This window comes from Mirounga angustirostris, unplaced genomic scaffold (assembly GCF_029215605.1).
Source record: "Mirounga angustirostris isolate CCGP_5_RB_7025 unplaced genomic scaffold, mMirAng1.0.hap1 SCAF_1, whole genome shotgun sequence".
In the NCBI taxonomy this organism is placed as follows: Eukaryota; Metazoa; Chordata; class Mammalia; order Carnivora; family Phocidae; genus Mirounga; species Mirounga angustirostris.
The window spans coordinates 110873076-110988002 of NW_026991709.1; the positions used below are offsets into that span (position 1 = coordinate 110873076).

The 114927-nt window shown below is 38.2% G+C and overlaps 3 protein-coding genes and 1 pseudogene across 7 annotated transcripts; 2 read left to right on the forward strand and 2 right to left on the reverse strand.

The window, feature by feature from the left end:
- Positions 1-20102: 20102 nt before the first annotated feature.
- Positions 20103-44196, reverse strand: SELENOT (selenoprotein T). The gene is made up of 6 exons (XM_045903554.2): positions 43952-44196; positions 27104-27214; positions 26417-26543; positions 23818-23905; positions 21351-21504; positions 20103-20845 (listed from the first exon to the last, which is right to left on the reverse strand). Exons 1-5 carry the CDS (start codon positions 44086-44088, stop codon positions 21380-21382), a joined length of 588 nt encoding a protein of 195 aa, XP_045759510.1. The 5' UTR covers positions 44089-44196; the 3' UTR covers positions 20103-20845; positions 21351-21379.
- An 8657-nt stretch (positions 44197-52853) lies between these two features.
- On the reverse strand, positions 52854-101933 carry EIF2A (eukaryotic translation initiation factor 2A). Of its 5 annotated transcripts, XM_045903555.3 has the most exons (14): positions 101792-101837; positions 91013-91082; positions 87293-87367; positions 83668-83786; positions 82576-82675; positions 82149-82231; positions 80578-80651; positions 80296-80440; positions 79996-80112; positions 76592-77163; positions 72914-73027; positions 66383-66511; positions 65532-65597; positions 52854-64929 (listed from the first exon to the last, which is right to left on the reverse strand). In XM_045903555.3, exons 1-14 carry the CDS (start codon positions 101817-101819, stop codon positions 64864-64866), a joined length of 1758 nt encoding a protein of 585 aa, XP_045759511.3. In that variant the 5' UTR covers positions 101820-101837; the 3' UTR covers positions 52854-64863. The 5 variants fall into 5 exon arrangements, 4 of the variants coding, with proteins under 4 accessions (XP_045759511.3, XP_045759512.1, XP_064442393.1 ...); XM_045903556.3 differs by lacking the exon at positions 83668-83786 and having other exon boundaries at positions 101792-101933; XM_064586323.1 differs by lacking the exon at positions 87293-87367 and having other exon boundaries at positions 101792-101834.
- LOC123863720 (glycine cleavage system H protein, mitochondrial-like) lies at positions 66509-69006 on the forward strand (annotated as a pseudogene).
- A 128-nt stretch (positions 101934-102061) lies between the features above and the next one.
- Positions 102062-106185, forward strand: SERP1 (stress associated endoplasmic reticulum protein 1). The gene is made up of 3 exons (XM_045903557.3): positions 102062-102582; positions 102887-102962; positions 104181-106185. Exons 1-3 carry the CDS (start codon positions 102499-102501, stop codon positions 104219-104221), a joined length of 201 nt encoding a protein of 66 aa, XP_045759513.1. The 5' UTR covers positions 102062-102498; the 3' UTR covers positions 104222-106185.
- The last annotated feature ends 8742 nt before the right edge of the window (positions 106186-114927 follow it).

A 114927-nucleotide genomic window follows, 5' to 3' on the forward strand; every position in this document is an offset into this window, starting at 1 on the left:
CACTATTTGTTAGTAAAGAAACAAATACCTTCTGGAACTGTTAGTATTTTCATTTTCACAGGTAAATTCACTACCAGTTTATAAAAAATAAATGAATGAATAAATAAAGCAAAATCTTTTCAAGTTTAATGAAGGTACTAAATAAAATTGGTAACATTTGGGATGCCAATCACATATTCAGAAGCAAATGTTATACTTTAATAATAATTTTTTAAAACACAGAAATGAACTGTGCTTTTCTCCAACTGTGTTAGATAATACACAAAGGGTGATTTAAAAATGTATTTTACTTCAAACTCAGTAATTATGATCATTCTATTGTTTCATTTTCCTACAACAGATATTACGTATGTATATTTTGTGCTCTACCTTATTCCAGAAACAGTGTAAGGAATCTTTTAGGAATATATTCAATTTAGAAAAAGAAAATAATTTTAGGGCGCCTGGGTGGCTCAGTTGGTCAAGCAACTACCTTTGGCTCAGGTCGTGATCCTGGAGTCCCGGGATCGAGTCCCGCATCGGGGTCCCTGCTCGGCGGGGGGTCTGCTTCTCCCTCTGACCCTCCCCCCCTCATGTGCTCTCTCTCATTCTCTCTCTCTCAAATAAATAAATAAAATCTAAAAAAAAAAAAGAAAGAAAGAAAAAAAGAAAAGAATTTTAAAGCATGTAAATATAACTGAGGCACTATGAAATGGGTTAACTATTTCAAAAACACATCCCCTAGTCCTCTTGCTGAAGCCGGCACAAGACAACCTATAGTGAAAAGATAACTCTCCTCAAATTACACGCTTTCTTGGAGGGAGTGTCTTACCAGACACTACACTCGATCTTAGCTAAAAGGCTGAGAAGTGATGGGGAGCGATGGGGCGTGTCTTGTCATTTTTTCCCCTATGACACAGAGTGAAATGCAGGAACTAGGAATACCCTGGTTGGAGCCAAACTGGCAAATCAAAAGCAGGTGATAAAGACACTGTATGTGTGTCCACAGCCAGAAAGAGAACCGCTGGACTCTCTCTGTCACACCTCGTGGTGGCCCAGCAGTAGACGATGCACAGAACAGTCTAGGTGCAAACCAACACTGCTCTTCGCACCCACTTTTTACACACTGCTCTACAGGACTGGCACTGAGAAACGAAAACAACGGCGTAACGTCCACCCAGATTCTTCAGAGATGATGCTCAATTGAATCATTTTCCAAATACCCCGGGCGCTTCCTCTGTGTGAAACCATCAAGCAAAGTGACAACACAGTGGGAAAACAGTCCGCCTCTTGCTCGCCTGTTGATGGGAAAACCTACAAACACCTGACAAACGCTGAATGAATCAACAAAGGGAAATCTCTACCGGGGATATACGTGGCATGGGGCGGAATTTTGGGTGCCTCGTCGCTGCTCCAGCCTAAGGACAGACTAACAGTGCCCCCAATTCAAAGGCTAGTTCTTACCTCAACAGTGCGTGGAGAACCTGGTTTTCTCTGGAGCTGCGCTGTGCCTGCTTACAGATTTGTCAGACACACAGCTGGTACTCTCTCTGTGTAAACCAAATGTATTCATAAACCAGGTTTTCATTCCAGGTCTAGAATTCACCCCATTTATTTGTTCATCTGCTTAATAAACATTTATTAAATGACTCCTTTGTGCCAAGCACTGGTGATACAAAGTTTAAAACCATAGTTTCCTCTCTCCAGGGAAAAAGAGAGCATGACACAACAATGAGGTAAGTGCAGTGATTGGAAGTAGTACAGGGAGCACCCAAAAGAGACCACCTGTCCCAGCCCAGGATCTAGGTGTCATGAGGGGTGGAGGGCACAAAGGTGAGCGAATCAACTGTTCGATCTCAGAATAATCACAGTATTTTCTCCCAGAAGCAACAAGTAATCCCTTAGTAGGTCAACTGGATGCAGGAATCACCGGTGATTCAAATGATGCCCACAAAGTCACCACTGCCCAGACGATGAGTAAATGAATTATTCTCAGAGCCTTGAGGAGTCTTCCACACAATCAGTTAGCAAGAAAGGGCCAGAGGTGAGTCAGGCAAACCTCATCCTTTACTAAACACTTATGGAAGCAATAACGACCTCCAGAAAGATGGTGGGAGTCAGCAGTTCTGGGGATTGCAAGTAGAGGGGGCGGTGGCCTGACTTCAGTCCAAAGAAGAAGGTTCAACTGTGCACAGAGTCAATGCATGAGATCTTGGGACATCTCAGAAGGAAACAGATAGCACTAGACAGGGTGTCTGTATAGGATACCATCAGGGTCCTCCACATTCACCCTAATCTATACATACACCAGTGATCAGAAAAATGCTGGGACAGTGAATGTGGGAGAAGTGATAGGAAGGGGTAACAAGTCACCAAGTAGAGAAGGCATCAATGTGTACATTTTCACTCAATAAAAATTTGGCACATGTCAGGCATTGTATGTGGTCCTCATAGAGTTTATATTCCATTGAGAGAAACAAAGTAAATAATTTCAAATTCTGATAAATACAGTGAAAAAAAAAAAAAAAACCCCAGTAATGTGAATTATATTATGTGTTCAGAGAAGGCCTCTCCAAGGGGCTGATATACAAAGGTTGAGAAGAAGCCAGTCATGCTGGGCAACTCAGTTGGTTAAGCGACTGCCTTCGGCTCAGGTCATGATCCTGGAGTCCTGGGATCGAGTCCCGCATCGGGCTCCCTGCTCAGCAGGGGGTCTGCTTCTCCCTCTGACCCTCCCCCCTCTCATGCTCTCTCTCTCTCATTCTCTCTCTCAAATAAATAAATAAAATCTTAAAAAAAAAAAAAAAAAACTGGTCATGCAATGAGCTGGGAGGAGAATGTCAGGCAGAGAGAGCATCCGGCTCTGAGGTGGGAATGAGTTTGCCTGCATGTTCCCGTCACAGAAAGAAGGCCACCCAGAATGAGGTGAGGCTGGAGAGGTTGATCAGGCAAGGCAGGGCCGTGTGTGCCATGACAAGGAGTTTGGATTTTATTCCACAGACACTTGTCCTTTTCTTTAAGGGGCTCCAATTTCTAGTCTTTGGAGTTGACCCTGCACTTTTTCTCTGTCTTATCCAGTAATGACAGGGGGAGCAAGGATGAAAAGCCACGGGGACACCCAGGTACCTTTGGAGAAAATATAAACTGGCAGCATCACTTTGGCCCGCAATCTACACTAATAAAGCTGAGGATGTGTATACCCAACACAAGGAGACAAAAACAAGCTTGTGCACTGCAGCAGTTTATAATAGCAAAACAAATTGTCCATCGACAGAAGAACAGGTAAATTGTGGTGTGTTATGGACTGAATGTTTGTGTTCCTCCAAAACTCATATGTTAAAATCTAATCCCCAATGTGGTGGTCTTTGGAAGTGGGGGCCTTTGGGAGATTATTAGGTCATAAAGACCAGGCCCTTTAGAATGAGGATAGTGCCTTTATAAGAAGAACCCAGAGAGTTAGCTCATGCTCTTTCCTCCACGTAAGAATAAGAGGAGAAATCAGTTTGCAACCCAGAGGAGGACTTTCACCAGAACCCAACCATCCTGACACCCTGATCTCAGACTTCTGGCTTCCAGAACTGTGAGAAATAAATTCATGTTGTTTATAAGCTATCAAGTCCGTGGTGCTTTGTTACAGCAGCCCAAACTAAGACATGGTGTCTCCATACAGTGGAATTTCATACAACAGTGAAAATGAATAAACTAGAACTATCTGAGTCAAAATAAACAACCCTCAAAAACATTCTCATTTTGAAGGAAAATATCAAAAGGGAAGAGGAATACTTTCAGTATTATTCTATTTATATAAAGTCTTAAAACATGCAAAGCAATCCCACATACCACTTAGGTAGACACACCTATGTAGAAAAAGTATGAAGAAAGGCATGGGAGTGATAAACGTCAGGGTTTGGGCTAGTGCTTCCCGCTGGAGGCTTACACGATGGGGAGAGGGATGCAGGGCTTTGGCTATCTCTCAAGCAAGGTGGTAAGTTCGTGGGCCTTCATTAATTATTCTTTATATGTATTTTTAATATCCAAAATTGGTCTTTTTTTCTCTTTTAAAAGGCTAGCCAGAAGCAGGCGAGCAAACAATAGAAGGCACTTGAAGAATTTTTTAGGAGAAGCAACAATCTTTGACTCAGCAGAAGCTTTAACTGGATTCTTGAAATCAGAGTAGGGAATCAGACCATGTAAGCCAGAACTTAGAAATTTCTTCTCTCCTCAGCCAAAGAATAAGTGATGTTCCTTTAATACATGACAGTCTTGTTTTTTAACTCTACCCTTACATAATTCACCAGAGACAGAGACCAGATTCAGAGCTTAACATGAACCATTTAGACATTCTTTACTCAGGTTCACTCAATTCACGGATTATCTGGAATGCTCACAGGTGATATTTTTCTATCTAAAAAGATGTGCTACATTTTCCTGTGTCCACACTACCTGACCCCTTTCCCCAGTGCCAGAATTATGCTCTTGACAATCCATTCACTGCAGCATTCAACAGAGATGGGGAAAAAAAATCTCATTCCTAATTCCATAAAATCAAATGATGTTTTATGAACTCCTCTGTGGTCAAAAGGTAGATATGATGGTTTTTGACTAATTCTACAACAAAATAAGAGTGGGAGACAGGGTAAACTAATCCTCTGTCACACACCTCCATTGATTATAGTTTAAATCTCACATAATCCTGCAAATTTCCAACAACACCACAGACTGAAAGATGCTAAGTGACTTACTTAGGTCTCACAGCTGACCAGACAGTGCAACTAGAAAGTGAGCCCTGGTCTTCAGATCTGATCCAATGTTCTTCCTTCTGTTCCTCGCCTGGATGCTCTTTGCCCGGAGCCAGAGCCCCGAGAGCCATGGGCTGAAGTGGAAATCATCGGTTAGACCATCCAGGGGCGAGTCCCACTTCTCCACCAACTAGCTTTGTGCCCTTGGGCTGGTTACTTAACCTCTGTGAGCCTCAGTTCTCTCAGCTGTAAAACGAAAAAGATAAAATCAAAGTCCCACAGCTATAGTGACCATGAGAGAGAATAGAGGTAGGGTGCCCAGCCCGCGGCCAGCTGTGCTCAGCCATTAGGGCACTGTGATTGCTACGGAGACCCGGCAAAGCCGTGCCGGGATCTCAGCAGCCCATTCACACAGTCCTTCCCAAACCAGGAAAGGACCTCACCTCTCTTCTGAGGACCAACAGAATTAGAAATCGATCACAGAATAGCTTAAAAGTACTAATAGGAATGGAAAGCTGATTTCAGAAGAGAATGATTTCATTATTACTATTAAGTTATATTAATAAGTATTAAAAATAGTGGAAGTAACTTTGTATCATACAAACACATTGGCTTCTCTGTTACCCACAGATTAGATAGAAAGTACTAGATCAAACATACGCACACAATTCTGTAAGGGCACATTTAAGTTTCTGCCACGTTTATTGTTTATCAGTCCTAAAACAGATGAAATTTTAGGGTATGGATCCATTTCTGCTTCATTGAACTACAAAGACAAGGTTTAAAATAAATTATATCCTAGTGAATGGCCATAGGCCCTCCAGAAGGAAAAAAGCAATCCATCCAGACCAGTGATGTCAAACTTTTCCCTTCTCATGCCCTTAAAAAAATGTTTTTAATGCATGTTTTCCCTTGCATATCTTTCATTTGATGTCCATAAGGAAGGATTCATAATAAGTTTAAGAGGTTGTGAGGAACGTAATTTCTAATGTACTGTGCATCTTGACATTTTGAAATAAAACATTACTTTCTAAGATGAATTCAGTGGAATCTAAATGCCACCAACCTTAATGTAATATGGCACCCATGCTTATCCATTTAAAAAATATATGAACTAGCTCTTCTTCAACATACCACCAGTTTGAAGATCACTATTCTTTCCACTTTGGTATATATTTTAAAAGTTCCACATAATAAGTAAACAAATGAACAAACACCACACACAACATACAAATATATATACATACATTTTATATTATATATATGTATGTTTTTATACTTATACACACATACATATATATATGCACAAAATCAGATGGCCTGGATTCTAAATTTAAATTGGTCTGGTATATCATATGACCTCACTAATATGAAGAATTCTTAATCTCATTATTTTTTTTTAAAGCTTCCCAGCTGATTCTCCAGAGCAGCCAAGGTTGATAACGACTGGACTAGGGCTAACATCAGGGAGAAAATCCATTTCCCTAAAAGCATCCTAATCAGCACAGACTCCTGCCGACACTGGGACCAGCACAGTAGGTAGGGGCAGCAGGGCCTACTCCTTGTGTTCTTTCCCTTTGTGCTGGAAAGAAAAATCACCACCTCTACTCTGAAGAACTCTGGGACACAGTGGTTGTCCAGGAATTCAGGGACAGCGAAGGGTTCTGTCTCGTAAAGCATACGGCCTCATGCAGAGATCAAGCTGACAACCTCAGACTCAAAGGAAATGTGCTTTTTTTTGTTTAATCTGCTTCTCTGAAGAATCACTGCATCAGTTTCAAGTGTAGGGCTATTCCATCATCTGCTGTGTTGCAGGGCTTCGTCTACCTCTATAAGCAATGTGTCTGGTGTTCTACTGGCTACTTTAAAGATTTTTCTCTTTATTATTGGTTTCCAGAAGGTAGAAAAGCAATAGAAAAAAAAAATCAATGAAACCAAAATTTGGTTCTTTGAAAAGATCAACAGAATTGACAAACCTTTAGCTAGACCAGCCAAAGGAAGAGAGAAGACTCAAATTACTTCAAACAGGAATGAAAGAGGGGACATTTACCAAACTTACAGAAATAAAAAGGATTATAAGGGAAAACTAGGAGCAGCTGTATGCTAACACATCAGATAATTTAAATGAAATGGAAAAATTGCCAGGATACACAAAATACTGAAACTGACATAAAATGAAATGGAAAATGTGACTTGGTCTATAATAAGTAAAGAGATTAAATTAGTAATTTTTAAGTTTCTACAAAGAAAAGCTCAGGCCCAAAGAAAAGATAGTGTCACTGGTGAATTTCACCAAATAGTCAGAGAAGAATTAAGATGAGTTCTTCACAAGTTCCAGAAAACAGAAGAGGAATAGACACTTCCTAACCCATTCATTGTATGAGGGCAGTATTACCCTGATAGCAAATCAGACAAAAATTGCCCAAGAAAAGAAACTACAGATCTACATTGCTTGTGAAAAGAGATGTAAAAATTCTCAACAAACGCTAGTAAACCAAATCCAGCAACATATAAAAAAGATTATACACTGTGACCAAGTGAAATTTATCCCAGAAATATAAGGCTGGTTTAACACCTGAAAATTAATGAATGTAACAGACAATAATACAGCATAAAAGGGAAAAAATATGATCATTTCAATAAATGCAGAAAAAGCAGGGGACTTCCTCACCCTGACAGAGGACATCTCTGGAAACTTCACAGTTAGCATCAGGCTTAAAGGTGAAAGACTGGGTGCTTTCCACCAAGATCAGAAAAGGCAAGGATGTCTGCTCTAGTTACTTCTAATTATCATTGTACTGGAGGTTCTGGTCAGGGCAAGAAAAAGAAATAAAAAGCATCCAGATCAAAAAAGAAAAAAAGTAAAATTATCTCTATTTGCAGATGGAATCATCTTATATATAAAAAACCCTAAGTAATCCACACATACACACAAATATTAGAACAAATACACAACTTCAGCCAAGTGACAAAACACAGGATTACTATACAAAAATAAATTGTATTTCTACACACTAGCAATGAACATTCTGAAATGAAATTAAGAAAACAGTTCCATTTATGATACCATCAAAAAATAAAATACCTAATTATAATTTTAACAAAAGAAGCCAAGACTTATACACTGAAATTTACAAAATATTGTGTAAAGAAATTAAAACCTAAGTAAATGGAATAACGCCCATGGTCATGGATCAGAAGACTTAATATTGTTAGGATGGCAATACTCTCCGAACTGAACTACAAATTAACATAATTTCTATCCAAATCCTGGCTTTCGTGCAGAAATTGTCAAGCTAATCCTAAAATTCACGTGGAAATGCAAGGGACCCAGAATACCCCAAACAATTTTGAAAAGGCAGAAGAAAGTTGAAGGACTCATACACCCCTAATTTAAAACTCACTACAGGGGTGCTTGGGTAGCTCAGTTGGTTAAGCCTCCAATTCTTGATTTCAGCTCAGGTCATGATCTCAGTGTTGTGAGATCAAGCCCTGCACTGAGCCCTGCATTGGGCTCCATGCTCAGTGCGGAGTCTGCTAAGATTCTCTCTCTCTCTCTCTCTCCCTCTGCCCCTCCCCTTGCTCTTTCTCTCTCAAAATAAAAAAATAAATCTTAAAAAAAAACCTACTACAAAACTACAGTGATCAAGATAGTGTCATCCTGGCATAAGGCTAGACATACAGATCAATGGAACAGAATTGAGAATCCATATATAAATTCTCGCATTTATAATCAATTGGGGGATTTTTGACAAGGTGATGGCACAATTCAACAAGAAAACAATAGTCTTTTCAACAAATGGTCTGGGATAACTGGATATTCACATGCAAAAACCAAAATTGGGCCCCCTCTTCATACAATACACAAAAATTAATGCAAAATGGATCAGAGACCTGACTTTAAGAACTAAAACTATAAAACATTAAAAGAAAACATAAGCATAAATCTCAATGACCTTGAATTAGGCAATGGTTTTCAGACATGACACCAAAAGAAAATACATCAGTTCATCAATATTAAAATTTTTTGTGCTTCAAAAGACACAATTAAGAAAGCAAAAAGACAGGGCGCCTGGGTGGCTCAGTTGGTTAAGCAACTGCCTTCGGCTCAGGTCATGATCCTGGAGTCCCGGGATCGAGTTCCGCATCCGGCTCCCTGCTCGTCAGGGAGTCTGCTTCTCCCTCTGACCCTCCCCCCTCTCATGTGCTCTCTCTCTCTCTCTCAAATAAATAAATAAAATCTTTAAAAAAAGAAAAAAAGAAAGAAAAAAGACAACTGCAGAACGGGAGAAAATATTTGCAAATCATATATCTAATAAAAATCTAGTATGCAGAATATATAAAGAACTCTTACAACTCATAAATAAGACAAATAACCCAATTAAAAATGGGCAAAAGATCTGAATAGAGATTTCTCCAAGGAAGATATACAAATGGCCAATAACACATGAGAAGGTCAACATCATCTGCTATCAAGAAAAAAATGCAAATAAAACCTCAATGAAATACTACATCATAACCACAAGGATGGCTGTAATCAAATAGTGAGATAAGATTTCAAGTGTTGGCCAAGGATGTAGAGAAATTATAATACTCATACAATGCTGGTGGGAATGTAAAACAGTACAGTCACTTTGGAAAGACCTTCTGTTCATTCCTCAAAATACTAAACATAAAGTTACCAAATGACCTGGTAACTCCACTCCTAGGTATATACCCAAGAGAACTGAAAACATATTTCCATACAAAAACTTTCACACAAATGTTTATAGCAGCATTATTCTTACCAGGCAAAAGAAACAACCCGAATGTCCATCAACTGATGCAATAGAATATGGTATATCCATACAAGGGAATATTATTCAGCAATAAAAAATACTGACCACATGCCACAACATAGATGAAACTTGAAAATATTATGCTAGGGGGGCCTGGGTGGCTCAGTCGTTAGGCGTCTGCCTTCGGCTCAGGTCATGATCTCAGGGTTGTGGGATCGAGCCCCGCATCGGGCTCCCTGCTCCGCGGGAAGCCTGCTTCTCCCTCTCCCACTCCCCCTGCTTGTGTTCCCTCTCTAGCTGTCTCTCTCTCTCTGTCAAATAAATAAATAAAATCTTAAAAAAAAAATTTTTTTTTAAAGAAAATATTATGCTAAGTGAAAGAAACTAGTCATGCAAGACCACAAATTATATGATGACTTCATTCATATGGATTGTCCAGAATTAGCGTATCTGTAGAGACAGAACATAGATTAGGGTTGCCTAGGGGTGGAGGGTTCCAGAATAGGGGGAGGATGGCTAACGGGCATAGGCTTTCTCTTTGAGGTGATTAAAATACTCTAAAACTGACTGTGATTGCAGGGGTTTGTTTTAGGGAGGACAAAAATGATCTAAAATTAGGTTGTAGTGATAGTTGCACAAGCCTATAAATATCCTAAACCTCAAATTGTATAGTTTAAATGAGTGAATTGTATGGCATGTGAATCATATTTCAATAAAACTTTAAAAATTTTTGGAACATTTTTCACCATTATTTTTCAAATACTTTCCTCTCCCTGCCCCTTTGAGATTCTAATTACACAAAAACTATATCTCATCATATTGTCCCACAGGTCACTGATGCTCTGTTAATTTTTCCAGTCTTTGGTCTCTTCATTCAGTTTAGTTTCTTTTGCCATGTCTTCAAGTTCACCAATCTTTTCATCAGTGTTTAATCTTCTTTTAAGCTCCTCCAGTGAATTATTCATACAAGATATTGCATTGTTTCACTACTAGAAATTCCATTTGGTTTTTTTATACATCCAATTTCTCTCATCATTGTATTCATGTTTTTAAATACTTGAACATATGTATAAAAAATTATATTAAAATCTTTGTCTGCTAATTCCATCATTTTAGTCATTTCTGGGTGGTTTCTACTTATTGGTTTTTCAACTGGCTACGACTCACATTTTCCTGCTTCTTCCCATGTGCGGTAATTTCTTATTAAATCAACATTGCAAACTCTATACTGGGGAGTGTTAAATTTTGTTGTTTCTTTTATAGGGTGTAAGAATGTCCTGTGAGGCAGTTAGTTTAATTTTGAATCATGTTGAGCCTTTCAAGGCTTGTTATTAAGCTCAAGGCTTGTTATTAAGCTCAGAGGTGTGAGTTGAGGGCAGTCTTTACTCTGGGCTAGTTTAGCCCTATTGCCAAGGTGTGACCCTTCCAGAATCTCATTTGAATGCTCTATATGTATAACTCCATCCTGGCAGCTCAGAACATGAATGTTTCCCAGTGCTTTTGAGCTCTGGGAATTGTTCGGCCTACAACTCCCTGTTTTTTGCAGCCTCCTGGAGTTTCAGCAATACTAAGGAAACTCCTACAGAGACTTCTGGGGGTCTTTCTTCACATAGCTTCCACCTCTGTGGTTTCTGCCCTAAAATTCTAGCTACCACCTTGAACTCCAATCTGCATCCTTAGCTTGGTAAAATAACTGTGTTCTGCTTGGGATCTCTGTACCTTGGACTGGGAAGTGCCCCTGTTATGGACTGAATTGTGTTCCCTTCAATATGTTGAAGCCCTAACCCTCAATGTGACTGCATTCAGAGATAGGGCCTTTAGTAAGGTAATTAAAGTAAATAAGCTCATAAGAATGGGGCCCTAATCCTATAGGACTGGTGTCCTTATAAGAAGAGACACCAGGGTTCTCTTTCTCTCTCTCTCTCCATGTAGGCACAGAAGAATAGTGAGGACACAGTGAGAAGACAGTCATCCATAAGCTAGAAGGCAGGCCTTACCAGGAACCAACCCTGATCTCACCTTGACTTTGGCCTTCTAGTTTTCAGAACATAAATTTCTTTTGTTTAAGCCACCCACTCTATGATATTTTGTTACAGCACTCTGAGCCAATACAGCCTCCAAGAGAAAGCCTGGACTATATGTGGTTCCTTGCTATTTTCCTCTTACGGATCAAGGTCCTGCACTTCCTGCTGTCCAATTTCTGAAAATAGTCATTTTACATATTTCATCTACTTGAAGGCTAGTTTAGTCCCAGTTAATCCATCATGGCCAGAAGCATGAGTCTCTCTGCAACATGTTTTGTATCTTTTAACTAAATGATTTTCAGAAATTACTGAGAAGAGGAAAAGATGGAGAGTCACAACCCCACATTGAGGGACACTTGAGAAATCTTCAGTCACCACCCACTATTCGCCAGGAAAAAAACAAGTACGTTACGCCACCTTGATTGGGGTGGGAGTGAGGATCCTGTATATATATATCAGGCAGCCCAGCATAGTCCTAGCAAGATTTCAGATTTCAGCACGGTAACCCTTCCAGTCCTATTCATACTTGTACTGCCATGGAGTTCTCATTCAGTCCAAGAGGGTAATCAATTTACTTTCCATCATACAATTTTCCTTGGGATGAATAAGAAAAATTAATCCCTCAAGTGAATGTCTAGGCTCAGTGTCCTTCCTGAAATCAGTACTCACAGGACATGGATTGTCCCTAGAGATTAAAACCAAGATTATATCCTGTGCTGGGCCACAAAGGGCAAGAATGACTTCTCAGAAAAACATGAAAGAACAATCACACTAAACCACAGGCACTTTAATTACAGTGAATTTCATGCTCTCAGGGCAAGAAGGGAAGCTCCTTAGCCATGGAGCAGAAAATAGATACCAAGAGGAATGTAAATGATACCCAAGGGTTAAAAGCTAGATTGTAAACACGAAACTTTAGATTTAAGGAGGAGAATTCTGAGGGAGTCTAGTTTCAGCATGACACTGAACCCTAAAGTAAAAGAAAACTCTGGAATACAAAGGGACTGTGACCACAAGAGTTGACAGTGATTTTTTAATTGAATAAATTATTGTATATATTTCCAAGGTCAAAGATGTCTAAAGGGATACTAAGAGAATGCCAGAATAATGTTTTTGTTAGAGCCTCTGGTTACTTCTTTTCCCTCTGCTGCCTCCCCTCTATTCCCACCCCCATATAGGCAGAATCCCTTAAAACCCAGATATGATCGTAATGCTCATCTGCACAAAAACCTTCTGTGGCTATCATCCATAGAATGCAGCCCAGTTCCTCAGCTCTTAATGCCCTCAATCATCTTTCCCCAACCTCCCTTTCCAGCGTACTTCCCACCGTATCACCCATCCCTCCTCCCTTGCCCCTCCCCAATATGCTATGCTCCAGCCACCTTCCCCTACAGGAATTAACCACAAAGACCCTGTGCCTCTGTGCTTTCTTACCTCTAAAATGCTGTTCCTTCTGTGCCTTCCCCCCTCACACCCATTTATTGAAAATTCTATCTTCAAGGGTTTAAATCCAATGCCGCATCCCTCTCTGCTCTCGTAGCCCTCTTGTGAGGATTTAACATGTTTTGCTGTGTTTGGTATTTTTGTGTGGTTGGCTCTTCTGCTAGAAGCTCCTTGAATGCAGAAATTGTGTTACACATTTTCACAACTTTTGTCTTCCACGTTACCAAACACATAGGAACCCCTCCAAAAAAAGCTTTTAAGAAACCAAATGGAAATGTTATTCTGAAGGTGGAAAATTCTAAAAATAGGGTTCACTTACAAGTGTGGATTTGCTTGGCTCTCAGTGCAGATGCCAAAGCTAGTTTCCCCCCCTCAGTCAGCCTAAGGAAAGGTAGAAGCCCAGAGGATTAAAATACAGGTTATTTTATTTGTTGGAAAACATGTCTGGACTCCAGTGGTCCAGAATGTTATCACTTCTTATCATCCAACTCATTCATACAAAAGCTGAGGGGGTGGGGGAGTGGAGAAGGGCTCTACACCAAAGTCAGTCTTTTTTTTCCCCCTTAAGTTATAGATTTCAAAGCTGCTTCTGATCACAGGTTCACTTTCGCACACGTTCCAAGGAAAGAAGCACTTCCTTAGAAAGCACTGTGAACCCTCTTCTTTCTGTACCCCCTTCTGTCCTCTAGGTGGCCCACTACCACCTTTAAGGCCTCGAAGTTCTCTGGCATGTTCCCCCATTCAAAAAGAAAAAGGATTTAATCAGAGCCATTTCTCTTTGTTGGCTTGTTACACTTGACAGTCTTCCCCACGAACATGTTTGTCCCCTTCAATTTAGCCTTTATTTCATTATTGGAATGAAAGACGTCCTCTGTTAAAGTGATTTTAAACATGAACACAGAAAACCTTCTCCAAGAGGTGAAGGAGCAGCTTTGGAACCACACTAGGCCTCTCTGGTGGCAAATCCCTTTCGGGCTTGGCCGAAACAGAAGGGCTGCCCTCTCCTACCCCCCCGGGCAGATCCGGCTAAGGCGTCTCCCCGCCTAGGTTCCAACTGGAGGCTGTGGTTGTGAGGCTCCATTCCAGGACCCCAAGAGGCCACTCTGCACAAGCACGGCTCCGAGCATGTGTCCCCTGACCCATGTCTCTTTGTCTTCTCCTTTCCCAGCCCCTTCCTCCAACTCTCCTAACCTTAACCCAGAGTTCTCAACACCAGCCCTATTGACATTTTGGACCAGATTATTCGTTGTGGTGAGTTGTCTTGGGCATTGCAGGTTATTTTGCAGCATCTCTGGCTCTACTCACAGCTGCCAGGAACAACGCAGCCCTGCCTGCCAGCCATGACAGTCAGAAGTATCCCATCACCAATGTCCCCTAGAGAGTAAAACTCCCAGTTGAGAGCCAATGCCTTAACAAAACCCATTCCTTCATCTACCCTTTCACTCACAGGTGGCATTTATCGGACTACCATTTTTGCCCTCCTTAAGACTTTCAGAGGCTTATGTTCTCAGCATGTTTGTCACTACTTTACTCTGTACAGTATTTCATTAGCTTTTCGGTATTGTAACTCCCTTTATGTAACATTTTATAACTCACAGTTGTGCTTCTCATATGATCTTTCCACATGCATCTTCTGGAAACAAATTTCCTGGAACATCTTCCTTCAGCTACTATAGTAATTCTTAAGCATAGTCCTTTACTGCAGATTATACAGAAAGTTCATGTACGTTTAAAAGAAGTGAGTCTATAATGTAGATCACTTGGTTTCCTAGGATGATGTGTACACACAAGCACACTCCCCCAATACCCCAAGAGAAATAAGATGCAATGGAACAGAAGTTACACACAGCCTCAGGAGAAACACGATTTTTTAAGAGTATGAATTTTGCTTGAAGCTTTAGAAAGTTATTAAGAATAAAACAAAATTTTTATGTTAAAACCAGTATAAACAATCTGGAGTGAAATGAATTTTTTTTTTTTTTGGCATGGATTTTAAACTAAAGGAGGTCAACGAAGTTTTTTTGCAATGGGTCACATCGAGCCACAGTTTTAGGCAGACCTGTGCTTCAGGAGGAACATTGAGAAACCCTAGTTTGGTGGCATGAAGAATCTTCATTGCATTAAAAATCCAAGAACCTAAAGAGAACATATGATCCAAACTCCAGCTGAGAGGCAGGTGTGGTGTTTTTAAACTCATCTTATGGATGAGGTAACTTCCCTTCCTAGGACAAGAAAATGGAAATCTCTCCACAGGCTTTGCAATTGTCACACAAGCAGTGAAGAGGATAAGTGGTCAGGAAAACCGCAATTCGTAAATCCGATTTTAGGGCTTTCTAGGTGGGGAAACAGGCTGAGTCCATATGTAGCTTGCATTTGCTTGTGTTAGGATAAGAATTTGTCCTGTCAACTTGCCTTCTCTCCAGGTGTCTCCTGCACTCCCTCGCCTTTTTTAGTTTGGTTGATTTGGAAAATTCCAGTCCACCTTAGCTAAAGTAAAAGTAAAATAAACAGTTGTAAAGTGAAGCTGAGATTAAAATTTTACGTCTGCTTTGTTACTGTCTCTTCTCTTCCTACCGGGAGTAATTTCTAACAAAGCCCTCTTTACTGTTACTCCTTCTTCCCCAAGCCGCACCAAGGATGGAGTTGTTTTTCTTTTTGTTGTAGCACTGCACAAACTATAGAATCATGGCAAGATACTTAACCTCTCCTGCCCTTTCCTTCAAGTATTGAAGTAGATCTCAAAATCTTTTACAACACCAAATTTCTGTATATTATAGAATTTTACGGGGAGAATCACATTTATAGGTAACCTATTGTTTAAACATGTATTTTAATGCTTTAAAAAAAGGTGTCTCATCTCTAGATTCCATCTCTAGAAAATGTCATCAGCACACTTACCTGCAAACATATGTGCTCCTAGCAACTCAACAGGAACAATAAACAAAGGAGCAGTAATTGTTTTTTTCTTTAGTAAGAGTTGCTAGTACACAAAGTAAAGGAGCATAGCCAGTGGCCCGAGGGAACCTGAGAACCCGCTGCCCAGATTCTAATGCCTGTATTAACCAGGCCAAGTGACCCAATGCTGGCTCTATCCATTCCAGATTAATTCCCAAATAGCTAAGCACTTAATCTGAGCAGCTTATAACCACAAAGCCATAAACTTGTCTTAAAGAATTATAATCCTCAATAGGAAGGAGGTTGGGTGAGGGAGTGAAGTCACTAATTAGAGGAAAGGAAGGGTTAACAGAGCACAGTATTTGCAGAGTGGCTATCAAGTGAAAAATAGGACTCAAAGATAGGAACGTGACCCAAGTTGCACCAGAATAGTTTTCTGAGACTTTATCCATGCTCCTTCCTCCCCCATCCTCCCCAGCCCCATGCAGTCTTCTCCCACTTTGGTGAAGGCTCATGGAGAAGTGAGACCAACTTAAATGGAGAGTTCGGACGATCACATTTGAATCCCTGAGGACAACTCTACAATAGATTTTTCAGTTACACGAACTAGTAAGTCCTTTGCTTTGGTGGGGCGACTGAATTAAGTTCAGAATTAGTTTCCCTACTAATTTTATGGGTTCTTTTATGGTTACTACAATGAAAGTAAAAGTATGCATTTTCCCGACTCAGAATTATAAGCACTTAAAAAGATTTGTTTTGGGGTGCCTGGGTGGCTCAGTCAGTTAAGCGTCTGCCTTTGGCTCAGGTCATGATCCCAGGGCCCAGAGATCGAGCCCCACGAGCCCCACAACAGGCTCTCTGCTCAGCAGACAGCCTACTTCTCCCTTTCCCTCTGCCTGTCGCTGCCCCTGCTTGTGCTCTTTCTCTGTCAAATAAACAAAATCTTAAAAAAAAAATAAAAATAGATTTGTTTTACGTAAAAATCAACATTGGTTGTGACTATTAAATATAAGCATAATGTAGCCTCTGGAAAAATCTACAATTAAAATCAATTTGATATCCAAAGATTTAACATTTCCTTTTAAAACATCCATCTAAAAAGTTTCAAAATATAAACTCAACAAAGTTTAATAGGCCATACTGATAAAACAGATTACTTGGGACAAGTCCTCAATGTTTTCTAGAAACACAATCTCCCTCTCATTGTTTCTCTCGAGTTCCCACTTTACTGAATTCTTACTAAGTCATTTTTCTTTTTAAAGATTTTATTTGAGAGAGAGAGCACACGCACAAGCAGGGGGAGAGGCAGAGGGAGAGGGAGAGGGAGAAGCAGGCTCCCCACTGCGCAGGGAGCCCGATGCGGGGCTTGATCCCAGGACGCTAGGATCATGACTTGAGCCGGAGGCAGATGCTTAACCGACTGAGCCACCCAGGCGCCTCTCTTATTAAGTCATTCTATAAATGTGAAGCAAATAGACAAAATTTTCTTCTGTTCCATTAATTACATTTTCTTCCAGGATGAGTCGTTGAGTCTTTTGCATTGTGCTGTAGGTACGGGGCTCCTCAGAACCACAGACTGACAGCGTCAGCGTTGCCTGGAAGCTTGTTTGAAATGCAAATTATTTGGTCCCATCTCAGACCAACTGAATCAGAATCTCTACGGAGGGAATCCTGGATTTTGTCCCAATGATTCTTAGGCACATGGAAGTTTTAAAACTAATGCTGCTGTATGTTTACATAGTTACGTTTCTTTTTATTTTGCTCGAGCTTAACATAGGCAACAGAAGACATTCCATAAGCTCTGATAGTGTAGGTGACTTAACACTTCCCACTCTGAGACCAGTTTATTTTCTTCTTCAAGATACAGTTCGGAGCTGAGTCTGTATCTATTTGCTTTTCTGAAGCCTAGTGAAAAAGAGCCAAGGACTGTGAAGGGAAAGGCTCACCTGGATTATCAAAAGATATTTGAACTTTGTTTTCTCTTCTGAGATTAAGTTGTCCCTATTAGTCAAGAGGGAAGGTCCTCATACTATTTTATTTGGGAGTGTCAGTATTACTTCCTCAGGAATTCTGGAGGTTGGGGGTAATGATGGACAATGACGTAAACTGCTGCTTTCTGCTCCAACCCAGCACAGAGTTACACCACAGAGCTGTTGTTAGCTCGGCAACACTGAAACACAAGTGGACCGTAAGGCTTGAGAGGTGGGTTGAAGGTCCAAGAGCAGTAGGACTTCAGGGCCGGGCTGAGAGGGAGGCGTGCAGTGTTAGCACTGGTTGGGTTAAGAAGTCATTAGAAAGTGAACATACTTTTTGATGCCGACAGTTTTTACAAAACAAAATTTCCTAAATACAGTTACCATGTGAAATGTTCTAGCACAGATTTAATTCCACAAAAGAGGGGTTCCTTTTACATCAGCTTAATAGAAGTTTATTTTCACACTGCTATGGTAGTAAGCCCCTAAACTTTACAAACCCTCATGTTTCTCTCAAGAGATATTTTTTAAAGCCTTAGTGTTGAATATCATCAAATCATGCTTAAAAATTCTGCAGGCTGGTTTTAAAATCTGAATTAACTAAAATGATGACAATGATAAAATGCCAACCAATCAAGGTCCCAAACTAACAATATTCAAAATAAGAAAGAATTATTATTGGAATCCTGTTGTATTTTGACAATGGTAAAGGCTGACCAACTGCTGTCATTAATGTTAATGCCATTAAAAAATGTATTTATATTCTGAAAGCGTATCTGTCTTGCACATCTTGACACTGAGGTATAAAGCCATGTTTTGTCAACATTTTTTATTAATCTAACAAGTATTTTCTTCCATAACAGCAACTGTGGTAAAAACCCCAATAACATTAGCCAACCTGCCATAATGTTCTATGGTCTTCTACTTAATATAGTACATAAACATTTATAAACTACACAGCCACACCAATTTGTAAGCAATAAATTCTGAAATGTTAGAAATATAATAAAACTAATTCTAAATAGTTTCTAACTTTCCCCTTTTCCTTGTTTATATTCATGCTTCCCACTAATTTTTTCACTAGACTCTATTAAATCCTAGATTTAAATAGGGTCAAAGGTAAAACAGTATTGAGATGCGTGTCAAAAGAACACACTGAGTTTTATCAGTGTCTAAGCCACTTAAAGCTATTCTCCAAAAGACAAGTTATTCACCCAAGACAAACATGAAAAAGGAATTTAATCTTAAGTTTTTCAGGGTTGACCTGTCACATACATGGGAACATCCAAAGGCTCGAGTTTGGAAGGTCTAAATGCCAAAAGGTTAATTTGTCACTAGTGGAATGGCCATCCACTGAAGAAGGGCCCTACACACACTGAGCACTGTGTTCAACGTGCAGAAGACAGACATTTGGGCTGCTACAAATGAAGGTAACGAGGCTTTAAGCCTTTATCATAAGTAAGATAAAACATTACACCTGAATAATAACCTCTAAGAAACTTCCAGCTTAATCTCTTTTGACTCTTGCCACTGTATCGACTTAGGTTAACAGTTCTGCAGTCTTAATTAAAAGGAGAAGTCATTAAATCAATTTTCTGCAGTGAATTATCAGACTACCTTCCTGTTAGCTAGAAATTACAGTATGTTCCAGCTTGAGGCTGTAAAATCATGATAATTACCAGACATTAATTCAACAAATATTCACTGATAAATGAAGTATATGGTTGTGCTAAGTGTTTGGTAGACCAAATGTTGAATTATCTCATAATTTTTCCTCAAATCCCTTTATTTCTAGCAACAAATCTAGACCTACCCCTTCTATTCCCATATGGAAGCTAAAATATGTTAAGACTGCTGATATATGACTATTTTTCTACATTATGATCCTATTTCTGCTAAATTACCTTTATAGTCCAGCAGTTTTAAGTTTTTTGCTTAAAAAAACTATCTTTTTAGAACTCTGAAAAGATATTAAATTCACTGAATAAAAAACTTTTTGATTTTGTTCCTTAAATATAATAAAATTCTGATATATGATGTTAAACAAGTTAAATTATTAGACAAGTAAGCTCTATTCACCTAAAATTAATGGTGTAAAGAGGTTTACCTGAACTTTCAAGGGAACTAAGTTTCAGTTACCCTAAAAATGGTAAATGACTTATTATTTGTGTGTGAAACTAAAGTATGTTCCTTATGAAATTACCTGTAAGTCAAAAACAAAAATTGAGGAAGACAACTTTTAAAGATAATGTTAATAGGTACGCTGGGCAATAAATTCAAACTTTTTATTTAACTTACATCTGCTTAGTTTTTTATTAAGTATAAAGGCCCAGTTAATCAACTCATTTAGATTGGTCAAGGCAAGACACTTGAACTACATAACAATATTTAAAAAGCAGTTGGTCTTTTAGTAATTCTCTGGTAATCACACACACACACACACGCACATACACACAAATTGGTAGAGTACTCTGGATATAGGATTTCCCCCCATAATCTCGTATAATGCACTGTTCACAATCTGCAGTATTTTGAAAACTATGTAAATTGGACATGACCAAATTAAAGATGCCTGATAACCTCTTATAAAGTATTGGGGAATTTCAGCTGTATTCCCAAAAGATCAATTTTAAACTATAAAAAAGGAAAATTCATATAAAATCACAACAGATTTAACAGACATCTTTGAAAAGAAAGTCAAATTGTAACTCAATTTTCTACTTTTCCAAATATGACTAAGGAAAAAAGGTACAAGTGGTAATGTCTACATTTTTTAAAAACTGTTAACTGAGTGGATTTGGGGAAGAAAAAAAAGCTATACAGTATTATTGCACTCCACGAATGTGCAGAATTCCAAAATGTGCCAGCACTGAAAAACTGTCTTGCATTGAGGTTTTTCAAGAGGTACAACGAGCCTGCCAAGAAAGCATCTGGTCTGTACTAACAGCTTGCTGTCTTCAGTACAGGCCTTCATAATGTCAGTCACGCTGCTCTTGCAAAAAATCCCTTAATGTCTGAAAGAGAAAAAAGAATATTTTATTTCAAAATTCACTCTTATAAAATCAACCCATTGATAAGAAAAGAACTGAGAACATCTCTGCTATGCAAAAGTTAACTAACATTCACCTCTCTGTGTTCACACACATTTGCTTACAAATTTTCTATCTCGAGCATGTTAAAAGAATCTGCATACTCTTAGGAACTAGTTATTTGCAGGTAGAGAGAAGATATGTATATAAATATTCTAGCATAATATACCAACTCTGACTATTAGGAGTTCCAGCCAAAAAAGTGATGTTATATAAAGGCCCAGTTATTAAGCCTTGAAGATAAAATTAGTAGCACAACCCTACCTTGTTTTGGCAGGTCCAAACGCTCTTGATCACTTACTAAATTTTAATAAAGAAAACACCCATCTATTAAATCTTAAACTGGGAACTCAAGTGGTATGGAATATCTAGTATCTTTTGTGATGAGAATGGTATCTGTAAATGGTTACTGTATTCTTAAACTACTTACAAAAGAGTTTTCAGTGCTGATAGGTGGGGCTATGATCGATGATGTGGGATTGAATCCATATGCACATTGAGCTTCATTTCATTGTCAAGAATTTGAACAAGCTGTTGCATGGATGGGAGGTGACCAGATTCCAGCTTAGACCACACAGGCACATCTATAATAAAAATAAACAGTACCACCCCTTAAAATTAAAGATGAGTCTATAATAAATGCTCGTTCCACAAATATTTATTGCCTATATATACAGCTGGGGATACAGGAGTGAACCAGAGAATGACCCTTCTTGCTGCTATGGAGTTTACATTCCAGTAGGGGAGATACTAAAAGCACTACACAAATAGCTACAAATCACAATTGTGTGCTAAGAATTAAAACTAGAAGATGCTGAGGGACGTAGGAGGCTAGAAAGGAGCCTTTGTACTTATTAAGTGAGAGGTATCACTAAAATGGAAAAATACTGTCATTAAAAGCGAGAGCTGAAATACAAGAGATGAGGGGCACAAGGGAAGCTGGAGAGGCAAGGAGGGACTAGATCAGGATCAGCAAACTATAAAGCGCCAGACAGTAAGCATTTTCAGCTTGGGAAGACATACAGTCCATCACAGCTGCTCAACTCTAATTGTAGTCTGAAAGAAACAAAAGGCAATACATAAATGAGTAGGCACGGTTGTGTTCCAATAAAATTTTATTTTAAAAAAAAGGCAGCTGGACATAGGGTCCACGTGGCCATGGTTTGCCAATTCTGAGGCTACATCAAGCAAGGCCTTTTGGGTGTTATTAAATGTTCTGGTCTTTATCTTGAAGACAAAATAAAGCCACTTAATGAACTTAAGGCAGTGAAGCAACGAGATGAAAATGATGTGCATTAAAAAAAAAGAAAAAGAAAAATCACTCTACTGTTTAGAGCTGGTATCAGCAGATTTTTCTGTAAGAAGCCAGGTAATAAATATTTTAGGCTTTATGGCTCAAGAGAAAATAAAAAATATCTCATAGGTACTTACATAACCAGAGAAATAAATTTCCACAAATTTTTCATTGACGAAACTCAAAACTTTAGGTATAAACACTAAAATTTGAATTTTATATAACTTCCATGTGCCATAAAATAGTCTTGATTTTTTTGTAACCACTAAAAAAATTTTAAAAATACTGTTAACTCATAGGCTATATCTGACAACCTCTAGTTTAGAGAATGTATTAGAGGGTAAGAAAATAATCGTGATAAAGATAATCAGAAGTAGGGCGCCTGGGTGGCTCAGTTGGTTAAGTGGCTGCCTTCGGCTCAGGTCATGATCCTGGAGTCCCAGGATCGAGTCCCACATTGGGCTCCCTGCTCGGCGGGGAGCCTGCTTCTCCCTCTGATTCTCCCCCCTCTCATGTGCTCTCTCTCTCTCATTCTCTCTGTCTCAAATAAATAAATAAAAATCTTAAAAAAAAAAAAAAAAAAGATAATCAGAAGTAGAACTCTGAGAAATGCAGAAGGTAGAATCAAGAATCAGACTTGGTAATCCATTAGATATGGAGACTAAGGGAGAAACTGAGGTTATCCTAGCTTTCTGACATGGGAAACTCTAGGTAGAATGATAACAGTGCCATTATAAATAAATGAGCAATGCCAGGGAAGGTGCAAACTGGAGTACCCAAGAATTGCAGGAAGCAGAGGTAATCAACAGTTTGGGAGGAGTTTAAGATTCCCGGGTATACCAATGTTTATAGCAGCCATGTCCACAATAGCCAAACTATGGACAGAGCCTAGAGGTCCATCAGCAGATGAATGGATAAAGAAGATGTGGTGTGTGTGTGTGTGTGTGTGTGTATATATATATATATATATATATACACATACACAATGGAATATTATGCAGTCATCAAAAAAATGAAATCTTGCCATTTGCAATGACATGGATGGAACTAGAGGGTATGATGCTAAGCAAAATAAGTCAATCAGAGAAACACAATTATCATATGATCTCACTGATATGAGGAATTTGAGAAACAAGACAGGGGACCATAGGGGAAGGGAGGGAAAAATGAAACAAGATGAAACCAGAGAGGGAGACAAACTATAAGAGACTCTTAATCTTAGGAAACAAACTGAGGGTTGCTGGAGGGGAGGCGGTGGGAGGGATGGGGTGGCTGGGTGATGGACATTGGGAAGGGTATGTCCTATGGTAAGCACTGTGAATTGTGTAAGACTGATGAATCACAGATCTGTACCCCTGAAACAAATAATACATTATGTGTTTAAAAAAAAAAAAAAGATTCCCGGGTATAGCATCTAGAAGAGAGATCTAGAGCTCTCTAGAGTTATACATTCAGGGGTCATCATATGGACATAATTCTCAAGCTAGGGGAGTTGAGGACCATATAAAATGATAGTTTTGCATATTATGAAAAACAGAAAAGCCCAATGGTCATTATAAATCATTTAAAATGTGTTACAGAATGCAAACTATTCAGAACCCACCATTCAAAGTTATCTCAAATGCACCTGTTGACATACACTGGTTCTCAATCATGTTGCTCAAGAAGAAAACCATCATACATGCATAGACCTAAAAGAAAATATAATTAAGTACAGCAGGCAAAGTTATTTTAAAGGCAAAACATTACAACTGAAGACAGTAATCTTTTAAATACAGAGTCTCATTTTTATTTGGTAACAGCTGTTCTTAAATCTACTTTAAAAGTTTCTATACAGGGGCAGGGAAGCCTGGGTGGCTCAGTCAGTCAACCGTCCGACTCTTGGTTTCGGCTCAGGTCATGATCTCAGGGTTCTGGGTTGTGGTATCAAGCGTCATATCGGGCTCTGCGCTCAGCACAGAACCTGTCTGAGATTCTTTCCCCTCCCTCTTCCTCCCGCTCTGCTCCTCCCCCTGCTCTTTCACTCTCTCTCTCTCTCTCTCTAAAATAAATAAATAAATAAATTCTTAAAAAAAGTTTCTATACAGACTATTATTGCTATTCTGTATATTCAGATAACATACATGGAATAAGGAAAATGAAACATTAATTCACAGCTTTACACACACTGAATATATATTCATAATGTAGAGACAGAAATTCTAGAGATTTCATAATAGCCTTAATAAGTTAAACAAAAGAATACCAGCATAAGAAGGGTTTATTTCACCATTTTTATAATATAAGGTATGAATTCACAAGAGACTAGTGATGCAATAATCAGCAACTCCATGTATTCAATACAACCTGTCCATGTTCCAAACAAATCATTTTAAGTCAAATAAGAAAAAAGTAGATTAGAAAGCACTAGCATATTAAATTATATTCACTTCCCTTTTGAAGGCAAATCTATACCCTTTCAAAAGAGGCTAGAAGTTCCTTGGCGGACAGAAAGGTTTTAATTTAACAAAATCACCTGACTAAAAACAGGATGTAATGAGGATGTCAATTCACAGCAAGTTATTTCAAAAAAGTAAATAAAAATGCCCATAGTGAGAAAAAGCTCTCCTCCCATCCCACTTGAACTAGGTGGGCTTTGATTTCATAGGGGTTACCCTCGCATTTGGAAACAGTATGTCTGTTTTCATGGGAACAATACACAAGGAAGTGTCAGGAAAGCTAGAGCTTTCAAGTACATTCCTCTTCCCCAGCAGATTAACAATGTTATATGTCTTCAGAAGTAAAATGCACTGAAGTTGGAATCAATAGAATTAATAAATATAACACAAAACATCATCAGTACTTAACTTTCAATTCTTAATCTTATGCATATCAATCTTACTAATAACAGGGAGAGACACAGTTCAATAAGAGGAAGCACCTAAGGATGTTTATAAGAAGCCTTGCCTGTTACTGGAAATCAATGGTTCCCTAAGAAAAAGAAGCATAGATATGTAGGAGTCCACTAAAGGTAGTTTCAGCCTAGAACTAAAGAACAAGACCAGAGAGAGGACTCCAAAACAGAATACTCCTTAGAAGGAAACCTAAGCAATCCCATCCAAGAGAGAAATATAATTAGTCCCATTCCTCAGAGCAAAAAGATAAACCCTCTAGAAAAGATGATTTTAAGTAAAACAAATGAAAGAAATCTAAAAAGAATATATGCCACAGCAAGACCCTACAAAGGAAAAAAGAAATAGCACCAAAGATTCATATAAATATATATATATATATATATATATATAAGGACAAATAAAAACAGACAAAATTTTAGTAAGAACAGGGCACCTGGGTGGCTCAGTTGGTTAAGCGACTGCCTTCGGCTCAGGTCATGATCCTGGAGTCCCGGGATCGAGTCCCGCATTGGGCTCCCTGCTCGGCGGGGAGTCTGCTTCTCCCTCTGACCCTCCTCCCTCTCATGCTCTCTCTCATTCTCTCTCTCTCAAATAAATAAATAAAATCTTAAAAAAAAAAAAATTTTTAGTAAGAACAAATCCATAATGGATTTATTCTTGGAAATGTCATTTTCAATGTAAATAAACCCATTAATACCTATAAAGTTAGTATAAAAGGCCTACATTATGTGTATATTATGTTTCGTTGGATATGATTTGACCTAATCTATATAATCAATATCAGGTATTAAATTATTTTGTGCCCAGTTTCTACTAAAGTCACACCTCCCTATCCTTCAAATAGTAAAAAGATAAAACCCACTCATTCTTTTTTTTTTAAATATTTTATTTATTTATTTAATTGACAGAGAGAGCGAGAGAGGGAACACAAGCAGGGGGAGGGGGAGAGGGAGAAGCAGGCTTCTCACCAAGCAGGGAGCCTGATGTGGGGGCTTGATCCCAGGACCCTGGAACCATGACCTGAGCCAAAGGCAGTCGCTTAACTAACTGAGCCACCCAGGTGCCCCAAAACCCAATCATTCTTAATACATAGTTAAGACTAAGGCCGAGAAAAAACAATCACAAACAAAAAACTAAGGCCATGAAAGGTTAAGTGCCATGCCCAAAGATTAAAAAGTGATCGAAGCTGAAATAATACAAGTGAACAGGTGAATCAGCAACAAGTACTTAAAAAAACAAACAATCCATTATAATATTTTCATTTACAACCTAAAAATCTACAACTATCAAAACTATTAGGTTACATACCTTATTTTCTTGGCCCCACTGCCAGATGCTAGGAGCTTGCATGCCAAAGAAAGCAAAAGGATCCTTGCCAACAATTATTAAGCCTATTAATACTAGTTTGAAGACTGACAGGAAAGATGCTATGTGTCTATCAAAAGAAAAAAAAAATTCATGAGAAGCCACAATTTCTCACCTAATTCAAAACTTCATAACTCAAGTATATGTGTATAGACAATTTCTAGACACCAAATCTAAAAGTTACTAATTACAAGTAGTGAAAACGATAGTAACTAAAGCTTACTGTGGAGTTTTAAAACAAAAATGTTTAATATCTTTTAAATCAATCAAAAATCAACTTGTAAAAATATATAGTATTAGCCTTTAAAAATATTATTTTAACAGTACAGACTTCATATAAAAATTTGGGAGTTCTTGATCTATTTCCACAGTAAAAATTATATAAGAAAACACATCCTTAGAAGGTTACCATCTCTGAAATAATCCTCTTTTCCTTCTTACAGAAAAATTCTTCCATATTTGGATCAAATAAACTTGCTATTTATAAAACAGTGTTCTCTGTTTATTGTAACCAATTAAAAAATTGTAATAACCAAGAAAAGTTAATTGAACTAGTTCACAAAAGTTTACTCACAAAAGTGAAAAAAATTCACTTTAAAAATTCCTTTTAAGTTACTGAAATTTACTTACCTATATATGGGTTGAGGGAGGTAATTTTCTCCTTCAATGCGGATGTCTGGGTACCGCTGGCTTATAACCCGCATGTACTCCTCAAACACCCGCCTATAACCTCAGGAAACACTGCAGAAAAATAAAAGTGCTTCTGTTAAGCGATTTGGAATATGCCTACACTTACTTTGCATTTAGACAAAGCCTAAAAATTGCCAAGATTAAAAAAGCATTTCTCACAAACAGTGACAAAGTAGTAACAACTGATGCTCTCCACCATGTATATCCGTTAGAACATTAAACTTTATAGATTTGGGTTATTGTTGGGCAGCAGCAAATACCTATTCATACATGTCGGCATATTTTGAGCTCTCAAATCAAGTTGCTTTTTGTGGGGGTATCAATGAGGATAAATACTGAAACGACAACAATTCTTATACATCTGAAATAGGGACTTTCAAAACTGGGGCACAGAAAGCTTAAAAAATACCAAGGCATGAGACATGAAAACTTTGGTTCTTATTCCACTCTGCCCCTAACTGGGCAAACATGCCTGCTCAATCACAATAAAAGGAACTTAAAGAACTCTTAAATCCCTTCTGACTCTAAAATTTGCTTCTACTTTGCAAAGGAAAACAAAGATTGGGAAGGTAATTTTCAGCAGTATGACAGCAATCCATAACATTACTCCAGAAATTAAGTCAACAGCATCAAATATCTCCATTAAAATTTCTGAACAACTATACTGTGGATATAATATTTCCCCAACAAGAAAAGGGGAAAAGGCCACCAGAGTGCATCTATAAGGGGAGGATACACTGAAAACTTTAAGACACTGATGAAAAAAATTGAAGACACAAATAAATGAAAAGATATCTTGTGCTCATGGATCAGAATTTATATTGTAAAAATGTCCACACTACCAAAAGCAATTTACAGATTCAATGCAATCCCTATCAAAATTCCAATGGCATTTTTCACAGAAATGGAACAAAGAATCCTACAATTTGTATGGAACCACAAAAAAACCAGAATAGCCAAAGCAATCTTGAGAAGGAAGAACAAAGCTGGAGGCACCATGCTTCCTTACGTCAAAGCTATATTACCAAGCTACAGCAATCAAAATTGTATAGTAGCAGCACAAAACAGACACATAGATCAATGGGACAGAATCAAGAGCCCAGTAATAAACCCACAGAAATATGGCCAATTAATTTACAACAAAGGAGCCAAGACTGCAGAAAGGATAGTCTCTTTAACAAATGGTGTTGGGAAACTGTCAGCAACGTGAAAAGAATGAAAATGGACCAACTATCTCCCATCACACACAAAAATCAACTCAAAATGGATTAAAGACTTAAACATAAGACCTGAAACCATAAGCATCCTAGAAGAAAACACAGTGGGTAAACACCTTGACATTAGTCTTGGCAACGATTTTGTGGATTTGACCATAAAAGCAAAGGTATCAAAAGCAAAATAAACAAGTGGGACTACATCAAACTAAAAAGCCTCTGCAGGGCAAAGGAAGCCATCAACAAAACGAAGAGGCAACCTACAGAACGGGAGAAAAGTATCTTCAAATCAGATATCTGACAAAGGGGGTTAATATCCAAAATGTATAAGGAACTCATACAACTCAATAGCCAAAAGTCAATAATCTAACTAAAAATGGGCAAAAGGACCTGAACACTTTTCCAAAGATGACATAAAGATGGCCAACAGATACATGAAAAGGTGCTCCATATCACTAATCAACAGGGAAATGCAAATCAAAATCACAGAGAGATATATCCCCATACCTGTTAGGATGCCTATCATCCAAAAGACAAGAGATAGTAAGTGTTGGCAGTGATGTAGACAAGAGAGAATACTTGTGCACTGTTGGTGGGAATGTAAATGGTACAGCCACTATGAAAACATTTTGGAAGTTCCACAAAAAATTAAACATAGAACTACCATATGATCTAGCAATCCCATTTCTAGATATACCCGAAGGAAATGAAATCACTCTAAGAGGTATCTGCACCCCCATGTTCATTTTAGCATTACTTAAAATAGTTAAGACATGGAAACAACTTAAATGTCCATCGATAGATGAATGGATAAAGAAAATGTGGTATAAATACACGCAGGAATATTATTCAGCAAAAAAAAATCCTACCATTTGCAACAATATGGATGAAACTGAAAGGCATTATGCTAAGTGAAATAAGTCAGACAGAGAAACACAAATTGTATAATATCATTTTACATGGAATCTAAGAAAGCCAAGCTCAGAGACATGGAGAGTAGACTGGTGGTTGCCAGGGGCTGTGGAATAGGCAAAATGGGGAGATGGTGGAAGGATACAAACCTCCAGATGCAAAACAAATTTTAGGGATCTAATTTACAGCAAGGTGACTGTAGCTAACTATACTGTATTACTTGAAAGTTGTCAAGAGAATAAACATTAAATGTTCTCACCCGATAAAAAAAGGTAATTATATGAGGTGATGGATGTGTTAACTAACCTTACTGTGGTAATCATTTCACAATATACATGTAAATGAAATCATCACCTTAACTATACATAATTTCTATTTGTCAATCATAATTCAATAATGTTGAGAGAAAAAAAGGAGGTGGTACCACCAAATCAACAAAAGAGCTTACAAATTCAGGTAAGATTGTTAAACACATAACCACATTAAGTTCTAAGTTAATGAATATAAAAAGCAAGGAAAGTACAGAGGAAGCAGAATCAATAACTAAGGTGCCAACTTCGTTGATCACACTGTCATCAAGGAAAAAGAAACCAACCACCAGCATCAGGTTTGTATCTGGCAGGGTATAACAGTCCAAATATTAGTAGATCTCAATTTAAGAAAACGCACTTGGGGGGGAGGGGGAAGTAAGAGAGAGAGAGAAAGAGAGAGTCACCAGTTTTCTTTACAATTAATACTTCCTCTACATTTAGAATAAAAATTTCACAAGAGACTAAGTCCCTAAAAAGTATGAAATTTTTGCAAAAGGAGACAAATTTCTACAGCTAAATACTTAACTTACGAATCTCCACATACTTTGTTTAGTAAACATTCACCTTAGCTAATGTTATTACTGTGTTAGAGTCACCAAATTGTAGTATTTTGTCAATTGCTTTCTCTATAAGAAAATTTTTAATGTTGCTTTTGTTTTGAGGATATTACAAAAAATAATACCTATATGCCTACCTACCTTGAAACCAAGAAATGGCAACTGATTTCAATGTCCTCAAGTTTGCATCAGTGTTTACAACGGAGTTAATTATCTAAAATGATATTCACTAACTTTTAATGAAACACTGTGAGAGCTAGAGACCAAGTTAATTGAGTTGAAACTTTTTTTTTTTTATAGATGGAGAAAATATGAAGCCCAAAGAGATGAAGTGACTTTCCACGGTTATACATCCATATATACTATTTATTTATTCACTCACTCAAATACTTATTGAATGTCTACTACATGTCAAGCACTATATTAGACACTGGGCATGTAGTAATGAGTGACACAGATGTGGTCCCTGCCTTAGTCAGGGGCTGAGAGACCAGAACATGGACTTTGTGATTTGACATCCTAGCCCTTTCCACTAGACCCCAATAAAACAGTTAGATGGTACAAGAGCTATTCTTCCCTTTGTCCAGGAAATAAGTTCCCTTTGGCCAAAATGCCACAAGCAAGTACCTATATAGTTGACTTCTTGATGGCAGAGATCTTTGAAGTTTTTCCATGATGAAGACCTAGAGATTCTCCCTCTGTAAAAACCTGTGGGCCCCCATAAGTCCCTCATATTTGTTCTGGGAGTTCCAATCCTTTGCCAAGGGGAGCCCTAAGAGGCCCAGCTAGAGAGGTGTATTTATGTGCAGGCAACACCTGTGGTCAGATTCCTCCTAGTCACCTACTTTTCTGGCTACTGTGCTCAGAAGCCTAGCTCTATCCTCCGTTCTCCCAGTCCCAAGTCTTCAGTATGGTCTCAGACCTTTGCATCAAACTCCAAGTGGCATTAGTCCATAATCTTGAAATCCAAAAAGGACTTTAAAACTGTACCTTTTTTCAAATTTTCAGTTATAAAACGTGTTAAGTCATGAGGATAGAATGTACAGCATAGTAACTATAGTTAGTAATAGTGTATGGGATATTTGAAAGTAGCTAGGAGAATGGATCTTAAAAGTTCTCATCACAAGAAAAAAAATTTGTGACTGTATGGTGATTGCTGTTAACTGGACTTACGGTAGTAATCATTTTGCACAACATACAAATATTGAAATCTTCATGTTGTACAACTGAAACTAATATGTCACTTATACCTCAACAAAAAAACAAAAACAAAACAAAAAAACTGCACCTATTTTATTTCTGAAAGATGAAGCAGTTTACAAAACTGACACAACATATTTTTAGACAAGTTTACTTACATATAAGTAAACTTTCCTCCCTATCATTGCCTCCAGAATTGTGAAGAAAACCTAAGGAACTTTTTTCCTAAATAACTGTTTTCCCAAAATCAATTTTCCTGTTTTGAAGTAGCAATCTCTACTGCTTACAGATGTTTTCCAAAACAAAACATACCTGGGGTTTACTGAGGTGGACAAAATGTGAAATTCAAGGCATACATAGTGAGGAGCCAGTCATTTCCACTTCTACTACCACACCCAGCTCTTCCAACTTACTTCATTCTTTCTGGGTCCATGAGTAAAACTATGACTTCCAGTATACCCCCAACACATAAATATGGGAACATGCTAAAAATATGCTGCAGCAGCTGCCTCTTCTTCCTACAGTGGGACCAAAGGTCCTTAAGAAGTAGATTTAAACTCTGAAATCTTAACGTTAAGTCCTAATCACTTTGCAAATCCCTAGTAATATAGAAATATCTTACTATATGGAGTCAACTTTTGCAATTGCTCACTTTAAAATATTTTTCACAGTACTTTTCTCAAAGAAAAAACCTGGATACAAATGAGATGATCTATGTGAAAGGAAATTTAAGAAATAAAGAAAATGCCTTGTCTGTGCTATTTCAAATAGATTCTGTGCTTTTTTGAGTCCATCATGTATTCAGTGTCCTGATTCACGATGCCAACCACTCTCCCTTTTCCCCTTTCTATATTATGTCTGCCCCAATTGTAGTCAAATACTTATATCAAACTTGAGCCCATCACAAACTCCAATCTCTCAGATCTTTTTATATCAAACTTGAGCCCATCACAAACCCCAATCTCTCAGATCTTCTTACTAAAACAAAACAGGGTATGAAACAAACTGAGAAAGACACAAAGAAATGGAAAAACGTTCCATGTTCATGGATTGGAAGAATAAATATTGTGAAAATGTCTATGCTACCTAGAGCAATCTACACATTTAATGCAATCCCTATCAAAATACTATCAACTGTTTTCAAAGAAATGGAACAAATAATCCTAAAATTGATATGGAACCAGAAAAGACCCCGAATCGCCAGGGGAATGTTGAAAAAGAAAACCAAAGCTGGTGGCATCACAATTCCAGACTTCAAGCTCTATTACAAAGCTGTAATCATCAAGACAGTATGGTACTGGCACAAAAAACAGGCACATAGATCAATGGAACAGAATAGAGAGCCCAGAAATGGACCCTCAACTCAATGGTCAACTAATCTTCAACAAAGCAGGAAAGAATATCCAATGGAAAAAAGACAGTCTCTTCAACAAATGGTGTTGAGAAAACTGGACGGCTACACGCAGAAGAATGAAACTAGACCATTTCCTTACATCACACACAAAAACAGACTCAAAATGGATGAAAGACCTCAATGTGAGACAGGAATCCATCAAAATCCTTGAGAACACTGGCAGCAACCTCTTTGACCTCAGCTGCAGCAACTAAGAAGTTGCTAGACACATCTCCAAAGGCAAGGGAAGCAAGGGCAAAAATGAACTATTGGGACTTCATCGAGATAAAAAGCTTCTGCACAGCAAAGAAAACAGTCAACAAAGACAAAAGACAACCGACAGAATGGGAGAAGATATTTGCAAATGACGTATCACATAAAGGGCTAGTATCCAAAATCTATAAAGAACTTATCAAACTCAACACCCAAAGAACAAATAATCCAATCAAGAAATGGGCAGAAGACATGAACAGACATTTCAGCAAAGAAGACATCCAAATGGCCAACAGACACATGAAAAAGTGCTCAACATTACTTGGCATCAGGGAAATACAAATCAAAACCACAATGAGATACCACCTCACACCAATCAGAATGGCTAAAACTAACAAGTCAGGAAAGGACAGATGTTGGCGAGGATGCAGAGAAAGGGGAACCCTCCTACACTGTTGGTGGGAGTGCAAGCTGGTGCAGCCACTCTAGAAAACAGTATGGAGGTTCCTCAGAAAGTTGAAAATAGAGTTACCCTATGATCCAGCAATTGCACTACTGGTTATTTACCCCAAAGATAAAAATGTAGTGATCCAAAGGGGCACCTGAACCCCAATATTTATAGCAGCAATGTCCACAATAGCCAAACTATGGAAAGAGCCCAGATGTCCACTGACAGATGAATAGATAAAGAAGAAGTGGTATTATATACACAATGGAATATTACACAGCCATCAAAAAATTGAAATCTTGACATTTGCAACCATGTGTACAGAACTAGAAGGTATTATGCTAAGTGAAATAAGTCAATCAGAGAAAGACAATTAATTATCATATGACCTCACTGATACGTGGAATTTAAGAAACAAGGCAGAGGATCACAGGGGAAGAGAGGCAAAAATGAAACAAGATGAAACCTGAGAGGGAGACAAACCATAAGAGAGTCTTAATCTTAGGAAACAAACTGAAGGTTGCTGGAGTGGAGGGGGGTCGGGGGATGGGGTGGGTGGGTGATGGGCATTGAGGAGGGTACGTGCTATGGTGAGCGCCGTGTGTTGTGTAAGACTGATGAATCACAGACCTGTACCCCTGAAACAAGTAACACATTATATGTTAATAATAATTAAAAAAAAAAAGAAAAGAAAACAGGACAAAATCTCAGGTATTTATGAAGGCCTGAACTCCCTCTCTAAAAGGGAAGAAATGGGATTTTAAAACGTGGCTATCTCCACAAAGGTGAACGTTTAACATGTTTAATTTTTCAAAGGACTGAGAAGATAAGTGAATCTTCAGAGAAACAGAAAGATAAAGTACCTTTTACTGAGAAAAAAAGTACAGACGTGAACCAGGGAAAAGTGAATGACGTCTTCTCCGACTTCCCAGTTTTCTATTTTAGCTCATCTCCGACTTCCCCAGTTTTCTATTTTAGCTCGTCTTAAAGCCCGGCTGCATCCCTGCCTTTGGGTTCTAAGACTATTCTCTCAACAATTTTAAAATGCATTTCCAAATGTACTGTTCAAACCAGTTCAAAAAGGTTTCTGCTACTTGCATCCCAAGAATTTCAACTAGTATTTCTCCCACACTGTACCAAGAAAATCAGGAAGGTATTTGGTAAATACTGTGCTTTCTAATTGTCTACAGCATTGCTCAGTCCAACAGCTCACTGATCACTGAAAGCTGTGTTTTTAGATATAATCTTTACTTTTCCTTGTTCTATTTAGTAGATGAAGTACAATAATAAACATTTGTCTGGTGCATCACCTGCTCTAAGTGCTTTAAGGAATGAAATCTGCAAGATGTTCTCTAAGTCACACAAGAAACAAGGTATTCAGGGAGTGAAAAATAGACTAAACTGATAAATGTTCTTAAAATTGCAAACAGGAGTGCTCACACACTTTGAAGATTAAAATGTGGCCCAGAATTTGCTCAGTTTTTTAAGAAGCTGCAAGAGCAGCACTAAAAAGGTATCAGCTTGTCAGATTAAGCAACAGTATTATACGAAATCAAGTGACTTCCCTTCTAGCTACCTCAAATCTTGAAACACTACAGTGGCCACCGCAGTAAAAACACATACACGAAATATGCCTAAAGTGGCTTCTAAGATTCCTGGCTTCTTTACTAAGTGTATTCCAAAGACGTAACAAACCTAAAATTTGATTAGTAATCTGTTTTTATTCTCTTCATACTTTTGTCTTCTTCTGGAGGCCACTAGCTTCTAGTTTCTCTATACCTTTGGCATAACATTTCAGGAATTCTTTTGCTAAAGACTATTCCACCACGAATTTATAAATTACTTAGTTCCTTCAGCTCTTCCTGGGGAAGGAATTTTATCTGTTTACTCTGGAAAACACTTATTAACAGATTTATAAGGTATGCAGTCACTCAATAAATGGTGACAACTGCATTTTGTAGAATTCTTTGTTTCATCTTAAAATACTTCATATACGATGCCAAGCTTTTATTCTTTTCAATACATTTTTTAATTACATGCCACAGAACTCACCCTCAGTGCATTTTTATAAGTTGTTAAAGAGTCTGATAAAAAAATATATTGTGTTCTTTGCTAAGTCAATGGCCAAACTGAAGAAGTCTCTGGGTTGCTTTATTGCTTTCCTATTTGACCTGTATATTTATTTACCTGTTGGCTGTAGACTGATTTCACATGACATTAGAATAAACTCAATAAAGAAGCCAGGAATCGTAGAAAGAAAACCACCAACAGGATAATGCAGTTATAATAATAAGTAAGGGTGTGTCTGATATCACAGCAGCAGAAAGAAGACTGGCAGTAGCACAATGAATTCTGGAAGCTTAGCCCCACCAGTAGAGGCATGGAGGCCAGGCCAAGAGTGTTACTGATAAGAGTTATGTTCAAACGGAAGTTTTGCATGTATTACATTCTATGCCTAACAGCTACCAAACTAGAACAGAAGCCAACCAGGTAAAAACCTACCAGAAATGAACAGTATTAAGTGATATCTATCTATACTCCAGTTAGGAATATAAGGGGGGGGGGGGCGGGCAGGAGGGCAGTTAGGTTATTTCAGGACAAACCACAGTGGACTACAACAGGTTGTACTCACTTCCAATAAATATTGACTGATGACAGTCAAAAGAGATAGAACCTAGAACAAGAGGAAGCCAAACAGACAAAAATCTATGCCTTTTTGGTGCTGGCAATATTCTAATGAAGAAGAGAGAGTAGTAAACTGGTAATAATCTACTGAAGAGGATACAGTTCATCAACTGATAATATCTGAAGCAGTTTCTCTTGTTTTGAGAAAAAGGGAGGAGAAACAGAAAAAAAAAAAAACCACCTGAGGGACTATGGAAAAAATGTCGTAAAACGAAAATGCAGAAACAGCAAATAGAAAGAAGTCAAAATAGAGCCTACATCCAAAAATATTCTACAAGCAGCAGAAGGATAATAAGAGGTAAGGCAGCACTACAAGAATCTTAAAACCAAAAAGCAGAATCAAAAAATATTTTGAGGCAAAAAAATATATATGTATGTATTTTGAGGCCCTAAAAAAATTGATGGTTAGAAAACAGAGTAAGTGATAGAAGATGAACAATAAAAACTGCAGAAGATCTGAATACTATCATTAGCAGATTTCATAGATCCATCAGGTTTTATTTTAGTAAGAGAAACCCCCGATAGCCCAAAGAACATTTGCAACAATTGACCATGTTACATCACAAAGAAAGCCCAGTAAGTAAAAATAGCCAATGTCGTATTCTGATTACAGTGCAATAAACTAGTAATCTTTAAAAACCCAACTACTTCTCTAAGATCTTCCAGTAGGAGTATTAACTAGTTGAACAATATCAAAATTTTAAATGTAATACCCTTTGACATAATCATAATATTGTGCTTCTGTGGATTTAGTTTACAAAAATTGTAAGTATACAGCATATTTGAGGATATTCACCTTAAAAATAATTTTGTGAAAAATCAGGATCAACCTAAGAGTTAACCAATAAGGCACTGGTTAGATAAATTAAGGAACACTCATCTTATGTAATATTATGCCTGCTGATGCGTATCTGTAATTACTGACACTGAACAGTAAGTGATGGAGGGGAAGGAGAATTTCAAAAAAAAAAAAAAAAAGCATACAACTATGAACATGATCACTTCTGTAAAATTACATAATACAGTATGTGTGTAGAGTTGTCTTGAAGGATGTTCTTCAAAATGTTAATAGAGGGCTACAAGGATTTTCTACTTTTTTGTGTACTTCTGAGGGGAGAGCAAAATATGTGACCCCAAAATATGCCACTTTGGCAGGTGGCTTATTTTGAGCTGAAGGCAATTTAGACCAAACAGACTCCAAACAAAAACAAAAACAAAAAAACTCACTGCTCCCTTAACTACTTAAAAGAATTTAGATAGGCCCAAATAGAAAGCTATTATCAGGGGTAACTTTTTATCTGAAAGACTTCTGTGGCAGAGCAAACATCTATTTAACCAAACATCTGCTCTTCTTATTGTCCTGTGAATTACCCTCCTCCCCTTTGAAGCCCCAGGCCCCTATCCTATTCTTTAGCTCAGGATATTATATAAGCCTCAATTGCCCAACTTGTTCTTGCCTCTCATATTTTTTATAGGGCTCTCATAAGTATGTAATTAAATGTTTTTCTCCCGTTCATCTATCTTATGTCATTTTGATTAACAGACCAGGCTAAAGAACCTAGAAGGGTAGGAAAAAAATGTCTCCTCCCCTACACTTTTTTATTATTTTTACAAGAAACCTGTATTATTTTTATAGCCAGAAAACTAATTTAATTTTTTTAAAAGATGAAAGTCTCAGACTAAAGTTTTCAAAAGTTTATTTACCAAAGTTCTCATCACAACATTAAAGACAATAAAAATAACACATTACAATAAAACTTGATAAATGACAGCATTTATGCTGTGCTAGTTTTTAATCGATTATCTACCTCCAGCTTTATTTCCTGTCCCCTCTCCCTTCTCTGTGCTGAGTCAGGTTTCATTTACATATGATCTTCCCTTTTTATAAAGCTCTTTCTCTACATCTCCTGGTGCTTTCCCCATACCCTTCAAGATTTAATTTCCTCCTCTCAAAGCCTTCCAACCCTCCCTGAATAACCTTTCTTTCCACTAGGTTTTTAAAGCCCTCCATTACGATCTTTTAGAACACTCTGAACAGAATGCTTTACTACAATATTGTTTAACATGTTTCTGTTTCTCCCACCAGACAATCGGTTTTCAAACATTACTATAAAAAACTAATATTTATCTTCCTAATATCGGACAAAAGGGGAAAACAAATAGCATGTAAAAAAGCATAAAAAACAAGGACTTGATTTCATCAGCAGTTCTTGCTAAAACCCACATGGCAAGATTTCTTCCTCACCAATCCTAGGCTGCACCCCAATCAAGGTAGATATGTGAAAACATGACTTGATTTCCCCTTTTGGAAAGCAGAAAAGGTGACAGAAATGAAACACATATGTATGCTTTCATTTTTTGCCTTGAAGCTTCCTAACAGTATAAAACAGTAAGAGAATATTAGAGGTAATTGGAATGCAACCAACATCATCATGTTACAGATGAACAAGTTGAGAGCTAAAGAGATTCGATAATTTCCGGAAAGTCATTCAGAAGATAAGAGGCAGATCAAATAAGAACCTGGGCCTCTGAACTGTTAGTCCAGCAAATGCAGTTTTCCAGTAACTATACTATTCAAAATTTATGAGGTTATCTTGGTATTTCCAAATGATTCATTCAATTTGATTTCCACCACTTACCTTAATGGCAAATGGTAAAGAAAGAATGTTTCAATTTTTCTGTAAGAGGAGATAAAACCTTTAAAACCATTCATATTTTACCTACCTCTAAAAGCTTTGGACTAAAGTACTTTGTTCATTATTAAGTACAAACCACTATTATGTGTACATTACTCAGTTAAGATACTGCAGTTTTTTGTTTAAATAGTAAAAAACAAAACAAAATGGTGACTAAGTTCTACATAATTACAGAAAACTTTAAAAATCTAACATAGGGCACCTGGGTGGCTCAGATGGTTAAGCGTCTGCCTTCAGCTCAGGTCATGATCCCAGAATCCTGGGATCGAGTCCCGCATCAGGCTCCCTGCTCCTTGGGAGCCTGCTTCTCCCTCTGCCTCTCTCTCTCTCTCTGCCTGTCATGAATAAATAAATAAAATCTTAAAAATAAATAAATACATAAATAATAAAAATCTAACATAGTGGTAGGTGTAGCAGCCAGCATTTTATTTGTTCTCTAGTTAACATTCCATTAGTACTCTTCTACCTGGATCAACTTACTCGTCCTTTATTTCAATGATTCTAAGAAGTACATTTTTTCTATGTAGCATCTTTTTGAAAAATCAGTATTTATCTTATAATCATTTCTGTGTCACAGTTTAAACGGCAGTATTTCTCTCCCTCTGAGTGGTATATAAAATAATGGTGTATCTTATAATCCATCATATCTTAGGTTTGGTGAAATACAGTAACTGGTATTTAAGTTTTTAGTTTTAGGGACGCCTGGGTGGCTTAGTGGGTCAGGTGTCTGCCTTTGGCTCAGGTCATGATCCCAGGGTCCTGGGACAGAGTCAGGATCGGACTCCTTGCTCAGCAGGGAGCCTGCTTCTCCCTCTGCCTAACACTCCCCCTGCTTTGCTCTCTTTCTTTCCCCGACAAATAAACAAATAAATAAAATAAGTTTTTAGTTTTAGTTATTATGGCTATTTTGGGGAGATGAAAATTTCTTTGTAGGATATTCCCCTGTTATCATTTTAAAAACTCAGGATTCCTCCCACTCCTTCCCACCAAAAAGAAAAAAAAAATCCACAGGGGCGCCTGAGTGGCTCAGTTGGTTAAGCGTTTGCCTTTGGGTCAGGTCATAATCCCAGGGTCCTGGGATAGAGCCCCACATCGGGCTCTCTGCTCAGAGAGGAGCCTGCTTCTCCCTCTCCCTGCCGCTCTGCCTACTTGTGCTCTCCCTCTCTATCAAATAAATAAATAAAATCTTTAAAAAAAAATCCAACCCTCTACTTTAAAAAAAAAAAAGAAAGAAAGAAAGAAAGAAAGAAAGATCCATAAAATTTGTCTCCTTTATCATTCTAGTGAATGGCATAGCACCACTCCAGAACTCAGGAGCCATCTTTGACACCTCTCACTCCACACCTCCTCTCCTTCCCCACAAAGATGTAACCCATCACCAAAACCACAAAATTTATCTCCTAAAGATCTGTTAAATCTGTCCCTTTACATTCTACTTCTACCACCACCACTGTATTCCAAGCTCCATCATCTCTCACCTGGGCAGCTCCCAATGGTCCCCCTAAATGGTTTCCCCATATCTATTCTTTGTCCCCTCTAATGTCTTTTCCACAGTGAGGCTAACTGATCTTTCCTTATAGTCTGCCAGACCTTCCAGGATCTGTGCCACCTTCTCTTTGGTCTTTGAGGTCAGTAGCCCTGGCCTTCTTAAGCAATTATGTTCTCTTTACTACAAGGCCACTGACCGTGTTATTCCCATAGCTTGAAAGCTCTCTAGCAATTAAATCTCATCCTTTAGATCTCAGTTCAAAGTTGATTTCCTCATGGAAACCCTCCCTAATCCCCTTTATTTTCTTGCCTCCATATCATGAAAGCAAAGGCTGAGTTTGTATAAATAAAAATCTGTTCTTGGAGTAGTTGTTTCATTTACCTCTTAAAAATACTTTTAGAAGTTGGTTGCCCTAAAATTACAGCAGTGGATTCTTAAATTAACAAAAATTGGAAAATTCTGTATTCTGACTATGTTTTGAAATCTTAACATTAATCTACTATTCTTAGTGAATCAATTGTTAAATATCCAAATAAGGATTAACTGTAAAGAGCTGTAGCCAGTAAGCTCTTTATTTTTGTTTTTAATTATTTTTTTTATTTTTTATTTTTGCCAGTAAGCTCTTTAAACTACAACAACTGATTAAATGCTGTAGGTCTGACTACATGTTAAATCTCATATATGGGGAAAATAAAACATGAATACAAACATCATGCCAAACAGAATCTGTCAGTATACATTTACACATAAAATGCATTTATTCATAAAAATCACAAGGAAGGAAAATGTTATAAGGAAACTATTTTAAGCTCCGATTAGAAAACTTCCTTTTTTTTTTATGTTCAATGTTTAAACATCCAAATAAGCAGGGTAAGTTTTTCCCCCAAATATGAAATCAGTGTCATCAAATTCATCTAATTATATTGCTCCATCAATTGACATAAACCAAAGACTTAGGGGGGCGCCTGGGTGGCTCAGTCAGTTAACTGTCTGCCTTCGGCTCAGGTCATGATCCCAGGGTCCTGGGATCGAGCCCCACATCGGGCTCCCTGCTCAGCCAGGAGCCTGCTTCTCCTTCTCCCTCTGCCTCTGCCACTCCCCCTGCTTGTGATCTCTCTCTCTCTGCCAAATAAATAAATAAAATCTTAAAAAAAAAAACAAAAACCCAAAGACTTAGGTGTATAATGTAGTATTGTGCACCTCTGGAAGCTTCATGGGGAACCATATCTATATTGTTCACCATGGTATCTTTAGTCCCTGGCACAAGCAGGTACTGAATGAATATTTATTGAAAAGATACATCAATATAGAAAAGGAAGTTTGTTTTAAGTTGTTTTGCACACTCTCTCCCTTTAATTCCATCTGTGTGTTGTGCTGCTGTCTTGTTCTATTAGCAATTATAAAAGTGGTACAACTAATAGATGATATATTGAGCTACAGTTAAAGAAAGAGCACTCATAAAATAATAAAGGACAAAAGTGATTGAAAAGGTAAAAATAGTTCTCTCCGTTGTTCACAGTGGTAATTAATGAAAACCTGCATTTTATAGCACTCAGATTTCAAATAGAATTAAAAGCATTTTCACGTATTTATCCTCAATTGTTTTAGCTTCCTCTTCTTTCCCAAACTCACAAATGAATGTCCAAGAGATTCTACCAAAACCAGAAACCCAATATTCAATTCACTATATACAGATTAATCTCTGGGGGAAGAAGTAACAAACAACAAGCTCAATTTACCTGTATATGGAGGGCATACTAATAAAATTATTTCCCATCTACGATTAAAAAACAAAACAAAATTGAATAACTTTTGTATGTACTATGCTCCAGGTGCTATAAAAGAAAACTCTCATTAGATTTTTGGGACAAGTTTGTACTTAAAGGGGAAAAAAAAAAGAAGGAAAGGAAAAATGAAAGAGAAACTATGTATCAGAAACTCAACTGAAGTTCTTAAGACTTTTTAAAAAGTTTAATTGAAGAACTAAATGCCCTTCCCTGTATTTATGAACAACCTCAGTGGAAGGTACACTTTTTAAATTATTGTGACAAGTATTCCAATAGAAGAATTGTAAAAGAAGAGTATTTTGGAAAAGTACAAGTGAACCCAAGAGGTGCAAAAGTAGGAAACAAAAATTGTGTAACTTGGAAAATGCAGTCTTTTTTTTCTAACTACTTACATCCAAAGTATCACAATCCTTACCAATAGCTATAGGCTGAAAAAAAATGACAGCCACTTTCTAATTAAAAAAAAAAAATTATGGAAAAAAAAGGAATGGTCAAGTCATAACCCCCATTTACAGTATTATATGAAAATGATATATGCTGGCCACATAGTAAACAGTACAGGGAGTTGTTCTGTTTTTTTTTTTTTTTAACCAGGAGGAAAGTGCAAAGATTTTATAGTTTTCACTCCAAAAATAAAGCCTCACCATCTCACTTCCTGACTCTAAGGGTAACTTAAATTGATTTTTTAAATTTTAAATATTTGCTTACTCTTTAAAAGATAAGCAAAAAAACAGCTGGGCACACAGGAAATCTAACCTTTAGAACACTTAAATTAACACATAAAATTTTGAAAAGCCGATTTTAACTGCATTACGGCCAACACTAATACTCCAAAGTATCAGGACTCTGAAAATTTACTAACCTGACCATCCGATCTTGAAAAAAGTCATCTCTTGCAATACAGTATTCTAACTTCTACAATTTTACAATTTTAGTTTGCCTTTCAAATCTTCCCCCAACCCCACCTACCTTATTACATGCATCACTGCTCAGGTTCTAATACTTAACCAGGTAACGACAAAATCACTTACAGAATAACGTCGAAAACTGCTGGGGTTTTTTTTCTGGTTTAGGGTTTTTTCTTTTTTTCTGTTTCTCTGAATGCACAAGAGATTCGAAAGGTAGAAAGACAGACATGCCAGTACAGGCAACTTCTGGGAGGCGGGTGTAAGGGGGGTTGGGGGAAAAGATAAGAGAGTCGTCTGGGAGTGAACCACTGTCAGAAGAGCAACGTGCTCCTTCGTAAAGACATTTTGGAAACTGCAAACTGAGAATCAGCCTCCCTGGACCTCTCCTCGCCCTCCAGCTGTCGGAATCCCCGCTCCCTCACTCAACAGTCACCCCGGCAGGTCCTGGAGAAAAGGCGTCTGTCACTCGCGGGTCTCCTCCAACGACCCGAATTAACCTTCGCCCAGGAGGGCGGCGGGGGTGCCCGGCACAACCCTGGGAAAGGGGCAGGAAAGGGGCACTGGGTGGCAAACGCTCCAGCTTCTCCGCCGACGCTGCGCCAACTCATGCCCACCTCCGCAGGCAGCCGGGGTGGCCATGGCGTGACGCCGCCGACCGGTCCTCCGTACTGACAAGTGTCCCCACGTCTTCGCCTTTCGGTATTTAACCTTCTCGTGCCCTCCTTCCCCACTCCCACCATTCGAGGAGGCAAAAAAAGAATTGAGCCAAGTGAGCGGTTCTGCCTGGAGGACAGAAGGGCGGCCTGGCAGTCCCGGGAAGGACCCCAGAGAAGGCAAGCTGCGGACGGCTGCTGGCGCCGTGCTTCCGGGCCAGGGGAGGTTCAGCCCACTAGGCCGCGGAGCCGGGGCCTCACATCGCGACAGAGGCCTCGCAGAGGCGCGGCGGCGCTGCCGGGGCCCCGCACACACACTCACCAAATCTGGAACTTGAGCAGCGGCCCCGTGGCGTACTGCATCTTTAATCTTTTGCTAGGCACGCCGCCCAGGTTGGCCGAGGCATCGCTCCGGATCACCGCCGACGCCGCCACCAGGAGAACTAGCAGAAACCTCATCTTAATCAAACCAGCCACTTTCGGCCGCCCTCAAACGGAGACTGCAGCCAGCCCAAGGCCGAGCGGGAGCTGCGAGCAGCTCCCCACCGCGCAGGCGCGGTCCGCCGAGGTCGGGCAGGGAAGCAGAAATGCGCCTGCGCGGGCCGGCGCCAACGCACGCTCTGGGAGGCAGAGCTGACCCGTTTCGCTGTCCTGACCCACCATCTTGGATGTGCGCGGAGGCTGGGATGGGGTGAGTTGAGCAGGGAGGCGACGAAGTAGCGGGTGGGATGTCAGAGGACCCTTAATCGTAGCACATGTGGTTCCACATACAATTTCACTTACTTCAGACGTTGCTCTGCCTGAGACACTTAGGAGCACCCATTTAGCAGCCTTGATGCAGGTGTGCGAGATAAGAGAGAAAGCCCCAGCCTTCTGAAATGAAAGGTTAATGCTTCGCTCTTTGAGTGCCATACTATGGCTTTTTCTTTGATCTTACAATATTGCTCTCTCCTAAAAGAATGAATTTTTTAAAAAAAAAAGACCTTTGGAAAATTTCGATCATGTAGAGGAGTAGAATAATTACCTTACTCATTAACAGCCTTTAACAATTACTGGCATTTTGACAGTCTTGATGGTCTATAGCTCTAACCTGTTCTTCCCCGCCCGGGGATGCAAATATCAGACATCCTATCATTTCACTTGTAGGTATTTAAACATGTATCTCTAGAAAATAACTAGTCTTTGGGGAAGAAAAGAAAAATCTGACCACAAGACCGTTATCCCACCTTAAAAAAAGCACAGTAATTCTTTAATACCACATATCCAGTGTTCAAATATCTTGTCTTCATAGATATTTTTCTAAAGTCAGGACCAAAATAAAATCCATTGCCATTGGTTGATAGGTCTTTTAGTTTCTGTCAGAGCATTTAAAACCAAGAATATACCAGGAATTGAGAAGTTTCATTTATCATTTATTGCAGCAAAGGGGAACACACACCACTGGGAACCAAGGGGAGTCTCAGAAAGATGGTATTAGAAAGACCCTTATAGTATATGGGCTTCAATTGGATGATTTGGGGAAGTGTGTTCGGGGTAGCAATGGAAAATTTGATCATACTTTTTTAAAGTTTCAGTATTAATAAATATAGGTCATTCTGGATCATTTATCCCAGGTATTTCAATTATGAAATACATCAAATGCGAGTTTGAGAAACAGTGGAATAGGAAATTCTCAGTAAGTGTGTGCCCGTAGTTTCTTATATCTAATAGCTCAAAATAGCACATGATCAAATATTTTTTTCTAATTTAAGGATGCAGTGAGACTCTGAAAACATTTTACACAGCTGTTAATTTCAGTTCACTTAGACATTAAGTGATTAATATAAATTTTATATATCTTAGGACAAAAGGAACTGCAAAACCAAAATCAAACTTTTTTCAGTAACCACACTGATGGTGATACTATTTTGTTTGTATTATTATTCTAAGACTGCTGCATGTAATGTGGAATAAAGCAAGTGAGTGATTATATTGGTGTCAATCGGAATGGAACCTTGCAGTAGGAGAAAGGAAATAGATTTAAATTAATGTGTTAGGAAATACATCATGAGAAAGTGGATAAGAATACAAGAATTTTTTCAATTAAGAAGTCTATTGGAGGGGCGCCTGGGTGGCTCAGTTGTTAAGCATCTGCCTTCAGCTCAGGTCATGGTCCCAGGGTCCTGGGATCAAGCCCCACATTGGGCTCCCTGCTCCGCGGGAAGCCTGCTTCTCCCTCTCCCCCTCCCCCTGCTTGTGTTCCCTCTCTCGCTGTGTCTCTCTCTGTCAAATAAATAAATAAAATCTTTCTTTAAAAAAAGAAATCTATTGGAATCTTTGCAATAATGGATTAGAGAAGATACATCATATGAACATTTCCATAGGATTTGCTACAATTAAACTCATTTATTGTAAAAATTCTCAATGACTTAGAAGGAAATTTCCTTAACCTGATAAAAGTTATCTAACAAAAAATGCAGATATCATACTTAATTTGAGACATTAGAATCCCAAGAAATTCTCAGTTCAGTCAGAAACAGGTCAAGTATACCCACATTCACTTCTCCCGTTCAGCATTGTGCTGAATTGTACAATTGTGCACTACCTAGCAAATCTAATAAGAAAAAGAATTAGAAAATGTAAGGACTGAAAAGAAACAAAACTGCCACTGTTTATAAACGATATAGTTATATACATAAAAAAAAACAAAAAGAACCTACAAACTTGGTGTCCAGAAAGCTTGCTACATACAAGTTCAATTCACAAAAATCAATAGTTATCTTTCATCAATAGTTAGAAAATGTGGTTTTTAAAAAAGGGTATCTCTTAACAATATTTTCTAGAATAAATCTACATGAAATGGGCAAACCTCTACAAAGAAAAGTATAAACCTTTCTACTAATTCTTCAAGGCAAATTCACTCAGCCTTCCTTGCGCTCTGGCCCTTAAGCACTGAGAAATCACCTCCCTACTTAGTCATCATATTTCATTGTAATCAGTTATTACTGTGTTGGTCTCTTCTGCTCTTAGCTGAGTTTGGTAAGGTCAGGGACTGTCATTTCTCCTGGTAGCCCAGGTGACCATGGAGTTTTTGTAATAGTAACAATAAGAAAAAAATGAAAACAAACACTATCAAGCTACTGTTTATCAAGTGTCTACTATATACAAGGTGTTGTTAAGGGCTTTACCTATAGTATTTTTATATCCTCTAAGAAATGAATGGGAAGCCAGAATAGGAATGTAGGTAGGGCAGATTGTGGAAGGTCTTAAATGCCAGGCTAAGCAGTTTGAATTTTTTTCCTATAAAAAATGGGAGCCATTAGAGATTGGTGGCATTATCAAAGCACTATCTTCAGAAGACAGATGTGGTAACTGTATGGGTAAAGATTGAAGTAAACAAATATCTAAAGGAAAGGAGTCATATACAACAGGGAGAAAGTTAACACAGAACAGTTATTGTAAACCACCGGGCATAGTGCAAAACTAGGGCACAAGGACTAATTAGACTTGGTGGGTTCTTGGTCTTAAAGAAGGTCATGATTGGGTAAGAAAATATTTGAAGTGAGACCAATAAGATGCACAAAAGTAGGGGCACCTGGCTGGTTCAGTGAGTAGAACACATGACTCTTGATCTCAGGATTGTAAGTTCAAGCCCTACATTGGGTGTAGAGAGTACTTAAAAATAAAATCTTAGGGCGCCTGGATGGTGCAGTTGAGTGTCCAACTCTTGGTTTTGATTCAGGTCGTGCTCTCAGGGTGGTGAGATTGAGCCCCACATTGGGCTCTGTGCTCAGTGTGGAGTCTGCTTGAGACTCACTCTCCCTCTCCCTCTGTCCCTCCCCCCATGCTCCCTCTCTCTCTAAAATAAATAAATAAATCTTAAAAAAAAAAAAAAAAGATGTACGAAAGTAGGTAAGTGGGGAATCTCATTAAGCCTGGAAGGTTTCCACAGCTGGAGCTCAGATTGTGTGGGGTGTGGCTGGCAAACAGACAGATGTATACTTAGGTGGGGTTTGGGGGAACATGGAATTAATGCTCCTGGGAAATAATGCATTTTAAGAGAAGAGGCCAAAGAACAAGAGCCCAGTCAGCAACAGAGCACGAGTGTCTGGAGGAAATATGAGTCCAACCCTAGCACAGTGACTGGCACTCAAATTCCTCCTCATCCCAACTAGATTCCAAAAATTGACAGATCTAAAAGTCCAAAAATGAGGCACAACATTGGAACCCCAGAAGCGCAGCTTTCAACAACGGTCCTCCAACAAAATGCAAAGAGAAGAGAGACATTCTCCATCTTATCCAGAGACACAAACTATGGCACATTAAGGGCTCTAACCTATTTGGGTTGTGATATGCTAAATGTGCCCAGATATTGACAGAGACCCCAGTGTTCAGTGAAGTAGCAGAGGTGTGCCAGCAGAGGGCGCGGTGTCCAGCAGAGCAGAGGTAGCATTCGTCAGAAGACCTGTGGTGTGTGTGGGGGGGAGGGGGATAATGGCGACACCTGGTAAGAGTGAATTCATTTACCAAACATAAGTCAGACATCTCTTGGAGCCTCCCAGGCCATACATGAAATGCGAGGCAGGCATTAAATGGATCATCATGTAGGACCGAGTCAGTAACCTATTAGTTGGTAATAATAACTAATAATTAGTTGGTATTAATAATAGTTGTACAAATTAATAATCCAAAAGTAATAATGTACTCCATTTGTTCTCAGAGGCTGCTCTTTTGGTCCAAAATTCAAGTTATGAATTTTCTTAATCTTCTAATTCGGAGAAATAGCCTACATCCATAGATAAGGTCAGCAGAGCTGGCCTGAGGGAGTTTCCTCGAAGAATGAAATTAGTACAATTAGCAGTATGAGGAAGGGTCTGAAGATTGATGGCCTTGAAAGCCACACTGAAAAACAACAAATTCAGCAGATGGTCACAGGTACTACAGATTCTTGAGCAGAGAAGAAAAGCCCTACAGGTTTCTGAGGAAGGTCATTTGGGGGATTTAGCGCAAGATGGACTGGAAAAAAGAAAGAATGGAGAAAGAGCATAAGGGTGATGATCACTGGTTTTGAAGTCTGATCCTCCTCTCTCTTGCTAGCTGTGTGGCTGTGAGTTTCCCTGCAGTTTTAATAAGGATTAGAGCAAATAAAATGATATATGTAAAATCTATAGCCTAGTTCCTCAGGTAGTGATAGTTATTACTGCTTGTTTAAAGTAGTAAGAGCTTTGCATAGGGGATAATAAATGTAAAGAAAAAGGAAGAGATTTTTCCAGAGGAAATACTGGCTAATTTGGTGATTGCCAATGGGTGCTCTGGAGAGTGAATATTATGGGCTGAATGTTTGTGTTCCTCCTCAAATTTATATACGGAAGCCCTAACTCCCAATATAATGGTATTTGGAGGTGAAGTCTTTCGAGGTAACTGGGTTTAGATTTGCTCATCAGAGTGGGACTCCCCACATGCACACACAAAAAGAGATGAGTGAGCACACAGTACAAGGACTGCTGTCTGCTAGCCCAGAAGAGGGTCCTCACCAAGAACCAAGTCTGCTGGCACCTTGATCTTGAACTTCCCACCTTCTAGAACTGTGAGAAATAAAGGTCAGTTGTTTAACCGAGTCTAGGGTATTTTGTTATAGGAACCCAAGTTGACTACGACAGTGAGGATTCAGTAATCACATCTCTAACTCAGGTGTTATTCTGATTTAGTTGGTCTAGGATGGGGCCTGGGCTTCCATATCATCAAGTTTCTTCAGGCAATTCTACTATGCAGCCAAGTCTAGTGAATTAGACTTGAGGTCTCTTAGGAGTTCAGACTGTGGTCTTATATGTCTTCAAATCCCCAGAGAACCCAGCAATTTCTCTGAGCATAGAAGTTACTTGAACTTGTATTGCAGTGAATAGTAATGGGGAAATTGGCAAGCAGTAAAAGGAGATCATTTAATTGTCAACATGTTAAATTTCAACTTTTGACTGGGTATCCACGAAAACTTATGCTGGAGATGACTGGTAATATGGGACAAGAAAGAGAGAATGTACACATATGTATTTGGGAATCATTTAAATGCATGTGGTAGCTAAAATTATGAAAGAACACCCAAACATGGTTAATACATCAAATTCCTGAGGCCTCAACTAAAAGCATTAGATGGAAGGTAAATTAATATAACCAGGTAAAATTGAATTTAAAAACAATATTTAGAGGGCGCCTGGGTGGCTCAGTCGGTTAAGCGTCTGCCTTCAGCTCAGGTCATGATCCCAGGGTACTGAGATTGAGTCCCACATCAGGCTCCCTGCTCAGTGGAGAGTCTGCTTCTCCCTCTGCCCTTCCCTCCCCTCCTCATGCTTGCTCTCTCTCTCTCTCTTGCAAAACTAAATAAAATCTTTTTAAAAATTAAAAAAAAACAATATCTAGAGAACATAGCTTGTATAAAAAAACTATATTTGAACAAAATGTATCCATTTCAAGATCAAAAGTAAGAAAGAAATAAAGAACCCTGTACAAAATTTAATTGATCAGCAAGTTATCTTGTGGGAGCCTCTTCATAATATTAATAAAGTAGATATATGTTGTTGAAATGCTCCCCAACATTGACTCCTCTTCTTCTGGCAAAAGTACTTCAGTTTCTCTTCGGGGGACTAGCTTCACCCCAATGCACACAGTCTTGTCAATTAAAATGCCCAAAAGCCTTCCCAGCCAGAGCTGTGCCAATGTCCAAAGCCAAAAATTACTGAAGTTGATTAATTCTGACAAAAGAACCCCGAGGACACTTCTAGACCCCAAACTACTCAGGTTCCTCTCATCTCTAGGGCCTTGTTCTGTGTCTTTTCATTTGAATCTGTGAGTTGTAACAACATATTTTGCCTCTAGAGGGTCCATTTCTCTTGCTTTCAAATCAAGCGCTCTTCAAGCCATGTATCTTATCTTTCCTTCAGCCTGGCTTAGATTTTCTAACTGCTGTCATTCCCACCTTCAAGTCTTAAACCTAGAAATATAGACAAACATTACGTGGAAGTTCAGATGGTAGACTATCAATGTCTGAGAGGCCATTTGAAAGATGGAATAACCCTGGCCAGTAAGCTCAGGATCAAGGCCAGACCTCAGACTTCCTGAAGGGGTGACATCAAGAGGCCTAGGATGAAAGGCCTAGGATCAAACTTCTGTCCATATGAAAACCTGCACATTAATGTTTATAGCAACTTTATTCACATTTGCCAAAACTTGGAGACAACCAAGATGTCCTTCAGGAGGTGAATGGATAAATAAACTGGTACATCCAGACAGCGGAATATTATTCAGCACTATCAAGTCATGAAAGACATGGAGGAATGTTAAATGCATATTACTGAGGGAATGAAGCCAATCTGAAAAGACTGCATACTGTATGATTCCAACTATATGACATTCTGGAAAAGGCAAAAGTATGGAGACAGTAAGATCAGCAACTGTCAGTAGTGGGAGTGGGGAGATGAATAGGTAGAGCAGAGGACTTTTAGGACAGTGAAATTGCTCTGTATGATACTATGATGGACACCTGTCATTAAGCATTTGTCCAAACCCGTAGAATGTATGTCAAGAGTGTTGTACATGATGAAGCCTCATGTAAACTATGGACTTTGGGGGGTGATGTGTCAATGTGTTCATCAATTGTAACAAACGTACCACTCTAGTGGGGATGTTGACAATGGAGGAGGCTCTGCATGTGTGGGGGCAGGGGTTATATGGGAAATCTCTGTACCTTCAGCTCAATTTTGCTGTGAACCTAAAACTGCTCTAATAAAGTTAAAAAAATATCTTCCTTTCCCCAGCAGCTGCCAACCCAAATATCATAACAGTCTTGTTAGGGTCAGACACTACCTCTTCCTCCTCCGGGGAGCAGGAGGATGTCTATAGACAAAGTAGACTCTTTAGATCAGATGGAATTCCAGTAGCTTCTGTGCAAGGCTGGCTTCATGGGTGTGAGTCCATTTCACAGGACTCAGTGCTTAGAAGGGCCTGCCCACAGGGCACCTGGCTGCCTCAGTCGGTAGAGCACGTGATTCTTGATCTTGGAGTCATGAGTTTGTCCCACCTTGGGGATAGAGTTTACTTAAACAGGGAAGGGGCCTGTACTCTGCTTATTAACACTTTGCTGTCACCATCTTGAAACTCTTCTTTTTGAACAAGGAACTCCACATTTTTATTTTGCACTGGGGCCATTACTTCTATGCCCAAGGTGTATCACTTCTCTACCATCATCATTACCAAACTCTATTTAAATTCCTTGAGAAAGTCTTTCATTGCCAGGGTTTAAAATGCAACGTCTGCTTGGGTTTTATGGTCCAAATATATGATTTCAATCAATTGGGGGTTTGGGGGAGGAAGCACAAGCCAGGGACTTCAGGTTCCTTAAGTGAGTGCCAGATGTCCAAGGAGGTGGGGAGGGATGCAAAAACAAAACAGGCTGGGCACAATAAAAGATCCTCTCTGGTGATATCACAATTCTAGGATTTGACCTGTTTAGCTTCAACTGAACATAGAAAAATAAACAAAACTGTGCGTAGGAGTAATTTTGCCTCAGGGTGGAAATGTAAGCAGCTCTGCTTTGCTAGGTCTTTTAGGACTCTAAAAATACAGCTCCCTTTTCTTCCAAAAGGAACTAAATTGCTAAGAGATTTCTGAAGGTATTCCCAGGTCACATAGTGCCTGATCTGCAACTATGTCGGGGTTACAGAGTACCTATTTCCTCTTTCAAGTGTGCTCACCATCCTTCCATCCCTCCCCAGATCAAATAAGCAACTGAGGGGTTGCCTGGGTGTGATAGATCTGACCCAATTCCAATGTCTTTCCTTCACTTCCTCTGTGCATCTCCTGTATACCTTTTTGTCTGTATCACCTTTTTCTTTCTCTACTGCTTCCATTTTTTGCTTAGTGATCTATTTTAGGAAATCTCTCTTCTTTCTTTCCTTCATTTCATTTGTAAACACCAAATTACTTCAGTTGTAATTAAATTCAAGAATAGTGAAAGTTTGTATCAAGGAGAAGAGAAGATATGTTTGTATGTATATAGTAAAGAACAAGTATCTAAAGCACACAAAAATGACCAAAATCATACTTAGTAATATCCTAAAAGTTATTTTCTTCTTTTTTCTTCATTTAAATCTGCTTTTTTAAAAAAGTAGCATTCAAACTTTCTAAAGGAATTCTCATTCTATTTTTATATATTTCTTATTCTGGCACTAGTTTTTAAAATTTTTCAAACTGCATTAAAAAAAAATGTAGGGTGCCTAGGTGGCTCAGTCAGTTAAGTATCTGCCTTCAGCTCAGGTCATGATCTCAGGGTCCTGGGATTGAGTTCCACATTGGGCTCCCTGCTCAGCAGGGAGTCTGCTTCTGCCTCTCCCTCTGCTCCTCCCCCCAGCTTATTCTCTCTCTCTCTCAAACAAATAAATAAAATCTTAAAATAAAATGTATACACAGTTCTTCCATTTAATTCTTCATGGGCTCACCTCAGCACCAATAATTAGTTACATTATTACCTCTCTGGGAAAACACATTCTATTTTGTAAACATTTGACCTACAAATAAACTCTTGGGACATGATTCATTTGCAGCCAATAGATAACTGACAGAATCAGGAGAAAGGTAAAAATAAGTCTGATGGCAAGGGGCTAAAGAGGGTTAATTCAAGGAACCTGGCAATGAAAAAAAGAAAGAACAACAAACCAGCCTATTAGACTGGCAACTTTTAAGTGAGTGAACGTATTTTCCGGATTATGTTGTAAAATCTGTTAATTTTCATCTACAATGCTCTGATTTTTGGAACCCTCTAGTGGCCCTATCAGGAATTGTTTAGGCAAAACAAAAGGCTTTTAATTTTCAAATTCACTTAAAATATGATTGTATATATTATAAACACTTTTCGAAGTGCACTTTTCTGACTCCTAATTTAAGACAGCAAAATAAGCACATGCATTTGGCTCTCTCTTGTCTAAGGATCTCAGAAAAATGCCAGGAAAGTGGTAGTACATCGATGGTAACACTGGCATGAAGGCAGTGGTCTAGAAGATGTAAGAACTCTAGAAGACAGAAAGTAGATGGAATCATCCTAGTTGGCTCACGTATCATCTCCACAACATACCAAGAAAAAGGTGAAGTAAAGATAGGAGCTGGTCAAGCCCCAGAGAGGTTCCATTAATAAGCCTTCACTGTAAACACGTCCCCACAACTGCAGCAGCGTTTCCATGCCTGACACCTAACCTCACCAACTCCAGTTGCCCCTGAGTGGTCCCTGTAGATGGGTAACATTGCGGGGGCCTGTGGCTGAGCCCTCATGTGATGGAGGGGTTACACACAGTCTCAGCTGACTGTGGCTGTCAATGGATTGTGTTTTTAGGGAAACAGCTAAGGAGCCAAGATTAAAATGTTTACCTTACGATTTACTTTTGGAAAACTCAACAGCCTACTTTTTCACATTTCACAGACTTTCTGATATGAAATTTCTTTTGGAATTTAAGCACAGTAACTTTTACTTGCCAAGGGGTATAAATTCTGGAAGTATTTAGTTCAAAAAAGGAATGTAATAGTTTATCTGAAGCAGGTTGGTGGCTCATTAATCTTTTGAACAATAAAGGTTTAAATGGTTCAATCCTTATCAAAATCAATCTGGCCCATTGCCTTATTTCTTAAAAAATAAAAGTTTAGGTGTTAAGATGCCAATTTGCAGTCATTCATGAGATTCACTCAAGTAACTCGATCATACTTCCATTAAGTAAACACAATGGTCTCAGAGTGATAGCAGTACCCAATATCAAAACAAATTGATTAAAAACCCCAAATGGTGAGGTTGATGAAGGAAAACACAATAAAGGGAACATTTAAATTTTTTAAAAAGATTTTATTTATTTGAGAGAGCGCGAGAGTGAGGGGGGAAGAGAGAGAGAGAGAGAGAGGAGAAGCAGACTCCCCGATGAGTAGGGAGCTTGACACAGGGCTTGATCCCAGGATTCTGGGATCATGACCTGAGCCGAAGGCAGATGCTTAACGACTGAGCCACCCAGGTGCCCCAGGAACATTTAAATTTTTAAATATGATATGACCAGCAATTCCACTTCTGGGCATTTATATAGTGGAGAATATAAGAAGCAAAATAACTATATACTGTATTATGATTATTTTCATGTTATTTTGTATTCTTGTAGAGTGGAAGTTAGCAAACTTTTTCATTTTTCTTTTTTGGCAAACCTTTTCTGTAAAGGGCCAGAGAAGAAATGTTTTAGACTTTTCAAGCTACATAGTCTTTTGCAACTACTCAACTGCAGCTGTAGCATGAAAGCAGGTATGGCTGTATTCCAATAAAACTTTAAAGACACAGAAAGCTGAATTTCATATAATTTTCATGTGTCACCAAATCATCTTTTGATTTCTCAAACATTTAAAAATGCAAAAACTAGGGGCGCCTGGGTGGCTCAGTTGGTTAAGTGACTGCCTTCGGCTCAGGTCATGATCCTGGAGTCCTGGGATCGAGTCCCACATCGGGCTCCCTGCTCGGCAGGGAGCCTGCTTCTCCCTCTGACCCTCCCCCCTCTCATGTCTCTCTGATTCTCTGTCCCAAATAAATAAATAAAATCTTTAAAAAAAAAATGCAAAAACTAGGGCCCCCTGGGTGGCTCAGTTGGTTAAGCGTCTGCCTTCGACTCAGGTCATGATCCCGGGGTCCTGGGATCGAGTCCCGCATTGGGCTCCCTGCTCAGCGGGGAGCCTGCTTCTCCCTCTCCCTCTGCCCCTGCTTGTGTTCTTTCTCTGACAAATAAATAAGTAAAATCTTTTTTAAAAAAATGCAAAAACTCCACTGTGCTGCACAGGATTCAGCCCAAGGGCTGTCGCTGCTAAGCCATGGTCTACAGCATCATTTTTTTTTAAGGCTGCACGGTATTCCATCCTACTATTAAAAATTTTCACTGTTATAAACATCACATATTTTTGCAGACATTTACTTCCCTTTCATGCTACCTCAAACATCAGGAGATATACTCTGAAGAGTAAATGAATTCCACCCGATCTCCATAACACTGAGTCCTTATCTTAGAAATGAAAGGCATATGGTAGTCATATATTGAACTGCAAGAAGACAATTTCTTATTCTGAAGTCTAGTCTCAGTTGATTATGATTTTTAAACTTTATAAAACTATAATCTTCCTTATATAAAAAATTAAACATAACAAATAAGGCTAACATTCCTTTTGACCACCCTCCACCTTAGTCAATGTCATCCATTTAGTATATACCCTCACCAAACTTTTTCTATTAAGTTTGCATACTTAAATGTACCCATAGAGGGGCGCCTGGGTCAGTTGGTTAAGTGACTGCCTTTGGCTCAGGTCATGATCCCGGGGTCCTGGGATCAAGCCCTGCATCAGGCTCCCTGCTCGGCTGGAAGCCTGCTTCTCCCTCTCCCACTCCCCCCTGCTTCTGTTCCCTCTCTCGCTGTGTGTGTTTCTCTCTCTGTCAATTAAATAAATAAATAAATAAATAAAATCTTTTTAAAAAATGTACCCATAGAAACTATAGTGTTAATTGAAAATATTCAGTATTTTATATTTTTGGCAACATACATAGCATTTTTTGACACAAATGATCTCTATTTCTTTTCCAAGAAAACAATTCCTTTTTTTCAAATGATAGAATTGGGTTTTGGTCTTTTTCTCTTCCCTCACTGGGAAACTTGCCTAACTCATGAAAGGAGAGCCTTTGTGTCCACTGAAGTGCCTCTCCTCAAGACTATAATGCCCTTCAGAGATGCTTATGGTAAATACCAAAAACATTTTTGGGATAATTGAGCAAGGGAGATTTTTATGAAAATCCAGGATTTATAGATTTTCCTTTATAATGAATACAGCAATGTATTTAAAATTTCATCCTCAAGCATACCTTCATCACCTTACCCTCTTTCTTCTATCACCTTACTCTCAGAGGATAATGTTTAAAATAAAAATCAAACAAAATATGTAGTCAAAGAATACATCAGTGGGGGGCGCCTGGGTGGCTCAGATGGTTAAGCGTCTGCCTTCGGCTCAGGTCATGATCCCAGGGTCCTGGGATCGAGTCCCGCATCGGGCTTCCCGCTCCTTGGGAGCCTGCTTCTCCCTCTGTTTCTCTCTGTCTCTCATGAATAAATAAATAAAATCTTTAAAAAAAAAAAAAAAAGAATACATCAGTGGGGCGCCTGGGTGGCTCAGATGGTTAAGCGTCTGCCTTCGGCTGAGGTCATGATCCCAAGGTCCTGGGATCGAGTCCCGCATCGGGCTCCCTGCTCCTTGGGAGCCTGCTTCTCTCTCTCTCTCTCTGTCTCTCATGAATAAATAAATAAAATCTTTAAAAAAAAAAAAGAATACATCAGTGATTTTTATATTGACATGTGCTCAGAAATGAAACATTTTTTTTTAAGAGTTGAATGGATTAAATGATTACAGAAATAAAGACAATTCTGAAAATATGAGCCTAAGAATTTTGGTAGGAACAGTTAGCCTGGAACAATTTAAATGCATCTGACTAAAACAAAAGTCAATGATACTATCTTTGAGATAAACATTTTGAAGATAATTAATGTTTACTGTAAATTCTGCTATAAATGAGTAATTAATTTTTAAAAAATTGTTAGGCTGCCAGGCCAAAAAACATTACATTATCTTAGGACGCATTATTTAATATTTTATTAAAAAAACAATTTTTTAAAAAGATTTTATTTATTTATTTGAGAGAAAGAGTGAGAGAGCACAAGTCAGGGGGAGAGACAGAGGGAGAAGCAGACTCCCCGCTGAGCAGGGAGCCCGATGCCAGGCTCGATCCCAGGACTCTGGGATCACGACCTGAGCTGAAGGCAGATGCTTAACCAACTGAGTCATCCAGGTGCCCCAGAAAAACAATTTTTAAGGTAATACATTGTAAAAGTAATCTATCTGTTTAAGTTTCTATTATCAGAAATAAATTAATGTTGAAAGCAATTATATATGTGCAAGCACACACACACACACTTCCACCCACCCCGACCCTCTACACACAAAACATTTAAAATACAATTGTTTTTTTAAATTTATTTTTTTAATTTAAATTCAATTAGTTAACATATAATGTATTATTAGTTCCAGAGGTAGAGGTCAGTGACTCATCAGTCCTATATAATACCGAGTGCTCCTTACATCACATGTCCTCCTTAATGTCCATCACCCAGTTACCCCATCCCCAACTCCCTCCCCTCCTGCAATCCTCAGTATGTTTCCTATGATTAAGAGTCTCTTATGGTTTGTCTCCCTCTCTGATTTTGCCTTTTCTTTTTTTCTCTCGTCCCCTATGATTCCGTTTTGTTTCTTAAATTCCACATATGAGATCATAAGATAATAGTCTTTCTCTGATCGACTCATTTTGCTTAGCATAATACCCTCTAGTTCCATCCATGTAGTTACAAGTGGCAAGATTTCTTTTTTTTTTTTTTAATGTCTCAGTAGTATTCCATTGTGTGTATATATATACCACATTTTTATCCATTCATCTGTCAGTGGACGTCTGGGCTCTTTCCATAGTTTGGCTATTGTGGACACTGCTGCTACAAACACTGGGGTGTAGGTGCCCCTTTGGATCACGTTTATATCTTTGGGGTAAATCCCTAGTCGTGCAATTGCTGGGTCATAGGCAGCTCTATTTTCAACTTTTTGAGGAACCTCCATACTGTTTTCCAGAGTGGCTGCACCAGCTTGCATTCCCACCAACAGTGTAGGAGGGCTCCCCTTTCTCCACATCCTCACCAACATCTGTCCTTTCCTGACTTGTTAATTTTAGCCATTCTGACTGGTGTGAGGTGGTATCTCATTGTGGTTTTGATTTGTATTTCCCTGATGCCAAGTAATGTTGAGCACTTTTTCATGTGTCTGTTGGCTAGTGGCATGTCTTCTTTGGAGAAATGTCTGTTCATGTCTTCTGCCCATTTCTTGATTGGATTATTCTTTGGGTGTTGGGTTTGATAAGTTCTTTATAGATTTTGGATATTAACCCTTTATCTGATAAGGCACTTGCATATATCTTTTCCCATTCTATTGGTTGTCTTTCAGCTTTGTCGACTGTTTCCTTTGCTGTGCAAAAGCTTTTTATCCTGATGAAGTCCCGATAGTTCATTTTTGCCTTTGTTTCCCTTGCCTTTGGGGATGTGTCTAGCAAGAAGTTACTGCAACCAAGGTCACAGAGGTTGCTGCCTGTGTTCTCTAGGATTTAATGGATTCCTATTTCACATTTAGGTCTTTCATCCATTTTGAGTCTATTTTTATGTATGGTGTATGGAAATGGTCCAGTTTCATTCTTCTGCATGTGGCTGTCCAATTTTCCCAACAGCATTTGTAGAAGAGACTGTCTTTTTTCCATTGGATATTCTTTCCTGCTTTGTCGAAGATTGGTTGACCACAGGTTGAGGGTCCATTTCTGGGCTCTCTATTCTGTTCCATTGATCTATGTGTCTGTTTTTGTGCCAGTACCATACTGCCTTGATGATTACAGCTTTGTCATAGAGCTTGAAGTCCGGAATTGTGATGCCACCGGCTTTGGTTTTCTTTTTCAACATTCCTTTGGCTATTTGGGGTCTTTTCTGGTTCCATATCAATTTTAGGATTATTTGTTCCAGCTCTGTGAAAAAAGTTGATAGTATTTTGATAAGGATTGCATTTGAATGTGTAGATTGCTTCGGGTAGCATAGATATTTAAACAATATTTGTTCTGCACATCCACGAGCATGGGACGTTTTTCCATTTCTTTGTGTCTTCCTCAAATTCTTTCATGAGTGTTCTATAGTTTTCTGAGTACAGATTCTTTGCCTCTTTGGTTAGATTTATTCCTAGGTATCTTATGGTTTTGGGTGCAATTGTAAATGGGATCAACTCCTTAATTTGTCTTTCTTCTGTCTTGTTGTTGGTGTATATAAACGCAACTGATTTCTGTGCATTGATTTTATATACTGCCACTTTACTGAATTCCTGTGAGTTCTAGCAGTTTTGGGGTGGAGTCTTTTGGGTTTTCCACATAGAGTATCATGTGATCTGAGAAGAGTGAGAGTTTGACTTCTTTGCCAATTTGGATGCCTTTTATTTCTTTTTGTTGTCTGATTGCTGAGGCTAGGACTTCTAGTACTATGTTGAACAACAGTGGTGATAGTGGACATCCCTGCCATGTTCCTGACCTTGAGGAAAAGCTCTGTTTTTCCCCATTGAGAATGATATTCACTGTGGGCTTTTTGTGTATGGTTTTTATGATATTGAGGCATGTTCCCTCTATCCCTATACTGAGAAGAGTTTTAATCAAGAAAGGATGCCATACTTTGTCAAATGCTTTTTCTGCATCTATTGAGAGGATTATATGGTTCTTGTCCCTTATTAATGTAGTGTACCACATTGATTGATTTGCAGATGTTGAACCACCCTTGCAGCCCAGGAATAAATCCCACTTGGTTGTGGTGAATAATCCTTTTAATGTATTGTTGGATCCTATTGGCTAGTATCTTGGTGAGAATTTTTGTATCCATGTTTATCAGGGATGTTAGTCTGTAATTCTTTTTTGGTCAGGTCTTTGGTTTTGGGATCAAGGTAATGCTGGCCTCATAGAAAGAGTTTGGAAGTTTTCCTTCCATTTCTATTTTTTGAAACAGTTTCATAAGAATAGGTATTAATTCTTCTTTAAATGTTTGGTAGAATTCCCCTGGGAAGCCATCCAGCCTGGACTCTAGTTTTTTGGGAGATTTTTGATTACTGCATCAATTTCCTTGCTAGTTATATGTCTGTTCAGGTTTTCTATTTCTTCCTGGTTCAGTTTTGGTAGCTTATATGTCTCTAGGAATGCATCCTTTTCTTCCAGATTGCCTAATTTGTTGGCATATCAGTTGCTCATATGTTCTTGTAATTGTGATCTCTCCTCTGTTATTCCTGATTTTATTTGGGTCCTTTCTCTTTTCTTTTTGTTAAGTCTGGCCAGGGGTTTATCAATCTTATTAATTCTTTCAAAGAACTAACTCCTAGTTTCATTGATCTGTTCTACTGTTCTTTTGGTTTCTATTCCATTGATTTCTGCTCTAATCTTTATTAATGCTCTTTTCCTGCTGGGTTTTGGCTTTATTTGTTCTTTCTCCAGCTTCTTTAGGTGTAAGGTTAGATTGTGTATTTGAGACCTTTCTTGTTTCTTGAGAAAGGCTTGTATTGCTATATACTACTTCCCTCTTAGGACTGACTTTGCTGCATCCCAAAGGTTTTGAAGAGTTATGTTTTCATTTTCATTTGTTTCCATGAATTTTTTAAAATTCATCTTTAATTTCCTGGTTGACTCATTCATTTAGTAAGATGTTCCTTAGCCTCCATATATTTGATTTTTTCCAAATTTCCTCTTGTGAATGAGTTCAGTTTTCAAAGCATTGTGGTCTGAAAATATGCAGGGAATGATCCCAATCTTTTGGTACCAGTTGAGATCTGATTTATGACCCAGGATGTGATCTATTCTGGAGAATGTTCCATGTGCACTCGAGAAGGTGTATTCTGTTACTTTAGGTTGGAATGCTCTGAATATATTTTGAAGCCCATATTGTCCAGTGTGTCATTCAAAGCCCTTGTTTCCTTGTTGATCTTCTGTTTAGATGATTTGTCCATTGCAGTGAGTGGGGTGTTAAAGTCCCCTGTTATTTTTGTATTATTATCAATGTGTTTCTTTAATTTTGTTACTAATTGGTTTATATAATTGGCTGCTCCCATGTTAGGGGCATATTTACAATTGTTAGATCTTCTTGTTGGATAGACCCTTTAATTTTGATATACTGTCCTTTCTTATATTTTATTACAGTTTTTGGTTTAAAATCTAATTTGTCTGATATAAGGATGGCTACCCCAGCTTTCTTTTGATGTCCATTAGCATGACATGGTTTTCCACCCCCTCACTTTAAATCTGGAGGTGTCTTTGGGTCTGAGTCTCTTGCAGACATCATATTGATGGGTCTTGCTTTTTTATCCAATCTGATACCCTGTGTCTTTTCATTAGGGGCATTTAGCCCATTTACATGCAGAGTAACTATTGAAAGATATGAATTAGTGCCATATTATTACCTGTAAAGTGACTATTTCTGTATACTGTCTCTGTTCCCTTCTGATCTGTTACTTTTGGGTTCTCTCTTCACTTAAAGGATCCCTTTTAATATTTCTTACACGGCTGGTTTGGTGATCTAATTCTTTTAGTTTCTGTTTGTGCTGGAAGCTTTCTCTCTCCTTCTATTTTGAATGACATCCTAGTTGGATAAAGTACTCTTGGCTGCATATTTTTCTGATTTAGCACCCTGAATGTATCATGCCAGTCCTTTCTGGCCTGCCAGGTTTCTGTGGATAAGTCTGCTGCCAGTCTAATGTTTTTATTCTTGTAGGTTACAGACTCCTTGTCCTGAGCTGCTTTCAGGATTTTCTGTCTCTGAGATTTCCAAGTTTCACTATTATATGTCGGGGTGTGATCTATTTTTATTGATTTTGAGAGGGATTCTCTGGACTTGGATGCCTGTTTCCTTCCCCAGATTAGGTTAATTCTCTGCTATAATTCACTCTGGTATACCTTCTGCCCACCCACCCTTTCCTCTTCTTCTGGGATCTCAATTATTCTAACACTGTTTCACTTTATGGATCACTTATCTCTCGAATTCTCCTCTGTGGTCCAGTTGTTATCTTTTTCTCAGCTTTATTCTCCATCATTTTGTCTTCTATATCACTAATTCTCTCTTCTGCCTCATTTATCCTAGCAGTTAGAGCCTCCATTTTTTATTGCATCTCATTAATAGCCTTTATTTCAACTTGATTAGATTTTAGTTCATTTCTCCAGAAAGGGATTCTCGTGTCTTCTATGCTTTTTTCAAGCCCAGCTAGTATCTTTAAAATTGTTATTCTGAACTCTAGTTCTGACATCTTACTTATATCCATACTGATTAGGTCCCATACTGTCTCTTGTTCTCTTTTTTGAGGTGAGGTTTTCCATCTTGTCATTCTGTCCAGAGAAGAATAGATGAACAAGAGAACAAAACAACAACGACCCCAGAGAAATATACACTAAACAAATCAGAAGGGACCTGAAACCGGGGGGGGGGTGGAATATAATCAGACAGGTGAACAGAAGAGAGCAATAGACTGGATCCTGTGTGTATTTTGGTCTGTTAGAAAACTAGATCCCAAAATTCTAAAGAAAAACTTCTCCCTGGTCTCCATCCACAGTGTGCTCACCCAGCCTGTGTCCAAGAGTTTCTATCTCAGGCACGTGACCATGTTCCAAACCCTGTAGGCTCCTTTGGTGTGCACCCACGCAACTCCTCCCAGGGGAGGAAGAGCGATGGTTTTGCCACGGTTCTGCGGCTTGCTGGGCCCCTGCTTGGAGAGTGGTCACCCAACTGTGCCAAAGTTCCTGGTTTATGGCAACCCTGAGCTGAGAACCCACTCCTGGGATTGCTGGTTGCAGCCAGCTTCCCTGCTCCAATGCCTGGGAACTTTGCCACACGCAGGCAACCCCCCTCTTCCTGTGACCCCAAGGATCCTGAGACCACAATGTCCCACCTAGGATTCCGCCCCACCTGAGCACCTTTCAGGCAGGGACGTTCCTCTCCAGAGCAGACTTTTTATTTTATTTATTTGACAGAGAAAGAGAGAGAGAGCACGAGCTGGGGGTTGGGGGGCTGACACGACGGGCAGAAGGAGAAGCAGACTCCCAACTGAGCAGAGAGCCCAATGTGGGGCTTGATCCCAGGACCCTGGATCATGACCTGAGCCGAGGGCAGACACTTAACCAACTGTGCCACCCAGGTGCCCCTGGAGCAGACTTTTAAAAAGTTCTGATTTTGCACTCTGCTATATCACTTTCCGGGACTGCTGACAGAGGCTCCCTCCTCTCACAGTTTATCTTCCCATTTATTGCCTCACATTCACTTCTCTGCACCTTCTACCTTGTAGAAAGTGGTCACTTTTCTATTTGTAGAGTTGCAGCTATTCCTTTAGATCTTTGGTTGCGTTCGCAGGTATTCAGAATGATTTGATAGCTATGTAGCTGAATTCCTGGGACCAGACGAAACTAAGGTCTCCTATTCCTCCGCCATTTTGGACTATCCCTCTGTGTCAAAACACCACTCAACTGTAATGAATTACCAAATCTTAGTAGAAGCTCTGGGATGTCAGTAAACTCAGTTATCTATTTTTATCTCTCAAGCTGTTTCTGTATTCTTTTACCTATCAGTTTAAAGATTACCTCTGAAAAATGAAAACCTGTATTAATGCAAATGAAATAAAAGCAGTTTCAAATGTTAGGGTGCCTGGTTGGCTCAGTCAGGAGAGCGTGTGACTCTTGATCTCAGGGTTGTGATTTCAAGCCCCAAGCTGGGTGTAGAGATTACTTAAATTAATCAAACTTTTAAAGTGACTTTAAATGTAAACCTGATAAAAAAAAAAATTATAACAGACTCTAAAACTATATATAAATTAGTTTTCATAGGTGAGTGTCTTGCATTATCATTACAACTTTTTTTCATCATATGAATAAACAATCAAAATAATCGAGACTCAACTATAGCAAAATAATCATAGTTCATGTTTCGAAAATATTTACTTCATCCTTAAATCACTAGATTATTTGAAATATCAAAATAAAATGTTTTACTATTTTCTATTTTTAAAGTATATTTACTTTAGAACTAAGCAGAAAAACTATTTCAAATACTACAAAAAATATAATCAATTTAGTACATTCAGATTTTTAAGGCTTTTCTTTAAAATTTGGACAATATAATAATTCTTTAGGATAAAAAAAAAAGCCGTATTATATATTCAAAGGAAAAATTTCCCAAGCTTGTCTGATTAATTAATAAAGGACATGTTAACTTAGGAACTTATAACAAAGCGAACAATGATTAAATTTAAATGTTTTTATTCACATGTATGGTAAATACTGTCTCCTAATAAAAAAACCAATGACACTGTCTTTCAATCTGTCAAACTTACTAAAAAGTTCATGTGTTTCTTTTCTTTATCATGTGTTGACATGGTATAGGATGCAGGATGTAAAAATCAATTTAACAGACATTATTAAGTAACTTCACACATATGCAGAATCTTGGATAAATGGTTAAAATTATAGATGAAAATTAAATGTGGGCACATGGATATTTCATGTCCACCAATGGGTTTAACAGAAAATGTGTTTGCACTGATTTCTGGTAACAACTTGCTCTCTGTGAATCTTTAAATACCCAATTCCAAATCTTCCAGCTCCTGGAGAAGGGCTTTCTCTTTTTGAATTTTCTCCAACTAGAAATAAGTTTAAAACAACAAAGTTATTAAATAGGAAATGAAATAAAATAATTATTGGATCTACAGCCAAAACAGCAAAGGATAAAAAATTTATAAAAAGAGTATTTACACTTTAACAGATCTACTGGAAAATACAGATTTAAAAATACAAAGAAACAAGCTCTAATTTGTTTCTTGGTATGAATCAAGGGGGCAAAGGACAGATGCTGTCTTATTGCAACACTGAGGGTCCAAGAAATTTCCCATTCTACAATTGGGCTTCCCTCAGAAGGAGAGAAAGGAGCAAACAGGGCAGTGCAACCTGAAATATAGGAAGGAAGAGAATCTTATGTTTATTTTAATAAGTTGCCTTTATTTTTAACAGCAATGGCTTCAGTATGCCTCTCGGAAATAGCGATTCTCTCATTCACCATGATCTACATCTTATCTTTCCCTATCCTTTCTGTTTAAGTGTAAAAACATTTTACCAAATATATGGCATGTTTTCAAAATAAGTTTTTAAATTTATATGCTCTCCCACTTGATTAAAAAATTGTTTATAATAAAAAGGGGGAAGAGTGGTAGTGACTGCATGCACAAATGAAACATGTAAAAATGACCTGATTTTTTTCGAGCTGTTTTCCAGCTGCTGCTTGTTCTTTCAGTTGTTCGATTGCTTTCAGTTTCTGCGAACATCAAATATAATGAGTCAAGAGAAGGAAGAATAAGTAATTTCAGTATTCAGAATGCAAATTTTCTTAGTAACAACTCAATCACATGAATGGGAAAAATGAATAAGGTGAATCAGTTATTTTACCTTTGGGTCAAGGCTAGTCTATTAAAATGCCAAGGTAAAATTTTTTGTTTTTTAACTTAGATGTAAAATTAAGTACATTAAGAAAATGGGATTTGGCAAAAAAATGTTCAAGCTTTCAAGTAATGGTATACATGTACATGTATAAGTATGTAACTATATCACCAACTTTACCACTTATTCCAGCACTTCATTGTATCCAGACAATGTCTTTGGCTTTAAGAGATACTTTGTCATGCAGCCTGGGAAGACTCTAGAAACCTGGTTTTACCCCAGGTTTTACCCCATCACAAACTGGTTGGAATACGACAAATTAATAAATTTCTTTTTCTCTCTGTTTCTTCATCTTCAAAACTGGGATAAATATCTGTTCCTACCTATCTCACAAATGTCTGATGAAATACTGAGTATAAAAGTGTTCAGCATATTTCTGTACAAAGGTACATTTCTTATTACTCCAAAAATCAATAATAAAGACTAATAACAGCCATTAGACATCTGGGAATAGAACTAAAATCAGTGCCATTCCCAAATTATAGTATTTCATAGTGAGAAAGCAATAATCAGAACTGACACAAACTTCTTAGATGCCATCTTTATACATTTCTCATGGATTTCTTTCAATAAGCACATCTGGCTTTTATTTAAGTGTCTCACCTTCTTTAGGTTCTTGATTTTTTTGTCTATTTCAGGGTCTCCAGAGGTTGACTGCGAGATAGTATTTCGTGGTGTGCTCTGTGGGGCAGGAGTAGGTGCCAAATCTGGACTCTTCTCATTTCTTGCTTCCTGCAGGAAATATTTTCAAAAATTCAATTTTCTAAAATGAAAACACTAAAGTATTTCAACCAACATAGCCTTGGTATATAAAATGCAGAAACCAAAATGCGATTTTATCTTTTATACTACATTTTATATAAATGATCTGAATTGAAGGTCTCATGAAGTAGCCACATTGTCCCATAACAGAAAGATACAACTTAAAAAAAAAAAGAAAATCACAGTATAAGGAGACACCCAAAAGGTTTTTACTATGTCATCGTCATAGGGAACACTTTGCTAGATCTAAAATTTAGAGTTAAAGTAGAATAATAAAATAAAAAATAATACTATATTAGTAATAAAAGGACAAATGAAAAGAAATGAAATGACTTTAGCAGAAAAAACCAGGAGGTTTCTGTATCAGCCAACAAGCATTCCAAATTTTCAGATATTTTGGGATGTGCCACTATATGAATGGTTTATAAATGTGAGAGGGCTCTTCTAATTTAAGGTGTCTGAAGTTTCACTTTCACGATGTCCTCCAAAACTCTAATGAGTATGTATGATCAAGTACATGTAATGGATAATGTTACCGGATTAAGTCCTACAGAGATTTATTTATAATCAGATCAGTGCAGCTCTGCCAAGGAAAACTCAAAGGGAGGCTGCTCTCAGTGTGATCAGACCTCTGATTCTGAACCACTTCGATTTCCCCTCAGGTGCCATATACTTGTTTCCTGGCCTTTGTGTGTGCTAGAACAACTTCAGGTTACCTGGCTGACCCTATTTATCCTTTAGGCCTTTTGGAAAATTCTCTCCCAACCCAAAAGACTGGATTAGTTGCACAATACGTGGTATGTATTCCTACTGTAACAGTGTATTGTACTATCCCCCATTAGACGACTATACCAGAGGTTTCTTTGTTCATTGTTCTGTTTGTGCCCCCAGCATAAGACCTGCTTTACTGCACATGCTAAATAAATGAAGTAGTCAAAGAACTACTCTCCTTTTGTAATTATGACAAGACATACATTTTGACAAGAGGGGGGGAAAAAAAGTTATATAAGGCTTTATTGGCCCTAAGATAGGACTTCTATTTCTTCCTTATAGAGTTCCCGGCGGAATACAAAAGCCCCAAGGCCAAAACTTACTCAGAGTTCTGGGTAAAATGCTCTGAATACCAAAGCATCCCAGGGGGACACGAAACACAGTATCACTCCTATATCTTCATATCTAGGAATGTCTGCCTGAGAGTTTTTGGAGAGTATAGAATTGGAGTCACTTTTTCTTTTTAAAGTCATGTTAGTTGTACTTTTTGTACATTCCAATTCAACAAATATTAATTTCTAACCTTCTATGTAAAAACGCATTACTGAGCAAAGCACTTAACAAAGTAGTCAGAAAGAAACTGTTTAGATTCTACTCTTAAGAAGCCTGGAAGTTGTGGCCCCGCCCCTGCCCCGCCCCTGCCGGCTGGGGTGCCCGAGCCGCTTGCACTGCGACCCCCGCACCTCTGTGAACATGGTGCTGCGAGTGGTGCGGAGCGTGCGGGCTGCGGCCTGCAGTCTGCACGTCGCCTCCGCGCCCACCGCGCGCTGCCTGCCGCGGCTCTGGGGGCTGAGGGCGGGCGCCGTCCAGACACTGCGCACGGGCTCTGCTGTGCTCTCCGTGCGTAAATTCACAAACATGAATGGATAACAACAGAAAATGGTATTGGAACAGTGGGAATCAGTAATTTTGCACAGGAAGCTTTGGGAGATGTTGTTTACTGTAGTCTGTGTGAAGTTGGGACAAAACTGAACAAACAAGATGAGTTCGGTGCTTTGGAACGTGTGAAAGCTGCTAGTGAACTCTATTCTCTATCAGGATTAGTAACTGAAATTAATGAAGCTCTTGCAGAAAATCCAGGACTTGTCAACAAATCTTGTTATGAAGATGGTTGGCTGATCAAGATAGCACTCAGTAATCCTTCAGAGCTGGATGAATTAATGAGTGAAGAAGCATATGAGAAATCTATTGAGGAGCGAAAATGGAACCCCTAAATAAACTAGTATGAAACAACTTAAAAAAAAAAAAAGAAGCCTACAAGTTCTAATATGTAGTTCGGTATTTTCATAATAGAAAACTAAAGGTTCATCTAAAACTAATGATGTAATGTATGGGGATTAACATAAGAATAAAAAAAAAAGAAAACTAAAGGAGAAGAGTGGGTAAAAGGAGAAGAGAGATACTTTGCCTATCAAAATTCACTTTTGATATCAAGTAAGAATTTTAAAAATTTAGTTTGCAAACAGCTGAGAAAATTTTCTTCTAGGAAAGAAGGTTAATGTCAGTACATTTGAAAATCTATTAAAGTGTATGAAATTTAACTTTCTACCATATTTTAAATAACCAAGAGTAAGTTAAAATGTCTTATTATACTTAAATTCTGGTCATTCTCTGAAAATGATGCATATATGGTAAGATTAAATTCTTAGTTTAAATTCCTTTTGGTAAAGTTCATAAGCTTATAAAGTCATCACCAGTTTATAAAAGTACTTGTTTAGATTATATACCTCTGACTCCTTCATCTTTGATTACTTAACTCAGAGGGCTGAGAAAGTGGATCTTGTCATGGACCATTTTCCTTTGTTCTATCACACGACCATAACTAACTCCAACCAGTCATCTCAATAGACATTTTTCCAAAAACACACAGATGGTCAACAGACATGTGAAAAGATGCTCAACATCACTCATCATCAGGGAAACAAATCAAAACCACAATGAGGTATCACCTCACACCTGTCAGAATGGCTAAAATCAACAACACAAGAAACAACAGGTGTTGGTGAGGATGTGGATAAAGGGGAACAGTCTTGCATTATTGGTGGGAGTGTAAACTAGTATAGCCACTCTGGAAAACAGTATGGAGGTTCCTCAAAAAATTAAAAATAGAACTTCCCTACGATCCAGCAATCACACTACTAGGTATTTACCCAAGAATACAAAAATACTAATACAAAGGGATACATACACCCCAATGCTTATAGCACCATTATCTACAAGAGCCAAATTATGGAAATAGATTGTGTCCATCGACTGATGAATGGATAAAGAAGATGTGGTATATACATACAATGGAATTATTAGCCATAAAAAAGAATGAATCTTGCCATTTGCAATGACATGGAAGGAGCCAGAGAGTATTATGCTAAGCAAGGTAAGTCAGAGAGAGACAAATACCGTATGATTTCACTCAGATGTGGAATTTAAGAAACAAAACAAACAAGCAAAGGGAAAAAGAGAGAGAGAGAGGCAAACCAAGAAACAGACTCTTAACAACTATAGAGAACAAACTGATGGTTACCAGAGGGGAGGTGGGGGGCGGGGGATGGGTTAAATAGGTGATGGGGGTTAAGGTGTGCACTTGCTGTGATGAGCACTGGGTGTTGTAAGGAAGTGTTGAATCACTATACTGTACACCTGAAACTAATATTACACTGTATGTTAACTAACTGGAATTCAAATAAAAACTTTTAAAAAATCTTCTAAAATAAATAAATAATCTTCTAATAAAGAGGAAGAAACATCATTTATAAAAATAGGATTCTTAAGTTGAGTGGGTTTCAAAGGCCCTTAAATCTCAATGAGAAGGAATCTTATACTGCCACTATGGAAAACAGTATGGAGGTTCCTCAGAAAACTAAAAATAGAGCTACCATATGATCCAGTAATCCCACTTCTGGAGATATACCAAAGGAAACAAAATCATTATCTCAAAGAGATACCTATATTCTTGTGTTCATTACAGCATTACTCACAATAGCCAAGGTGGAAATAACCTGAAGTGTTCATCAATGGATGAATGGATAAAGAAAATGTGGAATATATATATAAAATGGACTATTATTCAGGGGCGCCTGGGTGGCTCAGTTGGTTAAGCATCTGCCTTCAGCTCAGGTCATGATCCTGGGTCCTGGGATCGAGCCCCACATTGGGCTCCTTGCTCAGTGGGGAGCCTGCTTCTCCCTCTCCCTCTGCTACTCCCCCTGCTCGTATTCTCTAGAGTGCACTCTCTCTCTCAAATAAATAATAAATATTTGAGGAAGGAAAAAAAAAGGGAAATCTTACCATTTGCAACAACATGAATGAACCTGGGGGGATTATGCTAAGTGAAATAAGCCAGACTGTGAAAGAAAACACTGGATGGTATCACTTATATGTGGAATCTATTCAAAATAAAGTCAGGGTGCCTGGGTGGCTCAGTTGGTTAAGCGACTGCCTTCGGCTCAGGTCATGATCCTGGAGTCCCAGGATCGAGTCCCGCATCGGGCTCCCTGCTCAGCAGGGAGTCTGCTTCTCCCTCTGACCCTCCCCCCTCTCATGTGCTCTCTCTCATTCTCTCTCTCAAATAAATAAATAAAATCTTTAAAAAAATAAAAAATAAAAAAAAATAAAGTCAAACTCTTAGAAACAAAGATTAGAATGGTGGTTGCCAGGGGCTATGGAGTGGGGGGGATGGGGACAGACTGGTAAAAGGGTACAAACTTCCAGTTATAAGATGAATAAAGTCTGAGGACCTAATATGTAACATGGTGACCACAGCTGATAATACTGTACTGTATAACTGAAGTTTGCTAAAGAGTAGAACTTCAGTGTCCTCACCTCTCAAAAAGTAAATGTGTAAAGTGATGGATGTGTTAATTAACTCAACTGTGGGCATCTTTTCACAATGTTTACCTATAACAACTTATTACGTTGTACACTTAACAATTTTTGTCAATTATGCCTGAAAATATTAGCTAGGAAAAAAAAAAGAAGAAATCTTATCTACCAGTACTTAAAAGGATACTACTAACTTGTAATATTCAGGGCCAGTAAGAGATCTCTACTCACATGATGAAAGGACAATTCCTGCTTTTATACAAGTCAAATACATGGAATAGATCATTATGCTTAGAATGATCTAAACCTGACCTATTTAAAGATATTTCTGGAGGGGCTCCTGGGTGGCTCAGTCGTTAAGTGTCTGCTGTCCGCTCAGGTCATGATCCCAGGGTCCTGGGATCAAGTCCCGCATCGGGCTCCCTTCTCTGCGGGAAGCCTGCTTCTCCCTCTCCCCCTGCTTGTGTTCCCTCTCTCGCTGTGTTTCTGTCAAATAGATAAATAAAATCTTAAAAAAAAAAGATATTTCTGGAGATGAAATATATTAACTACAAAAGAGCACACTGATTTTTTTTTAAAGCTCAGATTTCAGCAGACTATGGTTGCATAATGCAATTCTATGCCTTAAAATAGTAATTGCCTACCAAAACACATAAACAATCTAGAATTGTCAAAATTCAACCATTACCAGCAAGTCTGCATTATCTGAATCTTAAAAATGTGGTCATGATGATTTCACTAACCAGATACTCCTAGCCTAACTGATTGCACTATCACCATAAGCCATACACAATCATAATTTATCAGTTATTACACTGGTATGGTTTTTCAACTATAAAATCACATAAAAAATTATTTTAGAACAATTCCATTGTTTTGGGTACTTCTGGTGTTCAGACTCCCAGTTGAACAATTTCCTATAGTAATGTTATACTGAGTAACAAAATGGCTTTATGGTCATGCAATTTCTGATCTCTCTTAACAAACATACGCTTTCAGAGAGCAAACCATACCACTTCACACTGGGTTCAACAGAAGGGTCTATAACAAGTAACACACTACACAATCCCATTAGGGTTTAAGGTTTTAAGGCCAGATCCACTTTCCTCACTTCCTCATTATACAAACAGAACTACTCAGAAATTCATAGGCAAACACAAAAGAAAAGGCATTCTGGCTATTTAAGTCTAACTCCAACTACATTTTATAACACAGTAGTCAAGTGTTGGGGTGCCTGGGCAGTTCAGCTGGTTAAGCAGCCGGCCGACTCCTGATTTGGGCTCAGAGCATGATCTCAGGGTCCTGGGATTAAGCTCCACGTTGTCCGCATTGTCAGGCTCTGTGCTCAGCATGGGAGTCTGCTTGAGGATTCTCTCTCCCCCTCTCCCTCTGCCCTTGCCCCTACTCGTGTGCACGTGCATGCATTCTCTTTCAAATAAATAAATCTTTTTTTCAATTTTTTTTTAAGGATTTTATTTATTTGAGACCGAAAGATACAGAGAGAGAGACCATGAGCAGGGGGAGAGGCAGAGGGAGTGGGAGAAGGAGACTCTCCACTGAGCCAGATCCTAGGACACTGGGATCATCACCTGAGCCGAGGGCTTAACCATCTGAGCCACCCAGGTGCCCCTAAATAAATAAATCTTAAAAAAAACACAAAAAACCAAAAAACCCATAATAGTCAAATCTTTAGGACTATAATCTTTAAACTTTGAGGCTTAAATTAAGCTAATTTAACCAATTTTGCTTATTTTGTTTCAAAAAGATTAGTGTCCCAAATACCTGTTTTGCAGCTTTCTTAGCCTCATGCTTCCTTTGATTTTTAAGGGCTGTTTTTGATAATGGCTTATCATTTCCTGCTTGTGGTTTCATATTCTGAGGTGGTTCCTCCTCATGCTGTGGAAAATGTGAAACAAACGATTGTGAAATGGAATCCATGCTTTTAAAAACATGTATCACAAATTATACAATTTTGTTGGTGTGGGATAAACATTTTATTAAATTTCATATCACTGGTAAAGAATATTTCAAAACTCGTATCAGTAGTAGACACACTCCAACTGTCAAGGATGGATTTAATTTAATGAGTATCTTCCTATTAGCTGATATATGATGTCTTTCAGTTATACAAGTGCTGGCAAAATACTGTATAGCTTTGTTAAACAATGGGACTTTTCTTAGTACTATTACTGACACATGCTTCATATGAAATTAGATACTAACAACAGCTTCTTCCGGGATCTTTTGGGATCTGACTACTGCCAACAGAAACCCAATTGCCTCATTTGCTTTCTTTGCACAAAGAATTACTTCTAGGTCTTTACATGCAAAATCAGAGATTAGAAGCTTAAAAATAAAAGCAAATTAAAAACTAAAACAGACCAGGAGAAAAAATACCAAATAGGAAGTGGTAACTGCATATTTGTAAATCCAGGATTAACATAATGAAGAGGCCCACAAAAAACTTCAGACTATAATAAAAAAAACAGATAATCATTTCCATCATGAGATATTTATATAACCACCCATCAACTATATTCCACAACAGAAAGGGTGAATTAAGGATAGGATCAAGGAGGAGCTGGTATAAAACATGGTGACTATGGTGGATAACACTATCGTGTAATTGAAATTTGCTGAGAACTCAAATATTTTCACCGCAAAAAAAAAAAAAAAAAAAAAAAAAAAAAAAGCGAGGTGATAGATTCATTAACTAACTAGATGGGAGGAATCCTCTCATAATGTAAACCTATATCAAAACACCATGATGTACACTTTAAATATCTTGCAATTTTACATATCAGTTATATTTCAATAAAAAAAATACACATACACAGGTTTAAGTCATCTCCACAGTTGCTTGAGGCAACAGGGAGCATGTGTGATGGAACTACAGCTTCTTAACAGGTTCACGTTTACTTACTGATTTCCCTCCAAACTGCTGCTATCTCAGTGTTAACTGTCTCTTAGACTCTATCATACTCAGCACATCAAAAGAACCAGATCTCCATGAAGCTTCTTAAGTATTAGATCTCAGATCCACGTGGTACTTATAAGTGCTATGAGGAAATGGGCAGGGCTCAAACACTGAAGATACAGAGGAAGAAATAAGAAACCATACTGTGACTATCTTAGCTGCATCAACTACTTCAGGTCATCAAAGTTCTGTGTGTGTACATGCTCTACCTGCAGTAACTGAGTATTTGAGAACCCACACTTGTAGAACAGACAATTTGATGGCAAGTCTCTTTCACTTCTTTGTTATCCACACTGCATACAACGTTAGTTAAGACACAGCAGTACTTGCTGAACATTTGTTTTACACATCAAAATTCTTTCCATAGCGGGCTCTCCTACAGTACCTTGCTTTGGGTGAGAAGTTTCTAGTCATAAGAACCTCAAAAAAATGACAAAGCAATTAAAAATGAAGTAAAGAAGGACGCATTATAAGGTCTTCTACACTATGAACATGATGTAGTCACTGACAGACTTTCATTTCAGACACACACAAAAAATCCACACGGCTACTAGGGATCATGAGCTTTTCTGGCTTTAGTACTGTGCCCACTGTACATAATTTCATCCCTATTTATAAAATTTGTTTTTTCATTTATATCAATTATTGTGGGTCTGTTTTGATGAATACATTATAAAAGTGAAGGGGTTTTGGGTGCCTGGGTGGCTCAGTTGGTTAAGCGACTGCCTTCGGCTCAGGTCATGATCCTGCAGTCCCTGGATCGAGTCCCGCATCGGGCTCCCTGCTCAGCGGGGGGTCTGCTTCTCCCTCTGACCCTCCCCCCTCTCATGCTCTCTCTATCTCAGTCTCTCTCTCAAATAAATAAATAAAATCTTAAAAAAAAAAAAAAAGTGAAGGGGTTTTTTTGGAAAGCCAAGAAATACCTCAGTGTAATTCATACGTGAATTTTTATTTATAAAAAAAGTAAGTTTTTTGAGAGAGAATCCCATCTTTTTTTTTTTTCCCTTTTACTAATTAACCCTCCTCCTTTGTGAAGTTATTTACTAGAATGTCTTTGTTTCGGGTAATTTCTTGACAGTATTTTTTGCCATTTAGCTCATTTCTGGAATTTGACACAAAAATTTCTCACTGGGCATGTGGTTCCTTCAACTAAAATGATTTGATAGGATCACATAATCACCATGTCACATACAAAAACAAAAATTTAGTGGAAATCTTAAATCTTAAAACAATGTTGGCTTTAAGACTTTCTTAGCAAGTTTTATCACTATTTTCAAAGTATATTTCTCTTTCTCTCCCTATCAAGACAAATTAGTTTTATGAATCAGAGAATAAAAATATATACTGATTCAGAATTTATTCCTCTTGTGCTACCATATAGATATTTAGAAAGCAGGATATGTTGAGGTTACTTCTGTTTTTATCTTAGGTAAGGAAAACTTTAATATAGAGAGAAGACAAATTTTAACCTAAATGCCAAATATCATAAATGGGGCTTAATTTGTTCATAACTTTTATATGTTTTTAGTAAATAATACAACAAAAATGTTTAAACAGAACATTTCAGTGAAGTTAAGAAGTTATAGACCACTGCTAGATTTTGTGGAGGAAGAAGGGTTATTGTTTTGTTTTTGTTTTTGAGAAGGTTAGGAGTGGCATGAGGGAGGCATAGGAATATTTATCCTCTGAAAAAGTATCTACTTCCCTGAGTGCCTAATATTTAAGTGACTATATATCCCTGTTTACTTGGTTCCAGTTTACACCTATTGTATGTCCACCTTTATAATACCAGTAATATTGTTGTTCATTCTTACAGAGCAACTTTATTCCTTAACATCATCCCAGAGACTCAGGTCATTAATAAATGCTTCCCCCGGGCTCCGAAATGCTAACATTTTAAAGCAGATGAGAATCTGACCAATGCTCTGGTCCTAACTTTACGATACCAATGGGAACTGACAGCCTAAGGAAAACAAGTATGTTTTGTTTGACCAACAGTGTTTCAAAAATTGAGAAATTTTACATAAGCATCCAGACTTGTTTTGTCTTGGAAAATCAAACATTTTGGCAAACTGGGCCTAAATCTCCTATGGAAACAATCGGCTGCTGCTGTGCAGTTGCTATGGCCTTTAAAGAGAGCATGGTCTCTCCCTTTCACCATTCTCTCCCAGTCACCAAAGCCTTGCATGGCCAGCCTAGCCTGACAGGCATCTGAATTTGAGTCCATGATCTCTATAAAGCCAGTATGTCATACTGTTCTCTTCCCCACAGATGTAAAACGTAAACTGTTTTAAATTGACTACTTTGTCAACTTGACAATGTTAGGTGTTCACCATCTTCAGCAGTAGGTCCTCCATGGTTTCTACTCTAGAGTTTATATTCTAATCAGGTGCTAAGTAACGCAAGAACATGCATGAGAAAAAGGTCTAGAGAACTCCATACACTGAAGTCTTTTCCCACCAAAGTAGTAAAACTTTACTTACCAGTTTGGAATTGGTGATTGGCTTATTTCTTAAAGCTGGGGGTCTATAAGCTGTTGCAACTTTAGGTTCTTCACTGGGTACATCACTTGGAACCGCTTGGTAAGTTATTGTTTTTACTGGAAATATTCCATCTAAAAATGGCTGCCAAGAAACCTGCCATAATTCTCCATTTGACGGCACATCATACTTGTGTAAGACAGAGCCAGTATAATGCCAAATCTTGTACCCATTATTAACACGTAACCTGGGAGCACACGTGGCTGTTAAAATATGCTCACCGTCAGGGCACCAAGCAAAATAGGTAGAATCAGAGGCCACTGGTTTAGAAATAAGTTTGTAGTTTTTAACATCCCACACTTCCATTTGTCCCCTCAGATTTCCAAATCCAGCTAGTACTAATATATGTCCATGTGGGCTATAGTAGGCTGCATTACGAGGACCAGTTCCAAAGTCAAACACAGGATCACATTTCAAGTTGAAAATCGTCGCTTTGGCAGGCATAAAACCATAAACAGCACAAAACTCAGTAGAACTAGAATTCCAAACGACATCATAAATGGGACCATTTTTTGCTAGAAGAATATAAAACCCAAATTAGCAATAAATCATTACATGAATATAATAGTAGCCAAGTTATAAGCATATAATACTCATAAACATGTCAAACAGTAAAAAAAAAAAAAAAAATCCAAAAATTAGAAGATACGTTACAATTAAAATATTTTTATATGATATACTATGGAGATAAATGCTTTATCTTAATTTCTTTTAAACATTTTGGCAATGTAGGCTCATAGAAACATACATTATTAGTCCTATTAATAAACTAGTTTTCATTAGAAGAGGTAATGTAGGCACACAGGAACAAAATGATATGCCACTAATTAAGACCCTCTACAAAAAGGCAATCCTCTATTATATTCCTTGTATATGCTTTCAGAATATTTTTGTTTAAATTAAGCATCTCTCTTAAACACACATACACACTCACACTAAAGTTCTTTGCTGTTTCATTTAGTACCCTATCTTGGAGATTTTTCCACATAAGCACATTAAGATCTGCCTCACTCTTCCACTGGTACTGTATTCCTGTATATTCTCAACGGTGAGTGTACACAGACACATCTGTGGGAGTGAACCTGGCTGCTCAAAGGTGTGTACATTTACTCGATAGGCCATAATGCCCCTCAGAGAAGTTGTACCATTTTATACTATCAAAAGGTGGGTTTTTTTTAAGATTCTTTCTTTTTTTTTAAAGCAATCTCTACCCCCAACGTGGGGTTTGAACTCACAACCCAAGATCAAGAGTCACATGCTCCTCTGACTGAGCCACCTAGGCGCCCCATCAGCAGTTCTTGAGAGTACATATTTTCCCCTCACTCTCCCTCACGCCTTATCTGTGCCAAGCTACTAAGAGAAAAACTGTTCACTTGTCTTCCTATTCTTTTATTATAAACTAAGCACCTTTTAATATATTTATACATAACCTTTTTCTGTTTCTGCGGACTTTTACTGTCCCATGCTTATTTTTCTCTCCAGTTATTGGTCTTTTACTTATTTACTTAATAGATTAATAAAATTCACCTTTCTCATATTCATCCCTTGTCCATCTAAAAAATTTATTCCCCAATTTTTTGTTTGTCTTGCTTAATTTATGGGCTTTTCTTCCCACCAATGTAGAAATCTATATATTTTTTTTAAGAATATTTATTTATTTATTTATTTGAGAAAGAGAGAGAGTGAGCAAGTGCGCACAAGCAGGAGGAAAGGGAGAAGCAGACTCCTCACTGAGCAGGGAGCCCGATGCAGGACTTGATCCCAGGACCCTGGGATCATGACCTGAGCCAAACGCAGAGGCTTAACTGACTGAGCCACCCAGGTGCCCCTAGAAATCTATATTTTATATATTCACTTTTCCTTTATTATTCCGCCTTGTTAGAAAATCTTTTTTTCACTTTTAAGATTAGAAAAAAAGGTTGGGGTGCCTGAGTGGCTCAGTCAGTTAAGCATCTGACTTTAGGTCACGTCATGATGTCAGGGTCCTGGGATTGAGCCCTGTGTTGGGACTCCCCGCTCAGCGGGGCATCTGCTTGTCCCTCTCCCTCTGCCCCTCCCCCTGCTCATGCTTGCTCATTCTCTCTCTCTCTCAAATAAATTAAAGAGAAAAGATGAGGAAAAAAGGGAAAAAAAAAATCAACTTTAGAATCAGTTTATCTAGTTCAAAAAAAAACACCTAACGGCATTTTAATTTTTAGGTTAATTTGGAGAGAAATGACATCTTTATAAAAGTCTTTTTTTTTTTTTTTTTTAAGATTTTACTTATTTATTTGATAGAGAGAGAGTACAAGCAGAGGGAGAAGCAGACTGCCCGCTGAGCAGGGAGCCCAATGTGGGACTCGATCCCAGGACCCTGGGATCATGACCTGACCTGAAGGCAGACGCTTAATCAACTGAGCCACTCAGGCGCCCATAAAACTCTTCTTAATAAAGGTCACACTGGGGACGCCTGGGTGGCTCAGTCGGTTAAGCAGCTCCCTTCAGCCCGGGTCATGATCCCAGGGTCCTGGGATCGAGTCCCACATCAGACTCCTTGCTCAGCAGGGAGCCTGCTTCTCCCTCTCTCTCCTTCTGCTTGTGCTCTGTCAAATAAATAAAATCTTAAAAAAAATAAAAATAAAAATAAAGGTCACACTCTGTCCCTTAAAATTTTGAAGTTTTCTTCCCATTAGTCCTATTTATTTCTTGCCTTTATGTTAGTCTATATGGGATCTTTCCTTCCATTATGTTTTTTAAGTGGCTGTTTATACTGTGACTTCATGTACATGCACAGATATGATTCTGTTTTCTCCTTTCAAAATTGTGTATTTATTCTTTTGATCAGTTACACTGACTAGGTCTTTCAGAATGTTAAATTATAGTAGAAAGAGGAGTCATCCTTGTTTCCTTTCAGACTTCAAAGGGAATACATAGTTTTTTTATAATGAAGTTTCTTACTTTTACATATTCAGTTCAAAATGAAAAATCAAGAAGTTGCAGAATTTTAGAACTGTATTATTCTATAGCAATTTATATCATCAAAACAAAAGATGAAATGGTAACATTCCTCAGTTCTGAAGACAATGCTAAACCCACTAGACCAACTTACTGTCATAATAAATAAGTCCCCAAAGAGTTGCTACAATGAAATTATTTCACTTATCAAGTTCCCCAGAACTAAATTAACTGGATTTTGTCAAAATAATCTATGTGTGGGGATGACAGTAAGTTTATTAACTAAGAGAAATTTCACCTTAAAGGCTATTAAAATATTTGAGTTTTATCACGTGATCAAGAATTTGGATTAGATTCTCTTTATGGCATAGTGCTCTATTGTTTTATCACAAGAAGATGACTGGGATACTCACGCAATTGCACAACAGCACTTTCTCCATTTGCTGCAATGTAGTGCAGTGTTTGTTCTCCATAGTAGGATGCTCCTGTCTTGTCGACATCTGTGCTAGCTATTACTAACACAGCAGTAGCTGTAACAGTAAAAACTTTAGTTAAGATTTAAAACACAAATTAACCTAATGGTGATAAGAAAAAAAAATTAAAAAATGTAACAGAGCACATTTTCATTAAATAAGCATTGATACTCTTTTTTTCTAAACATACAGGAGTATGCCTCAATACTTGATAAATGAGATAAAATATAATCATCATACCTTTTTTATTCCATAGCATTGTAACCTTATCAGCTTTAAAGAAACTTTTATTAGCTAAAGCTGCATGAGGTCCATCAAAATTGGGGTACTGATACAATCTAACAAATGAAGGTGCACCCTTACTTCCTGGAACATAGACAGCCACCTGAAATACACACATATAAATCATCACTTCATTTTTTGAGGCATATAAACTAAGATGGACATGCTTTTACAGTCACTAAGAACCAGGAAAAGGTTTAATCTAATAACATTCCACATGAACAAAAACACAGAAATTACCTTGTATGGTTGGGGTCCAGGTGATAACACAAAATCATTAATTTTTTGCAAATGCAATTTATTTGCAATTGTGTCTAAAAAAAAAGGAAATAGTGTTAGATGAAAGAGAGAAGCTAATAGGAACATGATCAATTCTGAATGCATTATAAAAGATTAATGTAACTATACATGGATACTACTCATTGTAGTCTCATGTAGGTAAGGCAGCATGGTGGAGACAAGGTGGAGTGGGGACAACACAGACCTACACTTGAATTCCTACCCAGTCACTTACAAACGGGGAGACCTTGGTAAGTAACGAGACTGCACATCTAACTCCCACTGACTGATTTTAAGAGAACAGTGCTCTTTCCTATATAAATGGTACCACTAGGTAACCAAGTAGTACGTGGGGGAATTTCTCTATAGAAGTAATATAGCTTATAAGTGATAGGGGAGGTGGGGAGACTTGGAAAATCACCAATTTGTAACCACTCATGAAATAATGGACCTAGGCAATGAACATTAATGTCAGCTAATCCTACAAAATTAAAGACCATAAGATGTTATGTGCTTCTTGATGAAAGAATTGAGCACCACTTATGAGGTAGACTTGCCTTCATCTCCCCAAAAAAGAAGAATCTGAAGCTGAGCAGTTCTAGATCCAAGTAGCTATTTAGGGGACAGATGAACATGTTAAACTATAGGACAGGATACAGTAGCAAAATTTAACTATGAGAAGATATATGAAAAATAACCTTGTTTCTTTAATAATAAATCTCAAGGGGGGGGCACTCCCACTGATAAAAATCAATCAGTGAGAGTTAGATGTGCAGTCCCATTACTCACCAAGGTCACCCAGCTAGTAAGTGACCGGATAGGAATTCAAGTGTAGGTCTGTGTTGTTCCCACACAGTGTGGAAGAGATGGAAAGGGAACCTATAGCTTAAAAGAAGCTTAAAAGATATATGTATCAATTTGCAATGTGAGGAACCTTATTTGGAGCCCACGTTTAAAAAAAAATTATAACATTTGCAATTATCAGAATTTGAACACTGACCAGATATTTTATAATCTGTGATAATGGTATTGTGGCTACGTTTTAAAAAATTAAAGAGCCCCAATCTTCATATAGGAAAAATCATGTTATGTCTAGGATCTGCTTTAGCAGAGTAAGAGAGGTGTTAGGTAGAGAGATGTATGGATGAGGTAGGACTGGCAATGGGTTGAAGGTTATTGGGACTAGGTGTCTACTTTTATGTTTCAAATTCTACATAATAAAACATTTAAAAAATTTGTATCACAGAATTTCAATAGCAACTAAACTCAGAAAGAGTTAATGCAATGTCTTTATGCAAATGTCTTAATTTAATAGCAATTATTGGATAATAAAAGCTTATTTTAAAAGAAAATCTTTGTTATAGAATTTTAGTTAGCACTTAGACTTAATAAAAGTTATTCAAATGAATTAATATAACAGCAATTATTAAAATATTAACAGTATTTAGGAGAACCCTATGATACCATATAAGGCAATAAAACTATATACATTTATAGTACATAATAAATTTATTTCATATATATTTTCATACTAAAATTGTTGTTTTCAAAGAAGTGAACTTCGTTGTTAACATTTCGGGCACAGATAGTTTCATCTTCTGACCAAGATGGACACCTATGTTGAAAAGAAAGAATGTGAACAAAATTTAGACAGGTATAACCTCACATGTTAACATGTTGAAGTTTGTGATAATTCTATTTAAGGAAAAATACTTATAAATTGATGTCAAGTCAGATCCTAGTAGAATTTGTACTAGAAAGATATTCTTTTTCATTCAAATACTAAACAAAAGAAAGGTCAAGTTTTTCCTCTATTAAATTCCCACATACAAAATCCCTAAAGATCTAGATTTTGGTCTGACAAGTTATTTTCTATACGAATACCTGAGAAGAAATATTATACAATGAAGATATTTAAAATACTTTGTAAATAATCAGTATTTTAAAACATTTATTTACCAATTTTGCATTTTTTTCTGGATGAAAGACTTCAAACATGTACCAGTTTTCACATCATAAAGTTGCAGGTTGGGTATTCCAGCTGTGCCATCTTTAGAAGCTAAAATAAAAACAAAAATTTTTTGCCGTAATTGTCTCCTAACATTAGTAAAAAGAATTCATTCTTAGAACAACTTTGAACAAGATTATAAAGATCAAGTAAAAGAGTTGCTTTAAATCAACTTTCCCTTTTAGCTTTAATTATGGATTTAATCATCCATCCCTAAAGCTATGGACAACATGACAGCTGTTTGAGCAAAAGTTCAGCATTTCTGAAATGAGTTAATTACTATAGATTTTAAGAATACTTAAGAGACTTGTTTACTAAGTTTGACATGGTTTGCAGTTAAATGGATTAAATTCTCTTATTATGAAATCTCATGTCTGTAAGTCAAACACACAAACACACGAAGTTACATATACTACTCATGATTCTCAATTTCCCTTTTATTTACTTGGAAGTGAAGATTCATTCAAGTCTATGCCTCTTGGAAGAATAAACCTAGAGGATTTATAACCCAACAATGGACTATTATATATTTAACTCAACAATGCCCACATTATTAAAACATGTTTAAAAAGCCCCTATACCAGTTCTAAAGTATTATTCATCCATGAAGCACAGCCATATAACATACTATCTTGTCTTTAAATATGTTAAAAAATGGCACACCATTCCCTACTCTTTGTCACATCATACACATTTCTTACATGTTGTGTCTATTATACTTCCTCTTTGATTGAAAATGATTATTTAAAACATTTTTCATTTAAGGGTCATTATTATCCTTAATTTTTGAGATCTTCTCCATTCAGTGATTATTCATTTGAGCTTTTTCTTTTTCTCTATCCCATGATGAATCTTTCCACTAATTTGAAATTACTTAAAGTACATTATATTGGGGCAATACAAGATTCACTGCTCAGTAAAGATACAAACACTATTTACTATCTAATGATTAATTACTTTTGTATAAGGTTATAAACCTTCTCTTTTTTTCCCACTGAATTGAATTGGTCCTGTCAATATTTTTACAATTGGAAAATACTTACTAGTATAAGGCTGCCACGTTGCCAGGACAGTGTTTTTTGGTGAAAACTCAAGGCAAACTGCCTTTGGGAGGTCGAAGGAGTGCAGCAATCCCTTGTTAGTGACATTGATAACATTTATTCTGGTTTCAAAAGAAATTACTTCAGCAATGAAATACTGTTTTAAAATAGCCAGCACTATCCAAAACATTCATGTCTCTTCTCAAATACAGATTGCTATAAAGTGGTCATTTTCATAAAAATCAATTTTCAGTTAATTCTAGAAAATATCCAATAAACACCTTAACAACAACAAAAACTAAGTGTACCTTTTACCAAAATGCCCCTATATAAGGTTGGTATTAGGAAATACAGACTTAGCAGAAGTATATAATAGATGATTCCATTTTTAGCTGAAAAGAAAACAACAGGCCTTTAAGTGGACACAGAACTAACCTACAGATAAGCTGAGGTATATCAAACCAAGGGAAAACAGAGGTGCTAAACCAAAAGTATATTTTTTAATTTGACTAAATGGAAGTTGTAGCAGCCGTGAAATCAAGGAGACTTTTGCTGTCTCAGAACAGCAAAATCTTAAAATCTCAGAAGCAATCTCCAAAAGATAAGACTTACTATGATATGATAATGATAAAAATTATAATAATTGTATAATAAAAGCAGTTCCATTTTTGGGATGCTTTCTGTGAACCATGTTCTGATCTAACCACTTTATGTACAAACGTTTTCACATTTAATCCTCACAGAGACTTACAAGATAGGTATTATCATCTCTATTTTACAAATGGTAAAAGTGAGGCTTAGAAAAATAAATGATTTGATGATTTCTCCAAGATCATACTACTGATAAATACCAGAGTCAAGTTTTAAAACCAGTTTGGCTTGACTTCTCTTATGTACTCTTTGGGGTAAAAAAAAAAAAAAAAAGATACTCCATCTTACTTTAGAAATTGCTTAAAGTTACTTTGGCCTATTCAAGTTTGTGCCACTGGTTTAGGATAAGCAGAAATTGGTAAAAGATTTCCATTACAGAAAGATTACTGCATACTGTTTAAACACACACACACACACACACACAAATACACAGGATTCTTTACAAGTTACTATAAATTACAAATTTTAGAATTACATGAAACTTTTGTTGTTGTTGTTGATAGCTTTTAATAGCTATTCTTAGTTTAATAAAGAGTATTTATTTATACTAAAAAACCCCAGATATTTAAGGAAAAATCAGTTATAGTTTCTGATTAATTAACTATGACCTCAGCAAAGACCACAATCAATACACTACATCTGTTTCTCTTGGCCCCAGGAACATTATATGTTGTTGTGGCCACAGCACTTTAAGGAAGTAAATGCTAGAACCAGGAATAGAAAATATCTATTAAAAAGATGGACATAACAAATGGGCACATATTAAAAGGGTTCAAAGTTGAATCCAAAAGAAAGCCAATGGGGATATGAAATATATAAAATAATTGTGAAGGTGAACAGACTTATTCAACCAACTCTAAGCTAGTAGAATAAGGGATACCTCAAAAAGATAATAGACAATGAGAGGAAGTATGGTATGTCCCATTAGAGTTGAGAGTAAATTTCTATTAACTCATTACTCATAAACTAAAATATAGATTTTAAAAAATAAAACTCAAACACCGACAATAGGTTACACCAAAAATAAGAAAATTTGAGAGTACATTCTTTGAGACTGAGATTAAGACTGTCTGTTAACATTGTGGATAAGGCCCAATATGATTATATTCTTTTTTTTTTTTTAAAAGACTGCATTCAGGGGCGCCTGGGTGGCTCAGTTGGTTGGGCGACTGCCTTCGGCTCAGGTCATGATCCTGGAGTCCCAGGATCGAGTCCCGCATCAGGCTCCCTGCTCGGTAGGGAGTCTGCTTCTCCCTCTGACCCTCCTCCCTCTCATGCTCTCTGTCTCTCATTCTCTCTCTCGCAAATAAATAAAATCTTTAAAAATAAATAAATAAAAGACTGCATTCATTCTTTGAGAGAGGGAGAGCAAACGGGGAAGGGAGGATTAGAGGGAGAGGGATAAGCACACTCTGCGTCACGTGCAGACCCCAACACAGGGCTTGATCCCAGGACCCTGAGATGACTTGAGCCAAAATCAAGAGCCAAATGCTCAACTGACTGACCCACCCAGGCACCCCCAATATGATTATATTCTTAATAATTTATGAGTAGTGGTGTACTGACTGGATTCAATAACTTAAAAAAATATTGAAGTGATTAACATTTTTAATTACAATAACTAATTCTGCCAGCTACTCATAGTCATAAAAAGTGAATCATCTAAAAAAAAAGTGAGGGGTTCCTGTGTGGCTCAGTCAGTTAAGCATCAGCCTTCGGCTCAGGTCATGATCCCAGGGTCCTGGGATCGAGCCCCGCATCAGACTCCCTGCTCAGCAGGAAGCCTGCTTCTCCCTGTTCCACTCCCCCTGCTTGTGTTCCCTCTCTTGCTGTGTCTCTGTCAAATAAATAAATAAAATCTTAAAAATAAATAAATAAATAAATAAATAAAGTGAATCATCTAATTCAACACAATCTTTTTAGCATTAATTTTTAAAAATCATGTGTTTAATCCAATCTGATTTCAGAATCCATCACCACTATGTAAGAAACAACATTTAAAATGTACTTTTCATACAAATGCATACATTTTCTCCTTTTTAAAAAACCTAAGGTAGGGACACCTGGGTGGCTTAGTCGGTTAAGTATCTGCCTTCGGCTCAGGTCATGATCCCAGGGTCCTGGGATTGAGCCCCACATCGGGCTCTCTGCTCAGCAGAAAGCCTGCTTACCCCTCTCCCACTCCCCCTGCTTGTGTTCCCTCTCTTGCTGTCTCTCTCAAATAAATAAATAAATAAATAAAATCTTTTTTAAAAATCTAAAAAAGAAAAAACAAAAACCCTAAGGTATTACATCTGGTTAACAACAACAAAAATAACTTTAAATCAAGCAACAAATATTTAGGCATTTTCCTGGTTCTTTGAACTGAAATGTTGTAGTGACTATGGAAAAATTAAGAGTGATTTTCTTAGCAAAATTATGAGTATTTAATCAGAACTTTTTCTTTTGCAAAACCAATTTTGTAATCTGATTATTTTATATAATACAGACTATACTAATATACTTTTGAATAATTTATAAAATACTAAAATGACATACTTTCATATATAATAAACTCATAGAAATAATTGTAGACAGTTGTTACTAATTTAATAGCAAAGATATACGTATCTAAGTCTAAGGTAAGCAAGCAAAGAGAATTACTCTCTAAGTGTTAGTACAGAACTTAAGAAACCCTAACCACTAACTAGAGCACTATTTAAAACTTCTCAGCTTCTCCAGCATTAAATTAATTGCCCCCTTTCATATATTACTTTTTAATCCTAAGAAACAAGGTAAGTCAAGTCATGGCACATAAATAGAAGCTAATAACTTTAGAGTTCTATGGGAGTTGCGTCGGAGATAATACCTAAGTACATCATGACATTAAAAGATGGACTTTATTAACGACACCCAAACACATGTAATTCAAATAATGCCACTTATGTTTTACACCGATGATACACACATAAAATATGTTATATAAAGAAACACTAACTTTTCTCCGTTGCCCCAGGCAAACAAGGTGCCATCCTTACTAAAGGTATAGACTTTGCAATTTTTCCCAGATTCCCTGAAAATGACAAGAAAGAAAGTTTAATAAGCATTAATACTTTTCAAAAAACTGTGATTAAAAATTTACACTTACTACTAATTTAATGATTATGAACTTACATAAATTTAAGAAGTAATTCCAAAATGCTTTAGTCTACCAAATGCCTTATCTCTTACAATGCAGTGCCAACAACCACTGTAAAGTAAGGTGGAAATTGATCAACAGATCAATCTTAAGAAGAAAATAGAGCTCTTTTGGGTGAATAACTAGTTTGTATGAAAACTCAAAAATGTAAGTGAACGTGGAAGTCACTAACTGTCAGGCCTAACCTTGAGAGGGCTGAAGGATTTCAATATGGAGACTTTGTGAGGAATTCTCCAGATCACCTGCGTAACAACATAACTGGATAGAATATCCTCAAGTCGCCAAGAAGTGCCCCTGGATTTGAAGGACAAAGATCTTCCATCAATTTCTGATGTATAGAGACAGGAAGTGTAACAACAATAAGAGGATCTTCACACTAAATAAGTGTGGACGTCAGATTCTCTATAAAAACAGACCTAGGAAATCAGACTTCTTGGCAATATTCTATCCAGTGATCAAAACTTTGGGGCGCCTGGGTGGCTCAGTCATTAAGCGCTGCCTTCAGCTCAGGTCATGATCCCTGGGTCCCGGGATCAAGCCCCACATTGGGCTCCCTGCTCAGCGAGAAACCTGCTTCTCCCTCTCCCACTCCCCCTGCTTGTGTTCCCTCTCTCGTTGTGTCTCTCTGTCAGATAAATAAATAAAATCTTAAAAAAAAACCCACAAAACTCTTAAGTACTCTATCTCTCAACTGGAGATGGCTACTAGGAGTACATCTCCCAGTGCTAAGGAACACACAAACAGAAATGTGTATGTGGGCACATGTAGAAGTCCACAGCCATATGAATTATTAAATAACAAGCACTGAGAACTGAGCAGTACATCCCCCTTAAACTGGATACTATATTTACATTATTAATTCATCTGAAGATGACACTCGTGTTTCTGCAATCACATAATAATGGTAGTTTAGCCTCAGCTTGTAGTTACTGACCCATTTTTTGTCCTCTTCTCACATAAACAACTATCATCAAGAGGTCCTCCATCCTACACTTGTGCTGCAACTTATTTCATTTAATACCCAATCCTTGGATACCCCGGTTTTTAAAAGCTCCCCATGTCATTCTAGCATGCAGCCAAATTTGAGAACCACTCATCTAAAAGCTTGACTAGAATCAGGTTGTTTTTTATTTCAACCTGCATAGAAGGTAAGTGTCACGGAGTTCCCATTACTACCCACCAGGAGATACGTGCTGTCTCCTCGTTCTACTCTTAGTGATGCTGAGACTGTCCTGGACTCATTATGTGTGTGCCTCCTCAGATTCACCTTACCTTTCCTGCTTCCAGGCCTCAGTTATTCAATGAAGAGACCTGGCCACCTCATCTCCTAACACCACTGGTTGTCTCAGACTCTCTAGGAGTGAGGGCCACATTTTAGCAGGGCTTCCACTACGCCTATTGCAGCAGCAGGAAGAGGAGCTCCGACACTCAAATTCAACCTGAATAGACCAAAAGAGGCTCTGGCTGCAGATAACATTTCTTATGCTTCCTCTCCACAACTGAATGTTCTGAGGCACTGTGGTGCCTTATAGCCTCTCCAGAGACATTTTGCATCACCAAGCAGCCTGGCTATATTTTGTGCATTTGTGGTCAGCTCAGTGCACCTCACATTATATTTGCTTTCACTTCTTCCTTGACTTATTCCCTTCTCTTGGTTCCACCACCCCCCGCCCACATTCCTGCTGCCTTGGGATTATACGCCCCAGTGAAGTGCATGCAGCACAAAAGCTTTGACACAGACTTGTTTACTAGAGCAGTGCTTTTCAAATATCAATATGCATACAAATCACCTGAGGATCTGGTTAAAACACAGATTCTGATTCAGTAAGCTGGATCAGGGACTGAGATGTTATATTTCTGCACTGGCTCAAGGTGAAGCCAATATAATATAGCTGTTCTTAAGCTCATACTTCCTGTATCATGGTTCTAGAGAACTGGGGTCTAGTAAAAAACTGGGCAATAGATTCAGGTGATGTCAGCCTGATTATAAAGTTCCCCACTGATAGTTCTTCTAACAGTTTCAGCATCTTTTGATGATCATTTGCCCAGATCAATAGTTCTGAAAGCAGGCTCCCCAGACTTAGAGCTTTGGCATTACTGGGGAACTTGTTAAAAATTCCAATTCTTGGGCCCCACCCCAGATCCAATGAATCAGAAAATCTGGGGAGGGAGCAGCAATCTGTGTTTTAACAAGCTCTTCAGAGAGTTCTGATGCATGTTAAAGTTTGAGAACCACTGACAGATGATTTCTTTAAGATTACAATGATTATCTAATCTCATCATTCCTTTTGTATTAACTGGAATTCTCCTATAAATAAGTTTTCCTCATCAATAATTTGTTTACTCTGAAAAACTGTTTGTACAGGAAAGGCAAAATAAATGCTTGACTCCTTCTCTTGATTTATCAGTTTTCAAAGTAATGAGCGAGGACCCCATCAACCTCCAATGCTGACCAATAAAGATCTGGAGAGAGAGGAATTTTGGGTAGAGTGTTTATATCCTTGAATGTCTTAATCCTTTCAGTCATGATTCTTTCCAATTCTCAAAGTGCCCCATCTTAAGTTAGTGAGAACCCCCTAAAGTTGACTCCTGTGACCCTTTAACAAAGCCCTGTTAGTCTTTTATAGCTTCCTTGCTTTCTGGCCCAAGACGTCTCTAGCTCAATTCTTATATCTTCTTTCTAGACCTGCAGTCAGTCACTTCTGCAAGGAACTAGTTCCTGTTAGTAAGGAATGATGTTTAAAGATCACAATCTGTGAGGCAGGGGTATTCACTGCTACTAGCTTATCACTGCTTCTCAACCTTTTTCAGCGGACAGAACTAGAAAATACAAATGTTTTTATGAAAAGAAATCATGAGTTCATATCGATATATGCGTCTATCCTTTCATTCTTAATGCTGAAAAATCTTGGTTTCTAATGATGTTAATATAATTATTTGTTTTATCATACAATGGATTTAAAATGACAATTATCAATTTTCACTGATAATTGTTACCAATAAAATGACTGAATGCATTTCAGAATTTTGCATGTCATCATACGGTTATGCCACCAACTTAATACTTTTATTATAATTTTCTGTTTACCCATTCATTGTTTCTTTTTAGAAAAAAATTTATCTGTATCTATCTAGTTATATATATATTTTCTATTTCCTTCCTTTCCTCTATCTTTTTCATTGTCCGATTTCATGACGACTATAGGCAGTGGTTTGGCTCCCACATTTGCAAGTTTTTCTTCATCCCCCAAGATAAGATTCTTCGAAGCTTAAGGCTTGAACTCAAATATACTAAGGTCTACACTTTTTCTTTTAAACATGCTGAAGCTATTATTTTCAAATCTAAAGATCAATCATTTTTCTTGATAAAGAATATGCATTCTTTCCATCTTCTGTTAATATTATGTAACACACCCCAAGAAACCAGCCTATCCTTTCTTGTTCAGAATATAACAACAAAAATAATTTAGGATGTATTATACAGTTCCCTATTACATCAGACAACAATATAAACCATACCTTGAAAACAAAGTGCTTTCTGTAAAATGTGGTGGTCCATTTACCATGTACAGTCCTTCTGATCCTCGGACTAAAGAAACAAAGTGGAAAGAACCACCTTTAGTTTGTTAATAAACACTCAGTAATCACAAATATTTTAAAAAACAAAAAGCTTTCGGGGTGCTTGGGTGGCTCAGTTGGTTAAGCGTCTGCCTTTGGTTCAGGTCATGATCCCAAGGTCCTGGGATCAAGTGCTGCATCGGGCTCCCTGCTCAGCAAGGAGCCTGCTTCTCCTGCCCCTACCCCCACCCGCTCATGCACTATCACTCTTTCTCTCTCTCTCTCAAATAAATAAAATCTTAAAAAGAAAAAGCTTTCAAAGTATCAATGAAATTACTAAACATTTCATAGAACTACAGAATGTTAGCATTAAATGAGTACATTTTTCATTAAATAAATAAGAGTGCATTTTTCTTAACCCTATTGCATGAAACCATGCAACTGCTGGGAAATTAATACATAATGCAATGGAATGAATGTTTATGTCCCCCCCCACCCCCACCCAATTCTCATGTTGAAACCTTAATCCCAATGTGATGGTATTTGGAATTGGGTCCTTTTGGAAGTAATTTGATCATAAGGGTAGAGACCTTATGAATGGGATTAGTGCCCTTCTAAGAAGAGCCCCAGAGAGCTAGCTAGCTCTCTTTCTGCCATATAAGGATACAATAAAAAGTTGGCAGTCTGCAACCTGGAAGAAGAGGAAATATTAGAAAACAGGGTGGCTGTGTGCTTTATACAAAAAAAATAACAGGAAAATACAGAATATATCCAAAGTTCTTAAAAAATGTAAGGCATTAGTAATATATTTACAATTTCTCAAACTAAGAGAACAAGTAGGATGAGACACATTCATTTACTAAGTTCCAAATAACAGTAATACCCTAAAAAATAAAGTGGGAACAGAGTTCAAGATTAAGCAAAACCATCAATAGAATTAATTATATATATTTATATTTTTTTTAAAGATTATTTATTTATTTGACAGAGAGCGAGCACAAGCAGGGAGAGCGGCAGGCAGAGGAAGAGGGAGAAGCAGGCTCCTCACTGAGTGGGGAGCCTGATGTGGGGCTCCATCCCAGGACCCTGGGATCACGACCTGAGCCAAAGGCAGACACTTAATGACTGAGCCACTCAGGTGCCCCAGATTACTTATATATTTTTAAATGGCTGAATTAGAAGTTTCTAAAGCTGGGGGCGCCTGGGTGGCTCAGTCGGTTGAGCGACTGCCTTCGGCTCAGGTCGTGATCCTGGAGTCCCGGGATCGAGTCCCGCATCGGGCTCCCTGCTCGGCGGGGGGTCTGCTTCTCCCTCTGACCCTCCCCCCTCTCATGTGCTTTCTCTCTCATTCTCTCTCTCTCAAATAAATAAATAAAATCTTTAAAAAAAAAAGTTTCTAAAGCTGAATCAAAGAAAGTGATTCGTTCATTTGAAAAAAGCTTACTGAGTAAAAAATAAAAACTACCTCCCAGACCCTATCTTGAGTACTGGAGATACAACAGGGAGGAAAATCAGTCTTGTCCTGACCTCATTAATCACATAATTAGTCAAATACATGGAATTCTGTAAGTGTGCTTAGTGCTACAAAGTAAAGATCTATGGGGCCAATCCAGTGAATAGGGAGTTTTGATCTAAAAATGGAAGATTAGGGAAAGTGCCATTGAGTACAGGATTTGTGTACTGAGATCTGGAGGATGGGTACAGTTAACAAGCAAAGAGAACAGGAACAAGTGCCAAAATTCCATGGCAAGAGAGATGAGAGAGCATCAGAGGCCTTTATGGAAATAACTGGAGGTGGCCGAAGTCAGGCAACATTGGTCTGTGGCCTAAGGTGGGAAACTTCAAAAGGGTTTTAGGTGAAGTTCTAGAACCAGATTTGCATTTTGAAAAGGTCAATCTGGGGCGCCTGGGTGGCTCAGTTGGTTAAGCGACTGCCTTCGGCTCAGGTCATGATCCTGGAGTCCCGGGATCGAGTCCCGCATCGGGCTCCCTGCTCGGCGGGGAGTCTGCTTCTCCCTCTGACCCTCCTCCCTCTCATGCTCTCTGTCTCTCATTCTCTCTGTCTCAAATAAATAAATAAAATCTTAAAAAAAAAAAAAAAAGAAAAGGTCAATCTGGTCCAGTGTAGAGAATAAACTGGAAGAGATTAAGAGTGGATAAGACTATTCAAGACAGTTCTGCAGTGGTCCCACAGGAGAGTATGGAAACTTGGACGGATGGGGGGCAGGGGAAATGGTGAATGAGTGTTCAATATTTAGGAGATAAAACTGGCAGAACTTGTTGATGAGTTACTATTTTATCAGCTAAAATTCTTGCTAGCCACAAAAGTTTAAGTGCTGAATAGAAGAAAAACTTATGCTAAAGTTCATGGTTATATTTTGATCTGCTTCCTTTTCTGCCAACTGTTCAAATCTTCTACTCTTCCCTTTACTAAGAAAGCAGCAGAACTGACAAATAGGGGCCGCTCTTGGCTCCATTTCCCTTCTGAAGGGACAGTTCTCATAATACTGATCTTCTATCTGAGAATTAACTAGCTCAATTTTCAGATATTGAAAGTAATATAACTTACAGTCCCAAAGTAAGTAATTTAAAGTTAGAAAGTTATTAAGGAAAAGAACCACTGATGAACAAGACAAAAATCTATGCCCTCATGGAGCTTCCATTCTAGTGGAGGGACGGAAGATAAACACATAACTAAATGATGAGTTTCTTGTTAGATATCCACAAGTACACAAGTCAATACCATGTTTCCTCATATGCAGAGCACGAGACTGAACTGTCAAACTGTTACAGGTCATTTGGCCTTGAAAAGAATGAAGCCTAGCAAAGTGTTCTGCATATATCAAGATCTAAACTCCTAACACTACATGGCTTACAAGGCTCTATTTGATCTGGTCCCTGCACAGCTCTATGTCTAGGCATTAATGAATCCATAACTGCACTCAAGGCAATAATTTCAAAGGAGCTCAGTCTATTGCTATGTCTTGAATGAAACACTGAAGTTATCTATTTTAAGAATCTCTAATGACATTAGAAAACATTTTGTGCCAAAAAATGTTTTCCTACAAGATTTTAAAACTATGAACTATAATTCTCTAGCATCAAAATTCTCAACTGTTTTTCAGTTTTTTGGCTAAGATCAAGCATAGCATCAAAATTCTCTTACTACACAGGCAAAACAGTGCTATTTCTCATCACCAAATCATTTGCTGTAATATCATGTACGACACATTAGCATTTAGAATAGGCCATTCATTTCTTAATACTGTAATAATGGTTTTCACAAACATTTATTTGAGAGATTAATAAAAAGTGAATTTACCAAAGTAGGGATTTTAGTTACCAGATTACACTTTATTACTAGGTTACATAAAATTGTGTCAGCCTAATGAGGTCCCTCCCACAAGCTGCTATTGCAATTTAACACATTAAGGGCTCTCTTACAGAATTTATATACAGGCCTAGGAAAATAAATCAGCATTTTGTCAGTGAAGCCCCAATGAAACTGCAGTGTAATTAGAAAATGTGCCATAAGATGATGTAATCAAGCCACATTCTGTTGTCTTAACTGTTGGCCCTGAGAACATATGCCTAAAGTGACTGGCAAAAAAGAAAAAACAAGCTTGGGCGCTTGGGTGGCTCAGTTGGTTAAGCAACTGGCTTCGGCTCAGGTCATGATCCTGGAGTCCCAGGATCCAGTCAGCATCAGGCTCCCTGCTCAGCAGGGAGTCTGCTTCTCCCTCTGACCCTCCTCCTTCTCATGCTCTCTCTCTCATTCTCTCTCAAATAAATAAAATCTTTAAAAAAACAAGACAAAACAAGCTTTATCGAACTGATCTCAGCTTCTTGTGTTCTCATGAACTTGTAACTAGTGACGTTGGTCCTCTATATTTGTTCATTTTGCTGTTATCACCAACCACAATGTTTACTTGAGGTGAAATTCAAAGTTTTTGTACATTATACAGCTGACTCTTGAACAACACAGAGGTTAGGGGTGCTGAATCCTGTGCAACCGGAAATGCGTGAATAACATGACTCCCCCAAACATTTAACTACTAATAGCCTACAGCTGACCAGAAGCTGTATCGATAACATAAATGGTCAATTAACACATATTTTGTATATGTATTATATATTATATTCTTACAATTAGCTACAGAAAAGAGTTATTAAGAAAATCACAAGGAAAACACATTTACAGTGTTGTACTGTATTTATTTAAAAAAAAAAAAAAAACGTGTAAGTGGACCTGCGTATTTCAAACCCATGTTGTTCAAGGGTCAACTGGACTAAAGTGGCAGCTACACTGCAGAACCCACGAAGGTAGCCTTCTGACCACAGCAGTGGGAACTTTCAGACTATTCAGGGCAACCAGCACAAGGTTGTCCTTTTCTAAAATTTCTATTTCATACCTACATACCAAACTAAGACAGGTGGAAAACTCCAAAGGATCTACTATAGACTGTTTACCACCCCCCTCATTCATATGTTTAAACTTAATCCCTAATGTGATGGTATTTGAAGATAGGCCTTTGGGAGGTAATTAGATCAGGAAAGCAGAGCCCTCAGGAATGGGATTAGCACCTTTATGAAAGAGATTCCAGGAAGCTCCCTTGCCCCTCTGTCCTATGAAGACACAGCAGACAATGGCTGTCTTTGAACAGGAAGCAGGCCCCCACCAGACACCAAATCTGCCAGTACCTTGAAGTAGACTTTCCAAGACTCCAGAAGTATGGGAAATAAATGTTGTTTAAGCCACCCACTCAATGATATTTTTGTTACTGGAGACTGAATGGACTAAAACAGAACAGGAGTGAGGAATGAAAACTATTTAACCCACACTCTTTCATACAGATTGTTAACTCAAAATCTTAAAAGGCAACACTTGACAGAAAAGTCAGTGTGAAGTGTCACTCTTGAGTGTCACTCAAGTAGCATTCAATCTCATGTGGTTCTCACTTCCTGGTTTTAGTATGTTTCTGGAGAAGCAAAATCTTGGATCAAATTGATCAACTGCTTTTCAACATGCACATGTTCACATTCTAAATAAAGAACAGTTTTAAAACAAAAATCCAAAAGTTGTATGTTCTGATTCCATTTATATAACACTCTTAAAATGACAAAATTATTGAGGACAGATCAGTGGCCGCCCATGGTTAGAGTAGGAAGGAGGGTCTGACTATAAAAGGGAAGCATCTTTTTCTTCTTTTCTGAGAGAGAGAGAGAGAGAGAGAGCGCGCGCGCACATACAGTGGGGATGGGGTGGGGTGGGTGCAGAGAGAGAATCTTAAGGAGGCTCCACACCCAGGGCAGAGCCTGACACAGGGCTTGACCTCACCACCCTGAGATCATGACCTGAGCCGAAATCAAGAGTTGGACGCTTAACTGGATGAGCCACCCAGGCACCCCAGGGTAGCATCTTCTTTGTGATGATGGAGCAGTTCTATATTCTGACAATGGTGGTTACATGAATCTACATATGTGATAAAATTTCATAGTACCATATACACACGCAAACTGGTGAAATCCAAACAAGGATTACAGTTCAGTAAATACTACAGTACAAGTATCAATTTCCTAGTTTTAATAATGTACTATGGTTATATATTATCATTGGAGAAAGCTAAGTGAAGGGTACATAGGAAACTCCCTTTATTGTTTTTGCAACTTCTTATAAGTCTTAAATTATATCAAAATATAAGCCTTTTTTCTTTTTCTTTTTAAAGACTTTATTTATTTGACAGAGAGAGACAGTGAGAGCAGGAACGCAAGCAGGGCGGGTGGGAAAGGGAGAAGCAGGCCTCCTGCCAAGCAGGGAGCCCAATGCGAGGCTTGATCCCAGGACACTGGGATCATGAGCTGAGCCGAAGGCAGACACTTAACGACTGAGCCACCCAGGCACCCCTATAAGGCTTTTTTAAAAGACCATCATTGGGATGCCTGGGTGGCTCAGTCAGTTAAACGTCTGCCTTTGGCTCAGGTCATGATCCCAGGATCCTGCGATTGAGTCCCGCATTGGGGAGCCTGTTTCTCCCTTTGCCTGCCGCTCCCCCTGCTTGTGCTGCTCACTCTTGCTCCCTTGCTCTCTCTGACAAATAAGTAAATAAAATCTTAAAAAAAACAAAAAACATTTTTGATAATGATTGTTCACAATATGGCAAGAAATTAAACCAATCAAAAGTTTGGGGAAAAGTTTTTTTTTTTCCTTTTTTTTTTTATTTAAAGATTTTATTTATTTGAGAGAGACACACAGAGGGAGACTGAGAGGGAAAAGAAGACTGCCTGCTGAGCAGGGAGCCCGACACGGGGCTTGATCCCAGGACCCTGAGAGTATGACCCAAGCCGAAAGCAGATGCTTAATAAACTGAGACACTCAAGCGTCCCTGGAAAAAAATTTTTCAACATTTCTCAAGAATAGATTTGCTTGGGAATACCGAACAAAAGTGCTTCATTAAAATAAAAAATTGAATAGATCAAGATTTTTGTACTAAGGTAAAAACGAAGTCCATGAGACAAAAGTATAAACCAGAGCTACTTTAAAACTGGTGATACTGTTGGTTATATTCTTTATAACAGATATGTCTATTTTACGGGAACTAATTATCAATTGAATTCATCATAAAAATCATACTGCGTCACTAGTCTTGTTCATACATATAAATCACTATTTAAAGCAAATATTTTACTTCACATCTCCTTACACAGAAGCATAACTATGAAAAAGTGCTGTTAAGACATTTTGGAACCACTAAGATACTTCACTGGATTTAATCAGTTTGAGTAACTTATACAAGAATAAGTGGATATACAAAGTGTATTAGAAGACACACAAAATCAGATTCATAACAGAACATAAACTGTATTACAAGTTAATAAAAACAAAAATAAATATGGATTCAAAAGTTCTTTTCAATAACAAAAACAATTTTTGTATATATGACTTTCTAATGAGGAATTCATTTTAATTAGAAGTATGACTGAATGTGAAACATTGAATAGAATGTAGATAGTTTAATATAGTGTACTGAGAGTTGATATGATCCCTTGTTTTTAATGATTTTCCCCTTTAATTAAAGGGGATCTGGAAACATGCTCTATTAGGAAGAAAAACCTAAAATGTGAACAGCTCTTTTCAGTAAAGCAACAAATAAATGCCAGAGTTTCACAGAGAAAAACTGTTTAAAAACAAGAATATTAAATATTGTACTTAAATAATATCTTTCTAAAAATCAGTAGCCTTTCTGGATACTCATATACCATTTATTGCTCTAGGCCTGAGTTAGTATGAGAAAACTACTAGGCTTCAACAAATGAGGGTTCTATGCCAGGGATATGGTGATCACTATAATGGGATACTTTTTCCAACCCTTACACCCAGTGCAGTACCTATCAATGTAGGACAATGACTCCATTTTGAATAAATTATCTCAGTGGCCTCAACCAGGCAAGCTAATTAGAAATATGGGTTTCACGTAAAGGCCACTGTTTTACATGCCTGGAATCTAGGCCCCACCTTTTAGAAGACTCTTGATTCTCCAAGGGAAACTATCCAAGGGTGAGAATGTAATTTGGTCCTGGTGATTTGATTAAAAATTGACTGATTCAAAGATGAGCAAGATCCAGCCAAGCCAAGCCAAGCCAAGCCAAGCCAAGCCAAAGACAGCTAGCATTGAGACTGGCAAAAAATGTGCTTTCCTTTGGGGTGCTAAGCTGGTTGAATGTAAACATGGAGAATGTTAGCCTGAGAATGAATTTTGTTTTAAACATTTATTTATTTTAGAGAGAGAGGGCACACATGCAAGCAGGAAGAGTGGCAGAGAGAGAGAGGGACAGAAAGAACCCCAAGCAGATCCCCCCCAGGGTGCAGAGCCCAACTCGAGAGGCTTAATCTTGCGACCCTGACCCCAAGACCATGACCTGAGCTGAAATCGAGTCGGATGCTCAATGGATTGAGCCACCCAGGTGTGCTTTGGCTTTTTGTCATTTCCAATTAAAAGCTGTGACTAACACAATTTACTGGGCAATGTCCAAATTATTTTAAACTCCAAAATTCCATGAGTCTAAGTTTTAAAAAAAGATTTTGGAAGTAAAGGAATCTATTATTGGCTGAAATATCTATACTAACAATGTTTAAAAAATTAATCAATGCGTTCAAGTAAAAGCAAAATGGACAATGAGGTTGAATGACTGATAATAATCCTGATTCTGCCAACTTGCAATGTGAATCTCTCTGGGCCTCTATAAATATGAGAATATGAGAAATTGAATGATTAGCTAACCCTGAAGCTCTTACAAAGTCCTGGATTTTAAGCATTGTAAGAAAATTATCATTCTTAGTTAATTTGACTATAAATGATTATCCTTCATTAATTTATTCCTCCATCAAACATTTAGAGTGTCTATTGTTTAACATGCACCGTAACTGGTACTGAGAAGACAGGGACGAGTAAAACTCTGCCCCCGCCACCAAGGAGTTCACGGTCTAGCAAGGCAGAAAAGCATCTAAACAATCAGATAATTAACCTACGTGAAAAAGGAAAAAAAAAAAATTCAAGTATATATGAAGTACAAAAATAGCCTGGGACTGACTGATCATCTGGGAAGAGTGAAGAAAAGCTTCAAAAAGCAATGATGTCTGAAATGAATTTTAAACGATGAAAAGTAAGCCAAATTAAGAGGAACAGGATAGTCCTAGACTGAAGAAGTAGATTTTTCGAGGGTTTTATAAGCAGTTCAATACTGACGGAGCACAAAATGGGGGGGGGGGCAAGGAAATGCAAAGAGCTTTTCACAGATTATGAAGGATTTCACATGCTATGCTAAACAGGATGGAATTTACTCTGTAAGCATTGAGACGACCCTGTAAGGATTTTTTTTTTTTTTAAAGATTTTATTTATTTATTTGAGACAGAGAATGAGAGACAGAGAGCATGAGAGGGAGGAGGGTCAGAGGGAGAAGCAGACTCCCTGCCGAGCAGGGAGCCTGATGCGGGACTCGATCCCAGGACTCCAGGATCACGACCTGAGCCGAAGGCAGTCGCTTAACCAACTGAGCCACCCAGGCGCCCAAGGATTTTTTTTTTAACGTGAGAAAATTTATCAGATAATTTTAATGTACTATTTTTTATAAGAGTTCAAATAAGCATTTAGTATTCCAAAATTGTGAATAACATACTAGTTATCTTTATGAAGCCAGAGAAAAAAATTCATTTAGTTATGTAATTATGCCTTTTAAACTGTAATGTGCCTGGCATAATCATCTAACAAGTTATAGTCAGTATTTGATAAATATCTGATGAAGGAACTGTGGTACCCAGATTAATATGAGAGGAAGTGGGGCTTAACAATAAAGATTTTAAAATGCAGAACGGGAGGGGCACCTGGGTGGCTCAGTTGGTTAAGCGCCTGCCTTCGGCTCAGGTCATGATCCTGGAGTCCTGGGATCGAGTCCCACATCGGGCTCCCTGCTCGGCAGGGAGTCTGCTTCTCCCTCTGACCCTCCCCCTCTCATGCTCTCTGTCTCCCATTCTCTCTCTCAGATAAATAAATAAAACCTTAAAAAAAAAAAAAAGATTTTAAAATGCAGAACGGGAAAAAGTGCAAAAGTTTTTTAAGGATCCTTTCAAGTCTCCAGGGACATAAACCCCTTCCTCAAAAGTAGACAACCTTGGGGCGCCTGGGTGGCTCAGTCGTTACGTGTCTGCCTTCGGCTCACGTCATGATCCCAGGGTCCTGGGATCGAGCCCCGCATCGGGCTCCCTTCTCTGCGGGAAGCCTGCTTCTCCCCCTCCCACTCCCGCCGCTTGTGTTCCCTCTCTCGCTGTGTGTCTCTCTCTGTCAAATAAATAAATAAAATCTTAAAAAAAAAAAAAGACAACCTTTTTGTTAATGACTTTTTCCCTTCGATATAAGCTATTCATGACTTTAAAAAGGCCTCTATTCTTTTCTCTCCCAACTCCCCTCTCTTTATTTGATACTGGTACGAGAATCCCAGCCGTTACCGTAGTCCAGTCTTCCCGGACACAGTCCAAGACTAATTATCTTTTCCAAAATTATAAACTCTGCCTCCGCTTCAAAATCTCAGGAATGCCCTCATGTTCAAATTCGAAAATGCTCATAACCATTTCAATATCAGACGTTGCTAGATCATTTCTATAATGCTCACTGCTACAACCCCAGAGCACACTTTCATCACTTTAAATCCACACTACCACAGCTCTACTCTCTCTATTCGGCGCTACGAATCTCATTAAAGCGAGGAGCACAGAATTTGGTATGTATATATTTATATATATATATAATCAGGTGTATTTAATATGTGTGCTCATTCTAGGGACTTAGCTATTTATATTTGTTCCTTATTAGAGAAATAAATGATTTCTCACTGTCAACAAGGTCTGTCACCAGATAAGGGTTCGTATAAAACCAGTGTTGTACACCCGGGGTAACAAATTCAACTTGCACTTTCTGATCCTATCTCCCTTCCTCAATTCCAGTGGAACCTAAAGCGACAGGAAGGAATGATGGATGGGCCAAAAGGGAGGGGAACGCTGGAGCCCAGAGGCGGGGGCCTCACTTCCGATTGCCACGCTACACCAAGAAACCCAAAGGCCCTCTAGCTCTTCCACAACTCACAAAGAAAGGTGGATAAGACACCAGTGCTTCTCGGGTTATCCCCAAGAGCAAAGACACAAAAAGAAACTGCTCTGAAAAACAACCCCTTGCTCGTTCAGGACTCACCTGTCAGGAGCGGCGTGGACGGCGCCATCTTGTCCCGGAAAAAGAAACCCATGCGCTTGGGTCAGAGTTCACGAGAGCCAAACCCGGCCCCTACACGTCTCCTCAGGCGTGGAAACCGCGCAAAGCTGTTTCCGGTATCAAAAACTTCGGGGCCAATTCACTTCCGGTTGGAGAGAGCAGCGGAAAAGGAGCCCGAACGCGCACGCGCAGCTCCGGGGCAACACTTTAAAGAGCGTCGCGGGGCTGGACGAGGGCCCGTGCGCCCGCCTTCGTCCTCCCTCTCCGTCTGCTTCAGCAGGCGGAGCCCGCACTTCCGCGGGGCGGAGCCCGTCCAGTGCTGACGTTGGCAGCCGAACCCGAAGTAGTTCGAGGCTACGGACAGCGCTGCCCGGTTGTTGCGTTGCATTTCCTTCCTCTTTCACTCCACGCTCCCGGCGGCGGCCAGAGCGGCGGTGCAAGACTATCCCGGCGGCCTGCTGTCGTCCCGCGCGCCCGCCTCCCGGCCGGCCAGTCCGGCGTCGTCAGTCGGCGCCCCGCGCCCGGCTAGCGCTCGTCTAGCCCAGGCCCAGCGGCCGGAGCTAGCGCCCCGCCTGAGAGCCTCCAAGCTCCGGCGGCGCAGGCACCAGGAGCAGAGCGTCGCGGCGGCCCAAGGAGAGGCGAGCGAGCGCGTCCAAGGGGTGGCTGGGGCAGGTGGTGGCGCCGCGAAGATGGTCGCCAAGCAGCGAATCCGTATGGCCAACGAGAAGCACAGCAAGAACATCACCCAGCGCGGCAACGTCGCCAAGACCTCGGTAAGGAATGAGCAGGCGCCCCTCGGTCCGGCAGCCCGGGCTCAGGCCTGGGTCGTAGGGCCGCGTCGAGTTCTCCCCGAGACCCGAGGCTAGCGGACCAAGGCCGCAAGCTGGACGCTAAGTTGGCGGGGGCAGGCTGGGGGGAGGGGGTTCGGGAAGGTGGGTGCTGGAGCTTGGCGGTTCGGGAACAGAGAGGAAACCTGTGAGGTGAGAGGACCCGGCCACCTGACCCAAGGTGTAGGCTGCAGGAGCCCGGGGTCGGAGCGGGGTTTTGCATTTGAAAAGGGAATTTTCATTTTTGCAGAGAAATGCTCCCGAAGAGAAGGCGTCTGTAGGACCCTGGTTATTGGCTCTCTTCATTTTTGTTGTTTGTGGTTCTGGTAAGTGTTTTGGGGCTACCTTTGGGTAAGGGCGTTGGATGTAGGGCTTGGGATGACGTGGTGACCCATCAGTGGTGAATCCTACCAGCGTAGTTCTCAACTCACCTGCCGGGAGCCCCACAAAAGTCACTTTCATCTGAACCGAATTGCTTGTCCCACATATGCACAGAGGGTGGTGCTCCAGAAACTTCTCACAGCTTGATCTGTGCTCACAGGAGATCAGAAAAGGAGGTCAGGTCCTTAGTAATGATCAAGTTGGAAGAAATTTAGACCAAAACAAAAAACCCTTACGGAATGAGAATTCAGAATGTTTTGCAGCCTCATTATCGATACATTGCAAAAAAAGCTTAGGAACATGATGTACGTATGGACGTTGAACTTAATTTAACGTGTCCCTGAATCTAATGTCTTTATGTCAAAATTGGGTATATTTTATAGAGTAAAGCTCTTGCAAAGAATTGATTCTTTATAAAGGAAACGGACCTGATTGGCAACTTAATGTATGAGATAAATGTTTTTAGATTAATTAAAGAAACGTTTGCCATATGGTAGGAAAAATAAGTTAGTAGATTATCCTGCTGTTAAATTAATAGATTGTTGCCTCTGCATATTACAGAATACCTTTCCTCTCTTCATTTATTATCTTAATATGCAGGTTGTTGATATTGAAGTACATGTTTCTGTTTTTTACATTCTGACATTCTAAAGTTACTGAGGTTTCTCTTAAACATTTCACTTTGCCTGCCTCCTAAACTTACGAGTTAGAAGCTTTTTTGATAAATGGCCAAGAGCCAAGCAATTTATATAACCTAAAGATTATCAAATTTCAGCTTTGTGAGAATGAGGAAACCTGGTTATATTACAGGCCAGGCCTTAGAAGGACACTTAATATTTTGGGGATAAATCAAAAATAATTCTATGCTAGAAAAACCTCTTTGCTTTGGCACTTTAAGTTCTTTCTAAAATGATTGCATATTGCGAAATCTCTTGGACGTTTAGAAATAAAATTCAGAGAAACTGAAATTTAAAAATTAATTTAGACATTGAATTGTTAGAGTAGGCTTGTCTTCATTTTTTATTTCAGTGAAGTTACATAGCATTTGCAGGTAAGTTTAAGGGTGCGCTTGGATTCTTGTGAACTACCTTAATAAGTATCAGTTGCCAGACCTATTTTATTCAAAGCATGCATACTAAAACATTTGCTCTTTCTCTTTACAGCAATTTTCCAGATTATTCAAAGTATCAGGATGGGCATGTGAAGTGACTGACCTTAAGGTGTTTCCATTCTCCTGTGAATTTTAACTTGAACTCATTCCTGATGTTTGATACCCTGGTTAAAAACAATTCAGTAAAGCATCCTGCCTCAGAATGACTTTCCATATCATCCTTCATTTGTCATTCCAAGGTTTCTTCACGAGTCATTCCAAGTTTTCTAGTCCATACCACAGTGCCTTGCAAAAGCACCACATGAATAAAGCAATAAAATTCTATTGTTAAGCTACAGTAGTGGACCCTACTTATTCAGTCAGTAAAGAGTAAATTTTTTTTAATGTGGTTATTAAAACAGTATCCAGTATAGATAATTAGATTAAGTCTATGTAGACAGGGTCTAGATTTTGTTAACCCTAATGTGTAAATGCAATTAGCTTAATTTAAAATTTGGAGTTTGGTTTTTATATAGCTAGGCACTTTGTTACTGTATCTTGAATTGAAAGCACACTCCCATATAAGGTCATGTTAACTGTCCTGTAATAAAGTGCTTTTAATGGAACAACTACACAGCCTAGTTTATTTCCCATAATCTTTAGCACCTAAATTTTTTAAAAGCTTCTAAATGCTTAATACAAAGGGAGATGCTTATAGCTGCAACATCTATTTTAACAATGTTATTTCTGTTACACTACCTTGGATTTTGCATGAGTAATTATACTAACCTGAAATGCCATAACAAAACAACTTGATTGAGCATTTTGTAACTTAATGAGTTTCATTTTCCCTAAAAGCTACCATGGTGGAGTAAAATCAGGGAAAGTTTATGTCACCATTGATTTCACCAGAATTACTTTAATATATCAAAGGGGTCTACTGTGCTAGACAACATTTTAGGGAAAAATACTACTAAAACTGGGTGTCTCATCAGGACATACTGATGAGTCCCATGTGCCATAAGACATCTTAGCACATTAATAGCACTTTTAATACCAAAAAAGGCACATCAACTAAAAAGTTACTTAGTGTTTGGAAATAATTTTCTAGATTTATGATTAAAATTTTGTTAGGGTACTAGATACATCAGACTGAAGTGCCCTCTGGAAGTAAATGGATTTACTGATAAGGATGTCTTTATAGTCTTCCCTTTGTTGTATAATTTTATAGGTTATGATTGATCAAAGTTTCTTTTTACTAATGGTAAGGGTGAGAAGGCATGTTTTGGGTTTTCTGGTACTGTTGAAAATTGTTAAGTTTTGGCTATTTAAATACTTAGTCATAACTTGATTTAAAAAAAAATAAAGCCTGAGAGGTGTCTCTGTATCAGTGAATTGGAAAGAAAGCTGCTCGTTTGCTTTGTTAATTGCCTCAGGATATCTCTTTTAAAATAAGCTGTTTTAAAAGGAACAGAAGGGAAGTCTGCTACCTAATACACAGTGTGAACCTCAGAGCTTCTGATACCCCTAAATGTAGGGGGAGAATGAGGGAGAGGAGCAGTTAAGAATGTTTAGGAATTTAACTACTCAAGAATAGGAAAGGAATCAGCCGACCTTGGACCAGCAGGTTTTTATCTGCACTGTTACCTGCCTTTCTCACCCAGGAAATCAACCCTGTACTTGTTTCCTTCTTTGAAGCCAGTGTCTTGGTTGACTAATTCTATTTTATTGTAACTTTAAAAATGAAAGTTACTGTTCTAAATTTATAGCAGGTGCCTTATTCTTTGCTTTGAGTCAAACCATTCCATATTAGAATTTCCCCTGGTTTACTTTAGATAATTGGCTTTAAGATGTTAGGGTTTGGGTTTTTTTTAATTGTACAATGTATTAATTTGACTGTTAAATTGCTATAGCTAGCAATCATTTTACATATGTAAAGTTGCATTCCCTTTGTATTTCATGTGTAATTTCCTAATTGAGAACATTTTATATTAAGGATGGATTATGCATGTTTGGGTCAATGAAAGCTATGTCTTATTTGATTTATCCTTTAAAAATAAAGTTCCCTGAATATTTGATGCCTTCTAAAAGGAAATGATTTTACAGATGTCTTACCGGAGTGTACTTTTTGTAGTTAATAGAAAATTATTTTAAAGAATGCCTAGTATTATGTTGTACTTGAGTTAAAATAAATAGTACCCAGAGACACATTAAAAGTTCATAACTGGGAATAAGTAGCAAGAAATACATTAAAAGCACAGTGAATTAAATACTTCCTTTCCTAGGATTTACCCTCATCTCATTATCCAAGTCTCATTCAAGGAAAAATAGTTCTTTCAAATCTCCCTTTCCCAGTTGAATTTTATGTCATCCAATGTTGAACACAGTATGATAATATTGAGGGGTTGTCTGCATTATCCAATTACTCTTTGTCATTTACCTTTAACATTTCAAGGAGTTGTCAATGATTTCATTGTATCTGTTGGGTTGTATATAATGTTACTCAAAATAATTGGGCTTCCAAAATAAGGAAAGCTTTTCACTGTAACAGGATGTATTGTAATGGGCTTTGACTTACATCAAAGAAGTGTGTATCTTCAGCTGTGGGGCCACAGCTCTTCTCACTGAGGTTACTGGGGTTTTGCTGGCACAAAGGAATATCATGGAGATCTGGATTGTGTTCTTGGGAGGTTCATCATCAACAAAATTTTATTGCTCATAAAGCATCTGTAAAATTTAGAGCATCAAATTTTCCACTAGAAATTGTTTTGACATTTGATTTGTCATTACCTACCTTTTTAGTTTTTTAACTTACTGTTTTAGGTGCAAACCAGAACTTCAAGAAGCAGGAGTTGGGTTCAACAGCAAATTCTGTGTCACTCCCTTAGAGAATCATTTCCTGTCAGAACTTTATCCCACTCTAGCTACTTGTACTGCTTTATCTTCAAGTTGAATTAGGACACAAATGTCCTAATTTGAAAACAGTACTAATGAGCAATAAAAGGCTAGAAGCCAAGCTGAAGGGGAAAACTCAACCGTCTGGACTTAGTTAATTCAAAGTAAATTCATGTATAGCACAGAATCCTAAAGATAGAAAGGACATGGGCAGTTTAGTCCAACTGCCCCAATTTACAGATAGAAAATTCATTTATTCAGTGAATATTGAGTTATGTGCCAGATATGGAGTTACAGCTGTGAATACAGAGTCCCAGCACTCAAGTATCTTTCAGTCCAGTAGTAGGGGAAAAGACCATAAAATGAAGACCATAATTGTGGTCAGTTATTTCAAAAGGAAAGTAAAACCAGATAAATGGTGTCCACTCTCACAGAGCTAGTTGAGGTAGAGCAGAAACTAGAACCAAGATTTCCAGACTCAACTATACCCTAGAGAAACCATAGGAATGATTCCAGAACGTCCACACAGAACACTTCTGTTTTCATGAACTCATTACTTCTGCTTTTAGAAAAACTCGTAATTTTCAAAATTTTTGCATGTTGCCAATTAAAAAAAAAAAGTCCTTTATATTTAGCAGTCTGCCCTCTGGCCCATTGCAATTAAGTTTGAAAATGAATTTAAGTGACAAATTTACTATTGATATTTCCTGTACAGCACAAAAATAGATCAAATCAGTAATGTTATCCACTGTAACATATTCAAGAGTACATTTTTAAAAAGTATTTTGTTATATAATCTTACTGTATTTTGTTTTAAAATTTTTCATCTGTGATGTTGAAAAGTCTTATAGTCTGGTAGCCAAAAAAAAAAAAAAATGCAGTCATGTGCCCTCCATAGATTCTTTTTATTACAAAATTTCAGTGAATAAATCATGTGTGACTTTTTTTCACAGTGTGAACTTCTTTGGGATGCAGATAGAACAAATCTGCAAATTTAAATATTTAAACTATGATTTCAGTGTCATTAAAAGCATTAGTAACAGGTTTTTCTTCTTTTCTCATTGTTTTGAAGTTTGAACAAGGGGAATGAAAATAATTGATTTTAGAGCCAGAAGGAACTTTAGAAATTATCTTGATTAGCCCCTTTATTTTACATCTGAGGAAATTATGGCCTAGAAATGTGATCTTTCCCATCGCCAGTGAACCAGTAGCAGAACAGGATTAGAAAACTAGTCTTGGGGTGAGCAAACTGGCTCTTTAATATGTCGAGTGCCAAGGAATTCTGATTCTTTTGGAATGTCTCCCCCCTGCCTTTTTTTTTAGATTATACATTAATCTCATGAAACCCCGTAAGAGTTCTGTGAAGGTAAAATCAATATTTACTAAACTTCAGTGGCTTCCTGCTGCCATGGGGATGAAATACCTCTTTAGCTTTGATTTTTCAGGGGACTTCACAGCATGTCCCAACCTAGGTTTTCAGCTTTGTCCCCCACTGCTTCTCTCCACAGCCAAGTTAGCCCAAAGTTTAACTTTTCAAATACTTTGTGCTCTAAGTGTTTTTGCTCATTTTCCCTACATTACAATACTAATTCTTCAAAGCCTAGCTTAAATTTCACCTCTGTGAAGTCTTACCATGTCATGGGAATTAGCAACACTCTCTTTGGGATTGATGACTCTGGACCAGTTAGCATTTATTATGTTGCCATGTTTATTAGTTTTGTTTCTGAGTTTCTCAGCTAGAATATGGAATACTTAAGAACAAATGCCATATTTTTCATTCTTTTTCCATCTACTTTCACCATCCTTGAGGCTAGTATGAAACTTTTTTAAGATTTTATTTATGTATTAGCACAAGCAGGGTGGGAGGAGAGGGAGAAGCAGGCTCCCCATTGAGCAGGGAGCCTGATAATGGGGCTTCATCCCAGGACCCCAAGATCATGACCCAAGCCGAAGGCAGGCGCTTAACCAACTGAGCCATCCAAGGGCCCTGAGGCTAGCATGAAACTTTACACACATAAGGGGAGCTCAACATTTTAGGTGAGTGATAAAGAGAGCACCAAATGCCCTATCATATCAGAATAATCATTAAAGTAAGAACATGTCTTGTAAAATAATCCAGCTCTGGGGCGCCTGGGTGGCTCAGTCGTTAAGCGTCTGCCTTCGGCTCAGGTCATGATCCCAGGGTCCTGGGATTGAGACCCGCATCGGGCTCCCTGCTCAGCGGGAAGCCTGCTTCTCCTTCTCCTTCTGCCCCTCCCCTCCACCCACACTCTTGCTCTCTCACACTTTCTCTCTCTCAAATAAATAAATAAAATCTTTAAAAAATAATAATAAAAATAATAATAATAATAATCCATCCCTGATACAACAGCCATCCCAACTACTTCCAATCTTGGCAACCTCTGCTTGATGGCTGGGCTCAGCACCATAATCCAAGTCTACCCTTGAAATGAACTCTCTCGGGATAGGCTTGATATTTTGAAATACATCAACAGTGGTATTTGTCCTTCAGGCGTATTTGAGAACTGTTCATTATAAGTGTCATTGAGAAAACTATAAAAAGTGCTTTATAAAGAAAGCTGACACCTCACCACACCAGTCTGTCCAGTTATGAGGAAAGAGTCCAACAACCACACTGTTAGAGCAGGTGCCTGTGGGCTGTTAGCTGCCCTCTGGCCCAGACCCCATCCTAGAGCATAGGAAGGGACAAGGATATCACAGGGGTGCACCTTTCTCCAAACAAGACCGCAAACCCAGATGGCTCTGTTCCTCCCAAACCAGATCCAGTCCCTGAAAGGGACAGCTTGTTCTCTTCACAAAGAAATTCCCTACCGCAAGGCTACACCACACTGACTAGCATTTATCATGTCATGTGGTTACCAAACCAGATCTCATACTTTGGGCAAAGGAAACTCTCAGGGCCCACCTGGGAAAATGCCATCCAGGTAGCATGTGGAGCTCTGGAAAATCACTTAACTCCTGACACCCAGGAGCGCCATGGGACTAAGATTAATCACCAAGGTTTATGAGTTTGTGTTCTGACACTTGAGGCACCAATTAATGAACAACTGTAGATGCCAAGGTCCAAAGGCATCTGGGATTGAGACAGATCTGACAAAGCCCAAATCATAAAGATAAATAAACACTGGCAATATCCAAGCGTATTTCTACCTAGCTCTGCCCTCTGCTTGTGCACAACTTCCTGTTAATTACAGATGGATTACATGAAGAAGGAAGGTCTAACAGTCATTTCTGCTTGATTGAGAACAGCATCAGAATGCTTTTCAAGGGGCGCCTGGCTGGCTCAGTCAGTAGAGCATGCGACTTGATCACGGGGTCGTGGGTTCCAGCCCCACATTGGGTGTAGAGATTACTTAAAACCTTTAGGGACCCTGGGTGGCTCAGTCCGTTAAGCATCTGACTTTGGCTCAGGTTATGATCCCGGAGTCCTGGAATCAAGTCCTGCATCGGGCTCCTTGCTCAGCAGGGAGCCTGCTTCTCCCTCTCCCTCTCTGCTGCTCCCCCTGCTTGTGCTTGCTCGCTCGCTCTCTCTGTCAAATAAATAAATAAATAAAACAAAGTAAAACCTTAAAAAAAAAAAAAGAATGCTTTCCAAGGCCAGATCCCTCTCTTTGCTAAACATTATATGAAAGCCCACCTTCCCTGACAAGTACACCCAGGCAATGTGGTCCAACAGAGTTTAATACTCAACCTATGTCAATGGTCTTATCCATTACTCAGAGTGTGGCCAGGGGACCCACAGTAACGTGGAGGCCTGTTAGGAATACAGAATCTTGGGCCTCACCCAAGGCCCACTGAATCAGAATTTTCATTTTTACAGGATCCTTAGGTAATTCATACACAAATTAAGCTTTGAGAAGTGTTGAAGAGATCTCAGAGTTCTGGTTCCTAAACAAATACCTAAGGTCCTTGGGCCTTGTTCTCTTTGTCTACAGAAAAGAAAGCACTTTCCCTCCTGTTTCATGCAACTGTTATGAAATCTTGAGAGCAAAAGCACTTTGAAAAGCTAAAATGCTCTACATAAATAAGATCCACTAACTTTATGAACTGCAAAAACAAGACATCTCTGGTAGGGTGAGGGGCTTTCCTCATTGAAAACAGAAAGTAACAGTAGCCTCTGTATTTGACTTGGCAGGAAGTTGCTCACATATTTCTTAGGGTCACTTGCTATTCATATATCTTGAACTATAATTTTACTTTCCCAAAGTTCTGCCTTCTGAATGGCTTTTCAAAACTTGTAGGACGGTGAATCCTACCCAGCTAATTAGGATTGCAATAAGAAGATGTATTGCATTTAGAAAGCTAAAGAGAAACAAGAGGATACATTGGTCTCAAAGACTGCTTGTCCACACAGTTATCCCTGCTTTAGAGGCTCTTGTGACATCCCTTTTATCACCTAACATCAAAATTGCCATTGCTCGGAAAGGGCAGCGGTCACAACTATAGGTAATGCTACCTCAGACCTGAAAAGGGCACTTGGTAAATATACAGGCTCATGAAATTTGTCCTTAGAAAACACCCGAATCCCTGTTAAAAGAAAACAGAAAAAACATTTAGAGAAAATATATGGAATTTGATTTGATACCTTCACTTGTTTTAAAAATAAACTCAGGTGATGGGCACTAAGGACGGCAGGTGATGTGATGAGCACCAGGTGTTATACGAAACTGATGAATTATTGAACACTACATCTGAAACTAATGATGTACTAGATGTTGGCTAACTGAATTTAAACTAAAAAAAATAAACTTAGATTTACAGAAAAGTTGCAAAGATAGTACAGAGAGTGCTTTTGTACCTTCACTCAGCTTCCCCTAATATAAATGTCTTACATAACCACGGTACACTTGTCAAAATTAAGACTTTAACACTGGAATGATACTATTAACTAGATTAGGACTCTATTTGGATTTCACCAGTTTTTCCACTAATGTCCTTTCTCTGTTTTAGAATCCAGTCCAAGCTACCACATTGCAATTTAGCTTTCACTCCTTTTTTTTTTTTATGAGCAAACTGTGCCTAATATAGAGTATTGTGCTTTGGATTTTTAAATATTATAATTATAAAAAATGTCGAATATACACAAAATAACATGAGATGTCTACATGCCATCAATAATGCCACAGTTGTTAAAATTTTGCCATATTTGCTTTAAATCTTTTTTAAGTATAAATAAAATGTTAAAGATATGACAAAAACACCCCTTCTTTGCCTTATGAAGTCAGTGTAGGCCATTCCTATGCATTTTTGTACTTTTACTACACATATATAAATTCATAAACAATACATACTCTTGTGAACTTTTAAGATTTACACAGGCGGGGGCGCCTGAGTGGCTCAGTCGTTAAGCGTCTGCCTTCGGCTCAGGTCACGATCCCAGGGTTCCGGGATCAAGCCCCGCATCGGGCTCCCTGCTCAGCGAGAAGCCTGCTTCTCCCTCTCCCACTCCCCCTGCTTGTGTTCCCTCTCTCGCTGTGTCTCTGTCAAATAAATAAATAAAATATCAAAAAAAGAAAAAAGATTCACATAGGCAGTGTCAAACTGTACACTTTATATGCAATTTTACTTTTTAGTCAACATAATTTTGAGGTTTCTCCAGTGGATCTGATTCATTCATTTTAATCGCCACATAGAGTATACCTATTATGAATAAGCCACACTTATGTATCCAGACTCCTGACAGATGCTGAGGCTGTTTCTATTTGTTCACTGTTGTACTCTGGGCTGCAATGAATGTGAAGGTTTATACATTGTTTCCTTGTATAAATATATAATTTCTCTAGTCTAGAAGTGGAACTTCTTTTTTAAAAGATTTTATTTATTTATTTATTTGAGGGGGGGGAGGGGCAGAGGGAGAGAAAGAATCCCAAGCAGACTCCCCATTGAGTGTGGAGCTGAATGCAGGGCTCTATCCCACAACCCTGAGATCGTGACCTGAGCCAAAATCAAGAGTCAGATGCTCAACTGACCAAGCCACCTAGGCGCCCCTAGAAGGGGAATTTCTGAGCATGAGGTATGTGCATCTTCAAATGTATTAGGTATGGTAAATTAACTACCCAAAAAAGATTCCGAAAAATTAAGTTTGCATCAGCAATATGTAAGAGTTTTTATTTCCTTGAGAGCTCACTAAAATTTTATTTCAACAGACATTAACTTTTGCCTTTCTAATAAGAGGGTAAAGTTGGCTCAGAATTGTTTTAATATGCATTTCTCTAATTACTAGCAAGGTTGAGCAACTTTTCAAGTGCCGGCTCTGAAGCCTGATTTTTATCTGTTTTTCTTTTTTTTTCTTTTTCCCTTTGTTCCTTTGTGACCTTGGGCAATCTTTTTAATTCTATTTTTTCAATTACAAATGAATTAAATGAGCAAATACAGGTAAAGCACATAGAAAAGAGACTGGCATAACAAGATGCCCCAAACTCACCTGAGATATTTCCTTCCCTGGACTTGGAACCATCAGTCATGGTTCTTTTTACCATGATACGGTATTTAGAGATTACAATCTAAACTCCAGGGAATCTTATTGCAACTGTGTTCTCACTGTTACTAAGACTTTTAGTGAACGAAACTAAAAAATCGGTATTTTTAAGGGAAAGTACATCATGATTTTATATTGGTATTTCCAATTCAAATTTAAGATGACATGCTTTCACTTATTTCTTGAATTTTATATTTTATTCTTTTTTTTCTTAATTTGAAAATTAAGAAAAAAATTGTTTTTTTTTTCTTGGTTCCTAACAACAACAATGCGATTACTTAGTTGCTTTATCCCACTAAATATGCAATAGTTTCAAAATACAACACTTTTATTAACAATATGACTATTGAAAGCAGTTTTCTAAAAAAAAAAAAAATGTCTTTGAAGTTCTTTTTGTCCTTAGGCAATATTTTGTGAGGGATATAAAGCCAAATTATTAGCTTTTAAATCATCTGAAATTTCTCTGTGTGATTATGCCACTAACTTGATTATCCAGTTAGGGTCATTTGATCCATTTGACTTTGCTTTTCAGGATTTGTGTGGTTTTTTTTAAACAGCTTTATTGAGATATAATTCACATATTATACAATTCACCCATTTAAAGTATACCCTTACATGATTTTTAACATATTCAGAGCTGTGCAATGATCACCATGGTCAGATTTTCATAACCTCAAAAGGAAATCTTCTATGTCAGTTATATCTCAATAAAACTGGGGGAGAAAAAGGGAATTCACCAATGAAATCATCTTGGTCTGGACCTTTCTTTGTGGATAGTTTTAAAATGACAAATTCAATCTATTTTCTATTCAAATTTTCTTATTTCTTCTTGACTCAGTTTTTGTCTTCTTAGGAATTTGTTCATTTTATCTAAGTTATCTAATTTATTAGCATACAAGTGTTCATAATATTCCTTTATAATCCTTTTTATTTCTGGAAGGTGAGTTGTAATGTTCCCTCTTTTATCAGAGCCTTTTCTCTCCTTTTCTTGATCAATCTGGCTAAAGGTTTGTCAACTTTGTTGAGCTTTTCAAAGAACCAACTTTTTGGTTTATTAATTTTCTCTATTATTTCTCTATTCTCTACTTCTTTCATTTCTGCTCTGTAGCCACTGATATTCTTGGCTTGCTTGCCTGTGCACGAAAATTCTGCTTTATGAAATGAGCTGGGGCAAGGGAAATCAGACCCAAACCCAACTTTCGGGGTGCCAAACCCAACATAGAGTCTCTGTCTTGTGAGTGGGGGCTGGGGGGAAGAAGGGAACCCTGTGTTTTTGGCTATATCCACCTAGAGTGGAGTTTTCATTCTGAGTTGTGAAGGAGAGGGAGAAGGTCATAGTTCAAGATTCTTACTGTTCTGGGCGCCTGGGTGGCTCAGTCAGTTAAGCGACTGCCTTCGGCTCAGGTCATGATCCTGGAGTCCCAGG

What these genes read in the sequence shown, in the direction of transcription:
- EIF2A (XM_045903555.3), bottom strand. Translation starts at nt 101,819, where the DNA reads ATGGCGCCGTCCACGCCGCTCCTGACAG. An exon ending in GAAAGCACTTTGTTTTCAAG is followed by an intron (nt 87,368 to 91,012) that starts GTATGGTTTATA and finishes TGTCATTTTCAG; the next exon opens with GGAATCTGGGAAAAATTGCA. An exon ending in CTAAGAAAGCTGCAAAACAG is followed by an intron (nt 66,512 to 72,913) that starts GTATTTGGGACA and finishes TATTTCCTGCAG; the next exon opens with GAAGCAAGAAATGAGAAGAG.
- SERP1 (XM_045903557.3), top strand. Translation starts at nt 102,499, where the DNA reads ATGGTCGCCAAGCAGCGAATCCGTATGGCCAACGAGAAGCACAGCAAG. An exon ending in GCAACGTCGCCAAGACCTCG is followed by an intron (nt 102,583 to 102,886) that starts GTAAGGAATGAG and finishes TCATTTTTGCAG; the next exon opens with AGAAATGCTCCCGAAGAGAA. An exon ending in TTTTGTTGTTTGTGGTTCTG is followed by an intron (nt 102,963 to 104,180) that starts GTAAGTGTTTTG and finishes TTCTCTTTACAG; the next exon opens with CAATTTTCCAGATTATTCAA.